Here is a 144,179-nt window from a genome sequence, read left to right on the forward strand (position 1 = left end):
TGATGGTGGCGTAAGGTAATCGCAGGAATTACATGCTCATGAAAATTATGTGACTATATAAGATTTTTGGTGTATTCTGTTTTCTACAAAGGACTCGTGTGTTGGTAGACTCTACAGTTCAAATTTTTTGTCCAAACAACCGTCTAGAAGGTGCCATAAGCATTTCAATACATAGACAAGGCCCATTTTGAAGGTGGCGATCACGAAAGACAAGCGAGACTTAAGCTTATCTCAAAATGTGACCCTTCACTTGGAAGGTAGTTTTATTGCTTGGAGAAAGAAGCTTTAAAAGCTGCTAGCTACATCTAGGGAATGTTATCAAAGGTTTTATGGATAAAGTTTGGAACACCTCCATGTGAATTGGGGGGTCATGTGAATAGATTTCTCAAACAGTTTTGTAAAAACAATTGAGGCGGAGCGTAGGTTTTGGGATCTGGTAGACCACAACATGCTAGGCTTCATTATGGGTGGGTCTGCCTCAGCACCTCTATAGCCATGGGAGGAACTCAATGCATGGACCTTTGTTTCAATAGTGTGCTCTAGTATATGTGCATGCAAGTGTGTGTGTGTGTGTGTGTGTGTGTGTGTGTGTGTGTGTGTGTGAGAGAGAGAGAGAGAGAGAGAGAGAGAGAGAGAGAGAGAGAGAGAGAGAGAGAAATATTGATACCTAGTGGGGATGTTGTAGTATTTGATCAATACTATTCATACTGGATATAGTTCATTGTCTTATGGATAACTTGAATCTTGCACTTCCTTTTAAAGATGAATCTGGGCAAAAATTAAACCAGAGACTGAAAGATTGTTGGCATTTCTATGCTTGAATAGAGAGCCAATTATTATATTAGAAAGCCAATAAAAGTTTCCTCTTGTGGATTTGGGAGTAGTCAAGGACACGGAAGGAAAGCAACAATGGGCATAAGAAGAAAGCAACTGATTGTGAAGAAGGAAACATAAGTGTAGGGAGGACTACGTTTCTTTGAAGAGTTGCAAACAAAGTTATTGAGTTGAGGGGCTTAGTGGACATTGTTCCAGAGCCTGTTGAAAAGTGGAACGTCGTTGGTCCGGATAAATTCAATCTTCTTGATGCATAATACAATACACCGGAATATAAAATTATGTTTTTTCCTACAAGGCTTATGAAAGAGAAAGAGACTTCAAAAGGGGTGAAGCCTTTGAGGGTAATGGAAGGGAGTACATTCAATGATCACCTGGTAAATCATATTGCTCAAGTTAATTGCCAATGCCTTAGTAGTTTGTAGATAAGCACTTCTCTTTTTTGCCGGTAAGAGAAAATTTATTTTAGGCTAATTCTATAGGTTTTTGTGAGAGCTTCCATGAAGCAACGTGGATGAGTGAGTTAGAATTCTTGCATTTATCAATTATGGTTTTATCCATTCATATATGCTTTACCAAGTCTCATCCTTGATGGGTTCATCTACCTTAGGGTCAGTCTTGACACGTCTCCAGAGGGTTACACTTGACAAATAGGTCGAAGGTGCGAAGTGTGACTTTTGAGATTCAATTTTTTGTTGTTGCTATGTTCTTGCCCTCATAGTGGATTATAATGTGTAACAATTATAAATTTAGAATGTGTGAATATTAAAATGGACCTATGACTTTTCAATTTTTTTATTTTGGATCTAAGGAGATGAATATATAAAAGTGACTTATGAAAGATAGTTTATTAGACTTCTGTTAATTTTATTGATCCAAAAACAATGCTTGGATGCACCATCAAGTCTCTAATGCTTGTGACATGCGATTAACTGGTGCAAAAAAATGTATACTTCATAATGAAGACTTACATAGCATTGAATTACTTCGAAATATTGTTTTGAGTTGAAGGTTGCAATCTTGAAGAATCTAATGAAATATGTGATAATTGAAATACCCCAATACAATATGTAAACCCTACGCCAATACCAATTTGCCATCCTAGGTCACACCACACATTAATAATTATCTTTCCACGTTTCCTAAAAACACCCCTTCTTACTTGGGAACTTCCAAGTTCCCCATACCTATCACATGGAAGGCAAAGTTTGTGGTGAGCTACAACTTGCCCTGCCTTCGTGTATCATCATTTCTTGGAGTGCTCTGGTTGCAAGGTAAACTCAGATGGGCCCGAGGTTTGCCAAAAAGTCCTTACTAAGTATCATATTGTGTAGTAATGCTTTGTCAATATGTATGCCAAGTGTGCTGGGATGTCTCAAGGACAAGTATCTTAGAGAAGCTCCCTTCTGCTAGCATTCTTTGAAACAAAGTGTACTCAAGTTGGGCAAGGTTGACAAGCTCTTAAGTATTTTGAGCAGATGCCCCATGACGACATTGCATGTTTGGCATACCCAAGGGCATACCTTGATATCAAAGCACCCAAAAATCACATTGGGACAAAGGTGTCTCTAGGGCACTTGCACATGGACAAGAACACCCCACTTGGCATGCATATCCACAAGAACATTAGTCCAACACTCAACCCCTTTTCTGGAAACTTAATTGTCAATTAGCTTTCCCTTGTGAAAAACCTCCTACCAACACATGCATGTTAAGTGATTGCATTTTTGGAGATGCTTGAAGCCTTGATGTTGCATCCAGTGAAAAGAGTCATAACTTCCTCGGTCATCCCTTGCTCAAAATATCCTCCGATAAGTGTCACAAATAAACCCTCCATCTGTATTCTCTTAAAAGAGATCAGAGCTTTTGTCGTTCTTGCCCTATTTGCATATCCAAGAGATGGAATCTTAAACAAGATTCTCATCAACATGATGTTGTGCCACAATGATGCCTTTGTGTTGCATTTGCATAATCCAATGTAGACTTACCTCATGGCACACTAATATTTGAAGATGTCGTTAGTGTAATACGAGCGTTAAAAAGCTCAAAAATAATGTTTCAATTTCAAAAGCTCAAAACAAAAGCTCTCAAATATAAAATCCTCATTTGTGAGTAGTCATAGAAAAAGAGTAAGAATGGTTCTTTCATTAATATACACATTGTCATTAAAACTTAAAGAAAAATCGGATAAAGCATGAGGCAATAAGTAACACCAAAGACTTCTTTTAATTCATGGTTGACATACAACTTTGAAAGTTCTACAGAACATATCAATGGAGACTAAGAAACATCTTGTTCTCTTAGCAGCAACATAAGCCTTCCGTTCGGCAAGAATCAAAGGGAATTATGTTCATAGCTCTTAGCTAAACAGGTTTTTCTAGGTATGGCAAGCTACTATCATAAATTCATCAAAGAACTTTAGGTTTTTTTGAATATGGCAGACTATTATCGTAAATTCATCAAAGACTATGCTAAGATCGCAACTCCTATGACAAAGAAATGAAAGAATCCTTCGCTTAGGGTGAATAGCAGCAATGTTGATTTGATAAGCTTTAAGGTGGCTTAAACTACGGAACTCATTTTAGTTATTGTTGATCCTCTCAAACCGTTTGTGCTTTAGGCGGATGCCAACAACAAACCCATCAACACAGTGCTCCCACAAGAAGGATAGCTTATTACCTTTGAAAACAAGAATTTGAACTCAAATCACTAGAATAACTCTATTTATGAGCAAAAACTTTATGCCATTAGTAATGCTTTGAAGCAATGGTGACACATTGTATGGTGCTCAATTTAACATTGATTTCGATCAGGAAAGCAATAAATGGTTTACACAACAAAAAGATTTGAAGGGGCATAAGGCCAAGTGGACTAAAATCCTTCGAGAGTATGACTATGAGTTAAGGTATCGTATAGGTCAATACAATGTTGTAGCTAATGTTGAAGTCGCAATAGCTGACATAAATACTCTTGCATGTATGGAAATTCAAACTGACTTTCTGCAATCTCTTAAGAGAAAGTATGAGCATGATCAATCATACTCCAAGGTGTAGGGTCGTGCTAAAAATGAGATCTCGTCAATACTCAAGCTAGTGTTCATGACGACTCTACTTGAAGTTGGCTATAAATTGGATTTACCATCCTGTTCAAGTGTGCATCCGATGTTACATGTTAGTCATTTCAGCAATGGCTAGGTACTGATGACAACATGGTTGACACAGATGCTACATAGAAGGCATCATGAACGACATCAAGTTTTGGTTAGGCGGAAACACAGAATTGAGGAGGGTTCCGCTTGACATAAGCGTGATTAAGAAACAATTTCCCACTGTTGTTTTTGAAGACAAAAACTTTTCTCCAAGGAAGAACAAGGGTCCAAGCAAGGGCCTGGCAAGGGGCTATGAGCCCAATGGCTTGGGAGAGCAGACTTATATAGGCAAAGTAAGTGGTTAATGAGCGAGCCAGTACCCTTGTCCTCTTAGGTTGTTTCACAGCATAGGAGAGAGACAATTTGAAGATGAGGGCTTTCAGGCCCTTCATATGTACCAGCATAGAAAGCAAGAGGTCCCAAAGGACAAGTCAGACAGACAGCTGACTAATTTGTTTCAACCAGGAGACACTACACGGCTACAGGGCATCTTACACAGGCAATTAGCAGAGAATCAGAGCCAGAGCATCACACAAACATCGGATGTGATCCAAGAGATCCAAATTATTCACCAGCATCACATAGAGGAGAGACTACACCGCAGAGTTACTGATACTAAGGGTATCCTTCAACTATTTATCACTGGATCTCAGATGTGATGAGGTACACCACCCCCCATTATCACTAGACGGAGCTCATTAGGGTCAAACACATTGAACATGCCCTAGCAGTTATTTTTGCAATGACCGCAATGCAATAGATCCCTTGTGTGTGGATATTACTAGTTATTAATTTTCTTGTATCCACGACACTCACCACATGGAGAACACTATCATTTTTGTGGTATCTAGAGGACTTAACGTTTGTATAGGGATCTGGTTGGACACAGATTGGCACAGTTGTATGCATCCATTCTTGAGCAGCACTTGAGTGATTGGGTAGAGGGTGAGGGTGTACGAGCAAAGGGTCAAGCTGGTTTCAGGAGGGGTTTCTCCACTCTTGATCATATTCTGACACTCAGACCCATCATTGAGGGCAGGTCACATGGGAGGCGGATTTATTGTAGCTTTGTGGATTTCCACAAAGCATTTGACATGGTACCGAGAGCTCGATTGATGCGTAGACTGCAGGAGATGGGAGTGCCCATAGAGTTGATTTGGGGGATTATGGCTTTGTACACATCAGTGATGGGACATGTACGCACTCCGGAAGGGGTATCTGATTTAGTTCACTCTACTATTGGGGTGAAACAGGGCCGCCCATTGTCTCCTACTCTATTTGGTATGTATGTTGATGAGGTGTGATTACATTGATAGAGAGGGTGACAGAGGTGCCAAGCTGGCACGGATGTGGATCCCATTGTTGTTATATGCTGATGATATTGTGTTGATATTTGACTCACCAGAGGGTATGCAGCCACATTTGGATGCACTACACACTTTTGCAGAGGATAGTGGATTGTGTGTAAACCTTGGTAAAACCAAGGTTATGGTGTTTAACACCACACCAGAGTGGATCAGGAGATCAGCACCTACTTTCACATATGGTCAGGAGATTGTAGAGTATACAGATGCATACACTTACCTGGGGGTAGTCTTTACTAGGCTGAGATTTTCTTTGAGAAGAGCAGCAGAGACTAGACTGACTAGAGCTTATGCGGCTTTGGGAGGATGTGTTCGCAAGTTCAGTTCCAAGAACCTAGGACAAAGTTATGGCTCTTTGATACTTTGGTTGCCTCTACTATGCTATATGGGGTGCAAGTTTGGGGACCTTCTTTAGGCCAGGAAGGCTGGAGACGTATGGAGAGGCCCTTAGTATCTCTCGGCTGATTAGAGCCAAGGCCTCCGTACCGCATGATATCATTCGAGCGGAGTTAGCTGCCCCCCTATGGAGATTGAGGCGCTTACCAGATCAGTCTCCTTTGTACACAGCCTATGGGATACTACCAAAGATAGATATGCCAGGTTGGCCCTAGAGTCCTCTAGACAGTTAGCTCTACAAGGGGATACATCATGCTCGTATGCACAAATGACATCATGGTTTCAGACACATGGCTTCACCATGGACAGGCTGCCTCCTTTTCAGTACTCTCTACATGCACCCTTGATGTCTCTGACACGGGTGGAGATTACTAGACTCATTCGTGAATCGTCAAGATCTAATCCAACTGGACACAAGGAGGACATGGATAGAGCCGGTACAAGAGTTGGGCACGAAGATGGCTTTCTATAGAGAGCATCTTCTCCACCTCACAAAGGATGGGTTTGTGATTCGACCTAGCTATATGGACACATCTTTCTCATGGTTTGCGTTGTGCCATTGGCAAGGTACGCACATCCTCACATCAACTCGAGATTGAGACTGGCAGATTCAGAGGGATACCAAGAGATAGCAGGATCTGCCGCTTATGTCATCTAGAGTCAGAGACAGAGTTACATTACATATGCCATTCACAGTGTACTATGAGATACAAGGCCGTTTCCATTGTCTATTTAGAGAGGGTTTTGGGCCTCTATCTAGGGTCATGAGTTATGAGGATCAAAGATGTCTTGGACTGTATCTACTTGAGTTACACAGGCATAGAGACACTTTACTGAGGAGAGCTGGAGAGAGACAATCTCAGAGACATATTACAAATTTCTTTACACTAGATATTGGACACCCAGAGGAGCAGCCACAATTGCAGAGCTCTGCACGCACTCATACTACCACTACTGGCATTCTCATAGACTGAGCATTGGAGTTAGGGAGATCTAGATGACCGCGATCGAGGAGAGGAGCTACACACTATAGACGGAGACTATAGCAGAGGATTCGAGCCATACTTTCTCCACGTCTAGAGTGCGGATGAGGATGGATCTCTACCATATCTATCTCCCCCCCCCCTCCCCCTTTTCTCGCATTGTACTACACAGTGTACTGGGCACCTTTTGTATTAGTTGGCACATCCATACAGTCCCAGTTTGTAGTAGTTGTATTTTTGTTTCAGTTCTTTTTGATTCCGGACATGGTATCAGATTCACTATGTTGTCATTTTGGCCTTTTGAAGACGTTAATATATCATTTCATCTCTCTCTCTCTCTCTCTCTCTCTCTCTCTCTCTCTCTCTCTCTCTCTCTCTCTCTCTCTCTCTCTCTCTCTCTCTCTCTCTCTCTCTCTCTCTCTCTCTCTCTCTCTATGTGCTCGTTGACCCCCACCCCCACACCAACCATCATCAATTTCACGTAAGGATATGTGGCCTTAGAGACCAAGTTAATGTAGATAAAGAGGTGAAAGAACTCATGACTCTGGTGGGGGTCAACGAGCGGACGCATACGAGGGCTTGGAGAGTGGGCACTAAGAAAAGTGGGAGCAATGGAGAAACCTCGAAGGAAAGGGCACTCATTCTCCGCTTCCCCTCCATGGAAGCGAAGAAAGACTTCTTGAAGAAGAGACCGACTCTAAGGAAGACTCGCATCTTTCTTGGAGATGACCTCACCCTCTCGCAGATTGCTCATATGCAAGAAGTAATGCCGGAAATAAGAGCAACAAGGGAAAAGGGGAAGATTGCTTCTTACAGGGATGGAAAGGTGGTGATATTGGAGCGACGCCCCGCATGACGGTGCGAGACCTATGGGACCACACTAAAGACGGCAACCTGGAATTGTAATGGGTCACTACGTCTTGATGTAGGGGCCTTTGAGGATAGCTTCACGGGGAGAGACATCATTTTCTACTCTGAGACGCATCAAGCACCTAGACAATCCATGCCACAAGTGAGTAGATATAGATGGGAGACAGTCTGCAGACAGGAGACCAGATCGGAGCATCGAGGACGGGGCTCAGGGGGAGTGGCAGTTCTATTCAAGGAGGAACTGCAGCCGCTAATATATATAGCACGCAAGGATGAAAAGGCTAGGTACATGTGGGTGAGGCTCAGGGCAGAGACGGGTAGATACCTCTACATTGCTATTTGTTACTTTCCTCCTAGTACGTCAGTATGTGCATCACCTAGAGGACAATCCCCCTTTGCTATTTTGGATAATGACATATGGGAGTTTTCCAAGGATGGTGACATTATCATACTAGGGGATTTCAATGCTAGGACTGCCCACCACCATACAATATTTTATGATACTTCCGAAGAGATGCTTAGGGAGCTGGACGTCACACAGATGGGTCTATCCAGACTATCACAAGATGAGGAATAGACTGAATATGGCAGATACTTAATAGATATGGGAACCGCACACAGATTGCCATTATGAATGGCCTACAAAGATTTTCGACAGCTGGAGGTTTTACTTACTTCCACACCGACATGGTGCCAGCACAGTGGATTATGTTATGGCCCAGCTAGGTCTCATCCCATTCTTTCAGGATTTCATGGTGGGCACTAGGCATTTGGAGTAGTAGTTGATCATGCTATCATGTCTTTCACCCTGACCTTTTAGTTCAGCACAGCTCCATTAGGAGAGGTCCCCACACACACTCGGTATACCTGCATGAGGGAGACGGATTCTGTGTATATGGATGAGATATACAGGCAGCTATGCACCCAGGAGCCGCGACCGCCACTAGATGAACTCACTCAGATACTAACAAAGACGCTCCATGATGCAGCATCAGAAGCATACCCCCACAGCCAACCCACACGGAGACGATCTAGGAACATGCCCCAGAACAGTTGGTATGATGAGGAGTGCAGAGAGACGAGGATCAAATTACAGAGGGAAGTGCTCATGGGTATTACCACACATAGTCACGGATTATCTTTTACCGCCTAGTGTGACAAAAGAAAAGGGCCTATTTATCTCAGCTAGAGCGGGATCTATATCAGCTATTTATAAGTTAGGACTCAGGCGAAGCATGGAGGCTATTCCACGAGCATTCACCACCGCCAACGGTCACCTCCATTGAGACATGGGGGGAATATGCCACATCTCTCTACACAGCATCAAGGCAACCACCTCTGCCGGACCCACTAGAGACATGCCTGGAGACATGTTCTTTCTTTACTGTCGAGAGGGTAAGGAATGCCATTGACAGGATGAAGACAAGGAGAGCACATGATCATGATAGTCTGGTAGCAGAGCACTTCATCCATGCGAGAGATATGCTTGCAGAGATCCTGGCTATGATGTTTAATTGAGCCATGTATGAAGGGTTCCCGGAGACTTGGAGTATGACTACGATTGTGCCTATTTTCAAGTCAGGAGATCCCATGATTCCCGTGAATTATCGCACCACCATGGTTGGTCACACATTAGCTAGGTTGTATGCATCCGTTCTTGAGCAGGAGCTGAGTAGATGGGTAGAGTGAGAGGGCATAAGAGCACCAGGGCAAGCAGGTTTCAAGAGAGGTTTCTCCACTCTTGACCAGATTCTGACACTCGGAGCTATTATTGAGGAGGGTAGACACCATGGCAAGAGGATCTATTGTAGCTTTGTGGACTTCCGCAAAGCTTTTGACACAGTGCCGAGAGCCAGACTTATACACAGACTACAGGACATGGGTATGCCTATAGAGCTGATATGGGGTATTCTGGCTCTATACAAGACAGTGATGGGGCAGGTACACACCACTAAGGGAATGTCTGACATGGTCCACTCCACTATTGGAGTAAAGCAGGGATGCCCCCTATCCCTGACTCTTTTTGGGATGTATGTGGATGAGTTTTGGGACTATGTAGAGCGTCAGGGGGACAGGGGGGCTCAGCTAGCCGGGACATGGATTCCACTGTTGCTATATGCTGATAATATTGTGTTGATTTCTGACTCCCCAGAGGGGATGCAGCGTCATTTGGATGCTCTACATACATTTGCTCGTGACAGCGGATTGTCTGTCAATCTGGGGGAAAGCCAAGGTTATGGTGTTCAACACTACACCACAGTGGGTCAGGAGGTCAGCACCCACATTTATGTATGGTCACGAGACTGTGGAGTACACAGATGCATATACCTATCTTGGGGTAGTCTTCGGTGGACCGGTGTTTTCACTAAGGAGAGCATCAGAGACTAGACTGACAACAGCATATGCAGCTTTGGGAGGACTGGAGAGGATGTATTCGCAGGTTCAGTTTCAGGAACCGCGAACTAAGCTTTGGCTTTTTGACACTCTAGTGACTCCAGCTATGCTCTATGGATTTCAGGTATGGGGACCCTCAGTAGACCACCATGGGAGATCAGGCAATACAGATGGATGGAGATGTATGGAGAAGCCGCTGGTCTCTATGATCGCTAGGATGATTCGGGCTAAGGCCTCAGTACCACATGAAATTATCCGAGCCGAGCTAGCACCCCCCCCCCCTCGTGGTGGAGGCATTGACGAGATTTGTTTCCTTTATGCACGGTCTATGGGATCTCCCCAGGGACAGATACGCGCGGCTTGCCTTGGAGTCATCTCGACAACTAGCTCTACAAGGCGATACAGCATGTTGGTATGGACAGATGACATCATGGTTTCAGTCGCATGGTCTCAACATGGATAGATTACCTCCACTTCAATACTCCCTGGATGCACCCTCCCTGTCTCTCACACGGACAGAGATCACCATACTCATACGTCAGGATCTGATTCAGCTAAATACCAGGAGCACATGGATACAGCCGACACAGGAGTTGGGCACGAAGATGGCCTTCTACAGAGAGCATCTTCTCCAACTCACGGAGGACAGCTTTGTGACTAGGGCTGCATACATGGATACACATTTATCTCATGGGATAAGATGCGCTATTGGACAGATACAGGCATTCTCACATCAGCTCCAGATTGAGACTGGCCGATTTTGAGGGGTGCCGGCACGAGCCAGGATATGTCACCTATGTAACTTAGAGCCAGAGACAGAGCTGCACTACACATGTCACTGCCCGACATAGTATGAGATACGCGGCTGCTTCCACTGTCTATTCAGAGAAGGGTTCGAACCTTTTTCTAGGGTCATGAGATACAAGGATCGGTGTCTCGGATTGTTCCTGCTAGAGCTACGTAGACTTAGAGAGAGCTTGCTGAGGACATCAGGGGAAAGAAAATCTCAAAGACAAATCACAGATTTCTTTACACCAGATAGAGGAGAGCCAACGGAGCAGTCATTATAGCAAATCTTAGAGCCTACTCATACTAGAGGTACACTGCTTGATCGAGCTATTGAACTTGGCAGATCCAGACGTCCACGACCTCGGGCCCACTACCGACGAAGGCTGCAACAAAAGATACAGATCACTCTAGCTCGACATGCAAGACGCCCAACCAGAGTTCTGACCATGGAGGAGGTCGATGAGATCCGACAGCGACCGATGAGAGATTTCATCTGAACCCACAAACCTCCCCCCCCCCCCCCCCCGTTTCCTTTCTCCTTGGTGTTTTAGTCTTAGTTCCTTGTATCGTTGTAACTTTGTAATTTCCGTACTTAGACATGGTATCAGATTCACCAATTGTAACTTTTTGGTCTCATAGGTCATTTTGGCCTTTTGAAGACGTTAGTATAACATTTCATTTCATTTCTCACCTTTGTATCAACTCTCACTGTCACAAAACGGGCACCACGTGCCAATAGAAAAGAACAGACTGAATAGGCTATTAGCACTTAAATAACAACTGAACTGAACTGAGAGAGAGAGAGAGAGAGAGAGAGAGAGAGAGAGAGAGAGAGAGAGAGAGAGACACGCGACACGGAGTGGCGGAATTCCACCCCAAAGAGTATTGGCCCCAAACCTTGGCGCCCCTTTCGGTATTTCTTTATATTGCATCAACACAGTACAAGCCGATACTCCAGACTCTGCACCTTCTCCAGGAAGCATGCCAAAGAAAGAGCCCTAGCCTCATATTTAAAGGCCCTAGGCCCCAAAAGCAGTTTTACATGAAAAGCCTTCAAACTCAAAAGCTTATGGTCAAAAGCAATGCCAAAAAGCTACCAGCGTAATTTACAGAAATCTGTACAACTGCCACGTCATCAATTTTTTTTTTTTTTTTGCATGTGTGTGTTTGTGAGTCCTGTTTTATTTTAATCCCTTTATGTCACTTGGGCCCCAATCGGACGGGGTCCCAATAAGTTGGTAGAACTTCTTCTTCTGTTACTTGTTCTTCTTAGGGTTTAGGCCCCTCGGTCGGCATCTGTAAGTTGGCTCCATTCTTCAAGGCTTTGACACGTCAACAGTTTGTGACACACCCATTATATTTCCACATGCACACCCACATTGTGCTGTAATAGCCCCCAGTCACTACTTTCACCCCCCTACTCATATCCTACGCAATTCTAGCTAGCTGCTTAGTTCACATCTAGCAGTTAAGATTTTAGTTTTTCACTTCATTTTATTTATGTACCCAGACATTGTATTAGATCAACCAAGATTGTATCAGTTTGGTTTCATAGGTCATTTTGGTATTTTGAAGACGTTTAATATAACATTTCATTTTCATCTCTCTCTCTCTCTCTCTCTCTCTCTCTCTGTGTGTGTGTGTGGATAGTTTCCTACAACGTTAAAATACTCTTCTTCTCGGGTGTGTGTGCGCTAATACAAGAGGAAAATGGTATAACCTTTCTATCACCCATGTGTGGTAGATTTGGTTATGCCATTTCCCTCTTGAATAACAAGTCTTGAATTCAACTCTCCTCGTCAGATAGATCTTTAAGGTCTCTTAGGATAGTTTCCTACAACGTTAAAGTACTCTTCTTCTCGGGTGTGTGTGTGTATGCTAATAAAAAGAGGAAAATGGTATAACCTTTCTATCACCCAAGTGTGGTAGATTGGTTATGCCATTTCCCTCTTGAATAACAAGTCTTGAGTTCAACTCTCCTCGTCGGATAGATCTTTAAGGTCTCTTAGGATAGTTTCCTACGACGTTAAGGTACTCTTCTTCTCGGGTGTGTGTGGGTGTGTGTGTGTGTGTATGGTAATAAAAAGAGGAAAATAGTATAACCTTTCTAACCCAAGTGTGGTAGATTGGTTATGCCATTTCAACTCTCCTCGTCGGATAGATCTTTAAGGTCTCTTGGGATAGTTTCCTACGACGTTAAAATACTCTTCTCGGGTGTGTGTGGCTGTGTGGGCTAATAAAAAGAGGAAAATGGTATAACCTTTCTATCACCCAAGTGTGGTAGATTGGTTATGCCATTTCCCTCATGAATAACAAGTCTTGAGTTCAACTCTCCTCGTCGAATAGATCTTTAAGGTCTCTTGGGATAGTTTCCTACGACGTTAAAATACTCTCTCTCTCTCTCTCTCTCTCTCTCTCTCTCTCTCTCTCTCTCTCTCTCTCAATCAATCAGTGTGCCCCTTGTGTAACATGGAACCTGAGACAGAGCTACACTATACATGCCGCTGCCCTGTCTACTACGAGATACGAGGCCGATTCCACTGCTTGTTCAGAGAGGGTTTTGGACCACTCTCAAGAGTCATGGGATACGAAGATCACAGATGTCTGGGTTTGTTCTTGCTCGAGCTGCGCAGACACAGAGATAGCCTGATGAATGGAGAGGCTAGCCAGTCTCAAAGACGGATCACAGACTTTTTCAGAGTAGACACGGGACAGCTGCAAGAGCCACTCCCACAACAGAGCTCCCCCTCATCTCACACCAGAGGCACACTCATTGACCGAGCGATTGAATTGGGGAAATCCAGGCGCCCACGACTGCGAAGAACTACACAGCATCGACGAAGGCTACGACAGAAAATTCGGAGCACGCTGGCCAGGCATGCACGACGCTCGGTCAGACTACTAACCATGGAGGAAATTGATGAGATTTGCCAACGACCGATGATAGATCTCTTGTGATTCAGCTACCCAACTAGCCGCCCATTTTTTGCTTAGTTTGTTGCTTGGCTCACATCGACCAACTTAGGACCCCATAGTATATATCTTTGTTTTGTACTGTTGGTAGGTTATTTTGTTACTCTGACTTTGTATCAGATCCACCACTTTGTAACTTTCGGGTCTCATAGGTCATTATGGCCTTTTGAAGACGTTAATATAACATTTCATTTCATTTCATTTCTCTCTCTCTCTCTCTCTCTCTCTCTCTCTCTCTCTCTCACACACACACACACACACACACACAGATGCCCACACAATTGATAGGCTGACGAAGGAGTACATAAACAATATGTTTTTGCAATTAAACATGCATATTCACTCCGCAAAAATGACCTGATAGGCTCCAGTTTTTGCATCAAATGCACTCATTGTAATCAAAGAGAGATCTTGTGACTACTCGAGAAATTTGTTCCTTGACTGAAGGCATTTATTACTAACCTTCTTGCACCTTTCTTGATATACAAAACCAACTCCAAGAGGTCGGTCACATCAGATGGTAACAGTTATATAAAGCTAATGACAGGACATTCACCCATGATCATAGCATTGCGGGCGATGCACAGCATGCAACGTATATTTCTATACAGGGATTTGCCCATGCTACTGTTGTTTATGGTACAAAATCTCAAGCGGCAAACATACTCAGTATATTCGCATGGAGCAGTAAGTGGGACACTTGGAAAAGCGCTTGCCTTTTCTCAAAAGTCCACCATGAGGTACTTCTACAATGTCTTCTGTTCGAGCCGCTCGTTCCAATTGAGACAGCGAACAAGACTTCTGAACCAGTCATCTGTCTGATCAGACTTATTTACTGTTGGAAGAGGGTGCTCGCTCATGCATATTCGCAATGAATCACCCCGTGAAAGCTGCTGCCTCTTCTTGCCATCAAAAGACACCCAAGCATTGCTTCGTGCATCTTCTGGAACCTAGAATAAAAAGAAAGCATCAGCAAGGTAAAGTACAAATACAAAGCATTGCTGATGGCACCTTAACTCAGCAGTCAGGGTGATAATGCAGCTGCATGAATACCCTAGTTCCAGTTTTCAGTGGCAACTAGTATAAGTTTTTGCTCACAATAAAAAAGAAAGGAGGCATACCTTCAATTCTAGCAGTGCTGAATCCGGAAGGATCACTGGACGAAAAGACAGTGAATGTGGACAAATAGGAGTGAAAAGCATACATGGTACGTTCGGATGCACCTGAGAACACAAACATTGATCATCCAAATATGGAGTTGCACAAACTGTATAGCAAGAAAAATTTGTGCTTTTTTTCAATAGAATGGAGCAGCTGGCCATATGGCCCCCATGTACGGGGTTTCATGAGAAGTCAAAGCGGCGGATAAGTTCCAAGGGGCTGTTTCACTAGTTCACATGGATTACTCACTTACACGTGTAGAACTTGAATATGCAGCCCAACGTATGCTCAGATTGCTTTTCCTTACCATGGATCCACCTGCAGAAGTGGAATATGCTGTGCTCCCAGTTGGTGTTGCTACGATCACCCCATCCGCTTGCACCTGTATATGAAAGAGCTTTGACTGAGCTCGACTCATACAATCTATTGCTAGTATATAGCACAAGGCAGATGCTTACCTTTGTGATGAGGCGATTCCGTTCATAGCATTCAATTTTACAGAGGTAAGGACTAGAGCCTCGATCCAATACCACTTCATTGAGGACTTCAAATATTTTACCGGGGACAGGTCGTCCATTCCGAAAAAGCTCACATCGAAGCCGCATTCGAAGTGTTATGTATACACCTTCCACTCTACTATTTCCATGAATGATTGCTCTCAGATCTTGCATAAAATCCTTGAACTGCAAATTAGTGGCATACACTCAACAATATTCCATTATCTATAGTACCTGTATCCAACTGGACATAATTTAATGTATGTTCTAAATTGCAAATTTCTTTGGCAGTTAAATCAGACTCACTAGATGTGCAGTTAAGAAACCCAGCGATCCAAGATTGAAGGAGACAACTGGAGGCACTGCATTTCGAAACAGATTCGAAGCATGCAGTATAACACCATCACCACCAAGGCAGACCACAAAATCAACTCTCTCGTGCAAGTTGCTGGAAACAAAATATCAAGGCCTGTATTAGTTTAAGTTTTGTTTTACCAAATTGGCAAAACGCTCACTCTTTTCAGTGCATATGCCTTACAATGTCAGAGAAATTTGGACTCACAATTAAGGAGGAGCTTGAAAGAGAAGACACAATATTGATAAACTTCAAGTAAAGGGTATTGAAGGAAACAACAAAACAACAATCATTGCTCTGTTTATCTGCAAAATAGTTGATAAAACACCCAAAGTCCACCCAAATCACACAATTATCTATTCATTTATATTTATATACATTTATAAACGATATTACAGAACCTGTTCCGCTTTTCCTATGCCCTGAAATGAAACGTTTTGACCTCAAAAACACAAATTAGCCTAAACCTCGGAATGTTTCATTTCACTTTTTTTGAGACAAGCCGAACAATCCGCTGCTCCGACAAAAATCCACCTAACAGCCCAGAAACATATTATTGCACCAAATTGGATCCAACAAAACAGACACGGAGTTATGCAGACACAAGCATTGCTTTTCTACAGAGTTTGGGACGTGCAACAAGATACATAGAGCAGCTCCTATGAGGTTCTTCTCTAAGGAGGAAATTGATGCCATGATCCACAGTCCATGAGAGAGTTTATCTGATGGTACTTACAGTGGCAGTCTACTCACAAGATCAGGCTTTGGGAGATATGCTAATAAATTGCATGCAAAGGAAGAAAGTAGTGCAGGGGTTTGATCTGGCCAGGAAAGAAGAAAAGCCTCCTAAATCTCAACAAAGGAAAAGGGAGTCTAATAGAGTCGGGACACTCGAAATGAGCTCCTGAAAAATAGAGCCCCCAAAAACATGAGGAGTGGACTTCAAAGGACCACATCCATGACAAAAAGTATAAGCTACTGTTCTGAAAGCAAGCAGAGAGCTTGAGGGACCAGCGCCACGGCCCACGCATACTCACCAAAGAAGTGCTACTTGTTAACAGGCGATTTTCCGCTCCAGGCTTTCTTAAGTCAACTGAACTATCAAACAAGAATCTGTTCAATGTCACATGCATTAGCATTCTCAGATATTCAAGACCGAGGATTCAAGGAGATCATATTCTAGGACGAGCATCGAAGAGTCATAGCTTTGGGGTGTTCCAGCTCTTTATATCACACGTCACAGCCAGGTGTCACTTGCTGGAGGATAGGGGCAGCGCTTTATGTTCTAGCTGCCCCCTTGCTGTTTTGCCTGCTCCAGATGTTAGGCTTTGTGAAATGTAGGTTCTGACCAGGGCAGAAATAAAATTGACCTGTGAGGTCGAAAAAGTACATTGTCATTGTATGATCGAAGTGCCTAGCACAAAAAGCTAAGGTAAAAAATCGTAAAAGTGTTAATATAATCAATCTAATAGAGCCTGGAAACCAATTTGTTTTTAACAATCATGTCTCTGAAGGAATGCTGCAGTATGATCTTTTTCAAGAAAGATTAGTTGGCACACTTGTATGGTGTTCAGCCACATTATTCATTGAGGATTAATATAACTTTTCCTCCAAAACTGTATGTGCACAGAATTGCACTGGTGTGTGGGTGTTTGTGTAAGAGGCAAGTAATTGCTAACCTTTATATCACAGAAGTCTATAGCCCATTTCTCTCTACAAGTACGTCATCTGGAATTCACAACCCTTTGCATACCGAGTTATAGCTAAGAATTTGTTCTTGATCACAACTTAAACATAAAAGTCATCTCTATTCCCTGAATGAAGCATACGTTTCTTTAATAACACTTCTACTTCAATTCAATTAGCTTTAGTCAATGAATGTGTAAACACGACTAGTTGCTCACCAGATGAAAATTAACTTACCTTGTGTCTTGCGCATAATATGTTTGTATAAATCCAAATCCTGGAATTCTAGCGAAATGATCATGAACTTCTGGCTCAACAATTACATTCATACCTTCTTGATAGTGCAGAAAAGATGCTACCTGCAAGAACATGACAACTTCTTGTGAAATGCATCATTCGAATGCCAAGGACATGTCTTTTTGAACTCAAGAAGATCTGCTTTAGCTTACGTAGCCTAAACAGACATGCAACATGAACAAAATCTCCAATGCAGTAAGCAATTATTGGCACATCCTATATAGAGCTAGAAACAGTCATCTCATTTTTTCATTTATGGCACATCTCCTTTGTTAAATTTAAATTATTGCTTTCAAAAGATTTGTTTCTTGGTAATAATGAGTTAAGTCTCTTCCAAAGTCTTTTGGAAAAAGTGACATGCAAAAGCAGTACACACCTACAAGGTCCCAACCAACCTTGCTATACTCCTATCGCTAGCCAAATGGCAGATTGCAGCACACCTACATTGATCTCAAGGACATATGAGCTTTTAGACATTTTTTGGGAGTTGTCATATGTTACATCCGAGGTTCCTACAATCTTAAGAGGAAAGCTCAACTTAAGAGTGAGGAACGATTCAGAAAAAAAAAAGGACTGGATTGCCAGCTTCAAAATTCTAATGTTTTAAAAATCAAGACAATCACCCCTTTACATTTAACAAAATCATGAACATCTTTCTTCACTTCCTCCAAACAGCTCATTCATCTTATCTCTGCATTGCATTTCCAAAGGAGCTGTTAAGAGGACCCCATGGTCGATCAGGGCAAGGACCTTCAATCAGGCATTACCCTGCAGCCATGCACATGTTTCTGTGCCCGAAGGGGCAGCCAACTTCAAAAGTAGCCAGCAGTGGATTTCAGCCAACAGAATTTTTCCACCAGTACCTAAATTTTTTAGCTTTGTCACTTATCATATCAATCCGCAACGAAAATAGACTGAGTGTAAGAGCAGCCTTCTGGTTGTGTGCCATAATGCGCTTTCCTCTCTTGTCAGATTTCTTCCTGTAAGTTGCAACATCACATTCTTTTCCCACTTAAGCACTTAAGGTAAGATTGTCGTTATCTTTCAACTCTTTGAAGAGTGGGGACCCATGATTGTGAATGGGGTCAAGCACGTTAACTGTGAGTTTTCATTCGCAGCTTACAAAGTGTTAAAGTGTCACCTCTGACTGCTGGATGTTAGGGCATTACCCTTTAGTATTGACGATTTTTTTGTCTTGGGCTAAGCATTCCATGAAACTTTTAGAGATTAAACCATTTTAGCCATTGGGGTCTGTCACAACTTGATACCGGGATAGAAGCCGGACCCCCGCGCATACACACTCACCTGAAGTTATCTCCCAAAACAGAGTCCAGCAACCCTCAATTTACGCCGCAAATCACAGCACAGATTGCGATGCGAATTACAGAGCTGTATGGACAGGTGATGATATGGCATCTGTCACAAAGTGATAACATGGCATGACTTGAGGGACCTGAAAGAGGGGAGCAAGAGCCAAGCTGGAGTTGGAAACTTGTACAACAGCGCAGACCAAAATCTGAGCTGTCACGCGTGAGACATGGCAGGATTTGCTGTGTGATTTGCACGCATGCTCCAAGGACATGGCAAGCTTTCAAGACAATATTTGCACGCAGCTATATGACTTCTCTCTCTGAGGTCTGGATTTTGGCAGAATTGGGCAACTTGAAAATGCTTGCCATAGAGACCATGGACGACTATAACCAAAGGTTTCTCGACGTCTACCTCCTGGTGTCCTTCTTTAAGTTCATTTCCTTGAAAGGCCAGTATGAGCGATACACCATTGGACTATCCATATGGGCTCCAACCATTGTAGGCTAGTGGCGGTGGAGGTGGGGGTGGTGGGGGCAACGGCGGTGGAAAAGGCAGTTGCACTAGATCAAGTGTCAGGACTCAGAAGGCTGCACCATATTCCTGAAGACTACTCCCCCGACCGGAACAGACTGCTCGGAGGTTGCTGGTTGGAAGCTCTCATAATTCTGGTGCCAGAGGAGGAGGAGGATCACCTGAGGCATCAGAGGGGGTAACATGTAATTTAGAAAATGTTGAAAACTTTGCAGCATCGGGAGATTTTGTTGTGGATGCAGCAAAAGAATGTCGCGAAGCTCGTCGAGTAGAAACTGCAAGTACTTTGCTGAATCCATGAACGCCGTGCTTTGGATTGGTTATGGCTTATGCCCTTTAAGACAGAGAGGTGAAGACAGGAGCACCCGATGTGCGATGAAGAGAGGGTGGGAGTGGCTAATAAGTCCGAGGTCGGGACACGAAGATTCTTTAATAGAGTTCCTTGCTTTGTCTGCTCTTTGGTAGGACTGGTATGCTTTCAGAAAAGCACACACCTGAAGCTCTGATACCACTGTAACAGGGACGGGCACCACGTGCCAACGGAAAAGAACAAACGGAACGACTTTAAGCACTTCAAAACAATTGAATTGAAAGAGATGCACGACACGAGACGGAGAGTGGTGGAGTTCCACCTCAAGAGAGCACTGGCCCAAAACCTTGGCGCCCCTTTCCATATTTCTTTATATTGCTTCAACTCAGTACAAGCCGGTACTCCGTCCTCTGCACCTTCACCGGTTTAAAGCATGCCAGAGACCGAGTCCTTTGCACATATTTGAAGACCCTTGGCCTATGAAAAGTAGTTACAAGAAAAGCATCAAAATTTAAAAGCATTTGGCCCAAAAGCTAGCGTAAAAAGCTGTCAATGCAAATTACGAAAATCCATACAGGTGCCCACGTCAGCACAGTCAACGCAAAACGTGGAATTCCGTATTGTCTGCCACGTCAACAGTCCGACGCAAAATCGGGGTCTTCCGTACAACTGCCACATCATCACACAATTTTTATGTGTGCTTCAGTGGGTCCAACTTTGTTTTGATGTCTTTAGGTCACTTGGGCCCTGTCGGACAGGGTCCCATAAGTTGGCGAGAACTCCTCTTTCGAAATAGGCCACTCGGCAAGACTTTGCAAGTTGGAAAAACTTATTCTACTGCTTCTTCTAAGGGTTTAGGCCCCTCTGTCTGGATCTGCACGTTGGCTCGGTTCTTCAGTGGCTTGACACGTCAACAGTTTGTGACACTACGCCACTCTCCGTTTATCTTTGTAGGCCTTAGCCAAAGCTTTAATTATAGGAGGATGCCCACGCTCAAATTACCATTCCCTTCAGAATTGTAAGCAGTTGTAACAAACTTGGACACCCCAAGTCAAGATTCTACTGCGACACAACAGAGATTCACTTCCAAACAGTTCACAATTCACACTTGCGTCGACACGGCCCGGCGTAGTTCCGTGCCTAGAGATATTGGCCCCAAAGACTGGCGCCCCTTTCGGTATTTCTTTTTGTATTAATCTGTGTTCAAAGTACAAGAGAGTAGGTAGGTGCTCACTCTCAGACTCTACGTCCAGATGCTCTGAGAAGTGAGGCCCTGTCCACTTCTTTATTGGTACAAGGGATGTTGAATCTCATCCAATAAGGAGTCTCATTTCCAGAAGAATCTCATCCAGCAAAGAGTCGCACTCCAGATTGGAACTCTTGATATCCTGGGTCGTTGACTTCCCAGAAGTATCTCATCCAAAAAGGAATATTTAGTGGTTGACACGTCACAATGCAACACAAATGCTCACATATGCATGTTACAAGACATAGAAACATAAAGCCACCGATGAACACTCCTCCCGCATAACCTAACAAGGTCCGGGCCGAGAGATATTCAACGACTCCCTCATCACTTCTTCGCATAACCTAAATAGGTCCGAGCCGGGAGATATAGAGGCCTTTTAAAACCAAACACCCCCCAGACCGCAGCCTACGTCGTTTGGAGGTGTTGAGAGTAACCACTACTCAAACTTCTTAATACTCCTCCCGTAAATAACCATCCAGGTCCGGGCCGAGAGCAACAACAACAATACTTTTCAAGCATTCAATACTCCCCCCGCAAATAACCAAAAGGGTCCAGGCCATGAGTATATGCAAGCATTCTCAAACATCATTTCTTACTACTCCACCCAGTAGTAAAACACCAAGCATTGAAACCAGTATTAAAACCAGAGTCAAACAGTTCAAATCGGCACCAAGACAAGTTTAAAACAGATACCATACATTTCAAACAGATTCCAAACACGATCACAAACAAGTTCTCAAAAACAGATTCAAACTTAAAAAGCAATCTCGACATCAGTCGAGCTCGAAAAGTTGACTCACTTTCCTGAAACCTCCACCAAAAATTAGGGTTACGTTCCTTCCATAAGATTGTAGTTGACTGCACCTTGGTCCATAAGCTCTTGGACAGACAGTGTTCCTATGGCGGTGATGGTAGTCCCAAGACATAGCAATCACGCTGGACCTCCAAGGTTATCAGCTCGAGAAGAGACACCTACTAAGAGATGTCAAGGAATTTCAGGTTATAATCTGCTAGAGTTTCCATGGCAAGCATTTCAGGCACCCCACCCTGCTTGAAGTTGCACTCGAAAGGAAGATGTCAGAAACCATACAACTTTGGGCAAAAATTTTCTTGAAAGCTTGCCAAGTTCTTGGAGTGAGTGGCTTAGGACATCCACCACTGCATGGCATTGCATCTGACAAAAACAGCAGCTCGAAACAAACCTTGGATCCTTCTCTTGCAAGTGATCTTTATGGCTTATGCCCTATAAGACAGAGCGATGAAAACGGGAGCGCGCCCGATGCACAATGAAGTAAGGGTGGGAGTGACTAAGAAGTCCGGATCGAGCCGCGGAGATTCCTTCAATTAAAATTTCCAATGAACTTTGGAAACGCCATCTTGCTCTGTCTGCTCTTTGGTAGGACCGGTATGCTTTCAGGAAAGCACACTTGAAGCTTTGTCTACTCTTTGGTAGGACCCGTATGCTTTCAGAAAAGCACACCCCTGAAGCTCTGTTACCACTGTCAAAAGACAGGCACCACGTGCCAACGGAAAAGAACAAACTGAACAGACTTTTAGGACTTCAATAACAGCTGAACTGAACGAGAGAGAGAGAGAGAGAGAGAGAGAGAGAGAGAGAGAGAGAGAGAGAGAGAGAGAGAGAGAGAGAGAAATGAAATGAAATGTTATATTAACGTCTTCAAAAGGCCAGAATGACCTATGAGACCAAACTGATACAAAAGTGGTGAATCTGTTACAATCTGGGTACCTTAGTACTAAAGTACTAAGTGTGAAAAGTGTGAAAGTGTGAAAATAAATGTGAAAAACTAAATACAAAGTGTTCAATAAACTTCTTAGGAGCATTCTAGGTGTCTGGCTAGAATGCTTCTAATCCTTTGTTGTAGTCTCCTCCGGTGAAGTGTGCTTCTGCATCTTGGTCGTGGTCGTCTCGATTTCCTAAGCTCAATCGCTCTGTCAATTAGGGTGCCTTTGGTATGAATGTGGGTACTCCTTTGTGCTGGCCTCTTGCTTCTCCTTCCACTCCTGCTTCTCTCGATCCGAAGAAATCTGTGATCTGCCTCTGAGGCTGTAGTGCTCTTTGTCTTCTCATTAGATTATCCATGTGCCGATGTAGTTCCAGTAGGTACAAGCCTAAGCATCTTTGATCTTGGTATTGCATGATTCTATCTAGAGGTCCAAAGCCTTCTTTAAAGAGGCAATGAAAACGCCCACGTATCTCATAGTATACTGTGCAGTGGCATATATAGTGTAATTCTGTCTCCGGCTCCATTCCGCATAACCTGCAAATTGTCACAAAACGGAAGCGTACACGAGCACTTAGAAATCTGAAAAATAAAATACTTTGCAAATGTGAGAGAAGGGAGAAGATCGACACAGAATTGGGGACCAGAAGATGGGCTGGCCCCCCCGTCAAGAGTATTCTTTATTCAGGGAGAATTCATATACAAGCACGAGAACCCGAGGAAACCCCTCCGTTCTGTAATCTTAGACCCGAAGGTCGTTCTTTCCCGTAAAAGGGCTTGGGCACAAGGCCGTTCTTTCTCATAAGGGACTTAGGCGCGAAGCCGTACTTTCCCGTAAGGGACTTAGACGCAAAGGTCGTACTTTCCCTGAGGGACTTCCCGTGAGGGAGGATTCCTGCAAAACAACCACACAAAGCAATACTCGCGATGTGTAAACGACAAATTATACATGTTGCTCCTCGCTCGAGAAAGCGACTGCTGCACTCCATCGGCATACGAACTCTCGCGAAATCCGTCGTCGGCACTTGCTACCAGATTCTCGAGCGCTTGCACTTCTGGATTGTTGCGATCCCTCCTTCCAAAACTGAACGCTACCTGCCTCTTTTATAGGCCTTGGCACTCGACGGGAATAGCGACCCCAAAAAACAAGAACTGGCGCCCTAGAGAGAGGAGAGAGAGAGAACGCTGCTGCCGTACAGCCCTGCGTAGCTTATTAGCGCTGACTTTTTTTTTAACGTAGGCTTTTTTAGAAGAGCCTTGCTTTATTTTATTATAAGAGGGCTGGTCACTTAAAAGTGACCGGCCACTTTATAAAATAAAGTGTGGACCTGTTCAAACTTTAAAAACTTACTCAGTTAGTGAAAACAATGCTACACGAACACATTCCAGGCGTCCCCGAGTATAGAACACGGCACAGATGCAATGCAAACACAGACTCCTCGCGGGAAAACATCTGCCTTCCCGCGAATGTTCCTACTTTTCGTAAAAAGCTTCATTGAACCCATCTTTATTCTTGTGCTTGCGTTCTTACGCGTATTTTCTTACTCAGTTCGGATTTCCTCCTTAGCCTACGGAATGCCCCCTTACTGGTGCACCCGTCACCCATCATGTGACGCATCAGGGGCACTCGTAACCCGGCCCTTTCCACCGAACTTACGGAAACTCCTTCGCGATGTTTACTGTCACCCATCAAGTGACACATCAAAGTTGTCCGTTCTTGATGGCACTTCTTGTAGCTACAATCTTTTAACAGTTCTTAGTGTACACAATAAAATATCCTAGAAAAAGAAATTAATCATTAAAAAAAAAAAAAAAAGAGAATAGTCCAATTAGCAACATCCCTCTGGCTTCTAAACAGTTGACCTCAACTGTAGTGCTTGGACATATACCTCCAGTATCTCGAGATAAGCTGCTAATTCCTCCTGCGTCATCCACTGAGCATCTAGATTCGAATAGTTCTTAAACTTAACCAAATACTTCCGTGTTATTTTTCCGGACTTGAGAGGCCGCTCCTGATGACTTACTATCTGCTCCAGTTGGAGTATTTCTTATGTTTCCTCAACCTCAAGAGGTGCCTCAACACTAGGCTGGCTCGGAGGCGGTCAAACATACGGCCGGAGTAAACTGACATGGAAAGCATTATGGATCCTCCAATTAGGCGGTAGCTCTAATCGGAAGGTGACACCATTCACTTGCTCAATGATCTTAAACGGCCCATAATAACGGGTAGAAAGTTTTACCACCTTCCCCTTATGAGACGCTTGTTTCTTAAGTCTTGCCTTCTCAAACTTGAGTAAGACTAATTGTCCGACTGTTAAGTCTAGATTCCTCCTGTGCTTGTCTGCAGCTTTCTTATGCTTTTCCTGAGAGCGTAGAATAGCTCTCCTAACTTGCCCGTAGGCTGTGTCCAAATCCCGGACAAATTCATCTGCTGCAAAGATCTTATCCTTAGTTAAAAGGATCGGTGGAAGCAAAGGCTTACCATAGAGAATCTCAAAAGGTGCTTTCCCCGTTGATGAGTGTATGGTATTGTTATACGCATACTCGACAAGAGGCAAATATTTCTCCCAGTCAGATTGCCGGTCTGACACATAAGCTTTTAACATATCCAATACTGTGGAATTGGCTATCTCACTTTGCCCGTCTGTTTGAGGATGGTAGGCAGATGAAAAATTCAACTTCGTACCAAGATTATCCATCAAGGCACGCCAAAAATTTCCTGTCATGCGAGGATCTCGATCACTCACAATAGACTTAGGCATTCCATGATGCTTAAAGATCTGTGCCAGAAAGACCCTAGCCATATGATCTGCTTTGATCGTTTTCTTGACTGGTATAAAGTGTGCTTGCTTGCTAAACCTGTCCACAATGGTCCAGATCGCATCATTTCCAGTCTGAGTTCTAGGGAGGTCCATGATGAAGTCCATGGCAATACTTTCCCAAGGTTCATTAGGCACAGTGAATGGTTGTAGCAACCCAGGCGTCTTATGCCGATCATACTTCACTTTTTGGCAAACCAAGCATTCCCTGACATACTTATCAATGTCTGCTTTAAGGCTAGGCCAAAAGAAATATCTTTGCATTGCTAAGGTCGTAGGGAGAATACCCCGATGACCCGCATAAGGCGAAGCGTGTGCTTCATCCATGATCTTCTTTCTTAATGGTTCCGCCACACATATGGCTTGATGGTGGTAGAGATAACCGTCCCGAATGGAATAGGGAAACTCATTCTCTCCACGATGTAGCTTTCCCCAAACGGTGGAGAAGTCTGGATCATTCGGATACAAATCCGGTAGTTCTTCTAATTCTTGGTGATACACAGAAGTGATAGCGTTCACCCTTGGCCGCCTAGACAATGCGTCCGCGACCACATTCTTACTCCCAGCCGTGTGAAGGATCTGGAAGTGAAACATAGACAAAAAGTTTGCCCATCTCATCTGCTTCTCAGATAGTTTCCTTTGCGTAAGAAAATACCGCAAGCTCTGGTGATCAGTCTTGATCACAAAATCCGCTCCTAGAAGATAGTGCTTCCAGTTGGATAAGGCGTGAATCACAGCAGTGAGTTCCTTTTCGTAGATTGATGCATGCAACTCTGCATCCTTAAGTCATCTGCTTTCGTAGGCCACTGCATGGCCTTCTTGGTTTAGCACTGCTCCGATGCAATCGCCTGAAGCATCGCAGTGAACCTCAAATGGTTTCCTTAAGTCAGGCACTATGAGAATAGGTCCATGGCTTAGCAAGTACTTGAGCCGATCAAAAGCTCCTTGTTGTCTTGATCCCCATCTGAAAGGAATCTTCTTCTTTGTCAAATCATGAAGTGGTCCTGCTACATGAGCAAATCCTCGGACAAACCTTCGATAATACGAACATAATCCCAGGAAGCTACGTAAATCATGTACCGTAGTGGGAATAGGCCAATCTTCTACCACTCGGATCTTGGCAGGATCCATACTCACTTGATTGTGAGAGACTATATGGCCGAGATAGTGTATCTCTGAGAGAAAGAACTCGCTCTTCTTTGCATTCACATGCAACTCATGCTTTCGCAATTCTTGAAACACTACGTCCAAGTGCTTCTGGTGTTCCTCTTCTGACTTAGAGAAGATGAGTATGTCGTCAAAGAATACTCCCGTAAAAGATCGATACGGGCTGAAAATGCGGTCCATCATGCGATTGAACTTCGCAGGAGCATTGGTCAAGCCGAAAGGCATTACCAAAAATTCATATAGTCCAAAGGTTGTGCGGAAAGCAGTCTTATGGACATCCTCAAGGGCGATCCGTATCTGATGATACCCACTCTTTAAGTCTATACGACTAAAGACACTTGCACCCTGCAACTTATCAAGTATATCATCAATCCGAGGGATCGAAAAGCGATTCTTGATCGTGATCTTGTTTAAAGACCTATAGTCTATGCACATTCGAAACGTGCCATCCTTCTTCTGCACCAGTAGAACTGGAGAGCAGTAGGGTGAAGCACTTGGCCGTACTAACCCTTTCTCTAGAAGCTCGTTGACTTGCTTCAAAATTTCCTCTTGCTGAGCAAGACTCACCCGATAAGGGGGTTGATTGGGAGGCAAGCTACCCGGTATGAGATCTATGCGGTGATCTTTCGAGCGTACCGGAGGTAGTTCATCAGGGAGTGTTTCCGTGAAACAATCTTTGTACTTTTCAATAAATTGAAAACGCTTAATTTCCTGACTAGAGAGTGGATCCCCACTAGTTTTATCCTTCTCACGTGCAAAAATCAAGTAAGCAGAAACACACTTCTTCATTTCTTTCTTAATGGAGATATGACTTACAATTGGGAACTGCCAATCTCCTACATCAGCATGAATCTTTATTTTCTTACCCCCATGATCAAAAGTGAGGGTCTTTTCCACATAATCGGGGACAGGTGTCATGTGGAAGTGCCATGGCATACCCAAGATGATATCACATCCCTCGATGGGTGCCATCAAAAATGATTCGCGGTCCTTGTACTCGCCAATCCGAAGATTGAGTTGTCCTTGCACGGGAGTTGCATTGGTTGTCAACCCCTCGAATGCCGATCCGGATGTAACCGGTGTGCCAAGCTGAGCCGGTGTGAGGCACAAACGTTCCGCGGTATCCAGGGAGATGAAGTTATCCGTGGATCCTGGATCATAAAGAATCAGTACTTTCTGGTTGTTCAAAGACCCCCAGCCCTTCAGAAGCTGACGCTTCCCTTTCTCCGTTGCTGTGTTTCCTTGAACATCTGGAATTGAGTTCGAGCTTGGTAGAGCGGGTTCCTTCCTTGCTTTATCTTGCCTCGTAGAGGCTTGTTCTTGCCGTTGCTGCTTTAGAGGGCAGTCCGGCTTCATATGTCCTTTCTCTCCACAGTAGAAGCATCTTCCTTACTCTCTGAAGGTTTGGAGTTGAGTAGGAGAGAGATACTTAGTTCGCTTGCCATTGCCCTCTAGCTTCTTAGAATGATCATGGTCCCTAGATGGAGGAGGTTTTCTTCCTTGGCCCCCTTGGTCATCGTAGACCCCTCTTTGTCTTGCACGGTAAGTGCTATGCTCCATTTTTCTGGGCGTCCCAGTTGAGTGCAAATCCTCAGCAATGATTGCTAATTCCATCATCCTCTGAAGAGTGTCATGCGGATACACTTTCATACTCTTTCGAAGCTGCGGTTGGAGACCCGCTTCGAACTTTCGTTTCTTTTCCTCGTCGGCAATCTTCATGAAGGGAGTGACCTTCAGAAGAACTGACCAATACTTGTCCACATAAGCCGTGACTCTCTCATGTTCCTTCTGGGCGAGCCAGTCCCATTCCTTCCGTATGTCCTGCTCGAAGTCAGGCGGAAGAAACTGTTCATAAAATTCAAATTTGAATCTCTCCCAAGTTCTGGCCTGAGAACCTTCCAGAATCTTGGCTAACCACCAATTACTTGCCGTTTCCTTGAGGTGCATCCCCACATGGCGCAATTTGGATCTTTCTGTGACGTGCCCATTGGTAAAGGCGACTTCAAACTGTCTGATGAAGGACAGTGCTTTGGAGATATCTCTCCGCCCGTTGTAGGTTTCGAACTTGATGTCCTTGTCGCCCGATTTGAAGACTCTCATGCGATGTTGAGACTTGCGACCATGCTTCTTGAATCGAGGCTTATCTTTAGGTTGATGTAGGGTAGTAGTAGTAGCGGCTTCCTTCTTCTGACGAGACGATCGAGAAGTAGAAGTATAATCAGGAGAGTAAGATGGAGATGAGATAGAGATGTCCTTGCTCTCGTCTAGCAAAGAGAGCGCTTTTTCATGGCCTTTCCTTGGAGCAGGCCGTTCATTCCGATCCGAAGATCCTTTGTGCACCTCGGCACGTTCTTCTTCTCTTTCCTCCTGTGGTCTCACGCCAACAGTGTGGTCTGGATGCCCGGCTGCATTGGTTCCATTCGTTCTCTTCATTCCGCCCAAGAGCTTTTGGACATATCGCAGTAGTAAGATTTGTTGCAAATCCGCAAGCTGAGCTCGCACTTATTGAAGCTCCTCTTCAACGCTTCTCCCTTGGCTCGACATGGTTCTTCCCGTTCTTCCCAGGATCATCCTTCTTTGCAGAGAAAGAGAGGAGTCCGACCTCTGATACCACTGTCACAAAACGGAAGCGTACACAAGCACTTAGAAATCTGAAAAATAAAATACTTTGCAAATGTGAGAGAAGGGAGAAGATCGACACAGTATTGGGGACCAGAAGATGGGCTGGTCCCCCCCGTCAAGAGTATTCTTTATTCAGGGAGAATTCATATGCAAGCACGAGAACCCGAGGAAACACCTCCGTTCTGTAATCTTAGACCCGAAGGTCGTTCTTTCTCGTAAAAGGGCTAGGGCACAAGGCCATTCTTTCCCGTAAGGGACTTAGGCGTGAAGCCGTACTTTCCCGTAAAGGACTTAGGCGCGAAGCCGTACTTTCCCGTAAGGGACTTAGACACAAAGGTCGTACTTCCCGTGAGGGAGGATTCTTGCAAAACAACCACACAAAGCAATACTCACGATGTGTAAACAACAAATTATACCTGTTGCTCCTCGCTCGAGAACGCGACTTCTGCACTCCGTCGGCATACAAACTCTCGCGAAATCCGTCGCCGGCACTTGCTACCAAATTCTCCAGCGCTTGCACTTCTGGATTGTTGCGATCCCTCCTTCCAAAACTGAACGCTACCTGCCTCTTTTATAGGCCTTGGCACCCGGCGGGAATAGCGACCCCAAAAAGCAAGAACTGGCGCCCTAGAGAGAGGAGAGAGAGAGAACGCAGCTGCCGTACAGCTCTGCGTAGATTATTAGCGCTGAGTTTTTTTTTTTCGTAGGCTTTTTTAGAAGAGCCTTGCTTTATTTTATTATAAGAGGGCTGGTCACTTAAAAGTGACCGGCCACTTTATAAAATAAAGTGTGAACCTGTTCAACTTTAAAAACTTACTCAGCTAGTGAAAACAATGCTACATGAACACATTCCAAGCGTCCCCGGGTGCAAAACACGGCACAGATGCAATGCAAACACAAACTCCTCGCGGGAAAACATTTGCCCTCCCGCGAATGTTCCTGCTTTTCGTAAAAAGCTTCATTGAACCCATCTTTATTCTTGTGCTTCGTTCTTACGGATATTTTCTTACTCAGTTCGGATTTCCTCCTTAGCCTACGGAATGCCCCCTTACTGATGCACCCGTCACCCATCATGTGACGCATCAGGGGCACTCGTAACCCGGCCCTTTCAACCGAACTTACGGAAACTCCTTCGCAATGTTTACCGTCACCCATCAAGTGACACATCAAAGTTGTTCGTTCTTGATGGCACTTCTTGTAGCTACAATCTTTTAACAGTTCTTAGTGTACACAATAAAATATCTTAGAAAAAGAAATTAATCATTAAAAAAAAAAGAGAGAATAGTAAAATTAGCAACACAAATTCTGCTCTCAGGTGGGATTCCCCTAAATCTGCCAAATTCAATTTCCAATTGGTGTGAGGATGTACGAATCTGACCAATAGCACATCTCAAACCATGAGACACATGGGTATCCATGTAACTCGAGCTAATCACAAATCCATCTTCAGATACTTGTAGGAAGTTTTCTTTGTAGTCGGCCATCTTCGTGCCCAATTCTTGTGTAGGGTCTACCCATGTCCTCTTAGTATCCAACTGTACAAGATCCTGTCGGATGATTTTATTAATCTCCGTTCGTGGAATTGCCAGTGATGGAGCCTCAAGAGAGTATTGGAAGGGTGGGTAATCTTTCCATACTCCACCCGTGTCTCTGAAACCACGAGGACAATTGCGCATACCAGCATGATGTATCCCCTTTCATTGCTAATTGTCGAGAGGATTCCAGGACCAGTCTAGTATATTGGCAATTATTTGTACCCCACAGAAGGATGTATAAAGGACACTGATCTGGTAAGAGCTTCAATTTCTATCGGAGGGGCCGCTAGTTCCGCTCGGGTAATCGCGTGTGGTACGGAGGCCTTGGCTCTAATCATGCAGGAAATCATAGATACCAAAGGTCTCTCCATTGACTTCCAATTATCCTAATCCACAGATGGTCCCCAAATCTGGACCCCATAAAGCATAGCCGAAGCCACCATAGTATCAAAGAGCCAAAGTTTTGTTCGTGGTTCCTGAAACTGCACTTGTGAACACATCCTCTCCAACCCTCCCAAGGCCGTAGAGGCTCTGGATAATCTAGCATCCGCTGCTTTCTTAAGAGTAAACTTCGGTCTGCAAATACCACGCCAAGGTATGTGTATGCATCTGTGTACTCTATTGTATCCTAGCCATATGCAAATGTAGGTGCCAATCTCCTAACCCACTGTGGTGTGGTGTTAAACACCATAACTTTGGTTTTACCCAAGTTTACCGACAGTCCACTGTCCTCCGCGAATTTATGTAATGCATCTAGCTGCCTCTGCATTCCATCTGGTGATTCTGCTATCAATACAATATCATCTGCATACAACAACAAAGGGATCCATGACCCTGCAAGTTCAGCACCTCTGTCACCCTCTCTATCAATGTAATCTGATACCTCATCTATGTACATACCAAATAAAGTAGGGGACAGTGGGCATCCCTGCTTTACTCCAACGGTGGGAATGAACAATGTCGGAATCCCCCTCTGGAGTACGTACATAACCAGTTACTGACCCGTATAAGGCCATGATCCCCCAAATAATCTCTTTGGGGACCCCTGACTCTTGCATCTTGCGCATCAATCTGGCCCTTGGTACTGTATCAAAAGCTTTCCGAAAATCCACAAAGCAACAATACATCCTTCTCCCGTTTGCTCTTCCTTCCTCAATAATGGCTTTGAGCGTAAGAATATGATCCAAAGTGGAATGACCCCTTCTGAATCCAGCTTGTCCTGTTGCCCTTATGCCCTCATTCTCTGCCCATCCACTCAATTTTTGTTCAAGAATGGATGCGTATTGTCAGGTCAAAGTGTGACCTACCATAATGGTACGGTAGTTCCCGAGTATCATAGGATCCCCTCACTTGAAAATAGGTACGATAGTAGATAATTTCCAAGATTCAGGTAATCCTTCATACATGACCCAATTAAACAGACGAGCAAGGACTTCTGTAAGTAGATCCCTCGCATGGATCAGATGTTCTGGTACTAAACCATCATGATCATATGCTCTTCTTGTCTTCATCTTATCATTGGCTTTTTCCACCATTTTCGTAGTAAAGAAAGTACTAGTAGCAGGGCATGGCTCTAGCGGATCTAGTAATGGAGGCTGTCCAGATACCATATATAATGATGTTACATATTGACCCCAAATCTCGGGATAAGTAATCGTCGGAGGCGGTGAGTGCTCATGAAATAAGCGCCAGGCCTCATGTGAGTCCTGAATCAAGAAGAGCTGATATAAATTCTTCTCCAGTTTCGCTAAAAATGCCCTTTTCTTGCGACGTACTATACGCCGAAGCGCAATCACAGACTGCTTATATGTAATGATCCCAAGTGTAAGCTCTTTCTGGACCTGGGTTCTCGTCTCTCTGCATTGCTCGTCATACCAACTGTTTTGAGGCATGTTCCCAGATCCTCTCTTCTGATCAGGTTGAGTATGTGGATATGCCTCTTGTGCTGCTCCATGTAGTATCTCTGTTAACTGAGAAGTAATCTCCTCTACAGTATATACTGGCTCGGCTGCCCACATCCTATTATAGATCTTTTCCACATAGACTGAATCAGTCTCTGGCGTGAAAGTATATCTTGTGTGTGTCTTCTTCCTTTGTACTTGAGAGGCATTGTATTGGAAGGAGATTGATAAGGTCAAGAGAGCATGATCCACTGCAATCCCAACCGGTCTGGGTCCCACCTTAAAGTCCTCGATACTAGAAATAAGGCTTGGTGAAGTCATGACATAATCCACTGTACTAGCCCCATGCCTGTGCGGGAAGCATGTGAATCCCCCAGATAACGGGAAATTCTCTAGACCATTAAGTGTGGCCAAACCATGTATAGTTGCCATCTCCATGAGATGTCTCCCATATTCAGTGTGTTCTTTATCCTGTGAGTTTCTAGTAAGCCCCCTCTGAGATAAATCCACTTCTCTGAGCATTTCCTCAAAAGTATCATAGAATACTGCTTGAGAGTTGGCCGTTCTGGCATTAAAGTCTCCTAAGAGAACGATGTCTCCATCTCTAGAGAACTCCCATATGTCATTATTCAATATGGAGAAAGGGGACCGTCCTTTAGGTGAGGAGTAGACTGAGGTACTTGGAGGGAAGTAGCATATAGCGATATATAGAAATCTACATGTCTCGGCTCTCATTCTCACCAACATATACCTTGCTTGCTCATCTTTCCTGATAATCTGTAGTAGTGGTTTCAGCTCCTCTTTAAATAAGATTGCTACTCCTCCTGAACCCCGGCTACCCTGTAGAGATCTCTTGTCTGGTCGACCAACTGTTTCCCATAAATAACCCTTCACATGTGGCATACGCTGTCCCGGTATCTGGTGTGTCTCTGAGTAGAAAACTATGTCTCTGTCCCTAAAGCTGTCTTCAAAGGCGCCTACATCAAGCCTATATGATCCATTACAATTCCACGCCGCTATCCGGATCGTCGCCCCATACATCTCGCACCGTCATGATGAGCGCTTTTCCAGAACCACTACCTCCCTCCTCTATAAAAGGCGATTTTCCCCTTTTCTGTTGCTGCCCTGATCTCTGGCATCAACTCTTGCATGTGTGCCACTTGTGCCAATGTAAGGTCATCTCCGAGGAAAATACCGGTTTCTTAAGAGTTGGCCTCTTCTTTAGAAATTCTTTCCTTATTTCTATATCCGGGAAGCGGAGAATAAGTGCCCTATCCTTTACGTTTCCCTTCTCATCGATTCCTTTATTGCCCACTCTCCATGCACTTGTGTGAGTAGGCTCTGTGATTCCCATGCGTTGTAGCAGTTCCTTCACTTCTTCATCTACATTCTCTTTGTCTTTGACTCCTGTGACCCGCACATGCAGAGCCCAATTCTTTCTTTTCTGCTCTTCCTCAATGGTCATATTAATAATGGTAGAAGTAGGCAGGGTCTTGAGCATCTGGGCCTTCCCTTTCTTCACATCCTCAATCCATTTCTCTGCTTCATCAACCTTTTCTTGTGTCTTAAAAAGACGTTCCGCCCATGAAGATGCCGTTTTTGATTTCTGTTCATCTCCTTCCTGTAGAGCTTTCATCTGATCCTTCATGTCCTCGAGCTCCTTCAGCACCGAAGGTTGGTCGTCTCCCTTCTCCTTAGTTGCAGATTTGCAAGCCGCAAGTTCTCCTTTTAGCTCCTCGATTATTGCATCTTTTTTATTTGTTCTCCATGCTTCAAAACTTGCTACTTCCTCATCGAGTTTCTTTTGCATAAGGCATTCTGTTACATTTACTTCGGCCTTAATTAGGTTTCGTGATTCCGTTTTCAAGATCTGAATCTCCTCATTCTGTATCCCCTGGATCTCTCTCCTTAGTTCTCTCATCATGTCTCCATACATGGAGTTCCTGTAGCTCTCAACGCTCGCGTGCATTTCCTTCTCTCATATAGTTTAGCTCTGATTTGAGCATAACCTCGACCTTCTCCATCATTAGTTCATCATGTATCCGGGAGGTTTTCCCCACTGGTAAGGATCCTGGTGATAGTACAGTATCTCTGTTTCTCCGTTTAAATGTAGCTGTTGTTTTTTTTGGGGTGGTGTAGCTATCTACACCCGGCCCTTCCCCTTCGGTAGGCGGATCCATCGAACCCGAGGCACAACGGTGGGGTAGGATACTAGGGTACTAGGGTGAGGAACAAAGAATTGGGCAAACTTAAAAAAATTTACCTTAAGGCTTAAAAATCTCTCTAAACTTGAATGTAAGAGCTTTGACTTCCTACGCGTAGATGAAAGGGGGGGCCGCCGGGGCGCATAGGCTGGGACTTGCTACGCGTAGGGCTGCTGGGACTTGCTACGCGTAGGACTCAACAGCAGCACGTGTAGGTCTCAAGGCAGCGCTAGCAGGAGCCGGCAGAGGCAACGCGAGCAGGAGCATGAGGCAACGCGTTTCCGAGCATCACCAGAGCGAGAGAGAGGGAGAGCGAGAGCACACGCGACACGGAGTGGCGGGATTCCACCCCAAAGAGTACTGGCCCCAAACCTTGGCGCCCCTTTCTGTATTTCTTTATATTACTTGAACTCGGTACAATGCCAGTACTCACGCTTTGCACCTTCACCCAGAAGAGTGTCAGAGAATGAGCCCTCTACACATATTTAAAGGCCCTTGGCCTCAAAAGCAATTACACTAAAAGCAATAAGCTCAAAAGCATTTGGTCCAATAGCAGCCAGCCCGCAAAATGCAGAAATCCGTAAAGGTACCACGTGGCACTACCGGCGTAAAACGCGGAATTTCGTATTGCCTACCACATCACCATGTCAGCGTGAATTGCGGAATTCCGTATTGCCTGCCACGTCAGTATGTCAGCGTCAATTGCGGAATTCCGTACATCTGCTGCCACATCATCAGTAGTGTGTGCGCTAGTCCTTCTTTATTTTAATGCCTTTATGTCACTTGGGCGCCATCGGACGGGGTCCCATAAGTTGGTGTGAACTCTTCTTTAAAGATAGGCCACTCGGCCAATCTTTGCAAGTTGGTGAAACTTCTTCTACTGCTTCTGCTTCTTCGCTTAGGGTTTAGGCCGGGATCTGCAGATTGGCTCCGTTCTTCAGTGGCTTGACACGTCAACAGTTTGTGACATTCAACAGTTTGTGACATTACCTAATTCATCTTCTGGTCAACAGTTCAGTTCCAGCTCTTCCTGCGAGTAAAGCTTCCGCTTTTCTGCACTCATCTGTCCTTCCAGCTTTCATCCCGTCCTGAGAGGAGACTCAATGGCCTCACGCCATCTTGAGTGAATCTCATCAATCAGGTAATTCTTCAGGTGTTTTGCAAATCTCAAGTCTCTAGAGTACTTCATCAATCTTTTCACACCCATGTCACCCTGCAGTGGACGCTCGGATTCTGCTCTGGCAAACGTCTCCACCAAAAAAAAAAAGTTAGCCCAAATCTTCATTCTTTTCTTCAATTCCCGCACTGGTTTTCAACTTTTCTTTGCCTTCCCATTAAGAGGTGTTATCTCCATCAGATTCTTCACGAGAGCCCATGTGTAATCTGGGATTCTTAATGGCTTTATGCCCTGTAAGACAGAGCGATGAAGACATGAGCACCCCTGATGCGTGATGAAGTGAGGGTGGGAGTGGCTAATAAGTCGAGGGTCACAAATTCTTCAGTATCAATTTACAAAGTGCCCAAGTGCCATCTCTGCTCTTTGATAGGACCGGTATGCTTTGAGAAAAGCACACGCCTGATGCTCAAATACCACTGTAACAAACTTGGACACCCCAAATCTAGATTCTGTCGCGACACAAAAGAGATTCACTTCAAAACACTTCACAATTCAAGAGTCGACACGGCCCATCGTAGTTTCGTGCCAAGAGAGATTGGCCCCAAAGACTGCTGGCGCCCCTTTCGGTATTTCTTTTATATTAATCTTTGAGCAAAGTACAACTTTCGAAGGGTCCTCTGCTCTCAGACTCTGCGTCCAGATGCCTTGAAGAGTGAGGCCCTTAGGGCTTATTTATTGTTACAAGGGATGCCAAAAGCACAGCCCCAAAAGCATGTGAACTCAAAAGCTACTTGATCCAAAAGCTTTAAACTCAAAAGCAATAATCCCCAAAAAGCAATGGGCTCCAAAAACTGCCAAAAAGCAATCAGCGTAATTTGTGGAAATCCGTAAAGCCACCTCAGCAGCTATCAGTGCAAAACGTGGACATCCGTATTGTTTGCAACGTCAGCATGCCAACGCAAATTCCGAAAAAACGTACTGTGTGCTGCAGCGTCAAGTTTGTGACATAGTCTTCAGTAGACCGGTGTTTTCATTGAGGAGAGCAGTAGACTAGATTGACGAGAGCTTATGCTGCCTTCGGAGGATTGGAGAAGATGTGTTCTGTCACAAGACGGGCACCACCTGCCAATAGAAAAGAACAGACTGAACAGACTTTTAGAACTTCAATAACAACTGAAACGGAAAGAGAGAGCACACGCGACACGGAGTGGCGGAATTCCACCCCAAAGAGTATTGGCCCCAAACCTTGGCGCCCCTTTCGGTATTTCTTTATATTACTTCAACTCTGTACAACGCTGGTACTCCAGACTCTGCACCTTTTCCAAGAAGCATGCCAGAGAATGAGCCCATGGCCTCATATTTAAAGGCCCTAGGCCCCAAAAGCGGTTTACATGAAAAGCCTTCAAACTCAAAAGCTTTTAGTCCAAAAGCTACCAACGTAAATCATGAAATTCCGTAAAACTGCCACATCAACAGTCAACGCAAAACGCAAAAATCCGTGCAATCTGCCACGTCATCATATCAACGCAATTTCCAGAGCGTCCGTACAAGTCTGCCACGTCATCAATTGGTTGCGGAAGCCTTTGTGTGTGTTTGTGTATGTGGGTCCTGCTTTATTTTAATTCCTTTATGTCTCTTGGGCCCCATCGGACTGGGTCCCATAAGTTGGTAGGACTTCTTCTTCTGTTGTTGCTTGTTCTTCTTAGGGTTTAGGCCCCTCAGTCGAGATCTGCAGAGTGTCTCCGTTCTTCAGTGGCTTGGCACATCAGCAGTTTGTGACACCCCCTCTATGGCAAGAGAGGTCTATGTTATAGATTGCACAAATCTGGTACAATGGTTTAGATGCAATGGACTTGATGCTACGATGCTAGATGAGGCGAAGTCGATGATGACTGTGACGACGACGGCGATGACAACCAATGGGCTGAATTCTGAATATTCTGCTGTAGTGCTAAGCTTGACCAAAACGCTACCTGATCTGCTAACTGAGGGCTGGAATCTGGCTGAGCGACAAGGCTGAAAACTGATCGTTGTCTTTGGCTGATTTCTGGCAGAAAACGCTGGTGGTTCCTGAATGTTGATGGCTAAAGGCTGTTGCTGGAAATGCTAGCTGAGTGGGCCGACTTTAAGCCAAAATAAACGTTGATGGAAGGAGTTCCAAAAACGCTCAGCTTGCTGGCTTCTTGAGAAAATGTTGGATGGCTTGTGCACTGGCTGCCTGTACTCTCCTTTGTCTTTTGCTTCTCCCTAGCGCCCAAGGCTCTGCCTTTATACTCCCAATATGTTGGGCCGAGCAGTTATTAGAGAGTTCCACGATCTGGCTTATTTTTAATAAGTTAAGGTCAATTATCAAAATAGCCATAAGAGGAGGTTCACATGGTATCTAGGGAAAAGAGTCCAGGTGATCATGCTGGTTATAACTTATTAATGTTCATGCTTGGGTGTTGGGTGATCATGCTCATGCTTTGGGTTATGCAACAAAGGATATGCAACTAAGTGCCTGGACATGCATGGCCTGCGCACAGGCTCACAAGGGTGCCAGAACGCTTCCTAGGCTAACTTGAACCCTAGACCTGAGATAGCTTGTCCACATGCACATAGGATTAAAAGTGAACATGACATCCCCTCCTTTTTAAAGTGAGATATTGGTACCGAGCTGCATTGCTTCCTTGTAGTCTGTCAACAACTCTAGATAGTCTTTGGAAAAGTCTTCGTCAACCCACACGGTTTCGTGGGTCCCTCGATCTTTGAACTTCAAAAAGTATTGTCGTACTTGTTTCTTTGAGCCATGTCAAAATCGATGCTACAAGACCTGCTCCGGTTCCATGACTTCGGCTACATCTATGATCTCTAGTTGTTCTTCTTCAGAAATGTCCTTTGGACGTGTATCCTGAAACACTTTCAACCAAGAAACATGGAAAAAGTTGTCCATTGACCATGAGTTAGGTAATTGCAATTTCATAGAAACCTCATTTATCCTTTAATGACAGGAAATGGATCGTACATTCTGAAAGACAACTTAGGACACTTCTTTCCGACTTGCTTAAGACGTTGCTTCACGATTCTCAAATAGACCCAATCCCCTTCCTTGATAGTAACATCCTGACGAAGCTTGTTAGCCTGCCGTGAGTAAGACTCTTAAGCCTTGCTTAGCCGAAGCTTCACACTCTCAGAAATCTCATCCAACGACTGACTTTCAGCATTGGTAAACAGGCAATTGACTGACCGAGCGAGTCAAAAGTGACTAAAACGGACGGTCAAATACTGCCTCATACAAAGTTCTACCAATGGCAGAGGAATAAGAGTAATTCAAAATTGCTTGGACTAACGGGAGATAGAGCTCCAATGAGACTGTTGATCATGCATATAAGACTTCAAAACATCAAAATTGTAAATTTCTGTTTGACTATCTGATTGTGGATGAAAAGCAGATGAAAATTTTAACTTTGTGCCAAAATTTTCAAAGAGAGCTCGCCAAAAATTTAATGTGAACTTAACATCCCTATGTGAAATGATTCACTTTGGCAAACCACAGAGGGGGTACCAATGCTATATACGGATCCTAGACAGAAACCCCTTCCAGACCTTACAGAGCCATGCCCAGCTACGAGCACCTTCCTTACCATCGAGATGGTACAGAGGGCCATTCACAAGATGAGGACCGGAATAGTAGCGGAGCACTTTATACATGCTAGGGATATGTTGATGGAGGTTCTTGCAGTGTTGTTCAATCGTGCCATGTGTGAGGGGTTACTTGAGACTTGGAGGTTGTCTACTATCGTGCCTATCTTCAAGCCAGGTGATCCTACAGAGCCTGGGAACTACCGCACTATTACGGTTGGACACACATTGGCACGGTTGTATGCATCCATTCCTGAGCAGCACTTGAGTCACTGAGCAGAGGGTGAGAGTGTACGAGCAAAGGATCAGACCGGTTCCAGGAGGGGTTTCTCCACTCTTGATCATATTCTGACACTCAGAGCCATCATTGAGGAGGGCAGTTCACATGGGAGACGGATTTATTGTAACTTTGTAGATTTCCACAAAGCATTTGACATGGTACCGAGAGCTCGATTGATGCGCAGACTACAGGAGATGCATGTGCCCATAGAGTTGATTTGGGGGATTATAGCTTTGATGGGACAGGTACGCACTCCGGAAGGGGTATCTGATTTAGTTCACTCTACTATTAATGTGAAACAGGGCTGCCCATTGTCTCCTACTCTATTTGGTATGTATGTTGATGGGGTGTCTGATTACATTGACAAAAAGGGTGACAGAGGTGCCCAGCTGGCAGGGATGTGGATCCCATTGTTGTTATATGCTGATGATATTGTGTTGATATCTGACTCACCAGAGGGTATGCAGCCACATTTGGATGCACTACACACTTTTGCAGAGGATAGTGGATTGTGTGTAAACCTTGGCAAAACCAAGGTTATGGTGTTTAACACCACACCACAGTGGATTAGGAGATCAGCACCTACTTTCACGCATGGTCAGGAGATTGTGGAGTATACAGATGCATACACTTACCTGGGGGTAGTCTTTACTGGGCTGAGATTTTCTTTGAGAAGAGCAGCAGAGACTAGACTGACTAGAGCTTATGCGGCTTTGGGAGGATGTGTTCGCAAGTTCATTTCCACGAACCTAGGACAAAGTTATGGCTCTTTGATGCTGCCTCTACTATGCTATATGGGGTGCAGGTTTGGGGACCTTTTGTAGGCCACGAAGGCTGGAGACGTATGGGAAGGCCCTTAGTATCTATGATCTCTCGGCTTATTAGAGCCAAGGCCTCCGTACCGCATGATATCATTCGAGCGGAGTTAGCTGCCCCCCCTATGAAGATTGAGGCGCTTACCAGATCAGTCTCCTTTGTACACAGCCTATGGGATACTACCAGAGATAGATATGCCAGGTTGGCCCTAGACCTCCAGACAGTTAACTCTACAAGGGAATACATCATGCTGGTATGCACAGATGCCATCATAGTTTCAGACACATGGCTTCACCATGGACAAGCTGCCTCCTTTTCAGTACTCTCTGCAGGCACCCTTGATGTCTCTGACACGGGTGGAGATTACTAGACTCATTCGTCAAGATCTGATCCAACTAGACACGAGGAGGACATGGATAGAGCCGATACAGGAGTTGGGCAGAAGATGGCTTTCTATAGAGAGCATCTTCTCCACCTCACAGGGGATGGGTTTATGATTCGACCTAGCTATATGGACACACATCTTTCTCATGGTTTGCATTGTGCCATTGGCAAGATACGCACATCCTCACATCAACTCGAGATTGAGACTCGCAAATTCAGAGGGATACCAGCAGATAGCAGGATATGCCGCTTATGTCATCTAGAGCCAGAGACAGTTACATATTACATATGTCATTGCACAGTGTACTATGAGATACGAGGCCGTTATTGTCTATTCAGAGAGGGTTTTGGGCCTCTATCTAGGGTCATGAGTTATGAGGATCAAAGATGTCTTGGATTGTATCTACTTGAGTTACACAGGCATAGAGAAACTTTACTGAGGAGAGCTGGAGAGAGACGATCCCAGAGACAGATTACAGATTTCTTTACACTAGATATTGGACACCCAGAGGAGCAGCCACCATTGTAGAGCTCTGCCCGCACTCATACTACCACTACTAGAATTCTCATAGACTGAGCATTGGAGCTAGGGAAATCTAGATGACGCGATTGAGGAGAGGAGCTACACAGTATTGACAGAGACTACAGCAGAGGATGCAAGCCATACTTTCTCGACGTCCGAAGTGCAGATGAGGATGGATCTCTACCATATCCCCCCCCCCTTCTCTCATTGCTCTACACATTGTACTGGGCACCTTTTATATTAGCTGGCACATCCACACAGTCTCAGCTTGTAGTAGTTGTATTTTTCGTTTCAGTTCTTTTTGATTCCGGACATGGTATCAAATTCACTATGTTGTAACAGCTTGGTCTCATAGGTCATTTTGGCCTTTTGATGACGTTAATATATCATTTCATCTCTCTCTCTCTCTCTCTCTCTCTCTCTCTCTCTCTCTCTCTCTCTCTCTCTCTCTCTCACCATTGTGTGAAAAAAGGTGTATCTACTGTCACCAGCGTGTGACTACTATCTATCCTTTTTGTTGATTTCTTTCTTATTATCTATTTACTTTCACTTTTTGGAAACACCCCTCGGGAAATCTAACTGCCCTGCATTGCATAGCTAGTGTGGAACTGTCCAGAGGGAGTCCAGGCCTGAGGGCAAGAGAGCACTAAGGTTGGACAAGGACTATGGTTAGCCAAGTGGGGTCATTGACTAGCCAAAGTGGAATCCTTTGCTACAGAGGCTACATTTCAGTTTTGGATGTGGCCGCAGTGTACAAAGAGGGTCGGATGACCTAGAAAGATACAATGGCAGCATCTCCTAAAATTTAGGGAACTGCTATTTTGGGACCTGAAAATGTGTTGGCGTCATTACCTCCGGAATGACAAAGGGAACATTTTCTTACTCTGCCGTGAAGTCAACTGGGCAACCGGTTGGGATATTTTTAGGCGGCAACCCCGAAACGGGAAAATGCTTGTAAAAGTGCCAAGTGGCACCTTCTGGTGCACTTGCCTTATGCAACAAGAAGTGGCGCTGAATTTGAAGAGGAGAGAGCCTCATTTTCAGATTTTGTCACAGGTTAAGAGCTATGGAGTGCTTGCTTTCCCTCTTATGCACAGTGCGGTGCCAGGAGTGATGCCCTGCACGCTACGCACTGCCCTCTCTCTCCCCTTTGGCAGTATGTTATGCCCCTCTAGTGGGCTTTTCATTTGACCAATGTACAGTTGTGTGGGTTCATGCGCGATTGCCGAGGCAAGAGCCTCTTGCACAGGTACTGGATTAGCTAGCGGCTAATCCCCCCGCAGGTACAGGTGAATTCGGAGAGGTTTCACGCCAGAAATCTCGTCCGATTCAAAGGGCAAGTAGCCCTACAGGTGCGGGAGCTCGAGGACTTGCTAGGGATGCGACCGGCACGCGGAACGGAGCCCGAAACAGTGAATTACAGCCTGCTGTGTATTTTTGCAGGTTTAGGGTTTTGGCCCTAAACGGACCCTAATACCCCCAGGAGGTTCGGGGACGCAAGGGGACCGCTGTACAGGCGATCTGGCGCATTTTCAGGGCTGAAAACAGAGAATTCAGCGTGCTGCAGATTCTCGCCAGGTTTTGCAAAGTGCCCGTATGCGTCGGGAAAGTCAGTCAATACGTGGGAGTACTGACCGTGAAGGGTTCTAGTACAGTTATGCTGCCGAAATCGGGCTGGAACAGTGGAAATTCAGCCGAGTTTGTGCGGGGCAGCTTGTAGGAACCACAGCATTTATTCCCTCTTTTGAACAATAAAGAAATACCGAAAGGGGCGCCTAAGTTAGGGGCCAATCTGGTGTCTGTCTACTCATACAGGTGCAATCTAGCAGCCTGTATCCCTCTCCCCTTTGTTGTGTCTTGATAATACAGGTAAAATAGACGACTAATAATGGGTGAAAGCTAAATCAAGGTTTAAAGTAAAGTCTACCGCCCTTTTTGGATTGAACAGGCCGACACTCCTGCGCTGCATTGGAGGAGCCAGCTGAAGTAGATGATAGACTGCAAAGAATATGCCGGTTTAGTATGCCGTGCTCATCTTGAGAGCCAATGCTTCTAAGGAAGGAACTTCACCTTCCTCTCTCTCTCTCTCTCTCTCTCTCTCTCTCTCTCTCTCTCTCTCTGCGATGGTGATGCTCTCGCTGGTGACCTGCCTGCCCTGGTGATTCTCGCGCTGGTGATGCTCGCGCTGCCCAATTGCTCAGAAACGCACTGCCCTCATGCTCTTGCTCGCGTTGCCTCTGCCGGCTCCTGCTCGCGCTACCCTGAGACCTGCACGCGTTGCTGTTGAGCCCTACGCATAGCAAGTCCTAGCAGCCCTACGCATAGCAAGTCCAAGCCTACATGCCCCGGCACCCCCCCCTTTCATCTACGCGTAGGAAGTCAAAGCTCTTACGTTCAAGTTTAGAGAGATTTTTAAGCCTTAAGGTAAAAAAATTTAAGTTTCCCCAATTCTCAGTTCCTCACCCTAGTACCCTAGTACCCTACCCCACCGTTGTGGCTCGGGTTCGATGGATCCGCCTACCGAGGGGAAGGGCCGGGTGTAGATAGCTACACCACCCCAAAAAAAACAACAGCTACATTTAAACGAAGAAACAGAGATACTGTACTAGCACCAGGATCCTCACGAGTGGGGAAAACCTCCAGGATACATGATGAACTAATGATGGAGAAGGTCCAAGTGATACTCAAATCAGAGCTAAACTATATGAGAGATGACATCAGGTAGGAAATGCATGCGAGCGCTGAGAGCTACAGGAAATCCATGTATGGAGACATGATGAGAGAACTAAGGAGAGAGATCCGGGGGATACAAAATGAGGAGATTCAGATCTTGAAAACGGAATTACGAAACCTAATCAAGGCCGAAGTAAATGTAACAGAATGCGTTATGCAAAAGAAACTCGATGAGGCAGTAGCAAGTTTTGAAGCATGGAGAACAAATATGGAAAAGCACATGGGGGAAAAAGATGCAATAATCAAGGAGCTAATAGGAGAACTTGCGGCTTGCAAATCTGCAACTAAGGAGAAGGGAGACGACCAACCTTTGGTGCTGAAGGAGCTCGACGACATGAAGGATCAGATGAAAACTCTACGGGAAGGAGATGAACAGAAATCCAAAACGGCATCTTCATGGGCGGAGCGTCTTTTTTTAAGACACAAGAAAAGGTTGATGAAGCAGAGAGATGGATTGAGGATGCGAAGAAAGGGAAGGCCCAGATGCTCGAGACCCCACCTACTTCTACATTATTAATATCACCATTGAGGAAGAGCAGAAAAGGAAGAATCGGGCTCTGCATGTGCAGGTCACAAGAGTCAAAGACAAAGAAAATGTAGATGAAGAAGTGAAGGAACTGCTACAACGCATGGGAATCACAGAGCCTACTCACACAAGTGCATGGAGAGTGGGCAAGAAAGGAATCGATGAGAAGGGAAACGTAAAGGATAGGGCACTTATTCTCCGCTTCCCGAATATAGAAATAAGGAAAGAATTTCTAAAGAAGAGGCCAACTCTTAAGAAAACCGGTATTTTCCTCGGAGATGACCTTACATTGGCACAAGTGGCACACACGCAAGAGTTGATGCCAGAGATCAGGGCAGCAAGAGAAAAGGGGAAAATCGCCTTTTATACAGGAGGGAAAGTAGTGGTTCTGGAAAAGCGCTCAACATGACCATGCAGACCTATGGGGCGACGCTCCGGATAGCGGCGTGGAATTGTAATGGATCATATAGGCTAGATGTAGGTGCCTTTGAAGACAGCTTTAGGGACACAGACATAGTTTCTACTCAGAGACACACCAGATACCGGGACAACGTATGCCACATGTGAAGGGTTATTTATGGGAAACAGTTGGTCGACCAGACAAGAGATCTCTACAAGGTAGCCGGGGTTCAGGAGGAGTAGCAATCTTATTTAAAGAGGAGCTAAAACCACTACTACAGATTATCAGGAAAGATGAGCAAGCAAGGTATATGTGGGTGAGAATGAGAGCCGAGACAGGTAGATTTCTATATATCGCTCTATGCTACTTCCCTCCAAGTACCTCAGTCTACTCCTCACCTAAAGGACAGTCCCCTTTCTCCATATTGAATAATGACATATGGGAGTTCTCTAGAGATGGAGACATCGTTCTCTTAGGAGACTTTAATGCCAGAACGGCCAACTCTCAAGCAGTATTCTATGATACTTTTGAGAAAATGCTCAGAGAAGTGGATTTATCTCAGAGGGGGCTTACTAGAAACTCACAGGACAAAGAACACACTGAATATGGGAGACATCTCATGGAGATGGCAACTATACATGGTTTGGCCACACTTAATGGTCTAGAGAATTTCCCGTTATCTGGGGGATTCACATGCTTCCCGCACAGGCATGGGGCTAGTACAGTGGATTATGTCATGACTTCACCAAGCTTTATTTCTAGTATCGAGGACTTTAAGGTGGGACCCAGACCGGTTGGGATTGCAGTGGATCATGCTCTCTTGACCTTATCAATCTCCTTCCAATACAATGCCTCTCAAGTACAAAGGAAGAAGACACACACAAGATATACTTTCACGCCAGAGACTGATTCAGTCTATGTGGAAAAGATCTATAATAGGATGTGGGCAGCCGAGCCAGTATATACTGTAGAGGAGATTACTTCTCAGTTAACAGAGATACTACATGGAGCAGCACAAGAGGCATATCCACATACTCAACCTGATCAGAAGAGAGGATCTGGGAACATGCCTCAAAACAGTTGGTATGACGAGCAATGCAGAGAGACGAGAACCCAGGTCCAGAAAGAGCTTACACTTGGGATCATTACATATAAGCAGTCTGTGATTGCTCTTCCGCGTATAGTACGTCGCAAGAAAAGGGCATTTTTAGCGAAACTGGAGAAGAATTTATATCAGCTCTACTTGATTCAGGACTCACATGAGGCCTGGCGCTTATTTCACGAGCACTCACCGCCTCCGACGATTACTTATCCCAAGATTTGGGGTCAATATGTAACATCATTATATATGGTATCTGGACAGCCTCCATTACTAGATCCGCTAGAGCCATGCCCTGCTACTAGTACTTTCTTTACTACGAAAATGGTGGAAAAAGCCAATGATAAGATGAAGACAAGAAGAGCCTATGATCATGATGGTTTAGTACCAGAACATCTGATCCATGCGAGGGATCTACTTACAGAAGTCCTTGCTCGTCTATTTAATCGGGTCATGTATGAAGGATTACCTGAATCTTGGAAATTATCTACTATCGTACCAATTTTCAAGTCAGGGGATCCTATCATACCCGGGAACTACCGTACCATTATGGTAGGTCACACTTTGACCCGACTGTACCCATCCATTCTTGAACAAAAATTGAGTGGATGGGCAGAGAATGAGGGCATAAGGGCAACAGGACAAGCTGGATTCAGAAGGGGTCATTCCACTTTGGATCATATTCTTACACTCAAAGCCATTATTGAGGAAGGAAGAGCAAACGGGAGAAGGATGTATTGTTGCTTTGTGGATTTTCGGAAAGCTTTTGATACAGTACCAAGGGCCAGATTGATGCGCAGGATGCAAGAGTTAGGGGTCCCCAAAGAGATTATTTGGGGGATCATGGCCTTATACGGGTCAGTAACTGGTTATGTACGTACTCCAGAAGGGGATTCCGACATTGTTCATTCCCACCGTTGGAGTAAAGCAGGGATGCCCACTGTCCCCTACTATATTTGGTATGTACATAGATGAGGTATCAGATTACATTGATAGAGAGGGTGACAGAGGTGCTCAACTTGCAGGGTCATGGATCCCTTTGTTGTTGTATGCAGATGATATTGTATTGATAGCAGAATCACCAGATGGAATGCAGAGGCAGCTAGATGCATTACATAAATTCGCGGAGGACAGTGGACTGTCGGTAAACTTGGGTAAAACCAAAGTTATGGTGTTTAACACCACACCGCAGTGGGTTAGGAGATCGGCACCTACATTTGCATATGGCCAGGATACAGTAGAGTACACAGATGCATACACATACCTTGGTGTGGTATTTGCAGACCGAAGTTTACTCTTAAGAAAGCAGCGGATGCTAGATTATCCAGAGCCTCTGCGGCCTTGGGAGGGTTGGAGAGGATGTGTTCACAAGTGCAGTTTCAGGAACCACGAACAAAACTTTGGCTCTTTGATGCTGTGGTGGCTTCGGCTATGCTTTATGGGGTCCAGATTTGGGGACCATGTGTGGATCAGGATAATTGGAAGTCAATGGAGAGACCTTTGGTATCTATGATTTCCTGCATGATTAGAGCCAAGGCCTCCGTACCACACGCGATTACCCGAGCGGAACTAGCGGCCCCTCCGATAGAAATTGAAGCTCTTACCAGATCAGTGTCCTTTATACATTCTTTTGTGGGGTACAAATAATTGCCGATATACTAGACTGGCCCTCGAATCCTCTCGACAATTAGCAATGAAAGGGGATACATCATGCTGGTATGCGCAATTGTCCTCGTGGTTTCAGAGACACGGGTTGAGTACACCAGGGTTGACAATGAGCATGTATGTGTCGTATATGTGTTGACAGGTGTTGAATACATCAGTGTTGACAGTAAGCATGTACGATATAGATGCAAACGAGGACGTTTGAGATTTCAAGAGGGGGGTATGTCACCAGTGTGTGACTACTATCTATCCTTTTTGTTGATTTCTTTCTTATTATCTATTTACTTTCACTTTTTGGAAACACCCCTCGGGAAATCTAACTGCCCTGCATTGCATAGCTAGTGTGGAACTGTCCAGAGGGAGTCCGGGCCTGAGGGCAAGAGAGCACTAAGGTTGGACAAGGACTATGGTTAGCCAAGTGGGGTCATTGACTAGCCAAAGTGGAATCCTTTGCTACAGAGGCTACATTTCAGTTCTGGATGTGGCCGCAGTGTACAAAGAGGGTCGGATGACCTAGAAAGATACAATGGCAGCATCTCCTAAAATTTAGGGAACTGCTATTTTGGGACCTGAAAATGTCTTCGCGTCATTACGTGCAGTTTGACATGGGGATCATTTTGTTACTCTGTGGCCAAGTCAACAGAGGCTGCAGGTGAGATATTTTTAGACCCGAGGGTCTAAAGCGGGAAAATGCACAAATGAGTGACACTTGGCACTTTGAGGCCAGTTTACTACTTATAGAGAAGGCAAAAACGTGATTTATAGTTGGGAGGCTCATTTTGCAAGTCTCTGTCACAGGTTAAGAGCTATGGAGTGCTTGCTTTCCCTCTTATGCACAGTGCGGTGCCAGGAGTGATGCCCTGCACGCTACGCACTGCCCTCTCTCTCCCCTTTGGCAGTATGTTATGCCCCTCTAGTGGGCTTTTCATTTGACCAATGTACAGTTGTGTGGGTTCATGCGCGATTGCCGAGGCAAGAGCCTCTTGCACAGGTACTGGATTAGCTAGCGGCTAATCCCCCCGCAGGTACAGGTGAATTCGGAGAGGTTTCACGCCAGAAATCTCGTCCGATTCAAAGGGCAAGTAGCCCTACAGGTGCGGGAGCTCGAGGACTTGCTAGGGATGCGACCGGCACGCGGAACGGAGCCCGAAACAGTGAATTACAGCCTGCTGTGTATTTTTGCAGGTTTAGGGTTTTGGCCCTAAACGGACCCTAATACCCCCAGGAGGTTCGGGGACGCAAGGGAACCGCTGTACAGGCGATCTGGCGCATTTTCAGGGCTGAAAACAGAGAATTCAGCGTGCTGCAGATTCTCGCCAGGTTTTGCAAAGTGCCCGTATGCTTCGGGAAAGTCGGTCAATGCGTGGGAATACTGACCGTGAAGGGTTCTAGTACAGTTATGCTGCCGAAATCGGGCTGGAACAGTGGAAATTCAGCCGAGTTTGTGCGGGGCAGCTTGTAGGAACCACAGCGTTTATTCCCTCTTTTGAACAATAAAGAAATACCGAAAGGGGCGCCTAAGTTAGGGGCCAATCTGGTGTCTGTCTACTCATACAGGTGCAATCTAGCAACCTGTATCCCTCTCCCCTTTGTTGTGTCTTGAAAGTACAGGTAAAATAGACGACTAATAATGGGTGAAAGCTAAATCAAGGTTTAAAGTAAAGTCTACCGCCCTTTTTGGATTGAACAGGCCGGTTACATGGTTCCATCGACGGGATTAAATCACTTTTTCCCATAGAAGTGAGCCTTGGTCAGTTTTGGGCTTGAAGACACAGGGGATCATAGACCAGACACAGGGAATTGCAATTATGGCTGACAGACCAGATGATGTGACTGAAGAGGTTTCCTCTTCACAGGGTCAACAGACACATGAAGTGGGTGAGTCCTCAAGACCACCACAGACTGATGATGATATATTCAGGACCCAGTTGGCTACTGCTGTGGCTATGTTTACACAAGTAATGCAGAATCCGAGGTTTTTAGCCTTTCTGCAACGTCCTGTTCCGTCTCAGCAAGTTGGGTCACTGGATCATATTCAAAAGCCTGTTAAGGCTCGAACACAGGTGATTCATACCGCACAGTCAATGGAAACACCTGTACACTTGACGGAGAACATGCAGTCTCCACAACGTATGCCTAAGGTGCAAGAACAGGTGGCTGAGATGCCAGTCTTTCAAGCTGTACCAGTTCAGCCCGCCACCTTTCAACAGCCTATAGCTGGTTCTAATGGGCAGGGAAGCAACTTACAGGCTATGCAACAGGTCTTCCCACCACCTTCAGTACACCCTGGCTATTTTGGAGGTGGATCGGTATTCCAGAGCATGGCTGGTCATGCACCTGGAAATCAGTTTTATACGCCAGGAACAGTGTTTGGGGGTGCTCAAACGATGATGCCTAACCCCATGTACAGTGTCATGGGTATGCAACCAGGGTTTCAAAGCACTCAGGGACAATTTGGGATGCCACAAGCAAATTTTGGTATGGCTGGAATTACAAATCAGCAGCCAAATATGGCATTTCCAGGTCAAGTTAATAGCGGCCAAGGAACACAGATGAACCCTAATAGTGTTCCCATGTTTCAGTCACTTCCATATGACAATTTAACGCCGCTGGAGAGGCCAACTCCGTACAAAGAAGGTGGCAAAGGAGTGTCATTCACGACCTTTACAGGGTTTGATGACAGGAAGAAGGCTCTTTCATTCCTCCAGCAGTTTGACAAGGCCTATGCAGGGAGGAACTTTACAGAGGCTTCAAAGGTCCGCAAGGCAGCCACTTTCTTGACAGGGAATGCGGGACAATGGTGGACAACTTTATTGCTTCAAGGGCAAGCTCCGTCCACATGGATTTACTTCAAGCAGATTTTTGCAGCAGCATGGTTATCTGATGATTTCGAAGCAGATGTCATGACAGAATGGCACCAGCTTAATGCTGCCACTTGCAGAAATCTGGATGATTACAATCGGAAGTTTTGGAAAGCTCTACTTCCAGTAACTTCCTATAGGTTTGTGCCATTGACAGAACAGATAGAAAAATACTGTTGTGGCCTACCCAAAGGATTGAGAAAATACTGCACAAAGACCAAAGTCACTACTTTGACGCAGCTCATCGAGGTAGCAAACACTGGCAATGGTTTGCTCAAGGGAGAAGATTGTGAATTTAACACTGGCGTCAAGGCAGGATCAGGCAAGAAAAATTCAGCCAAGAAGCACGTTCCCAATGAGGCTCCTAAAGGGACTCAGGAGTCAGCCAACACAGGGAAAGACAAAGCTACGGCTGAACCAGAAAAAGGACCAGCAAAGAAATGGAAAAGACGTTTTCCTCGCAAGTCAGAAGAGCAAAAGAAGGTCCTGAGGACAGAGAACAAATGCTTTATATGTGAGCAGCCTGGCCACATTGCTTACAACTGTCCTACAAAGAAAAGGCCAGCTGATTCTGAAGACAAGGAAGACAAGAAAGGAAAGAAGCCCATGGCTGGTCTAGTGCCAGATATGGTGGGCGACAAGCCAAATTCAGATGCAAGTGAGCTTTGCAGAGCATGGGGAAAGGTTAGGGATCAAACAGTGCTTATCTTCTTTGATCCAGGTGCCAAAGCCAACTTCATTTCCCCAGAATTGGCTTCAAAGTTGGGAATCAGACCTGAAGAGATGGGGTATACAGCAGAGGCAGGTTTGGCATGTCCTGGCCATACAGAGGCTGTGACACCCATCATTGGAAAGTTGCGTCTACATATCCAGTCCTATGTAGATGCTGAAGAATTTTACATCATGCCACTGGACGGATGTGATGTGTTGTTAGGTATTCCTTGGTTGTTTCGTGTACAGGGAATCATGGATGCCTACAACAAAAAGATCACTGTACAGAGCAGGGGAAAGACTCACATTCTGGATGTAAAGCTTAAAGGGGAGTCTATTCCTACTGTATCAGCTTCTGCTATTACTTCTGTAATGAAAAAAGAGACCCGAGGACCATGCGATAGATTTGGTGCCAGGCAGTAGCCCACCAAATAAGCCTCCGTACAGGGTTAGTGCGGCTCAGCAGAAAGAGATAATGGGCCAAGTACAGGAGCTGTTAGAAAAGGGGCTGATTCAGCCCAGTTCATCTCCATTCTGTTCTCCAGTGTTGTTGGTGCAGAAAAAGGATGGCTCATGGCGTATGTGCATCGACTACCGTGCACTGAACAAGAATACCATCAAGAATAGGTTTCCTATACCTAGAATTGATGATATTATGGACAAATTAGAAGGAGCAGCTATGTTTAGCAGGATAGATCTAAAGAGTGGGTATCATCAGATCCGCATTAGATCAGAGGATGTGCACAAGACTGCTTTTAGAACAACGTTTGGCCTTTACGAATTTTTAGTGATGCCCTTTGGTCTCACAAATGCTCCTGCTACGTTTAATAGGATGATGGACAGAATTTTCCGTCCACACCAGCAGTTTGTTGGTACATTCTTTGATGACATGATAGTCTACTCAAAGAATGAAGAGGAGCATAGGCATCACTTGGCCATTGTGTTCAAAGAGCTACGCAGTCATAGGTTGCTCATCAATGCAAAGAAAAGTGAGTTTTTTCTGGAAGAGATTCACTTTCTGGGACACATTGTCTCAAAGGATGGTGTCAGAATGGATCCTGCAAAAGTTGAAGCGATCAAGTCATGGCCAAATTTGAAGACGGTGCATGATGTCCGAAGCTTTTTGGGACTATGCTCCTATTACAGACGGTTTATCCGAAATTTCGCTGAGATTGCTTCACCTTTACATGCTCTTCAAAAGAAGGCAGTCACCTTTAGATGGACACAGAAAGAGATTTCAGCTTTTAATCTCTTAAAGGAAAAGATGACTTCAGATCCAGTCATTGTCTTGCCAGATCTTAGGAAGTCATTTGTGGTCCAGTGTGATGCCTGCGGTAGTAGCATTGGTGCTGTGTTAATGCAAGATGGCAGGGTAGTAGCCTATGAGAGCAGAATTTTGCAAGGGCCAGAGATGACCATGCAGGTCTATGAGAAAGAGTTACTGGCTGTGATTCATGCGCTCTTAAGTTGGAAACACTACCTGCTAGGTGCAGACTTTGTTGTCCAAACGGACCATCAGACCTTGCGATACTTCTTGACACAGACAAAGTTATCTGAGAAGCATATGCGATGGGCAAATATCTTGTCCATGTTCCATTTTCAGATTGTGCATGTGGAAGGCAAGAAGAACGTTGTGGCTGATGCCTTGTCAAGGAAGCCACAAATTTCAGCTGTGTCGATTCCTTATCATCATGAACTTGATGATATGAGAGAACAGTATGCAAATGATGAAGATTTTGCAAGGGTCTTCGAGCAACTAATGGATGGACAACGTCATGAACACTATCTTCTTAAAGACGGGTTCATGATGATGCATGGCAGATTGTGTGTCACAAAGCCATTGCGAGGCAAAGTTATGGAAGAGAGTCATGTCCCACCGTATGCAGGGCATCGTGGTATCGATGCTACAGTTAAAGCGGTCGAGACATTCTTCTATTGGCCTACATTGAGAAGAGATGTGGATGCCTTTGTGCGAGAATGCCTAATATGCCAAAAGGTCAAGTTTGACAGGCAAAAGGCACCAGGGTTATTGCAACCACTACCTATTCCAGATAAACCATGGGAAAGTATTGCTATGGATTTTATCTTTGATCTTCCGAAAACGCAGACAGGAAACGATGGTATTTGGACCATTATTTGCAGATTCAGCAAACAGGCTCATTTTATTCCTGTCAGGAAGAAGATAAAGCCAGATCAGATGGCACGCTTGTTTATGAGCAATATTTTCAAGTATCATGGCATGCCACAGTCGATTATTAGCGACCGTGATCCACGCATGACTAGTTTGTTCTAGTTTGTTCTGGAAAGGCTTGTTTGAGAATATGGGTACCACGCTCAAATTCTCTTCGTCATTTCATCCTCAAACAGATGGGCAGTCAGAAGAGGCAAATTCTACTGTCCTAGATCTGCTGAAGTGCTATGTGTCAGAGCATAAAGGAAAGTGGGAGCAGTATTTGTCATTGGTGGAGTATGCATACAATAATACAGTGCATTCATCAACTGGCAAGGCACCTTTTGAGATAGTTGAAGGTGGCAAGAAAGTTCCTCCCATACTGCATACAAAGGACAAGATATTTGAAGCAGATAAATATGTTCAAGACATGGATGAAATGTACAAGAAGGTCAAAGTGGCCTTAGAAAGGACTCAGGCAAAGCAAAAGAAAGCAGCTGATCGTCACCGTCGTGAAGTGGTATATTCACTTGGTGATTGGGTGCTTTTACGCTTTGAAAAGGCAAGGTTAAAGAAGATGAAGGGCAAGGAAAGACTGTTTCCAAAGCTCAGCATGCGTTACTATGGGCCTTTTCAAGTGTGCGACATAATCAGTGATGTTGCATATAGGCTGAAATTGCCTGACAGTTGGAAGATTCACAATGCGTTTCATGTGAGTCTTCTCAGACCCTATGTGGGTGATGTGCCAGAAGATATGCCAGCTGAAGATCAGCCGGAAGTCGAGGAACTTGACGAGATCTTGGTCCCTGAACAGATTTTGGCACACAAAGAAAGGAAAGTGAAAGGCAAGGTTGCTAGGCGTTACTTGGTAAAGTTCAGAAACTATCCACCAATGGATGCTAAGTGGATGGAAGAAGGTGAACTTGCAGAGTCACCAACTGTGTTATCACTTTACCTGGAAGCCTTCGATTTGCAACCTACCTTGACCCCTTGAGTTTCAAAGCTAAGTGGATTGTCAGTGTGGCAATGGCTTCTGAAACAAATGATGTACATGGTATTTAACGTGAGCTCAAATCAAATACCTGTTACATGAATGTTAGAGCTGTACAGATTGTCAGTTTGGCAATTGCTCTTATGGAATGTCCAAAAGTTTGATTAGTGCTATAGAAGTGAGTATTTCTTGTCAGTTTGTCAAGAATACAGTGATTGCTTCTATTGAAGAGTACATGTGTAACTGCATTCTTAAACTGTCGGTTTGGGTATGCTCGAAAGTGTTATAGGATCCAACGTGTACTATAAGACAGTGGCAAAATGTGCAGCTACCATTTTGTCATTGGAAAGTTAGTGACTCAAAGCAATGGCAGAGTGCGAAGCTACCACTATGTCATTGGGACAGGGTTCACACGCAGGCAATACATGAGTCGACGAGGTGTTGAATACACCAGGGTTGACAATGAGCATGTATGTGTCGTATATGTGTTGACAGGTGTTGAATACATCAGTGTTGACAGTAAGCATGTACGATATAGATGCAAACGAGGACGTTTGAGATTTCAAGAGGGGGGTATGTCACCAGTGTGTGACTACTATCTATCCTTTTTGTTGATTTCTTTCTTATTATCTATTTACTTTCACTTTTTGGAAACACCCCTCGGGAAATCTAACTGCCCTGCATTGCATAGCTAGTGTGGAACTGTCCAGAGGGAGTCCGGGCCTGAGGGCAAGAGAGCACTAAGGTTGGACAAGGACTATGGTTAGCCAAGTGGGGTCATTGACTAGCCAAAGTGGAATCCTTTGCTACAGAGGCTACATTTCAGTTCTGGATGTGGCCGCAGTGTACAAAGAGGGTCGGATGACCTAGAAAGATACAATGGCAGCATCTCCTAAAATTTAGGGAACTGCTATTTTGGGACCTGAAAATGTCTTCGCGTCATTACGTGCAGTTTGACATGGGGATCATTTTGTTACTCTGTGGCCAAGTCAACAGAGGCTGCAGGTGAGATATTTTTAGACCCGAGGGTCTAAAGCGGGAAAATGCACAAATGAGTGACACTTGGCACTTTGAGGCCAGTTTACTACTTATAGAGAAGGCAAAAACGTGATTTATAGTTGGGAGGCTCATTTTGCAAGTCTCTGTCACAGGTTAAGAGCTATGGAGTGCTTGCTTTCCCTCTTATGCACAGTGCGGTGCCAGGAGTGATGCCCTGCACGCTACGCACTGCCCTCTCTCTCCCCTTTGGCAGTATGTTATGCCCCTCTAGTGGGCTTTTCATTTGACCAATGTACAGTTGTGTGGGTTCATGCGCGATTGCCGAGGCAAGAGCCTCTTGCACAGGTACTGGATTAGCTAGCGGCTAATCCCCCCGCAGGTACAGGTGAATTCGGAGAGGTTTCACGCCAGAAATCTCGTCCGATTCAAAGGGCAAGTAGCCCTACAGGTGCGGGAGCTCGAGGACTTGCTAGGGATGCGACCGGCACGCGGAACGGAGCCCGAAACAGTGAATTACAGCCTGCTGTGTATTTTTGCAGGTTTAGGGTTTTGGCCCTAAACGGACCCTAATACCCCCAGGAGGTTCGGGGACGCAAGGGAACCGCTGTACAGGCGATCTGGCGCATTTTCAGGGCTGAAAACAGAGAATTCAGCGTGCTGCAGATTCTCGCCAGGTTTTGCAAAGTGCCCGTATGCTTCGGGAAAGTCGGTCAATGCGTGGGAATACTGACCGTGAAGGGTTCTAGTACAGTTATGCTGCCGAAATCGGGCTGGAACAGTGGAAATTCAGCCGAGTTTGTGCGGGGCAGCTTGTAGGAACCACAGCGTTTATTCCCTCTTTTGAACAATAAAGAAATACCGAAAGGGGCGCCTAAGTTAGGGGCCAATCTGGTGTCTGTCTACTCATACAGGTGCAATCTAGCAGCCTGTATCCCTCTCCCCTTTGTTGTGTCTTGAAAGTACAGGTAAAATAGACGACTAATAATGGGTGAAAGCTAAATCAAGGTTTAAAGTAAAGTCTACCGCCCTTTTTGGATTGAACAGGCCGGTTTCACTCTCTCTCTCAACAAGAGGCTAAGTTCTATCAACCAAAAACCGCTCAGAATGCCCAAATTGGGCCGATTTTGAGGACAAGTACAAGACAAAGGTACAAAGCATCCCCAAAGGCGACATCTAACAACCCTTATACAGCAAGCCACATGAGCACAAACTGAAAAACTGAAGGAACTGAAAAGGCCAGGAAAAAAAACCTCTCCTAAAGACAGTAAAAAGTGTCACCAGTAGTATCAACGAGAAAGGAACATGCTCCCAAAGGCTCAATGTTGGGAGAAAGCCCACCAACTAGAATCATCTGCAACCCTAGCGCTCAGGAGGCACATAGTAGAGCTAACAGTCGATGATGAAGATGATGGAGAAGAAGCAACTTGCATCACCAAGAAATCTATGGAGGGAATTGAAGAGGAAGAACCATCCAAAGTACTACACTGCTGCCACGTGGAGCTCTCAGCCACTGTACAAGACAGTCCACTTGCTGAAGGTGGCTACTATAATCCAAAGTTAAGGAGGCTAACTCCAAGGAGACAGTGGAGGAAACTCCGGAGGCCACAAGAAGATGTCCATCAGCAGAAAGGCTTAAATAGCATTCCAAGTGTCATATAAATGCACCTGAGAAGGTTACCATAATTATACAGCCGGCAAGATGAGTCTTAACGATTCTTGAGTTTTCAAATGTAACAAACTTGGACACTCCAAGTCAAGATTCTATTGCCACACAGTAGAGATTCACTTTAAAACAATTCACAGTTCACAATTGATTCGACACGGCCCGGCGGAGTTCCGTGCCAAGAGATATTGGCCCCAAAGTTTTTGTATTAATCTGTAACTCAAAATACAAGGGAGTGGGAGGGGTCTCACTCTCAGACTCTGCGTCCACATGCTCTACAGAGTGGGAGCCCAACCACTATTTATTGGTTTACAAGGGATGCCAAAAGCAAAGCCCCAAAAGCTGCCATCTTTTCACATAAGTTTAAAATAAAGCAAACTTCTCAAAAGCTTCATATAAAAAAGCAAGGATTCCAAAAGCTTCTCCCAAACATTGCGTAGATTTTCAGCCCAGCTTGCGTAGGAAAAAGCAATCCGTACAACTCAGCCACGTCAACATTGCAAATCTTGCCGCATTTTCCGGGGGTCCGTACGTGCCACGTCAGCACTGCAGCGCGTGTTTTCCGGGTTCTGCTGTCATGAGGACATGGCAACTGTTAACTATGTCACGAGGACATGGCAACTGCTAACCTTAGTTGTTGGTTTCTTTCCAATGATTTTTGTTTTATTTTGAGACCCTCTTTTTTGAAGTTTTAGATGGTCGGACATTGTATGGCCAATGTGAACGGTAGTTTCACCCGCAGACGGGAAGTGTGTCGGCACTAGAATTCGTATAGTAAGAGGATGTCTAGGCTCAATTCAAGATCATGTCGGTCCCCCCGTCGCACTTAGCAAGTTGGTGGATACTATGAAGTGAACTCAATAAAGGCACAAAGCCAAGGTGGGTCATCTAAAGAAAATACCCAACAGTTGGGCCACATTGCATTTTGGGATGCGGTCCCAATGGGGATAGATGGTCAAAAGACCAGTGCGAGCCCAACGAAAGTATCTCCTAGAAATTAAGGAACTGCTATTTTGAGCCATGAAATGTGTTCGCGCCATTACCTCCGGAATGACAAGGGGAACATTTTAGAACTCTGCCACGAAGTCAACTGGGCAACCAGTCGGGAGATTTTTAGGCGACAACCCCGAAACGCAAAAATGCTTGTAATCATGCCAAGTGGCACAAAATGGTGCACTTTCCTCTTGCAGAAAAATGGGTGCTGATTTTTATAGTCGGGAGGCTCATTTGCAGTCTACTGTCACAAGTTAAGAGCTATGGAGTGCTTGCTTTCCACTCTATGTACAGTGTGATGCTAGGAGTGATAACCTGCACACTACACACTGCTCTCTCCCCCCCCTACATGCAGTTATGTGATGCCCCACAAGAGGGCTTTTCATTTGACCTATGTACAGTTGTGTGGGTTCATGTGCGATTGTCGAGGCAAGAGCCTCTTGCACAAGTACTAGATTAGCTAGTTGCTAATCCCCCGCAGGTACAGGTGAATCCGGAGAGGTTTCACATAAGAAATCTCGTCCGATTCAAAGGGCAAGTAGCCCTACTGGTGCGTGAGCTCGAGGACTTGCTACGGATGTGACCGGCTCGCGAAACAGAGCCCAAAACAAGGAAATACAGCCTGCTGTGTATTTTTGCAGGTTTAGGGTTTCAGTCCTAAACGTTCCCTAATACCCCCAGGAGGTCCGGGGACGTGAGGGGACCGCTGTAGAGGTGATTTGGCACATTTTCAGGGCAGAAAACAGAGAATTTAGCGTGCTGCGGATTCTCGCCAGGTTTTGCAAAGTGTCCCAGGAAAGTCATCTATTGCGTGGGGATACTGTTTGTGACGCGTCCTAGTACAGTTATGCTCCCAAAATCGGGCCAAAACAGGTGGTTTTCAGCCCGGATTATGCGGGACAGAAATCACAGGTTTTATTCCCTCTATTAATATATAAAGAAATACCGAAAGGGGCGCCAATTTTGGGGCCTACACGTTATCGGCGTCTGCTCGGAGCATTCTAGCTTCCGAGCCGTGTGTGTACTTAAATGTTAATTCCCGTCGCAGGTTCCTTTTGCAAAGTACTCTCTCTCTCTCTCTCTCTCTCTCTCTCTCTCTCTCTCTCTCTCTCTCTCTCTCTCTCTCTCTCTCTCTCTCTCTCTCTCTCTAAAGTAAAGAATTTCGGGTGAAAGCCAAAGTCTACCGCCCCACGGGTCGGTTTCAAGGTTCCATTGTCGGGATATCAATCACTTTTTCCTCAAGAAGTGAGCCTCGGTTGTTTTGGGTAAAGACACAGAGTACAAGAACGCAGGATTACACTATGGCCAACAAAGGGAAGGGCATTATGGAAGAGGGCTCCTCTTCGAAGGACAGACAGGAAATTCCTATGGTGTTCAAGATTGGTGAGACTCACAGCCACGCCCGTCTGTACCTCTTGTTGAGGTGAATGTCCCTCCAATACAGGGCTTTATGACTGGGCAACTTGAGGATGATGCGTTCAGGACTCAGTTAGTTGTCGTGGTGAATGTGTTTTCGCAACTGGTGCAGAACCCAAGGTTTATGGACTCTAGAGTTCTTGCAAGCGCCACCAGTGCCACAGCAAAATAGGCAACCTACACCGAGCACAGAGCTTGTTGAGGCTCAAGCCCAAGTACTTCATGCGTCTCAGCACGATAGGGAACACTCGCATGTTGCGGAGTCGGGAGCTCCAAAACAGGTTCCTCCCGTTAGGATGCCTATTCCACAGGTTATGTCAGTTCAGCCCGCCACCTTTCAGAGCCTGCATGCTGTCTTCAATGGACAGGGAACTGGTCACTAGGCAATGCATCCAGTTTTTCCACCACCAACGGTAATCTTGGGTATTTCGGGGGTGGATCTGTGTTCCAGAGTATGGCTCGTTATGCGCCTGGAAGTCAGCCGTACATGCCAGGAACAATGTTTGGGGGTATGCAAGGCATGATGTCAAACCCCATGTACGGTAGCATCGGCATGCAGCAAGGTTTTCAGAGCAACCAGGGCCAGTTTGGGGTGCCACAAGCTCATTTTGGCATGGCTGGTTTTTCTAGACAGCAACCAAATATGGCACCTCTGATGCAAAATGTTAATGGCCAAGATGTGCCAATGATGCCTATTACAGTGCCCATGTTGCAGACTATTCCTTATTACAATTTGGGGGCACTGGGAAAGCCGAAAGCTTACAAAGAAGGTGGTGCAGCTGTAAAGTACACACTTTCAGTGGCTTCGAGGATAAAGCAAAGGCTCTCACTTTCCTCCAGCAGTTTGATACAGCTTATGCAGGAGGGAATTTTACAGAGGCCTCTAAGGTCAGGAAAGCTGCCACTTTCTTAAAGGACAATGCGCTTATATGGTGGACGACATTGTTAATGCAAGGACAGGCACCCGCCACTTGGGTCTACTTCAAGCAAATGTTTGCATCTGCTTGGCTGTCAAATGAATTTGAAGCCGACATCATGACAAATTGGCACTAGCTTACTTCGGCTACATGCAAGAGCTTGCTGGAGTACAATCGAAGGTTTTGTAAAGCGTTACCCTCAGTGACCTCCTACAGATTTGTGCCATTGACAGAGCAGATAGAGAAGTATTGTTGTGGGCTGCCTAAAGGGCTTCGGGACTACTGTACCAAGAACAGAATAGCTACCCTCACCCTGCTCATGACTGGTCTTGCCTTGTTGAAAGGAGAGGACAGTGGGTTTCCGAGCAACGAGAAAGGAGGGCAACAACAGAAGAAAAATTCAGCGAAGAAGCCCTTTGTGAAAACGGCTCCTGAAGCGTCACAGGGGTCAGAAAAGACCACCAAAGATAAGGATTCAGCCGGGACTTCTGGAGAGCAGGCAAAAAAACACAAAAGGAAGCCTTTTGTACGTAGGTCGCTCGAGGAAAAGAAGGTCTTAATGGCTCAAAACCAATGCTTTATATGCGAGCAGCGTGGTCACTTTGCTACAAATTGTCCCGAAAGCAAAAGACCAACTGACTCAGAAGATAAAGAGGACCAGAAAGGCAAGAAGCCTAAACCCACAGCAGGTTTGGTGCGAGATAGGGTGACGAGCCTAGTACAGATGCCAGTGAGTTATACAGAGCATGGGGTAAAGTTAGAGATCAGACGACACTCATCTTCTTTGATCCAGGTGCCCAAGCAAACTTTATCTCACCCGAGTTAGCTATGAAGCTGGTCATCAGAGCTGAAGAGATGGGGTACACAACAGAGGCAGGGTTGGCATGTCCTGGCCACTCAGAGTGTGTTACTCCCATTATTGGAAAGCTGCATCTTCATATTCAGTCGTATGTGGACACAGAAGAATTATATATCATGCCATTGGAAGGGTGCGATGCGCTACTTGGAATTCCGTGGATGTTCAAAGTACATGGCGTGTTGGATGCCTTCGGCAAGACGATCACCCTTCAGCATAGGGGCAAAACTCATGTTTTGGATGTAAAGCTCAAAGGGGAGTCTGTCCCTATTGTATCTGCTTCTGCTATCACTTTTGTAATAACGAATCATCTTTCTGTGTACTTGATTTTTGCACGTGATGTCTCAAATAATTGTCAATCAAATTTATTTGTGTTAGATAAAGAAAGGTCTGCATTTTTGCAAGAGTTTAGTGACTGTTTTTCTAATTCATTACCGTCGCAATTGCCGCCAGAGAGACCTGAGGACCATCGGATAGATTTGGTGCCAGGGTGTAGCCCACCAAATTGACCTCCCTACAAGGTTAGCGCTGCGCAGCAAAAAGAGATTATGGGCCAGGTTGAGGAGTTATTAGAGAAGGGGCTGATTCAGCCTAGTTCTTCACCTTTTTGCTCCCCAACGCTCCTAGTGCAAAAAAAGGATGGCTCATGGCGCATGTGTATTGATTACCGTGCGTTGAATAAGAATACCATCAAGAATAGGTTTCCTATTCCTAGAATTGATGATATTCTCGATCATTTAGAGGGTGCTACAATTTTCAGCAAGATAGGCCTTAAGAGTGGCTATCATCATATTCGTATAAGGCCAGAGGATGTGCACAAGACTGCATTTAGAACGACATTTGATCTTTATGAGTTTCTAGTGATGCCGTTTGGGCTAACAAATGCTCTTGCCACGTTCAACAGAATGATGGACCGGATTTTTCGCTCGCATCAACAATTTGTTGGGACGTTCTTCGATGACATGATAGTCTATTCGAAGAATGAAGAGGAGCATAGGCGTCACTTGACCATTGTGTTCAAAGAGCTGCACAGTCACAGGCTACTTGTCAATCCTAAGAAAAGTGAATTCTTCCAGGAAGCATCAGAGCAGTGTTAATGCAAGATGGACGGGTAGTAGCTTAGAAAGCCGAATTTTGCAAGGGCCAAAGAAGACTATGCAAGTGTATGAGAAAGAGCTCTTGGTCATAATTCATGCGCTTTCTAGCTGGAAGCACTACCTCTTAGGTGTTGATTTTGTTGTCTAAACAGACCATCAGACCTTGCGATACTTCTTGACACAGTCAAAGTTATCCAAAAAGCATATGCGGTGGGTAAACATTCTTTCTATGTTCCACTTCCAGATTATGCATGTAGAAGGCAAGAAGAATGTTGTGGCTGATGCGTTATCAAGGAAGCCACAAATTTCAACTGTGTCAATTTCTTATCATCATGAGTTGGATGACATGAAGGAACAGTATGCTGCTGATGAAGATTTTGCAAGGATCTTTGAGCAGTTACAAGAGGGGCAACATCACAAGCACTACCTCCTCAGAGATGGTTTTATGATAATGCATGGCAGACTTTGTGTCACTAGGCCATTGCGACATAAGGTCATGGAAGAGAGTCATGTCCCACCGTATGCAGGGCATAGTGGTATTGATGCGACAGTTAAAGCAGTAGAGACATTCCTCTATTGGCCTACCTTGAGGAGAGATGTGGATGCCTTTGGGCGAGCATGCCTGATTTGCCAAAAGGTCAAGTTTGACAAGCAAAAGGCACCAGGGTTGTTACAACCACTGCCGATTCCGGATAAGCCATGGGAAAGCATTGCTATGGACTTTATCTTTGATCTTCCAAGAACACCAACAGGGAATGACGGTATATAGACCATTATCTGCAGGTTCAACAAGCAAGCCCATTTTATCTCTCTCAAGAAGAAGATAAAATCTGATCAGATGGTACGCTTGTTCATGTATAATGTGTTGAAGTACCATGGTATGCCCCAATCGATTATCAATGATCGTGATCCTCGCATGACAAGTTTGTTCTGGAGAGAATTGTTTGAGAACATGGGCACTACGCTCTCGTCTTCGTTTCATCCACAAACTGATGGATAGTCAAAAGAAGCTAATTCTATTGTCTTAAATCTGCTAAAATGCTATGTGTCAGATAATAAGGGCAAGTGGGAACGGCATTTGCCTATGCTTGAGTATGCATACAATAATACGGTGCATTCGTCGACTGGCAAGGCACCTTTTGAGATTGTTGAAGGCGGCAAAAAAGTTCCTCCCATTTTGCTTTACAAAGGATAAGATCTTTGAGGCAGATCGATATGTTGAGAACATGGATGAATGTATAAGAAAATTAAAGTTGACTTAGAGAAGACTCGAGCTGTAAGGTGCAACGAAAGTGAATGTTGAACTTTGCTCAAGATGAGTGCTCCGAACTGTGCTCAAGGTTCCTTTTACTTACGGAAGGGAGAGCCTTCCGTTCCTTTAGTGAGAGAGTGCAAATGATCACAAACAAAGTGGGTAAACACTAAGAATAAAGGTGCTGAGACTCAGAGATAGAGAGAGAAGAATACGACACCAGAATGTTGTCAAACCCTCCTCCGAAGGCCGAGAGCGGTCTACTATTGATTGCACAAATCTCTACAATACAATGGACTTGCCGACGATGTCGACGATGATGAGGACGACGACTAGACGCGCTGAAATTTGAAAACGCTAATAGCTGAAATCTGCAAATCTTGTATCTGTTGAATTCTAACTCTATGTCGATGACAATGGCGATGACGACGATGCGATGACGACGCGTTGGAAACACAGATGCTGAAATCTGCATTTTCCGGGCTGAATCTGCAAACGCTGGCTGATCTGACCGTGCTTCGAGGATCTGTTGCGGGAAGGTGAGATTTGCGAGGTTTGGGGGCTATTTTGCGGTGTCTATATGCTGAAAATGCAAAACGCTGATGCAAAGGCTGAATCCGTCGCAAGGAATCTACAAAACGCTAGGTTGACTGCATGATGCAAAAACGCTAGGGCTGAAATTGATCTGTTACAAAAATGTTATGGTAACTGCTGTGTATCTGCTACCGCCGGCTGATCTGCAACTGCAAAACATTGAGGCTGATCTTGCTAAAAACGCTAGCTATTGTTGATGCAAAAAACGCTATGGCCATCTGCTGCAAAAATGCTAGGTCTTCTTGTCGGGGTCTTGCTGAGAAGAAGCCTGTCAGACGTGGGTCTCTGCTACCTCTTCTGTCAGAAAGTGCTAGCACTAGGGTTTCTTATATACTGGCTTAGTCAAATTGCCCTACCCAGTTTCCCAACAAAGTCACTTATTAATAATAAATGAAAAATGGCTAAAATAGGGAAAATAGGTCTATGCATTGTAAAAATGCTCTTGATGGGTTTTGATGGTAATCTGATGATCATGTTGTGTGCAAACAGAGGATATGCATCTACTCTAAGTGCCTGGACATGCACGGTCTGCGAACAGACTCACAAAGGTGCCAGAACACTTCCTAAGCTAGGCTAATTGAACTGAACTAAACCCATGTCATGAAGTAGCTTGTCCACCTACACACAGGTTAGATGTGCATGTGACACGGGCAGAGCAGAAAAAGAATGTTGATCGTCACCGTCGTGAATTGCTGTTATCACCTGGTGATTGGGTTTTGTTAAGGTTGGAGAAGGCAAGGTTAAAGAAGATGAAGGGCAGGGAACAATTGTTTCCTAAGCTCAACATGCATTACTATAGGCCTTTTCAAGTGCTTGACAAGATCATTGATGTAGCTTACAGGCTGAAATTGCCTGATGCGTGGAAGATTCACAATGCGTTTCACGTGAGTCTTCTAAGACCCTTCGTGGGTGATGTGCCAAAAGATATGCCAGATGAGGATCAGCCAGAAGTTGAGGAACTTGATGAGCTCCTAGTACCTGAGCAAGTTTTGGCACATAAGGACAGAAAAGTTAAAGGACAAGATGCAAGACACTACTTGGTGAAGTTCAAGAACTATCCGCCTATGGATGCATAGTGGATGGAAGAGCATGAACTGTCAAAGTCACCAAATGTATTGTAGCTTTACCTTGAAGCCTTTGGGTTAAACCTACTTATGCCCCAACCCAACGTGTGCAAAGGAGTGGTAATGATAGGGCTAGCACATCAAATGTACATATGAATTCAGTATACTAGATGGAAATGACAAAAGTATGAACGTGTAAGGTGCAGCGGAATGAATGTTGAACTTTTCTCAAGATGAGTGCTCCGAACTGTGCTCAAAGTTCCTTTTACTTACGGAAGGGAGAGCCTTCCGTTCCTTTAGTGAGAGAGTGCAATGGACACAAAGAAAGTGAACAGACTCTGTGAATGGAAGTGTATGAGACTGAGAGATAGAGAGAGAAGAGAAATACGACACCAGAGACATTGTAAACCCCTCCTCCAAAGGCCCCACTCTCTATGGCAAGAACGGTCTACTTATGATTGCACAAATCTCTACAATGCTTGAACTTGCCGACGATGAGAACGACGACGAGACGGGCTGAAATCTGAAAACTCTAATGGCTGAAATCTGCAAATCTTTATCTGCTGAATTCTGACTCTATGTCGGTGACGACGGCGATGACGACGATGCAACGAAGATGCGCTGAAAACGCAGATGCTGAAATCTGCATTTTCCGGGCTGAATCTGTAAACCTTGCGGAATCTGACCGTGCGGCGAGGATCTCTTGCGGGAGGGTGAGATCTGCGAGGTTCGGGGGTTCTACTGCGGGTACTGACTGCTGAAAACTGAAAACGCTGATGCTTAATGAGGTTCCGTCGCGAAGATCTGCAAAAACGTTGAGTTGTCTTGCAGATGCAAAAACGCTAGGGCTGAAAATGGCTTTGCTATCGCCGAATGTGAACGATAGTTTCACCCATAGACGAGAAGTGGGTCGGCACTCGAATTCGTATAGTAAGAGGATGTCTAGGCTCAGTTCAAGATCATGTAGGTCCCCCCATCGCACTTAGCAAGTTGGTGGGTACTATGAAGTGAACTCAATAAAGGCACAAAGCCAAGGTGGGTCATCTAAAGAAAATACCCGATAGTTGGGCCACATTGCATTTTTGGATGCGGTCCAAATGGGGATAGATGGTCAGAAGACCGGTGGGAGCCCAACGGAAGTATCTCCTAGAAATTAGGGAATTGCTATTTTGGGCCATGAAATGTATTTGCGTCATTACCTCCAGAATGACAAGGGGAACATTTTAGAACTCTGCCACGAAGTCAATTGGGCAACCAATCGGGAGATTTTAAGGAGGCAACCCCGAAACGGGAAAATGCTTGTAATCGCGCCAAGTGGCACAAAATGGTGCACTTTCCTCTTGCAGAAAAATGGGCGCTGATTTTTATAGCTGGGAGGCTCATTTGCAGGTTACTGTCACAGGTTAAGAGCTATGGAGTGCTTGCTTTCCACTCTATGTACAGTGTGGTGCTAGGAGTGATGACCTGCACACTACACACTGCTCTCTCTCTCCCCTACGTGTAGTTATGTGATGTCCCACAAGAGGGCTTTTCATTTGACCTATGTACAGTTGTATGGATTCATGTGCGATTGCCGAGGCAAGAACCTCTTGCACAGGTATTGGATTAGTTAGTTGCTAATCCCCCGCAGGTACAGGTGAATCCGGAGAGGTTTCACGTAAGAAATCTCGTCCGATTCATAGGGCAAGTAGCCCTACAGGTGCGGGAGCTTGAGGACTTGCTACGGATGCAACCGGCTCGCGAAACGGAGCCCAAAACAGGGAAATACAGCCTACTGTGTATTTTTGCAGGTTTAGGGTTTCGGCCCTAAACGGTCCCTAATACCCCGAGTAAGTCCGGGGACGCAAAGGGACCGCTGTAGAGGTGATTTGGCGCAATATCAGGGCAGAAAACAGAGAATTCACGGTGCTACAGATTCTTGCCAGGTTTTGCAAAGTGTCAATATGCGTCGGGAAAGTCATCTATTGCGTGGGGATACTGTCTGTGGAGCATCCTAGTACAGTTATAGTTTCGAAATCAGGCCCGAACAAGTGGTTTTCAGCCTGGATTATGCGGGACAGCTCGTAGGAAATCACAGGTTTTATTCCCTCTGTTAATATATAAAGAAATACCGAAAGGGGCGCCAATTTTGGGGCCTACAGATTGTCGCGTCTACTCGGAGCATTCTAGCTTCCGAGCGGTGTGTGTACTTAAGTGTTAATTCCTGTCGCAAGTTCCTTTTGCAAAGTACTCTCTCTCTCTCTCTCTCTCTCTCTCTCTCTCTCTCTCTCTCTCTCTCTCTCTCTGTGTCTAAAGTAAAGTAAAGAATTTCGGATGAAAGCCAAAGCCTATCGCCCCACAGGCCAGTTTCATCAGACAGGGTGTGTGTGCGTACTATTGTCCACTAGCCACGCCACGTCACCAGTTTGTGACATACCCCCCTCTTGAAAGCATTGTAATCGCCCTCGATTACGCCTGCAAAACAGACAGAGGCCATAAACTGTCTTAGCAGACACTGACTTTTAGTACCGACGCACTAGGAACAACACATCTAGCACATGTACCAATCGACAGTCACATCACAAGACATCACATAACAAATCACATTCAAAAATTCATTTGGATCTCAAACCATGATTAATCGATAACGTATTTAGCAATCGCATCTAGATCCACTCAAGACCTGATTAACTAATCCTTATTGCAATCACGTCTATCGAGATCTTTCTGTCACAAGACGGGCACCACGTGCCAATAGAAAAGAATAGACTAAACTAGTAAACAGACTTTTAGCACTTCAATAACAACTGAACTGAAAGAGAGACGACACGCGACACGGAGTGGCGGAATTCCACCCCAAAGAGTATTGGCCCCAAACCTTGGCGCCCCTTTCAGTATTTGCATCAACACAGTACAAGCCGGTACTCCAGACTCTGCACCTTCTCCAGGAAGCATGCTAGAGAATGAGCCCTAACTTCATATTTAAAGGCCCTAGGCTCCAAAAGCAGTTTACAGTAAAAAGCCTTCAAACTCAAAAGCATCAGGTCCAAAAGCAAAGCCAAAAAGTTGTCAGCGTAAATCACGGAATTTCGTACAACAGTCAATAGCAAAACACGGAAATCCATACAGCCTGCCACGTCATCATGCCAACGTAATTTTCAAAAATCTGCCGCAAGTCTCTTGTGTGTGTGTGTGTGTGTGTGTGAGAGAGAGAGAGTGAGAGAGAGTCCCGCTTTATTTTAAACCTCTATGTCACTTGGGGCCCCATCGAACAGGGTCCCCATAAGTTGGTAGGACTTCTTCTTCTGTTACTTGTTCTTCTTAGGGTTTAGGCCCCTCAGCCGATATCTGCAAGTTGGCTCCCTTCTTCAGGGCTTTGACACGTCAGCAGTTTGTGACATCTCCCCTTCTTGAAAGAAAGTAATCGTCTGCGATTACAGCATATCTGCAAAAGAACTCAAGTTAGCTCAAAAATTTCCGAGGGACATTCCGAGGGACAAGCAGTTTGCTCTTTTTGTTAAGGAGTTAGCTTCTCCTTTCGGCTCTTTTGATCAAGGAGTTAAGTTCTCCTTTCATCCAGATCGGAACTCTTGATATTCCGGCGTAGTAAAATTAGCCATCACATCCAAACCGTACTGATCTTCCACGAGTGTCTTGATGCACTAAAATTACATACCTAGGCAATCTCATCCAATTAGCAATATTCAGTGGTTGGCACATCACAATGCAACACAAATGCTCACATATGCATGTTACAAGACAAAGAAACATTAAGCCGCCGATGAACACTCCCCCCGCAAACAACCATCCAGGTCCGGGCCATGAGCTGTTCAACGACTCCCTCATCACTCCTCCTGCAAATAACCTAAAAAAGGTCCAGGCCATGAGATATAGAGGCCTTCCAAACGCCCCCGAGACTGCAGCCTACGTCTTTTGGAGGTGTTGAGAGTAACCACTACTCAGACTTCTTAATACTCCCCCCATAAATAACCATGCAGGTCTGGGCCATGAGTAACAACACTTTTGAATCATTCAATACTCCCCCCGCAAATAACCAAAAGGGTCCGGGCCATGAGTATGAACAAGCATTCTCAAATATCATTTCTCACCCTCCACCCGGGAGTAAAATCACCAATCATTAAAACCAGTATTAAAACCAAAGTCAAACATTTCAAATCGGCACCAAGACAGGTTCAAAACAGATACCATCCATTTCAAACAAATTTCAAATAAAGTTTCAAATAATACTTTCTCAAACAAAGTTTAAAAGTATCTAACTATAAAACAACTAGAGAGTTTATTCAGGGTTTTGTTCGGACAACCGAACTTTGAGGACGACTGACTTGTCCTTCTGCATCACAGTGATGGTTCGATTACAAAGCTAGAGAGTCGCATCATTCTTGTCATGCCAAGGCATGCCTAATAGAACGTCACAATTGCCCAACTTCATGATGTGGAAATCAACTTTTCCATGATAATCTTGAATAGTCACTGGAAGAGCACCAATGAGCGGTACCACTTTTTGAGTTTGCCCCGTGGCTAGCTCAGCTTCAATTTCTCCACCCTCAGCATCATAATCAAAGTGCATCTGCTTTGAGAATCCTGGATGGATGAAGTTCTCTGTAGCACCGGGGTCAAAGAAAATAAGGGCTTTGAAGCCATTGACTTTGCCATATGCTCGACACAATTCATTTGAACTTTCAAGGCGTATGCCATAGATGTCAAGTACTAATCCAATAATTGGTTTAGCTCATTTGGCTAGAGATGGTCCTGGGTTTCTGTCGACCATCGACGCGGGAGTTGGCTCAGCGGGTCTGTCAGTGCGTTGAGGACAACCAAAATAGTTATGTCCTGTTTGAAAGCATCCAAAACATTGGCCTTCTTGTAGTAAGGTGTCTCGTTGTTGAGGTGTCAAACGAGGCCTTTGTTGTTGACTTTCACGAGAGACTCTCGAGAATTTGTTCTTTGCTTGCGAGAGTTGTGGTTAGAGACCGGAGATTCTTCTGTGGTAAACTCTAGCTTTCCCTTCATCAGTTTAAAGCCGATTGCAGCATGGTCCATAAGTTCTTGCATGGTGGAGACTTGCTTGGATAGACAATATTCCTACAATGGTGATGGTAGCCCAATGGTGTATCGCTCGCATTGGGCCTCCAAGGGAACACATCTAAAGGACACCGGAAGGTACACGTCGAGAAACCTTTGGTGATATTCGTCCATGGTTTCGGTGGCAAGCCTTTTCAAGTTGCCCCACTCTGCCAAAATCCGGACTTCAAACATAGAAGTCGTGTAACTAGTGCAAAAACTGCCCTAAAAGCTTGCCAGGTCCTTGGAGCATGCGGTTGTGTCACGATTGAACTCCACCATTGCATAGCATTATCTTTAAGAAATCCCGCTGCTCGAGAAATCTTGGATTCTTCTGTATAGTTCCCCAAAGCATAGATGTTGTCGAATTGCTGTAGGAACTGCAATGCTTTCTTGCGATCTTTCATCCTGAAAAAAGTGAAAAATTTGATTGTCGTGCCACCATCTTTGAAATCTTTGGGTTGGTTAGGCACATCTCCTGGGTATGGATAATAAGGAATCCATATGGGCTCCAACCATTGTAGCCTGGTGGCGGTGGTGGTGGTGGTGGAGGTGGGGGCAATGGCGGTGGCAAAGGCGGTTGCACTCGATCAGGGTCAGATAGCTGCACCATATTCCTGAAGACTCCCCCGATTGGAACAGACGGCTGAGAAGGTTGCCAGTTGGAAGCTCTCGTACTTTTTGCCGGAGGGGGAGGTACCGCCCGGGGCATCAGAGGGGGTAACATGTAGTTCAAAAATTGTTGAAAACTTTGCAGCATCGGAAGATTCTACTGAGGATGCCGCGAAAGAATGTCGAATATTCTGGTGAATCCATGAATTCTATGTCTTGGGTTCTTTATGGCTTATGCCCTGTAAGAGAGAGCGATGAAGACGGGCGCGTGCCCGATACGCGATGAAGTAAGGGTGGGAGTGGCTAATAAGTCCGGGGTCAGGGCCCGAAGATACCTCAAATAAAATTCCAAAAGCATCGTCTGCTCTTTTGTAGGACCGGTATGCTTTCAGAAAAGCACACGCCTGATGCTCTGATACCACTGTCACAAGACGGGCACCACGTGCCAATAGAAAAGAATAGACTGAACAGACTTTTAGCACTTCAATAACGATTGAATTGAAAGAGAGAGACGACACGCGACATGGATTGGCGGAATTCTACCCAAGAGAGTATTGGCCCCAAACCTTGGCACCCCTTTCAGTATTTCTTTATATTGCATCAACACAACACAGTACAAGCCGATACTCCAGACTCTACACCTTCTCCAGGAAGCATGCCAGAGAATGAGCCCTAACCTCATATTTAAAGGCCCTAGGCCCCAAAAGCAATTTACAGTAAAAAGCCTTCAAACTCAAAAGCATCTGGTCCAAAAGCAAAACCAAAAAGCTGCTAGCGTAAATCACGGAATTCTATACAACAGTTAGCGCAAAACACGGAAATCCGTACAGCCTACCACGTCATCTTGCCAACGCAATTTTCGAAAATCTGTCGCAAGTCTCTTTTGTGTGTGTGCGTGAGAGTCCTGCTTTATTTTAATCCTTTGTCACTTGGGGCCCCAGCGGACGGGGTCCCCATAAGTTGGTAGGACTTCTTCTTTTGTTACTTGTTCTTCTTAGGGTTTAGGCCCCTCGGCCGACATCTGCAAGTTGGCTCCCTTCTTCAGGGCTTTGACACGTCAGCAGTTGTGACACTTTCAGACCAAAATGCTGCAGTCATTTCGTCTATTAGTTCCTACACTTAGACAAATCAAGAACAAATCAGTATCATATTATCGGGAAAAATCCAATTCATAAAGTCATATAGCAGAATATTGTCAGCTCACAATATCCTTGAAACTCAAAAGAGATATCAGTGACTTTAGTATCAAAAATCGGAGCAATCTGTTGACAAAGGAGTGGAGCGACTCCCCTCTTGTGCATACCCGCTGCACCAAATTCCGCCCAAGCTGAGTTCGGGGTTCTATTTGGAATAGACTATGCTAAACCAAATGCTTCAAGGTAAAGGTTCACAATCTGAGGAGTATCTGCCAGGTGCTCCTACTCCATCCACTTCGCATCCAATGCGGGATAGTTCTTGAATTTAACCAAGAACCGCCTTATCATTTTACCTTTTACCTTTCTATCTTTATGTGCCAAAATCTGTTCTGGAACGAGTATCTCCTCGTTTTCCTCCACTTCGGGTTGCTCATCAGGCTCCCCATCATCGGGCACATTGCCTTTAAAAGGCTTCACGAGACTCACATGAAAAGCATTGTGAATCCTCCAAGTATCGGGCAGCTTCAGTCTAAAGGAGACATCATTTATCTTTTCGAAAATCTAGAAAGGTCCATAGCATCTTATACTAAGCTTTGGAAAAAGCCGCTCCTTTCCCTTTTTCTTTCTCAAGCGTGCCTTCTCAAAACATAAGAGCACCCAATCAATCTCCTTTAATTTCAAATCGCGACGATGTCGATCTGCTGCCTTTTTGTGTCTTTCTTGAGATTTCTGCAAAGCCTCCCGGACCTTGGCAAAAGCCATGTCTAAGTCCCGTGTGTACTCGTCGTCTTCAAAAATCTTATCTTTCGTGCTTAGGAAGGGTGGAATCTTCGTAGCACCTTCAATAATCTCAAATGGCGCCTTCCCCGTCAAAGAGTGAATCATGTTACTTAGGTAAATTCCACCAAGGACAAATACTTTTCCTATTGAGTCTTCTGATCCGAGATGTAAGACTTCAATAAATCCAGTACGACTGAATTTGCAATTTCCGATTGCCCATCTGTCTGCGGGTGGAAAGATGACGAGAACTGCAACCGCGTGCCAATGTTCTCCCAAATAGGCTTCCAAAACAAACTCGTGAATCTAGGGTCTCTGTCAGAGACGATTGTCTCAGGCATGCCATGTAATCTGAAGATCTGGGCCACAAACAGTCTCGCTAAGTGATCCGGCTTGATTGTCTTCTTCACTAGAATGAAATGAGCTTGCTTGCTAATCTGTCAATAACAGTCCATATACCATCGTGTCCACTCTGTGTTCTCGGGAGATCAAAAATGAAATCCATTGCAATACTTTCCCAGGGACGGGTGGGTATGGGTAAAGGCTGTAACAATCCCTCTGCTTTATGCCTGTCAAACTTGACCTTCTGGCATACCAAGCAACTGCGTACAAAATCGTCCACGCCCTTCTTGAGTCTCGGCCAAAAGAAGTCTCTCTCCACACCTTTCAAGGTGGTAGCAATGCTGCGGTGACCCATAAATGGTGGACAATGGCATTCGGTTAAAACCTTTTCTCTCAACGGCTGTGTAACACACAACATCGTTTTCTTCATCAAGTAGCCATCCCGAATGGAATATCCCGCTACTACCTCCCAATTCCGTATCCGAGTGAAAATATCTGCAAAATCAATATCTGTGGCATATTGATCGACCATATCCTCGAAGCTCCTATGATGTATCGCGGAAATAGCCAGAACCAATGGCTTCCAGGACAAAGCATCCGCCACCAAGTTCTTCTATCCCTGCACATGGACAATCTGGAAGTGAAACTGTGACAAGATGTTCGCCCACCGCTTCTGCTTTTCCGATAGCTACTTCTGTGACAAGAAGTAGCGTAAACTCTGGTGATCTGTGAAGACCGTAAAATCGGCTCCGAGTAGGTAATTTCGCCACTGAGTAAGAGCATGGATAACCGCCAAAAGCTCTTTCTCATATATCTGTGTTGTCAATTCCGGCCTGGAGAACAATCGCTCTTGTAGGCAATGACATGGCCTTCTTGCATTAAGACCGCACCCAGACTACGACCACAAGCATCACAATATACTTCGAATGACTTCTGCAAATCCGGCAAAGTCAAAACTGGTCATGTAGTCAATTTCTCCTTCAATGTCTGAAAGGCAGTCACCTCTGTGGGTCCCCACGAGAAAGGGACTCCTTTCTGTGTCAAGATATGCAAAGGGGAAGCAACCTTTGCAAACTTTCTAATGAACCGCCTGTAGTAAGAACATAAGCCCAAGAAGCTTCTAACTTCATGGACATTCTTCAAATCGGGCCAGTCCATCTGCACTCCTGCTGTTGAGACGATGTGTCCCAAAAAGTGTATCTCGGGTAGGAAAATTTTACTTTTCTTTACATTAATCACCAACTTGTGATCTCGTACTGCCTGAAAGACCTGCAGCAAATGTTCTCTATGTTATGCCTCATCCTTGGAGAAGACAATAATGTCATCAAAGAAAGTGCCCACAAAAGATCTGTACTCTCTGAACATCATGTCCATCATTCGGTTAAAGGTCGTTGGAGCATTGGTAAGCCCAAAAGGCGTCACCAAAACTCGAATAAACCGAAGGTCGTCCGAAAAGCTGTCTTGTAGACATCTCCCGACGCGATTCGGATATGATGATATCCGCTCTTCAAATCGATCCTGCTGAAACAAGAGGATCCCTGTAGTCGGTCTAGAATATCATCGATCCTAGGAATCAGAAATCTGTTCTCGATGGTGATTTTGTTGAGAGCTCTATAGTCAATGCACATTCTCCAAGATCCGTCTTTCTTCAAAACCAACAACACCGGAGAGCAGCAAGGTGAAGTACTTAGCTCGATAAGACCCTTTTCTAAGAGGTCTTCACTTGGTTCATAATCTCTTCATTCTGGGCTCGACTCACACAGTAAGGTGGCCGATTCGGTGGTGTGCTTCCAGGTATCAGATCAATGGTATGATCCTCAAGACGCGTTGGTGGCAACTCGCCTGGCAGGCCCTCTGAAAGGCAATCGACATGAGTGTGGAGAAAATCTTAGCGTTCTTTTTCTAGATCAAACATATTTGTCCTATGATCATCATTCAGCTCTTTCAAAAAGATCGAGTAAACGAACAAACTGGATTTCATTAATTTTGAAACGGCCGAAGCCGATACAATAGGGACAGACTCGCCCTTAAGTTTCACATCAAGTACAATGGTTCAGCCCTTTTCAGTAGTGAGTGTCGCTTTCTTCGCCCGATAGTTGACCACGGCGTTGTTCTTATGGTACCAAGGAATTCACTGGAGGACATCACAACCTTCCAAGGGCATTATGTAGAAGTCCTCGTGCCCCAAATACCCTTGACAATGCAACCAAAGTTTGCCAATGACAGGTATAATGGCTACGTCCCTGCCAGGTGCCGCTAGAACTGCCTCTGCTTGTGGTCCCATTCGATCGGGTGTAATCTCAAGCCGCGCCGCCAATTCAGGTGAAATGAAGTTGGCCTTAGCTCCTCCATCAAAGAAAATCAGGGCTTCTTGATCTTTCACTTTGCCCCAAGCTCGGCAAAGTTTTGTACTCTCATCAATCGTGCTTGGGTCAATACCCATGCAATCTGGAACAAAACCTGCTTTCATCTTGCCTTTCCGTCCACTTTCCTCAACTGCTTTTGAACTCTCTGGCCTTTCTTCATCTTGTTCTTTCTGTGTCTTTTTAGGGCACTTCGCGGAGATGTGTCCTTGTTCTCCGCATCCAAAACACTTCCCCTCTTTAATGTAGTTGGCTCTCTCCCGAGGAGTGAGCCGGTGTTAGGTGCAACGGAATGAATGTTGTATTTCTCAAGATTAGTGATCTTTATTGCTCAAGGTTCCTTTTAGTTCTTAGGAAAAGAGAGAGCTTTCCGTCTTGTAGAGTGTTGTGGTCACGAACAAAGTGAGTGGATATTGTGCGTGCAAGTGAATGAGACTAAGAGAAGGAGAGAGAAGAGATACGACACCCGAGAGGTTGTAAAACCCTCCTCCGAAGGCCCCACTCTCGTCGGCGAGAGTGGTCTACTTTGATTGCACAAAGGTGTACAATGCGTATGCAATAGACTGATGCAATGGGACTATGCCGATGACGACGACGGTGACGACGACAACTTGATGGCTGAAATCTGAGATCTTCTAACTGCTGTTTTTCGGGACTGTTTCGGTGGCTGAAAATGACTGTTTTGGCTGCGTTTTTATGGCTGAAAATGAGGGAACTTCTGCGACCAACCTGGGGCTGATCTGCTGCTATTCCATAGGCTGAAAATCTGCGTTTCTGACTGCTGCAGATCTGCGTTTTAGGGCTGATAACTGAGGTTCTTCATGGCTGAAAACTGACGATCTTTACGGGGCTGAATCTGCTACTTCTTGTGGGCTGAATCTGCTACTTTTTCTATTGCTGAAATCCAAAACGCTAGAGACTGAGGTTGACCAAAAACGCTAGCTGATCTTGCATTTCCAAAAACGCTGGGCATGTGAAAAACACAAGGCATGTGATGGTCTTTCCGGCGACGATCTGATGCAAAAACGCCAAGGGCTTGGCTTTCCGGCGATGAATGCTGTTGAAAACGCTAGGGATAGGAATCTACGGCTTGGAGAAAACGCCAAGGCTTGGGATCTTGCTTGGAGGGAAACCACCAAGGTTCTGCTGAGAAGTTGCCTGTTGAGCAAGGTGCTCCTGCTGCCTCTTCTGCCAGAAAGTGCTAACTTGGGTTTGCTTATATATTAACTTAGCAAAATTGCCCTACCCACTTTTGTTGGAAAGTCACTTAAAAATAATAAGTGAAAATACCAATAAATAGGAAAATAGGCTAAATGCACTGGAAAATTCCCCTAACTGATGCTAATGGATTCTGATGGGAATTCCGATGATCATGCTGTGTACAACCGAAGGAAATGCATCTATGCTAAGTGACTGGGCATGCACGGTCTACGAATAGACTCACAAAAGTGCTAGATCATTGCTAATCTAGACTTGACTGAACTGATGCAAAAACGCCAAGGGCTTGGCTTTCCGACGATGAATGCTATTGAAAGCGCTAGGGATAGGAATTTGTTGCTTGGAGAAATCGCCAAGGCTTGGGATCTTGCTTGGAGGGAATCAACCAAGGTTCTGCTGAGAAGTTGCATGTTGAGCAAGGTGCTCCTGCTCCCTCTTCTGCCAGAAAGTGCTAACTTGGGTTTGCTTATATATTAACTTAGCAAAATTGCCCTACCTACTTTTGTTGGAAAGTCACTTAAAAATAATAAGTGAAAATACCAATAAATAGGAAAATAGGCTAAATGCATTGGAAATTTCCCTAACTGATGCTAATGGATTCTGATGGGAATTCCGATGATCATGTTGTGTGCAACCGGAGGATATGCATCTATGCTAAGTGACTGGGCATGCACGGTCTACGAATAGACTCACATAAGTGCCAGATCACTGCTAATCTAGACTTGACTGAACTGACTGAACCCTGCTGTGGTGTAGCTTGTCCATAGACACATAGGGTTAGGATGTGTCACGTGACATCCCCTCCTTTTCAAAGTGAGGTACTAGTACCAAACTGTATGGCGTCGAGGGAGATCGCCAACAGCATCCGGAATCCTGGAAGGGACTCTTTGCCGGCCCACTCTGCTATGTGGGTCGAGCGGTACTTGAACTTCATAAAGGTCTGCAACTCTTGCTTCTTTGGGCCGCACCGAAAGCGACACAAAGTCTTCTATGGCTCCTTTGATGCTTCAACTTCGTCTAGAGTCCTGCTTCTTTCACCTTCAAGAATCTCCATGGCTGAAAATTCATCTCCAACACAAAACCATGAACATACCCATTCCATGTAAAGTGAAGGAAAAAAATCTTGTCTTCTCTAAGGACTGTGTATGCAAGGTAGACGAACATAGAGACGGAGTGACAACCCGTTTATCAAACACATGCAAACAATGAGATCGAATCTTTTCTGTTTGATCGAAATCAATCAACTGTGGCAAATCACAATGGAAATGCCCATGCTTGGTACTCATACAATCATGTGCTCTTTCGGAAACTATGTCATGCCAAGGAAGAGACATGGAATGCGCCTTCCTAACATACAAACTTGTCAACTTTTCATGAACAATCCGCATACATCCGTGCTCATCCATGAGAGAAACGTGCTCAACATACAATATGTCATGCCTAGGAAAAGGGATCACATAACGATGCTGACTAAAATACAGGAAACCTTCACGAATGAAACACTCAAACAATGCGTGCGTCTCAATCATGCGAACACATAATACTTCCTGTGAGGGTTCTTTGGACCAAGGCTCGAGAGCCAAGATGGATTCTTCGGGATCTATCAAATCTTCTTGTGGGGGATCTGTGGACCTTGACTCGAAAGCCAAGATCGATTCTTGGTGATTGATCGAATCTACAACGAGGTTAGCTTCGCTAGAAAAAGCATCCACTAACACATCATCCTTGTGAACAATCACATCCTCTTCATGCAACTCATCATTCTTGTGAGAAATCACATCTTGATCATGCAAATCATCATGCTTGTCATTGTCATCCAAATCATTATGCAAATCATTGGCATCCAAATCATCATGCTTATCATTGTCATTCAAATCATCATGCAAGTCATTGTCATTCAAATCATCATCATGCTTCACACAATCATGCAAATCCTGTGTATCATGCTTTGGAGAAGAAGAGACTGAGAGAGTCTCCTTTTCCCGAATCTCTTGCATCAGTGTCAGCACTTGAGAAAAGAGTCGCAACATCTCTTGCAGTCGTGCTTTGTTCTCGCGATAAAATTCTGCTTGTCTTGCTTTGTTCTCTCTATCAAATTCTGCTTCTCTTGCTTTGGCTTCCAAGCGTGCTTACTCGTGCTCACGCGCTATGGCTGCCATTCTTTCTTGGTACTTACACTCGATGGCTGCGATGCTTTCTTCGCTTCCTAACTTCCTGTCCATCATCCTCTTGTCGAAAGCCTCCATAGGAGTTAGTGCAATCCTTGTCGTAGATGGGGAAGGGTCGGAAAAACCTCCTGGTGGGGAAAATTCTTCTTCGCCTCTCTCATGCTCATCACCTCCAAGCAAAATATCCATTCCGCTTCGAATGATGACCATTCTCAAGTCGTGGGTTCTTGTGGGTTCTTGTGGTCTGGGTTCTTAAGTTCATGAGGAACTTGGGTTCTTGAGGGTCTTGGGTTCTAAAGTTCACGAGGAACTTGGGTTCTTGGGGGTCTTGGGTTCTTGAGGTTCTTGAGGTTCCTGAGGTTTTCTTTCGCTTGCAAATCGCGTTGGAGAAGGATCTTCTCTTCACCCGAGTTCTACCCTTTTCTGCGGACGCACCCCTTGGTGGCCTTGCGCTCACACCAAGGTTGCTTTTTCCCACCTCACGTCGATTGGCCGCCCGCTAAGTGCACAGTCCGCTCTCAATGAGTGAAAAAAGACACATGGGGAGGCTGGACAAGCCCTTCTTTCTTGGGATTCCTGTCACTCTTCAACAAAACACGATTAGGAATCGCTACGCCCAAGTAAACTTGGGTTCGTGCGATCGTAACAAGCAAAAAAATTCTTGTGGTTCTTTCCTTGAGTAATGCAGAACACTTCCAAAGCTCTGATACCAATGTTAGGTGCAGCGGAATGAATGTTGTATTTCTCAAGATTAGTGATCTTTATTGCTCAAGGTTCCTTTTAGTTCTTAGGGAAAGAGAGAGCTTTCCGTCTTGTAGAGTGTTGTGGTCACGAACAAAGTGAGTGGATATTGTGCGTGCAAGTGAATGAGACTAAGAGAAGGAGAGAGAAGAGATACGACACCCAAGAGGTTGTAAAACCCTCCTCCGAAGGCCCCACTCTCGTCGGCGAGAGTGGTCTACTTTGATTGCACAAAGGTGTACAATGCGTATGCAATGGACTGATGCAATGGGACTATGCCGATGACGACGACGGTGACGACGACGACTTGATGGCTGAAATCTGGGATCTTCTAACTGCTGTTTTTCAGGACTGTTTCGATGGCTGAAAATGACTGTTTTGGCTGCGTTTTTATGGCTGAAAATGAGGGAACTTCTGCGACCAACCTGGGGCTGATCTGCTGCTATTCCATAGGCTGAAAATCTGCATTTCTGACTGCTGCAGATCTGCGTTTTAGGGCTGATAACTGAGGTTCTTCATGGCTGAAAACTGACGATCTTTACGGGGCTGAATCTGCTACTTCTTGTGGGCTGAATCTGCTACTTTTTCTATTGCTGAAATCCAAAACGCTAGAGACTGAGGTTGACCAAAAACGCTAGCTGATCTTGCATTTCCAAAAACGCTGGGCATGTGAAAAACACAAGGCATGTGATGGTCTTTCCGGCGACGATCTGATGCAAAAACGCCAAGGGCTTGGCTTTCCGGCGATAAATGCTGTTGAAAACGCTAGGGATAGGAATCTACAGCTTGGAGAAAACGCCAAGGCTTGGGATCTTGCTTGGAGGGAATCCACCAAGGTTCTGCTGAGAAGTTGCCTGTTGAGCAAGGTGCTCCTGTTGCCTCTTCTGCCAGAAAGTGCTAACTTGGGTTTGCTTATATATTAACTTAGCAAAATTGCCCTACCTACTTTTGTTGGAAAGTCACTTAAAAATAATAAGTGAAAATACCAATAAATAGGAAAATAGGCTAAATGCACTGGAAAATTCCCCTAACTGATGCTAATGGATTCTGATGGGAATTCCGATGATCATGCTGTGTGCAACCGAAGGAAATGTATCTATGCTAAGTGACTGGGCATGCACGGTCTACGAATAGACTCACAAAAGTGCCAGATCATTGCTAATCTAGACTTGACTGAACTGACTGAACCCTGCTGTGGTGTAGCTTGTCCACGGACACATAGGGTTGGGATGTGTCACGTGACAGCCGGGGTCGTGCATCCTTATCTTTCTGATCTTGGGGGCTCTTCTTCTTTCTACTTTCATTTTTAGAAGTCTATTCTGCTTTCTGCGTCATGATCTCATCTGTGGGGTAAGTCTGACTGCCTGAGTGTATGACAAAGCCCCGTTTCGAGATGACTCATCAGTTCTTGAATAGAATCTGACTTTTGCTCTAAGCAGTGATCTCGGATCTTCGTAGGAAGTCCCAAGGTAAACCGCTCAATCTGTTCTTTAAATGAGATCTTCTTAAATGAAGAAGCGGGTAGAAAAGAGCTCTAAAATCTCCCACAGTATGCGTCCAAGGTATCTTTCTTGGCCATCCGGAGATGGTTCCAAGCAGTTTAATGTCGCGTTCATACTCCCGAGTCAACCAAGAAGAAATAAAAAGCCTCTTAAATTTCAGCCATTTAATTGGTGCTTTCTTGTTCAATAGAAGAGTGGACCACCGTGTTCGAGCATTTCCCTTAAAGTAAGAGGTAGCCCTCCAGAGAAAACTATATCAAACTGCTATATGAAGGCCAAAGCCCTCGAAGCATCTCGAAATCCAAAAAAAGTGTCAAATTTAATTGATTGTCCACCTTCTATAAATTCTCGATTCTTCTTCTTTGCATAAAATCTGTGATCATTGGAGTCCGAACTATCTGAAGACGAGTCCTTTGTAGAACTGTCAGAAACAGGGTGAAACTTAGACTTCTTTGCCTTTTTCTTGCCCTTTCCGAAGCTTTGCTTTTTGCTTCGCTTTTTCCCTTTCCTGTCTTCTTCGCTCGAGTCAGAAGAGCTAGAAGAACTGTCAAAAGAAGAAGAAGAAGAACTAGATACTCCTTCAAATCGGACATGTTTCTTTTGTTTTCTTGCTGAGGCAAAAGCAGATTGACGACCCAAATAACCCAGAAAGTCAATTCCTTTCTTCTGCTTTTTGTCGTGCTTTTTGGCTTTGTAGGTTGCGTCAAAAAGCTGGGTAATCCATGTATCAACCACCTCTTCTAATTCTTGCTCTGTAAACATCCTCAGAGTAGGAGGTTTCTTGAGTGCCGGTTTGAGGGTGGTTCTGTGGCCTTCCGCCACTGAGAGTGTACTTCATCGAAGGATACCTACGTCAAAAATTTTGCAAATTTGGGATCCTTCGCAAGATTGATCATCATCTTTGTCGCATTGTCAACCAATTGTCGATGCTCCATCTCTTCAATCTCCGCCTGAGTAGGCCGAGGCGGGCCATACTCCTCGTGAGAATCTTCTTCGTGATCTCTTCCCGCATTCCCAGATGCAGAGGAAGTCGACTGAACTCTGTTTGAATCGATAAGTGTCACGAGAAAAGGATTGGATTTCCCAGCAGTAGAGAAATCAGTCACGCTCTGATACCACGGTAACAAACTTGGACACTCCAAGTCAAGATTCTACCGCAACACAACAGACATTCACTTCAAAACAGTTCACAGTTTACAATTGATTCGACACGGCCCGGGGTAATTCTGTGCCTAGAGATATTGGCCCCAAAGACTGGCGCCCCTTTCGGTATTTCTCTTTGTATTAATCTGTAACTCAAAGTACAAGGGAGTGGGAGGTGTCTTCACTCTCAGACTTTGCGTCCAGATGCTCTGCAGAGTGGGAGCCCAACCACCTATTTATTGGTTTACAAGGGATGCCACAAGAAGAGCCCCAAAAGCTGCCATCTTTTCACATAAGTTTAAAATAAAGCAAACTTCTCAAAAGCTTCATAAAAATAAAGCAAGGATTCCAAAAGCTTCTCCCAAACATGGCGTAGGATTTTCAGCCCAGCTTGCGTAGGAAAAAGCAATCCGTACAGCTCAGCCACGTCAGCACTGTTTCCAGAAATCCCGCCGCATTTTTTGGGGGTCCGTACGTGCCACATCAGCACTGCAGCGTGTGTTTTCCGCACAGTCACAGGGGACCCCCTTTTTCTGGCTTCCCGTCCCCACTTGCCGTCCCGCCCTCTTTTTTACACTAAAAATCCATTTGAGCCCCATCCCCCGTTCCTCGTCCCGGAATGCGTCCCTTGTGACTATGGTTTTCCGGATTGTGCCAGGGTGTGTGTGTGTGTGTGTGTGTGTGTGTGTACGTACTGCTGCCCACTTGCCACGCCACGTCACCAGTTTGTAACATCAAATCACTGACTGAAGAACCCAACGATTCACTTATAAGTTATAGACTAGTGGAAACCAAAATCCCCTAAGAAGCTTGCAAGAGTAAAGCCAGTTTACCTCTAACTAGTAGCTAATGACTCAAACATCTGAAAGTAAACACTGCTAAAAATATTACAGAAACAATACTTTAAAATGCAAGAACTATTGATAATACATTTACTTGTCAACTTCCTTTTAGCAATCACCTTACTAATACTACATTTACTTGTCAACTTCCTTTCTGCAATCATCACAGCCTTATAGTAAAGTCTTGTAATGGAACGGTTACCTGTTGTGCTGCTTGCATAAGCTCATTTCCAAGCTTCTTCAAAAGGAGAACAGTTCTTGGAGCTGTCTTCCACATAAGCATCTGTTGCTGAGTGCTAGGATGAGTAAAGGCAAGTGTTGACTCCTTTACCTTCTCCCTTGTGCATGAAAATCCATCAGTGCGCACCAGGTACATTTCAGCCTTCTTCCGTGACTGTAGCCTCACTACGCCCGTAGTAGAAGAACACATATTGCCTACAACTGGCTCATCAGCCTCCTCTTCTGAATTTTCCAGCTCAGCAACTTGAAACAAAGCTCCCTTTGACAAAGTCAGAGATCCATTTTCATTTTTGAGTGAGTCAACCTCTTTCCCTACCTCATTGGAAGTCATCATTGGATAACCATTTTCACTAAGGGGATCATCCTTTCTACCTGCCCTTGGGATGCCTGGTCCATCGAAACCCCATCTTCCAGCAGGCTCTAAGATGGTATTCTTCAAAGTGGTAGTAGCTTCATCAAGGTCAGCGGCATTCATCAAAGTCGTACTAGCTTCATCATGGTCAGCAGCATTCATCTTAAGTACCTTTTTCGGCTTGCAATTAAATTGGAAATTGGTAGGTGAAGCCTGCCTGCCCTTCAAAAACTTGTGCACGCCGTGCCTAGAGAAAGAATGAAAAGCTAGTCTTTGTGCCTCAAAGGGTGAACATGGTGTAACGATATTGCTTAAAGGATCAGCCTGTTTATCTATGGATTCACCCAAGAGACAGCAAGTTTGATCTTCACTAAGACTTCCGTTTCTTTCACTTTGTTTTGCAGTCATGGTTACTCCATGTTTGGCAGCTAAGGAGTTGTGTCGAAGCTCTTTCTCTTCTCCAGTGTAGGAGCTTTCCAAACTTGGCTTTCCTGTTGGCATTGCACCTTTCTCAAAGTCACTCCTAGAACTGAACTCACACAACCTTGATACCATTGACAAAGTTCGGCCCAACCCCACTTGGCTGTAAAAATAAAGAGGATGATTTTGAGGATCAGCTGCCAATCTGGCAAATTCAGCCACCTGATCCTTAGATGGGCTGCTTCCTTGGTTGACAAGCAACCAAAAATGCCGTATTGTTCCTGCAGAAACTGCTTTGCCCAAAAAAGAGTTTGTGAGCTCATCAGTGGCAGCTTCAGCCCTCAAATCAACGATGGCTCTGAATCCTTTACCTATCAGCCATTGCAGACCTTCTTCTGTAATTCTGCCCCCTTTCCACAAAACCAAGCCAGCAGTACCTTTCTCCAGCCTTCCATCTAAGTATGGCCTATGCAAGTGAACAGCTCCCCAATTTGGAATATCTGCATGATCCGGTTCATCATCTGTCCTGGCATACCCAGAGTCAAAGCAAATATTCACAAGCTTCTGTAGTTTTCTGTGTACAAACTTGAATTGTTCATTATCAAGCGGAAAGCAGACACAGAGATCAACTTCTAGGTCTTTGCAGCATCTATGCATTTCAGCTCTAAATTGAGAAAGAGGAGGCAATGAATCAGGCAACGAGGTGCCAAGTCTAAGTCTTCCACCAAGTACATCTTCTTTTTGTTGATGAAGAAGGGCACCAATGCGCCCAAGACAAGAGACCACTTTATCCTCCAGTGACAAAGCATCTTCAACCCCAGAATCCTCTTCATCTTGCTTATGAGGAATCTCACTGTTGAGTTGAGACTGTTGGACACATTTGTCTTTGCTGGAAAAGATAAGGGATTCAATAACTGCATTATGCATCTGCTCCGCTAACCTGAATATTCGACAGAATGCCTCTAGTTCAGCCAGATCACCTGGCAACGGTCCATGGCGAAAGTGTCTCGAGTTCTCATCATAAACCTGAACATGATACTAAGCTGTTACATTACATCACTGTAAATGAAAAGAAAATAAAGCCTCAAAAAAAAAGAACCACCATATGCCTTCTGTTCAGTGATCAAACTTGCTGGCAATATGAGTTTCCAGCGAGCATGACACGAGAGATCCAGGTAAAACTAGTTTTGGATGAGATGAAGGCGTGTAACTATTCATCCATACAAAAGGGAAGCAGTTGTTGAGAGGCCTACACCAACACTAACTGGAAACAATATCTCCCCAAACTCCCTCACCCCCAAACGCGCCACAAATATACTGGGGGCCCTTACAATGTAAGTAGTTGAAAGAGAAATAAGGAACCTGATAGCGAGGCCACTCTTGCCACCAAGGTTGAGCTGAAGAAGCTGAAGCCTCTGTTGAACTTTGAATGAAATCATGATCCGCGGCAAGGGGGGATAGATTACGTTGGGCTGAAGAGAACAGCGTCGAGCATCCTCGACGAATTCTCCTTGTGGAAAGTGTTGTAATCCCAGCTACTCTAATAATCCGCCTTAAAACCCGCCTTGAGCTCGAACGGTGACAAGAAGAAGAAGAAATAGGAGCCAGTGCTAGTTGATGCAGAGAAGAGGCGGCCATTGCTCTTTGCGTACGACGTCATGGCTCATGAGCAACACCCGCCCATTTTTCATTCAGAGGAATTCACGTTTCAATTTGCAAAAGTACCTTTTGTCTTCAAGTCACATGGATGCAATGACAACACATAGAAAACTCCTCTCTTTCTCTCTCTTTTTCTCTCTCTTTCTCTCTCTCTCTCTCACACACACACACATATAATGATTTGGCCCTTTGAGAGCACTACATGAGAGGCACACACTCTCATCCGATGCTGGCATCTCAAACCATAACCATGTGTGTATCATCAACACTGACGCAAAAAAGAGAGCAATCAAGTCGTATCTAATGCACAAACCCGATGTCAATGTGCAGATGCTATCAAGCATCACATCAAAGCAAAATACTAAGCACTATACACGGCTCAATAAAAAAGAAACTCGACATACCATAAATTGCATCAACACACAATGCATAAATCCACTCATTCAGACAATCTAAGCATCAATTTGCATAAGCTACCTTCGTAGCCATAAATAAGCAAAGTTAGCATAAATGGCATGAAGAGAGCATCAACAATCTTGCATAAAAATAATGCCGTCCGCCTGCCAAAATAGCTTGCAAAACCATAAGTGTCGATGATATCATGCTTAATCGAATATTCATGTAGCTTCTTGACACGGCAACCCAAATTACAACTAGAAAAACCTCAATTTCATGTATATACAGTTAGACAATTAGGTTGTCAAGGACTTTAATGATTTTTGTGACACCACATGTACTAAACATATCATCAAAGTATCTTCTCAATGCATGCACAGAGACTGTAGAGAGAGAAGAGCGGAGAGTGGCACACAAAGATGGCAGAGCAAGCCTTCACACCTGCAATCCCTATAATGAAAAGAATCAAGTAAATGAGGTTAGTAGGTGGGTGGCCAACCATTCTGTCTCACGTACAGTGGCCCTTTACCCAACACTTGTTTTGATGACAAGGTGTGGAGTGTGTGGGTGAACACGGCAAGGTGTACCAAAAGGGTTGCACCTCATCCTTACTAGTGAGTAAGACTATGAGCACAGAGGACAAATTGTTTATGGACACGAAGTCTACAAAGAGTGCAACTTCTCGAAAGTGGAAGAACAAGGCTCAAAATTTTGGGAGCTTCTAGTATTTAAATCAGAGGTGAACACAAGGGAAGGTACACAAAGTGATGTATCACATCATCTTCATTGGATTGGAGAACACAACAAAGTTTATGAATTTGAGCTACAAATTTTGCTTGAAATGTAACATAGTTTTCATTCTACCAAAGCATGAATTACATGCAAATGTTACCATACATACGTGGTAGTGATGTGCTAAGTGTGAACACACTTCGGACTGTTGGGGCATTTTTCCCCTCACTAGAAGGTTTTTTCAATGTGCATTGTATATACGTCCATCATTCTAGGGCTATCTTATCTTTCATTGTGCACTAACCAATACATACTCTTTGTTGCATACCTTGAGCTTCTTCGTCTTCTCTAGCTGTGTGTGTTTTATTGCAACCCTATTTCCAACAATTGGTATCATAGCAGGTTGCATCCTCCCAAGCTTAGTCGTCAACATTGTCAGCACATGCTAGCTCACTTTCTCATATTTTAGTGAGCTTTGGTGAGCGTCAACAGGTCCAATAGGTCGACAAATACTTCAGCAGAATTCGTAGAGCTTAATTTGCTCAAATTTTCCATTCTGGTTGGTCTTTATGCAAGTCACAATAAGGCTAAAATTGCATTGTTGTGTAAAGGGTGTATGCATGAATAGGTGGTACACTACCTACCAAATTTCAGGGGTGGGAGTTGGGAGCTACCTTAGCTGGTAGCCACAGGAATCTAATGGAGTGTTCAAATTTTCAAAAAGTTTTTAAAATTGACTTGGGCTACTAAAAAATTGTCATTCAGGGCGCCATAATCAAAAGAGTAGTTGGGTTGGCACCTTTGCACCACTCGCCACCATCATGACGAGAGCTCGTCGGTTGCAGCCCTCCTCTGAGGGGGAAGCTCGCCAACACCAAGAATGTGAAGCTTGTTGCCTTGCCTCCCTTTCCCGCTGCTTCTCCAACTCCCTCAAGATTTGAATCTTCTCCATAGCCATCCCCAACCAAGAAAAGTTGCAGGTTGCTAGCTTCCTTCTCTCCTTCCTCAGCTGCAGCAAAGGCCAATGGAGCTAAGGGGCATTCTCCTCTTACACCCAAGTCACCTACTACACCAAGCAAGAAATTCAACATGCAGCTACCTCAAATGGCACTCCAAGCACAGAGATGAGCATCTTTACACATCACATGTTGTGCAGGCAATTTTTGTTCAGGTGCCTGGCTTGTGTGGTTTTTTCAAAAGGTGTGTTGCACATGCATGCTAGGGTCTGTGCATGATTGTACTAATCAGCTCTAAATTTCATGCCCCTATATGCGTTGGGTGTGTGCATGAATGTACTAAGCAGCTGTAAATTGCATGCCCTTGTGTGCCTTGAATCCATGCATGCATGTTGATGCATGTCAGAAGCCTACTTGTAGCCTCACACATGGCATGTATGGAAGGTGCTTTTAGAAAGCAAGCAGATCATGCATGAAATCTATTACTCATTACATGCATGTAATGGTTTTTTGTGGACGACAAGGCCTCAACAATAGGGTACATGCTGCTTATTTAGAGTATTCTCATGCCAGTCAGAGTTTTTGGTATGTCTTTCCATGTCTCTTCTATATTCCTTTGTGCATTGCGGTGATCTAAGCACGCTTGATGCATGTTGCAGGGAAGACGCGTTGGTATCCCCCACATGTGCCATTTGAAAAGAAGTCAATCTTTTGCGCGACAAAGGCGCAGACACATGAAGTATATGGTCTTTCTGATTCAGGTGTTGATGCACGATTATTAAGCAAGGCAGACTTCACCGATGATGAGTGGCTGAAGTGTTTTGAGGAGGTTCCTAAAAGGGGCAGCAAAGTGAAATGGAGGGCTGTGAAGGTAGAGTTCTGGTCCGGGTTCTACAAGTTGCTCACATCAGTTTACTAGGAACCTCCCAACAATATGGGATGGATGCAACCAAAGCAATTTCCAAGAGGTTTCTGCACAAACAACTAAAGGGGAAAGTGAATTGGGCTTTGTTTGTTGAGGACATGATTAAGGCTATGGATGCGTCAAAGCTGTAGGCAAAGAAGAATAGATGGGCAATTTTCCACAGATCTTCTGTAGCACATAATTCTAGGTTGCGATAGGGTCCAAAGACTAGGCGATCAGAGGTGCGACACGAGCAAGGGTTGGAACCTCCATCATCGGGATTGCAGGATGTGATGAAGGATGCATGATTTAGTATGGAGTCTCTTTGCAGAATTGGGTAGAATGCATGAGGTAGCTGAAGCCATACAATCTATTGCCATATTGGAAGTCGGTGAAGTTGAAAGAAAGGTAGAGTCGCTCAAGGCAGATATACATCGAGAGGAAGGCGCACAGCTCGTGGTGAACAGCAAGTTGCAGAGAGGCTGAGTTGCAAGAGGCAGAAAAAGACCCGGATGCACAAGATGCAAGGAAATTCTAGGCACTGAGGAGCAGAGTGCGGTCAAAGTAAAAGCATTCAATACAAAAGTGGAGGTAGACATATTTGTCATGCCACACAAAGGGGAGGGCTACCCCATCATTCTTGGGAGGCCTTGGCTTATGGCTATGGAAGCTAAACAAGACTGGAGCACCAGAATGATTTAGATGAAGGACGCTAAAGGGAAGTACATATCTACAACATGAGGACTGGAAAGCAGCGCAACATGATCTTGGAGGCTTCAGAAGATGAGTCCACCAGCGACTATTTGTCTACCTCAGGAGAAGAGACAACCACCACCGACGGAAGTGACAGTAGCATCGAAGTGATGGGGGTCATTATTAAAGACCCAAAAAGATTGACACAATCTGAAACACCCCTGACAAACCAAGAGGAATCATCAGGTACGCAGTCCTTGGAGGATGCAGGTAAGTTACAAAGAATGCTCTCAAATGAGTTAACCGAAGAAGAAAGGAAGGAGTATGTCTCCATGCTAGGTAGCTTCACTACTTTGTTCATTGATGGATATGATAAGATCACATGAATTACAGTAGTGCAACACCACATAAAACTCAAGGAAGACAGTAAACCCGTAGTGCAGAAGCCCAGAAGACTTGGAGTAATCCAACAAGAGGCACTACTTAAGGAAGTGAGAAGTTTGCTACAAGCAGGTTTCATCTACCCTGTTGAAGACTCAGAATGGGTCTCCCCAGTAGTAGTCACAAAAAAAAAATGGTAAGTGGAGAGTCTGTGTGGATTATAAACCTCTCAATGCAGCCACGAAAAGGGATCACTTTCCCCTCCCATTCTAGGATGAAATACTCAATGAAGTGGCGGGTCGCGAACGAATGTTTCTTCTTCCTCTTCCCTACTCTCATTCCACACTAGCTCTCTCCACCTTCGGAGGTGTTTGAGGCCTTGGGACTTAGGCTTGGGATAGTTAATGCTTTTTGAAAAGTTTCTGTTATGCTGACAATGCATGAAGCTTTCCATGTTTATTGCATCACCTAGGTCACATGGAACACAAAGATTGTATTGTACAAAGTCTCTCTTGATGGGAGAATCTACAATACAAATTCCTATTGGAGGGGGGACCGGCTCCACATAAATTCGGTCCTCAACTGTTGTCATGTTCTCTAAACGCTTTCTCTTGCAAAAGTATTGTTCATTTCAAGTTAACTAAGTATTATGATTATGTTGCTACCATCAATTAAGCTCACCCTCTATGCTCTCAAAGTAGTCTCACAAAAATGTTCTGTCCAATTCTCTTAATTTCGCTATTCTTAAAGTTCATATGCCATTTCCATTACATGGTGGTTCACATTTAAGAGAGCTAAATCAGGAGACATGTGTCCAGTAAAAATAAAAGATGCTAAAAATAGCCTATTCACACAATAAAGGGAGCTTTTTTACTAGTTTGGGGGCTTTTTTTGCAACAAGTGTTTTGAGAGCCGAGGAGAGAAGGGTTGCAAGTTGGTTGTGGAGAACTCCAAGGAGAATATAATAATCCAAGTTTGGAAGATTCAAGCTTGCACTTTCTCCTTTCTGCTATCATTTCTCAATCCCCCTTCTGCTCTTTGTTATTTTCTCTTCTATAGTTGGTTCCATTGTGTGTGTATTGTCCCCAAGCCGTTTTTTTTGTTTGTGGTGCAAATAAATGGAGAGAGAGAAGTCTTGGCGGTGGTGGTGTGTGAAATTGAATTGGTGTGGATGTTGTGCAGGTTTTTGATTATTTGGAGTGTGTGCAAGCTTATTTGAAAGTGGTGTAGAGGTTGTGTTGTGAATACATTGTTGTTTTAAAGTTGTTATTGTGTGGATTAGGGTGTGGTGATTATCCTGAGCTATAGAGAGGTAATCTCCAAGTGTTTTTGGATGTGTTTCATTCCTTCTTTCCATCTTTTGGTGCCCCCACCAAGGAGCATTTGATTTCTCATTGGTTCAATCAAGAAGGCAGTTTTTTGACAAAAAGAGCGATGACCGTAGGAAGCTATGGGCCGCTTTTCACCAGAGAGGAAGATATAGAGGAGTGAATGGCCAATTTTGAGCTATACTCAATGTCATTGCACATGCCAAAAGAAGATAGCAAGATGCAAACAATTCCGCTACTATTGATACGTAAAAGGTGAAGGTAATATTTTATGCTTTGGAAGGAGAAGCAAGGTTGATATGGCCAGCCTTGCGCACTCGCTTCCTACATGATTTATATAAGGAGGTGTCACTTGTTGATTTTAGATGCAAGGTTGAAGACTTTAAGACATGATGTGAATGAGTACTTTGGTCTTCTTAACCATTTTGAAGAGTATTGGGCAGAGTTGGGAGCCTCCATGCAATTGGCCAATGGCGAGTACTTCAAATGGAAAAGCAAGAAGTCCAAGCGGAGAATCAAGTAAATCGAGTGTGGCAGCTATTTCTCAACAATGGGTACGTACTATTCAAGATTTGATTGAGCAGATGCAACAGATTCATTTAAGTGTTATGGAGAGAGGTCAATCAAGGGCTGGAAGAGGTAGGGCTAGGCCATTGCTTGGTAGTGATACAACTATGGGAAGAAAGCCACCATGCAATTGCCCAATGGCGTACTTCAAATTGGAGAAATTCATGGCATATTTACATCCCAAGGTTTGAGAGAAGGTGGATTTTGAGAGCCCAAAGAATTACAATGGAGCGGTTGCAATTGCATGGGCAAAGAGCAAGAAAATCAAGAAGAAGATCCAGCAAGGTGCATTGGCATACAAAGCTATGGCTCCTAGCCTGCTCCAAAGTCCAAAGGAAGAAGTCCAAGTAAAGAATCAAGTAAATCAAGGTGTGGCAGCTATTCCTCTACAATGAGTACGTACTATTCAATATTTGACTGAGCAGATGCAAGAGCATCATTTAGGTGTTATGGATAGAGACCAATCAAGGGCTAGAAGAGGCAAGGCTAGGTCGTTATTTGGCAGGTGCTACAACTATGGGAAAGAAGGCCACTATGCTCTAGATTTCCTACATCCACCAAGGGAAAGATGCAAGATGTACCCGCTATTTGACCAAGGCAGAGGGCAGGCACAATTCAATGGTGAAAGAGAGCATTGGGTAGTTGAGAACCAGGCACCACTAGCTTTGCTAGGTAATGATGAAGTGCCTAGAGTTAATATTATTGGTGCAGATAAGTAGGATGTGGATGTCTTGGCAAACAAAAGACTACAAGGTAAAAGAGAAACGTTTGTCCACCCCGATAGGTGTGCCATCCGAGGTTTTTTTAAGCTTATCAGGGTTTCAAAGGGAAGGTCCAATCTATGAAGCTAGCTAGAGTTGATGGCTCGTCAATTGGGGTCTTGGGCAACGAGATATGGCAGGTTGAAGACTGGACTAGTTGCCAGTCTAGTAGTGCCAGATGGTTTTTCTCGAATTTTGGACCTATTTTTTGTGGTCGCAAAAGATTCAATGTAATGAAAATGGCCTATGAACTTTGAGATTAGAGGAATTAAGATAATTAAAGTGAGCATTTTTGTGAGATCACTTTGAGAACATAGAGGGTGAACTTAATTGATGGTAGCAACATAAACATAGTACTTAATTAACTTGGCATGAACAATGCTTTTGCAAGAGAGAGAGCATTAGAGAACATGACAATAGTTGAGGACTGCATCTACTTGGAGCCGGTCCCCCCTGCAAAAGGCGTTTGTATTATAGATTCTCCCATCAAGAGACTTGGTACAATACAATCTTTGTGTTCCTTGTGACCTTGGTGATGCTATGAAGATGGAAAGCTTCATGCATCACAAGCATAACATAAACTTTGCAAAAAGCATTAACTATCCCAAGGCCTCAAACACCTTCGAAGGTGGAGAGAGCTAGTGGGGAATGAGGGTAGGAAAGTGGAATAAGAATCATCCATACGAGAAAGAAGTAGTTCCTCACTTATCATCACTCTTCTTGCTTAGCATAGAATAATAGCATAGTAAAGATGAAGAAGATGGAAAGCTTAAGCATTGAAGCATGGCTCTTGGTTGGATTTGCATTCCATAGCCAAGATTGTTCGTGTAGGCTCTCCACTTCTCAACAAGCTTGGAGAAGGAGATGGAGCTCTTGCACTTTGCACTCCACACAATGAGAGAATGTGTGTGTGTAGGAGAGTATACCCCCTCTCAAGCTTGGTCCATCTCTCTCTCTCTCTCTCTCTCTCTCTCTCTCTCTCGCGTAATATTTAATTATATCATTTGGACATGTGTCCTCTTTTTTTTCTTTGAGAGAAAGAACTTAATTATTTATTTTTATGCATCTAAATTCTCATTGTACCCCTTTAAAGCCTATCCAATAGGATTCAAGTACATGATGAGGGCCACATGTGGAGGATTTTGAAATGTATCTTTTATGTTTCTTAAGTCATTTGGTTTGAATTGAACACTTCAAGCACTTAGTCAAATAAGCATGGAAACCGTTTATGCCTCTTGAGAGTTTATCTTTGAATTGAACACTTCAAGAGCCTTAGTCATTTAAGCATGAGAATCACCTCAAGCTTGGGCAAGGTTCCCACAAACACTTTAAGCACTTCAATTAGCAAGCCGACAAGCACCTCATGCTTGGGTAGGATTCCCACCTCAAGGTCATCCCTAGCTTGCCTAAGGTCAAACGACTTTTTGACACTAACTTTTGTAGGTCTTTAATGAAGCTAACCCTAAAGTATTTTCAACTCCATTAGATGCACATTGCTCTTTGATAGGATTCCTCCTTTTGGACTCCTATTGAGATGTAACCATCTCTCCTCTTGGTCCCTTGCTGAGGTAAATCTAGAAGCACTTATTGCACATTGCTCTTTGGTAGACCATCTCCTTTTGGACCCCTATTGAGATGCAACCATTTCTCCTTTTGGTCCCGTGTTGAGATAGGTCTAGCACATACCTATATCCTAACTCTTGTTTTGCTTTTAACTTCTCATATTAAATGATTAGTTTAATATGAGAAAATCATTTGGTAAAGTTAGATGTTATATTTTATGTTTCTTAGCGGATAGAGGGTCCCTTTTTACCCTACAACATCATTCCAGAATGGATAACTAATCTATTTGATGCTCGGGAGACTTAGTTGCCGCAAGCATGTCTACTCTTAAGTCCATGTCATACTTCCAAAGTAGAGTCACAAGTTCTACTTAGTGGTTTGAAAACATTATCACCACAAACATGATTCTAAACATGCATACTTCTTAAATTTTGTGCACAATAAAAGAAAGAGAATGAGTCTTATAATACAAAACATTGATCATTTAAAATACATTTTATTTGCTTACTCTAGTGTAGCATTGTAAGTATTGATAAGGTTCATATTATCCTTAAGCTAAGTTCCTTGCATCCATCTAGAATCTTTGAAAGGATAATTCTTAAACTTAACAAGATATCATTGGATAACGTTATCGTTCCTTAGTACCTTGTCTTCGTGTCGAAGAATTGATTTGGGTTGCAACACCTCTTCTTGATCTTTGATCTCTGGCGGGTCCTCCATTATTGATTCTTTTGGTGGCTCTCCTTTGTAAGGCTTGAGTAGGCTCACATTGTTACCATTGTGAATGAGCCAATGGTTGGGTAACTTTAACTAATAAGCCATCTCATTCATTGGCTTAAGAATTTTAAAAGAAAGGACCATAGTATCTTTTTGCTAGTTTAGCATAATACTCTTGGTGGCTCGTAGGATTCTTACATGTAGTATGCCTTAGATGATCCTTGAGAAACTTTAGCAAGACCCAATCATTTTTCTTAAAGGTTAAGGCTCTTCTGTGCTTATTAGCAGTAGCCCTTTTTTCCTTTATTGTGAGATGGATATGACCTTTTTAATCTTTGGAAAAGATTCTTGCAAGTTTCAGCTATATTCATAAGTAGCGAAGATCTTCCCATATACTTTAAGTAGTTGGGGACTTTTGGATCTTCCCTCTTTAACCTTGAAAGGTGCTTTTCCCATATAAGTAAGTACAATGTCATTGTATGCATACTCTATAAGATGTAGGTACTTCTCTCATTGAAAACGTTGATCTACTTCCATGACATAGGCTTTTAGTAGATTCAAGAATCGTTTTAGTTATTTCACTTTAGTCAACCATTTGTGGTGGATGATAGGCCGAAAGAGAAATTTAATATACTTCCTAGATTCTCAAAGAGACCCTTCTAGAAATTACTGGTCATTCTAGGATCTTTGTCCGATACTATAGATGTTGGCAAGCCATGATACTTAAAAATCTCATATCTAAAGAGGGTTGTCGTTTGATGTGCCTTAATAGTCTTTTTGACAGGCATAGAGAGTGTTTTCTTGCTAAGCCTATCGACTCAAACAATCCAAGTTGCTTCCCTCGATCAAATTTCAAATTTTGGTATACCACGCATTTTGAAACATACTCTTGTATGTTTACTTTTCATGGTAGACCAACAGAAATATATTTCTACTCCTCAAAGAGTAGATTATGGTATCCCTTTTGCCCCTTGCCCCGCATAAGGAGAAGCATGGGATTCATACATGACTTTCTTATTGTATTGGTGAGTAACACATAGCCTATTGCCGTTTGAAAGATAACTGTCCTTCAAGTTGAATGGTTCTTTTTTTCTTCCCTAATGCAAAGGCTGTAATTACCTGATTAAAGTCTTGGTCGGTAGCATACTCATCTATCATAGAAGATAGATCATTATGACTTGCTATAGACACCACATTTACCCTTGGCCTTTGTGAAAGTGCATCGACCACTTGATTGTTCTTGCCAACAATGTGCGCAATATGAAATTTAAATTGCGAAAGAAAATTTGCCCACCTCATTTGTTTGTCGGAGAGCTTGGTCTGCGTCATGAGTTTCTTGAGGCTTTGTGATCCATTGATAGGATGAATGGAGCCCCCAAGAGGATAGTGCTTCCATGTGTCTATGGCATGTAGAATAGCTAAAAGCTCTTTTTCGTATATTCCCAAGACACGTTCATGCAGTGAGCCTTCGGATCTCATATGCTATGGTGTTCCCATATTGAATCAAACTGCTCCAAGGAAATCACCACAAGCATCACATTGGACCTCAAATGGCTTTGAGAGATCCGAAAGCATAAGGACTGGTTGGGAGGTAAGCTTCTCTTTGAGCTTGTCAAAAGCATTTTGTTCTTTAGCAATCCATGAGTACTCAACGTTCTTCCTTGTTAAGTCATGCAATGGTCCTGCTATTTGAGAGAATTCTATGAAGCATCTATAGTATGCACACATACCAATAAAGCTTCTTAGCTCATGTAGATTCCTTGGATTAGGCCATGCTTTTATTACCTCCAACTTTGATGGATTCACACATATACCATCTTGAGAGATAATGTGACCTAAATATTGAATCTCTTGTAGGGAAATTCACTTTTCTTTTGATTAATGAAAAGCTTATTCTCTCTCACAACTTGAAAGATTACCTGGAGGTGTCACTTGTACTCCTCTAGAGAATTTGAGTGGCCAGAAGATTTTTGTCCATCGTGAGTTTGAATGCGGCTTGAGCACTTGCCAAGCCAAAACTTGTAACTTATCAAATAGATCTTCTACCCGCGGCACGGATTTTTTTTTTTTTATAGTGAACCTATTTAATGCTCTATAGTCGACACACATGTGATATGTGCCATCTTTCTTTTGCACTAAAAATACTGGTGAACAGAATGGACAGGAGCTAGGCCTCACCATCCCTTTTTCCACCAACTCATACACTTGCCTCATGATCTCCTCTTGTTGAGCTTGTGAAACTCAATCAGGAGGTTTAATAGGTGGTGAGCTTCCTAGTAGAAGCTCTATTGCATGGTCATAATCCTCTCCTTTTGGAGGTAGCTCACTAGGGATGTCATCAGCAAAAATAGCTTGGAATCCATTTAGGAAATTAACAACTCTAATTCCTGTTGATTTCCTTTATTTCTACTTGTGAAAACATTAGAATCATTTATAGATTCTCTGAACAAAAATCATATACGCAAAAATAGAGATTTTCATTGACTTATCAAAAGCAAGCGTATTTACCAGGGATATGGTGTTCCCCAAATCATTAGCATCTATGTACATGCTCTTTTCTGTAGGTGAAATAGATTCTTCTTTCAAGGAACTTCATGTTGGTAGCCATGCGGTTGAACCATGGTGCCCCTAGGATACCATCCCCACATCCTCATGTTGGACAGGAGAGATTAAAAAAATTCTTATTTGTCGACATAGCTTTGGACATGAAGCCTCAACTTCCCAACCAAGGGAGTAACGGAGGCTTGCTATCCCTTGAAAGCTCCATCATTAGTTACAATATCTCCCATCTCGAAATCTTGAATGCCCAACTTAGTGGTCAACTCCATTGATATGAAGTTGTGACTAGAGCCAGGGTCAAAGAGAATAAGGGCATCATGCTCCCTTACTTTTCCCCAAACATAGGAGAGGTATGAGCCTTTGCAATGAGTATCCTCTTTTGGAGCTTCAACCATGGAAGCTATAGGAGTGTCATTGTGTACATTTCTTTTGGGGCATGTACAATAACCATGTCCTTTCTCCCCACACTTAAAGCATTTATGGTCTTTATGAAAGGCCTCTAATTCTTCGGGAGAGAGCTTATTTTTACCTTTGTATGCTCCTTTCTTCTTGGCCTTGTTGTTGTTGGTGTTGGTGTTACCTTGGGAAGAGTTTTGAGCATTGCTCTTCCCTTTAGCTTCATTTCGATCCTTGTTTTCCATGGGCTTGAAATTTATTCTCACCCCTTGTTGGAAATTGATTCTTGAAGCAACCATAGTGTGGTGAATGGCTTGGGTGATAGTGCCAGGCCGTTGTGAGTTGACATACTAGGCCAATACCACACAAAATTGTTGCTTTTGTTAAAAGAAGTCTATCCTTTGAAAGACTATAGGTTTGAGATATAAATTCCAAAACTTGTCTATATATTTGTGGATAGACTCGTTGAAGAGCGGCTTCAAGCTCCGGCATTCGGTAAGCATTTTGTCCTTTGCATCGCTTGCAAAGAATTGCTTCATGATGGAAACTCGTAGAGTTTTCCATGTCTTTGGGTCCTTGCCATTGCCACGAAGGCTAGCCCACCATTGACAAGTAGATTTTTGGAAGTTCATAGCTACATGGCGTAGCTTGGAGGACTTTGTGAAGCCCTCCTCTCCAAAGGCCGCATCAAATTGCTGGATGAAGGCCAATACTTTGTCGGTGGCACCAAAGGTGCCATCATAGGTGAGAAAAGAGATACTCTTTCCTCCCTCTTTAAACTTCTTGAGCTTTTGTGATCTTTGCCATGCACGATATGATTTGCGATGTCCTCCCCTCTTGTATTCTCTAAGAGAATAGCCATAGCTATCAACGGAAGAGAGGAAGGTGAAGAAGAAGGAGAAGAGGGTGACCTCTTTCTTGCCTTTTTCTTCCTTTGTTTCCTCTCTTCCCTTTCGGAGTGACGAGGAGAAGGACTATGGGTTGACCGTTTCCTTTCGGGAGGAGTTGGCGATAGTCTAGACCGCCGTCTTCATGAATCCACATCTTTAGAAGAACTTAGGGATTCACTTATTTCTCGTTCTTTAGATTCATCCTCTCTTATGGGAGAGAGTCGTCTTTTAGGAGTCTCATCAAGAGGCCTCCTAAACTCTCTCTCCTCTTGGAGAGGAAGGGAAATCCCATAAGCACGAAGTTGTTGGGTAACTTTGTCTTGTAAAGTAAGGTTGCCCATAGCTTGATGCAACCTAGTAACAAGAAAATTGATAAACATGGGGACATCATCATTAGCACCTTCATGTGCAAAATCAAAGTTATCAATGTTCATTCTACTCTCTTGGTTATTGTCAGTCATGCTAATTATACTTATGTGTTTACTTAGTGTATCCTTTGGTAATTCAAAACCTTAGTTGTTACTCTTCTTAGCCTTTGAAAATAAGAACATAAGTATCTACACCTACGGCTCGAATTGGTTAATTATAGAGAGTAGTGGAGTGGGTCGGCTCAATTATGGTAAAGCTGTAGGCAAATCTAAAAAGACCCCCTTATTAAGACCAAAGCTCCCGAGGTGTACACCATATCCCACATAGTGGGCTCAACAAAACAGATAATAGATTAACCATTGATAGGCTACTTAAGGACCTCTCTTCTTAAGCAAGAAAAGAGAAACCAAATTCTTTGATATCAATGTAATGGAATGGCCTATGAACTTTGAGAATAGCGGAATTAAGGGACTTAAAGTAAGCATTTTTGTGAGATCACTTTGAGAACATAGAGGGTGAACTTAATTGCTGGTAGCAACATAAACATAGTACTTAATTAACTTGGCATGAACATTACTTTTGCAAAAGAGAGAGTATTAGAGAACATGACAATAGTTGAGGACCGGATTTACTTGGAGCTGGTCCCCTTTCCAAAAGGCGTTTGTATTATAAATTCTCTATCAAGAGAGACTTGGTACAATATAATCTTTGTGCTCCTTGTGACCTTGGTGATGCTATGAAGATGGAAAGCTTCATGCATCATGAGCATAACGCAAACTTTGCAAAAAGCATTAACTATCCCAAGGCCTCAAACACCTTTGAAGGTGGAGAGAGCTAGCGGGGAATGAGGGTAGGGAAGAGGAAGAAGAATCACCATAGGAGAAAGAAATAGTTCCTCACTTATTATTACTCTTCTTGCTTAGCATAGAATAATAGTATAGTAATGAAGATGAAGAAGATGGAAAGCTTAAGCATTGAAACATGGCTCTTGTCTGGATTTTCATTCCATAGCCAAGATTGTTTGTGTATGCTCTCCACTTCTCAACAAGCTTGGAGAAGGAGATGGAGCTCTTGCACTTTGCACTCCACACAATGAGAGAATGTGTATGTGTCTAGGAGAGTATACCCCCTCTCAAGCTTGGTCCACCTCTCTCTCTCTCTCTCTCTCTCTCTCTCTCTCTCTCTCTCTCTCTCTCTCTTCTAATATTTAATTATATCATTTGGACATGTGTCCTCTTTTTCCTCTTTGAGAGAAATAACTTATTTATTTATTTCTATGCATCTAAATTCTCATTAGACCCCTTTAAATCCCATCCAATAGGATTCAAGCACATCATGAAGGCCACATGTGAAGGATTTTGACATGTGTCATTTATGCTTCTTAAGTCATTTGGTTTGAATTGAACACTTCAAGCACTTAGTCAATTAACCATGGAAACCATTTATGCCTCTTGAGAGTTTATCTTTGAGTTGAACACTTCAAGAACCTTAGTCATTCAAGCATGAGAATCACCTCAAGCTTGGGCAAGGTTCCCACAAACATATTAAGCACTTTAGTTAGCAAGCCGACAAACACCTAATGCTTGGGTAGGATTCCCACCTCAAGGTCATCCTTAGCTTGCCTAAGGTCAAAGGACTTTTTAACATTATTGGAGGTCTTTAATGAAGCTAACCCTAAGGTCTTTTAAGCTCCATTAGATCCACGTTTCTCTGTGATAGACTACCTCCTTTTGGACCCCTATTGAGATATAACCATCTCTCCTCTTGGTCCCTTGCTGAGGTAAATCTAGAAGCACTTATTGCACATTGCTCTTTGGTAGACCGTCTCCTTTTGGACCCCTATTGAGAAGCAACCATTTCTCGTTTTGGTCCCCTCTTGAGATAGGTGTAGAAGCACATATCTATATCCTATTTCTTGTTTCCTTTTTATCTTCCCATATTAAATGGTCAGTTTAATATGATAAAAATCATTTGGTAAATTTAGATATTATATTTTATGGCATTCAAAATGCAATGCAGGTTATGGGGATTGAGGCGGCTTTGTGGACTTTTATTGCAGCTTTACAATGTGTGCATTTGGCTTGGGGGCAGGAGATATTCTAGTTCCAAATAACAGTAAAAATGGATTTTTCACAAAGTTCAAGGTGATTTTTTGAAGGCTTTAGGGGGGGCTACATGAGGTGCTACCATGTGGTATTGCCCCTTAATCCACATGCAATGAAGAGAGTTGGGAATGAGGGGTATAAGACCTAGGGAGGACTATCCCCGTTGGCATTTAGATGGTGGAGAGAGAGCTTGTGGAGGTCATGGCTATGACACCCATCGGACCTACCGTTGTGTGGGCTGCTTGTGGGTGGTGTCTACGGTGTCCTTGAGCATTGGCGGTGGTGTTAGTTGTGCTGGTGGTCACAGGTAGCCGTGGTTGGTGCAGTGGTGACAGTGGAGAAATGCTTGGGTGGAGGTTCATACGGGGGGGCCTTGAGGCCCTTCCCTTTTTATATGAGAGCATTGAGGGCTTATGTGCCTAGGCCTTAGTGGCATCCGGCGCCATGACTTGGAATAGAGAAGCTTCCCACATGGTGTGTCTTGGAGTGACATGGAAGGAAGGTCGAAGAAGAAACGGTGGTTCACATGTAGAGAGCTAAATAAGGACATAGGTGTCCAGTAAAAATAAAAGATGCTAAAAATAGCCTACTCACCCAATAAAGGGGGCGTTGTTTTGCGAGTTTGGGAGGCTTTTTTGCATCAAGTGTTTCAAGAGCCGAGGAGACAAGGTTGTCAAGTCGGTTGTAGAGAACTCCAAGGACAATAATATAATCCAATTTTGGAAGAATCAAGCGTGCATTTCCTCCTTTCTACTGTCAATTACCGATCCCCCTTCTACTCTCTATCATTTTCTCTTTCGTGGTTGGTGCCATTGTGTGTGTGTGTGTGTGTGTGTGTGTGTGTGTGTGTGTGTGTGTGTGTGTGTGTGTGTGTGTGTTGTGTCCCCGGACCGTTCTTTTCTGTGGTGCAAAGAGAGGGAGAGAGACAAGGTTGGGCAGTGGTGGTGTGTGCAACTGAAGCGGTGTGGGTGTTGTGCAGGTTTTGGATTCTTTGGAGTGTGTGCAGGCTTATTTGAAAGCGGTGTAGAGGTTGTGTTGTGAAGACATTGTCTTATAGGATTTTTTTATTGAGTGGATTGGGGTTGGGCTATAGAGAGTCAATTTTCAAGTGTTTATGGGTGTGTTTGCATTATATGTAGTGGATAGCAAGTTGTATTTTGACCATATCTCTTTGCTCGTGCATAACTTTCACATGACACCCACGAGAGAAAATGTTCTAAATGATGTGTTTAATCTCTGGTTTAAAGGGTTTGACCTGATTCATAGCGGTTTTAGCTTATATGACCAAAATAATGTTCCTACCACACCTACATGACGTGAAATGAAAAGCACTTTTTAGGTACATACGTTACCATAAACACACCGTGTGCATAAATCAGTATGCTAAACATGATGAAACAAGTATGGAGCATCCTCATGCAGATCTGACAAGTCCATACATGCCCTCATATACGAAAAAGCAACCAATGAGGGGGTTACTACTCAAAAAACGGAGTAGAGAGAGAAAGCGATGATCAATATGGAGTTTAGAGCTTCTTACCATGATATAGGAGTGATTATCAACTGTCAAAAGGCTTATTTCTTTGCCGCAAGAGAGCAGTGATGAGAGCTATGTAGAGGTTTACGCCACGGAATTGTTGGAGAATGCGGACACCGTGAAGAGGAAGAGAAGATAGTAAGCAAGTAGAGAGGGAGTGTTCTTCTTCTTCTTGCTCCCGTGAATGAGAGAGGAGATCTTATGAAAATGGTGATGGAGAGCTTGCACCACTCCGTATAATAAGTACGTATTGCGTTGCGGTAGTAGTCGCAATTGTCGCACTGAAAACTGAGCTCTGTGCCAATTTATAGGCACCAAGGCAACAAGTAGCCCCCCCTTTCAGCCTGGATTGGCTCCTTCTTTTTGGGAAAAGACTCCAGTCTTTCTAAAAACATGGCAAAACTTTTGGTGGTCAACTCTGGCCTTTACCTTCAATTTTTGCAGTAGTAAAATTTGATTAATCAGATAATATCTCGACAACTCATGTGATCGTGACTGAACTATATTGCACCGTGATGCCCCAACATAATTATAAGTTTCTCATACTTCTTGGGCATATTTACGGTGTCGTTTTTCATAAAAATAATTTCTATAAAAACTGCCTTTCATCTCATTTCTTCATCGAATGGTCGTTTTTTATACCCGACGGTGACTAAAAAAATATTATGATATTTAGGTCATCCTAAAAAGCACGTTGCTTTTCAAAAAAGTCAAAAAGCACGAAAACTAAAAATAGCGTAAAAAGTAAAAAAAAAATCTAAGTTCAACCACGAGTTCCCCTTGTCGATCAGAACGAGAAAGCAGACTCACTTTTCACTAAAAAGCGTCTCAAAAGCAGACTTTTACAAAATTGAACCATAGCTTCTTTGGAACTTGTAGATTACAGATCTTGCCTTGCTTTTTGCAAAAAAGCACAAAAGCATGAAAAAGTTTAAAAAAGTGGATTTTTCCTAGAATTGAACCAAACATCCGTCTGGCCTACCAGAACATGAAAACGGCCTTGCTTTTTACTTTAAAACCTTACAACACTACCAAACAAGCATTTTGAACTAAAATTTAACGAAGTAGATATTGGAATCTAGTTTTCTTATATTTAAAAGAGACCAAAAAATCGGGGATCTTACATTGAACCTTTGTCAAAGCATCTATTTCCTCGATTTAGACATAACACGTCACAAAGTATTGTCTTAATTACTATGTTGTGGTTCACATTAAAGTTTACAATTGACTTTTGAAGATTCTCAAGAGATATTATTATCTTATGAGTATCCTCAATTTGAAATATTTTTTTCTCACAAGTATGTCTCACTCACCAATCTCTCCCTATTTGTTTCTTTTCTCTTCTTCCAAACAGTTTCACTTTCAATCTCCAATGCAGAGCTTAAAGTTTCAACATTATTGGTGATATTGATTAGACTATATCAAGCCCATTGGAAGATGCCTTGATCTCCTTGAGTGTAATGTCCCCTCTAGAAACACACATTGAGAGGCTCATTTTGATAGTCCACTAGATCCATGAATTCCCTTTTTGCATGCAGGGCAACTCTTGTATTTTGGAAGTTGCAATTGTAACAAAAAGAGAATAAACCTATCGCTACCGTGCAAGGGAGAGTGATCAAGAATCTTAAATTGTTAAGGTCCTAATTGTTTAAGAGCAAGTTTTTTGCTCCACTAAACCGATGGTTTTACCCCCAGATTGAAGAGGCACAACCATCAATTTTTTTCACAAAATAAACTTGTTTTAGACTCTACATACTTGGCATTTCACCTACTTAAAGTTATCTATCTCATTGGGTTCACCCACCCAAAGAATGGTGCCTTTGAGCTTCCATTTTCCACATATGCACACCAGCAATAGCTATGTTTTCTTATTAACCTACCACACGTTGTGACATCTAAAAACAGGTTCTTTAATTAGGTAATTTTGTAGGTTCATTAAAACAGTATTCTGAATACAATAGAGAAGAAATGAAAACAATATTTGTACCTGGGCCTATCTGGCCTCAACCAAACTGGCTATACAAACTCTACAACTATTGTGTGTCCATCAGTGGCCTCCAGATATTGAGAATTATGGATTTTTAGGTAAAACCTGTTGGGCCTCACGAACCATACTCCCTCTTCCTAGGAAATCAAGAGGGTGAAGCTTCCCTTTCACCCCATAGAAACTATCATTCATGCAACCCTCATGTTTCTCTGAGGCATGTCTCCTCATGAGGTGGGTCTCCAATCACACTAGCATGTGCCCACAGTGCTAGGCAGCATCCGAGCACAATATATCCCTGAGAGGAAGCCAAAAACCCAAGCAACATGAGAGGAAAGATGCCTTGGGGCCTGCTCCCGATCTTGTTGTTGCCCTTGTCAAGTTACACAAGTTAGTACGAGTCATCCATGAGGGGAGAAGAGTACCTGATTATACATACTCAAGCCTTGCAACAAGACAAAAATAACAACACTTTACTTTACCTTAAAGGAACATTTTTGAACGATCACTTTTCAAACTCTTAGTTTGTGACAATTTTTAACTTAGAGTCAAAAGGCTACAAAGAATTTCCCAAAGCCAAAGTAACTTTATGATTTAGTACTTTTTATTGTATTCTCTAATGTTAATGTTATAGAACTCTTTCATGGTCATGGTTATTAAAGTCAATGATTTGGTTGACAATACATATCTTAAGTTTAAAGATGTTTGTTTGATAAAGAATTATGTTCAAATGTTGTTTTTGATACTTGTTTTAAGGAATCATTGTTACCAAAAATTAAAAAAGGAACCATTATTTTAAGTGTCAAAAGATTATGGTAGTAATTAGAAAAATAAAAAAGCATGTGTGAGTGCAGGGTGGTCAGTGGAAATTGACTAAGGTTGTCGATCATAGACGAGTGGACCCGATTTGTTAGGTAGTTATCCTCACATATTAACATTTAGAAAAATTATTCAGTGGAAGAGGAGTCCACCAACGACTGTGCCTTCACTCACGTAGAGGAAAAAAAGCGTTGGAAGAGGATGCCTTAGCCCATTTGCAACAGTTATAGGGCCGAAAAACTTTTGGGTCTTTTGATCTTGTTCTATTTTTGCTTATGAGATAGGACTAGGTCTTCTTCTAGGGCTTTAGCCCCAAGCCATTACCAATGGCAAAGGTATATTCCCGCATTTGTCTTAGTTAGAGGATATAATTTTTATTAGGCTTAGAGACCTGTCAAGGATCTTGAGAGTCAGCAGGTTGGGGACCTCTCACCCCCACTGAAGGAGCCTCTCCATGTTGATAACCCGCTCTAGAGGCCTTGGGTATTTAGGACACCTCATTTGTTTTTGCCCTTCTATGAATCTACTTTAACCATAGCAGGTCCTTAAATTGATCTCACTTACACAAGGCCTCTCCAAGCCTCAAATCTTGTTTTTGAAAACTTGATTTGATTGGTGTGTTGGATTTATCTCCTCTAGCTTTTTAAGGCTATGCTATACGAACAATTTTTTAATCCCTCTCGGGCTCACAATTTTCAATTTGTGAGTAGTGAAACCCAAAATCTCCTCTTGTCGTCGTCAAGAATGCAATTATGCAAACAAATCCTTAAAATGAATGTCATGATATATTTAATTGTAGTTTTTATCCAGGCTTGTCTATACTTTAGATATTACACAATTACTCCAGAATTAGTAGGTTTTTTATGTAGCTATCTATATATCCTTAATCTAAACTACTCAATGCATAGAGTAGCACACTAAATTATTTAAAAAATGAACTTGTTTGATGCATTATTTTGTCAAAGAAATCCACTGCATTATGGTCATCCTACCATTTGCCCTAAAATAACCACCATAAACGGTGTAAACACAATTTGAGATAAGCCTATACTCTTCTTGTCTCAAGATCACCTAAGGATGAAAAACGGCACCCATTTCTTATTCATAATTTGGGGTGAAAAAATATCACCAAAAAGTTTGGGATGCCCATACGCCAAACCAATTGCCCATACAACCGAGCAGTTCCCCTAGGATAAGAAAACGGTATCATAACTTATGTACAAACATCAAGACATGAATGTGTAGCGACTCATCGTTCATGGGGGTGGTTGACTTAAAAGTGGCCTTATAGCAATTCTAATTCATCAAAATATACCAAAGAATTGGAGGTGTCTTGAGACAAGCTGTCTTAAGGATAATCAATCAGATCTTTCCTGGTTCAATAAGACTAACCAAAACATTTATTTCCTAGTTTAACAATAAATGCACGATGTTTCTTGGGAGGTAACCTTTCGTTCTTCCCTAATTTAATACTTCTTAAGTACATATCCACTCCTGAATGGATACAATGTTGTTATAACTTAAAAAGAACTTAGGCTACTTATAAACTTAATTTATAACCAAGAACTCACCTGGGAATTACTATAAAAATTATTATTAAAGTATTTTTTTGAGTTAACCTCATGGTGTTATAAAACTCTAGTAATTATCCTATAATTTTTTGAGTTAACTTTTTAAGTTCTCCTTTTTAAGTCAAAAATATCTTTTTATTTGTATTAGAGTAATTATCTAATAATATATAGTTGTTCTCGCTTAATAACATAATATACCTCTAAAAATTATCTTAGAAATTTTTAATTGGATTTGTTAATTATCCCTTTTACTTTTCTACTGAAAATAGAAGATTTTAGACATAGTAGTTAGTAAAACTAGTTAGATAATTATGAGATAATTACAATTGGTTTCTACTACTATAATCTACCTTTGAAAATTATATCACTAACTTCTAAGCTGATTTACTAATATCTTATTTAGTTTTTTACTAAAAACTAAAGATTTATGCAATAATAATTTAAAAAACTAATTAACTAATTATAAGATACTTATCACAATTTTTTAACACTATAATATACCTCTCAAAATTATCTCACTAACTTCGAAGCTGATTTACTAATTATCTTACTTACTTTTCTACTAAATATGAAGAATTTAAACAATAATAATTACAAAACTAATTAACTAATTATAAGATAATTATCATGGGTTTTTAATACTATAATATTTCTCTAAAAATTATCTCACTAACTTTTGAGTTAATTTCCTAATTATCTTGCTTAATCTTTAGCTAAAAACAAAGAATTTGAGCAATAGTAATTTGAAAAAACTAAAGACTAATTTTGAGATAACTATCATGAATTTCTAACATTGCAATATTCCTATGAAAATTATATCACTGCCTTTTAAGCTAATTTACAAATTATCTTGCTTAATTTTCGACTAAAAACAAAGAATTTAAGCAATAGTAATATGGGAAACTAATTAACTAGTTATGAATTAATTATCACGGGTTTCTAACACTATAATATTTCTATAAAAACTATCTCATAATAATTATGTGGTGGCCCAAATCTCAGTTGTCTTGTTGCTTAGAGAAAGCCTTGACTATGGCTAATCTATTGGTTTCTAGTACATAGCGACTGCCAGATGCTTGGTTGGTCATTTCAGTATGAGTAGCTGTTTGTTGCTCTATTGTATGGGCTAGTGGGATATTGTCCAATTGATCAATTTTACTGCAAAATTTGGAGGGAAATAGGGGTGTTGACTACCGAAAGCAAGGCCATGTTTTTAAAAAAGAATCCCAAAATCTGGCAGCTAATTTGGGTTCAGAGGGGGTGCTAGCTATTGTCTTGGGGAGCAACTTCGACCTACATATTTCCTATAAATTAGCATAGAGAGCTCAATTTTCAGTGCCGATAGTTGTGTCTACTATCGCACGATAATACATACGTATTATACAGAGTGGTGCAATCTCTCCATCGGCATATCCATAAGATGCTTGCTCGTTCGCGGGAAGAAGAAGAAGAAGAAGAAGAAGAAGAAGAACACTCTCTCTTTACTTGCTTACTATCTTCTCTTCTCTTTGCTAATACTAAACATGAAAGTGAACCAAAACTATTAGCATTCATCCATGATAACATGTCTAGTAGAGAGTCATGGAAAGAGAAGAGAGCTCAACTATGGAAAGAATGTACAATCAGGTGTATGGGTGAAGGGATTATCTTTTATGTCATGCCATTTGGTGCAAATAAACTTGAATTTCTTGGGGACAACACTGATGGTGTGGTAGTAGAAAGGATGCATGATTTTGCAGCTAAAGTCTCAATTAATTTAGATAGGGAACAAATGGGTTGGCATCAAGGGATCTCGATCAAATTATTAAAAACATATTAGTCTCGTGATTGTGTATTGGAAGCGAGGGTCATTGAATTACAAAAACCTTCTCTACCAAATGCATGGGTGTGTGAAAGACTTTGGCCTCTGTCCACCAAAGGAACTCATTACGTGGTGCCTTTGAAGATGAAAGAGGATTTTGAGTTTGATGGCTATGAGGAGTACAATAACCACTATTGTGGACCACAAAATGGAAGGGCTCATTTGTAGCATTGATTGATGCAAGAAAGGAGACTTCATATTGGTACAATCTTATACCCCATATTGCTAGGTGTTTTGCCAATTAGACAATGACGTTGATCCAAAATAAACTAACTTTGGGAAGATCCTGAATCAATATTGGGCACTAGTGTGCAAGAAGAAGGGTATGAGTGAAGTTGAAGTGTATAAAAGTTGCTGGGATAAGCAATGGAGACCTAATGTAAGAGCCCCACGGATTCACTAGTACTACTAGAGAGACATCAGTTGCATGCACCAGCTTTTCCTTTTCAACCCTTGTGTGGGAGCTTCCTTTGTAAAACCTATCTTTTTTGCCTTATAAACCCCACCCCCCCCCCCCCCCCCCCCCATTGTACACTCATGTGATCCCATATGGTAGTTACACTTATTTAATACCCTGAGTGTAAGAGATCCATAAAATTGGGAGGATGTTGATGCAATTGTCTTCTCATAGGTGAGATCGGGGTGACCAAAGAATCCAAATAGGGTGAATAGCCCAAGACATGTTTTGAAAAAAGCTCAATAGAGCATGAACATTCTCAAACAAGGATAAGGTGTTAATCATAGATTTTTATTAAGCATTGTGGGGTGTGCAACATTTCTTTAATTTTTTCTCAATTTATGTAATGCTCTAATTTTGAATCTAAACCTTTTCAATTTATTTTTGAAGGGTTATGTCTACAATGTGAGATTTATATTTAAGGTGTTTATAAACACCACATACCCTATGAGATGTGGAATTTTTTTAAAATTAAAAATTACTCTATAATTGATTGGAAAACATATTGAACATGACGACCTCGTGCTTGAAAAAGGTCGTGGTGTGCAATATAGCCTCCAAATTTTGGCATCTCCGATTTTCCCAAAATAAGTGGGATTATTCCCATTTTAAGTGGGATGGGCCAAAGTTTAAGATTGCCACTTGGTTGAGATTTTTCCATTTTATCTAATATGGTATTTGGCATTTGCTATTGAGTTTGATTTGGGGGAGGTTCGTCAAATGAATCTAAGAACTATTTTTCTTAATGGAGACCTCAAGGAAGGGATATATATGGAGAAACCTAAAGATTTTATAGTCAAAGTTAAGGAGGATCGTGTATGTCTACTTCATCAAGAACTTTATGGTCTCAAACAAGCATCACAAGTTTGGTATCAGAAGATTGATCTTTTTTTCATATCTAACGGTTTTATCTCTTGTTCCTCGGATCCTAACTATATATCAAACGGTAAAATGATAGTTTTGTTATTCTTGCCCTATATATGAATTCATAACACCATACTTGTTTCCAACAATCTAAATTTTATTCAACAAGTAAAGAAGGCTTTGTCCTCTATAGTTGACATGGTGGATCAAGGAGACATATAATCATGCCTTGGTATTCAAATTCAATGGTACCATAAGAAGGGTATTTTGATACTCCGTCAAACAAATTTCATTTAAGACATTATTCAAAATATAATTTGGTGTGGCATTCGCACATTTGGTTGCTACTCCTTATCTTGTGAGTTGTAATGGAATTTGCCTTAATATGTGCGAGTAGCGGAATTTAATGAGAGTACTTTCAAGAAATGATTTTGTGAGCATAGCGGGTTGACATAATTGAAGATAGCAACATAATCATAGCAACTAGTTAACTTGGCATAGACAATACTTTTGCAAGAGAGAGAGTTTAGAGAACATGACAACAGTTGAGGACCGGATTTATGTGGAGCCAGTCCCCCCTCCAATAGGCATTTGTATTATGATTTCTCCCATAAAGAGAGACTTGTTACAATACAGTCTTTGTGTTCCTTGTGACCTAGGCGATGCCATGAAGATGGAAGGCTTCATGCATCACAAACATAACATAAACTTGAAGAAAGCTTTAACTATCCCAAGCCTCAGTCCCAAGACCTCAAACACCTTCGAAGGTGGAGAGAGCTAGCAGGGAATGAGGGTAGGGAAGAGGAAGAAGAAACATTTCGTAGGAGAAAGAATTAGTTCCTCACTTATCATACTCTTGTTGCTAGCATACATAATAGCATAGTAATGAAGAAGAAGGAGATGGCAAGCTTAAGCATTGAAGCATGGCTCTTGGTTGGATTTGCACTCCATAGCCAAGAGTGTTGGTGTAGGCTCTCAACCTCTACTTGCTTGGAGAAGGAGAGGGAGCTCTTGCACTTTGCATAGTACACAATGAGTGTGTTTGTGAGTGTGTGTGGGTGAGTATACCCCCTAAGCACCCCCCTAGCTTGCTTGGGTTGACCCCCCCTTGTAGCTCATGCTTGAAGCTCATTGGACCCCTCCAGGCTTAGCCAATCACAAGCAGGAGCCATTACAAGCAACATGGGTAGCCTTGGGACAAGTGTCCCCCTTTCCCCTTTGAGAGAGAGGACTTGATAAATGCAAAAACAATTAGATAATTCAAGTAATTTATCATTGGACCCCTTTGAAGCCTAGCCAATAGGCTTCAAGCAACACATGAAGGTAACATGGGTAGGGACCTGACATGTGTCCTTGCTGCCTCTTCAAGCTGGGGCTTCCCTTGTGAGTGTGAGTGTGTGTTCTCTCTCTAATCCCTAGGAAAAGGGCTCGCCCCCCCTCTTGTAGGGATGCTTTTGACTTTAGGAGCTCAAGCACCTTAGTCATCAAGCATGACAAAGCACTTGGACTAGGGGGTGTTCCCACAAGCATCTCAGGCAAGCATCTCAAGGCACCTCAAGCACCTTAATCATGTAGCAAGTCAAGCACCTCAAGCATGGAGTAAGTCAAGCACCTCAAGCAGGACAAACACCTCAAGCACGACAAGCACCTCAAGCAGGTCAAGCACCTCGAGCTTGGGCCGGGTTCCCACCTCAAGCTCAGCCCTAGCTTACCTAAGGTCAAAGGACTTTTACACACATTATTGGAGGTCTTCAATGAAGCTAACCCTAAGGTCTTATGCTCCATTGGTTAGCCTTGCTCTTGATAGACCATCTCCCATTTGGGCCCCTTTACTATTGGCCCCGTGTTGAGATAGATCTATAAGCACATATCTATATCTTAACACTTGTTCCCATTTATTCTCCCACATTAAGTGATCAATTTAATATGAGAAAATCATTTGGGTTGGTTAGATATTAGATTTTATGACATGAGTTCTACCAAAAACTCTCAGTTTGTGCAAGAAGATGGAGGATTGGCATTACATCAACCTTATGCTAACCTTATTGGATGTTTTCACTTTTTTGGAATAAATACTCATCCTCCTAATATTTTGTTTGCTACAAATTTTCTTGGAAAACATCTTGCTTCTTCATCTCTTAAGCATTAGTCTACTGCAAAGCGGGTTTTGAAGTATTTGAAAGGCACTGTAGATTTTGGATTGGTTTATTGACACCAAAAAAACTCCAATTCTATAAGTTCAGTTCATCTTTTGGGATATATAGATGCAAATTGGGCAAGCTCTCACTTATCTATGCACTCAAGTGGAAATTGTTTCTTTATCAACGGTTGTCTTTCTTTTTGGACGTGCAAGAAGCAGCGACGTGTAGTAGTTTCTACCATAGAGGCTGAATATGTAGTTGCATCTTTAGTAGCTCAAGAGATAGTATGCCAATAAAAAATGCTTTTATATATTGGTCATCCTCCACTATTGAGTACATCAATTTGATGTGATGATCAAAGTGCTATCAGTCTTATTAAAGACAATGTGCGGCACAAAACATATTGTGCTACAATAACATTATGTGCTTTATGAAGTAAAGAAAGAAAAAATCATCATTGAACATTGTCCCAATGATCAATTCTTCACTCTTTGGAGACTAAACTATTCTCATCCTCTAGTGTCATTGTATATCTACAATGTTGTCATCTGAGATAGGCACTAGACACTTCACACATGCACATTCACACTTTGATCTTCCTATTCATTTTGTATATATGTATTTTATTTCACACATGCACTATAATTCTTCTTAGTTATCCTCATCATACATGTTTGTATATAGGGGCTCGTGTTTTTACCTTGTACTCCCCTAGGGTTTTTTCATCCATAGATAGAGACCTTTGTTTGAGTGGGGTTGATGGAGCTATATATAGCTCCCCCTAACTAGACTAAGTCTCACCTATATATACATAACTTGTGATCAATATGATTCGGTCTTTGGGAGCACACATGGTTTCTTGGCTGTCTCTACATTTGCTCCGTCTCACATCTCAACACTATCCCCATATTTTCTCTGCTTAAGAACAACTTTTTGAAGTTAGAATTGAAATATCTATAGTGTACATATCAAAATTTACAAGCAAAAAAAGAAACTTTATATGGAGAAAAAATTGTACATTCATGATTGTACAAGCTGGTTTGTTACAGTGAAGGGTTTCAATAATTTGCCTTTTACACACTCTCTCAGCTTTTTGGGCTACTCTCTTCACTACACATACATTACAAATTGAAAATGGCAACAAAATATCCTCCTTATGAGAGCTGACATGGCTATTATCTCCATTCTAGAAGAGGTTGCTCCTCATGAGAGACTACGTGGCTATTCTCTCCATTCCAAAAGATGTTGCACCATTTCTCACAATAGTGAGAAATATGGCATGCTCAATCTCCATTTGACTATTACTATATACAAAAAATCACAATGGTTGTAAGGGAAAGCAGGTTAACAAATTAGAAGGAGATTAAATAAAAATTGTATCTCGTTGATCCAAACCATTTTTTTCCATAGTAAAATCTTTAGATAACAAATGCCTCTCCTTGAATAGTGTCTCTAATATTATATACTAAGTATAACGACTCTTTCATAACCTGGCTCCACAATGACTTAAGATTAAAAAACAAAGTCTATCGACCTTAAATCACTTTGATGAGCTAAAACAAGTCAACATGATGAATCTTTAATATTTTTGTATCTATTGTATTATTGGCAATTGAAAAATAAAAATGAGCATCATATTTGAGAAAAAATGAACAAAGATGCAATCAAAAGAAAACACTCTTCATCATTACATAATCAATGACTTCTTCTTTGAAGAAGCTTTAAAATTTGGGAAAGAGCATTTAGCAAAGGGATGTTTGAGAGGTCGATTGTCAATCTTTTCAGTACCCACAATGTCTTTAGAACATTAATTTTACTTAGAGCTTCAAAGATAGAACATCATCTTTATTTTTGGTCGCAAAACTCACAATTGTGAGTGATTGTATTATGACATCGCCAAGAAATATACAAATTAGCCTGAAGCTCAAGCCGAATTTCGAGGGACAAAAGGTGACATCAAATACCTAGAAAAGTGCGTTGTTACCAAAAGTCCAATCCTTTACTCACAAAGGCTCAACCGGATGGCGAGGGTCACCCTAAGCCAATCATCTGAGTCCTCCCTTTTACTACCACATATATAAACTCCTTGATTTCTTGTACAATCCCTAAATCTAGCCACAGAGACGTCGCTATCAAAAAAATGGTAGTTCTTGGCCTTCCAGATATTATTGAAAAAACAGTATCTGACAATTTGAGTACAGATTAGAAGTGTAGCACTTTGAAATTGTTTCTCACCAAGGCACAAATCCTTCTTTGAAGAACCCTATCGTCTACGTTCTTTGTATCCACTTGCAAATCTTTCCTCGCTAGCCAATCTACATCCTGGGCATCTATTGGATCTAATACCCTGAATCTTGACACCTGTCAGCAAGGCCCCCCACATTAACATAGTCTTTTTTTAACAATTCACAAAAGTAAAATTTGAGAGCCTAATAAAACCATATAGAGTCAAGCAAACCAAATTCCATTAATCATTTTAAGTCCAGGCCTTTGAATCTTATTATATGTACATCTTTAAAACAATAACCAAAAAGATAAGGAATGACACCTGTGAAGAGGAAGCACTGGTTCTCTTGCCAGGTTACAATCTTCATTCACATTACGTATTTGCGAATGACAGGGAGTGTCCACAAGTATTATCACTTCTATATTTTTGATGATAAAACTCATGGCAGCACTTCTTCATGCTCCATCATGGTTGGTTAAAGGATATTGGTGTATCACTAAAGGAGCATTGGGCGTGGTCAGATGGCACTGCCTTGCAGTTCAAAGCAAAAAGACCATTCTACTTTGTTGCCTAGTATGGGACTCTCACAGGTTTGAAAATGACTTGGAATTTCTCGGGTTCGGGTCATGGGAAGGGTGAGCACGATGGCGCAGGTGCAGTTATCAAGAGACATTTGACTCATGAGCAGTTAAAGCCAGACTGTAGAAAATTGCAATGTGTAGTAAATGTAGTTACATTTTGAGAGAGACTATGTCTGATGGGGCTATCGCCACATATGCTTCCAAAGTACGGCCAGTGACAAGGGTGTTTTGGGAGGTGAAGGAATGTGATGTGGACAAGAGAAACCGTTGGGAAGGCAAATCTAAGGATGGAGTTCGTGGGTTACATTGTGTCTACGGGTACTCCTTAATAGATGGAAAAGCGCAGGCAACTATCATGCTTTTGTACTGCTTGTCTGCAAGGCCAGTGGAGGAGGTGTTCTAATAATGCACATGTTCCAAAGTGGGAGTACATTACCCTTGAACCTACTAAAAATGTCGAACCTGATGATGAAAGTGACAATTTTGCATATGAAGGCCACCACAATGTTTTGAGCGATGCCCTCCGCATCGCTGACAATTTTGCTATCATAGCTCCTCATGCCAATGAGGAGCTTGCAAATTTCTTTGTCTTGAAATGCACAAGTGAGAAGCAAAGGACTAAAACCTTGATAATAGATGCATGGGGGAATGTTTTCCATGCCGGTTCAAGGGACTTTGGTATGAATAAGCAAAACAAAATCCCTACGAGTTCAAGCTATTACAAAGTAAGCCAAAAGCTACCTTGCAATCCCACCTTGTAAGAGCCATCAAGTTCCCAATGCTCGACCTAGGAGAACATTCTTGATGTCCTCAGAAGCATATGAGTCTATTTGTAGTAGCACTCCATATGATGTGTAGCTTTGATGACCTTAATTCAGCTGCTCTTTTAACTCTGCGCATAGATTTCCCTCACTTTATGTACAGGTTCACTGATTTACTGTGTGTTCATAAAAGACCCAAAAAGTAATCTTTCTTGAAGTTTCTCAATGATGTCTGCATTATTGTCTTTGTACACAAGTATATATGCAAAATACTAAATACCATTTTTATATAGTAGAAGCAGGAAGTAAGTGAATGTTGAAAGTATAGTGACACCACACACTACCTCACACACCCCAAGAAGAAATTTAGTAGATCTCATCAAGAGTTTCTTAATTGATGAATTTACCAGGGATTCACCTATTCTTTGAGGGAGATGGATTAGATGTAGTCTTTATGCTCACAGCTACAAGCCACCCGAGGGGGACTCTCAGCATGCAGGATATGCCTCGGTATCGAGATGAGATCTTCAGCATTGTGGTTAGCATTACCCTTTGGAACGTATGGTGCGCTCGCTGTCGCCATGTCCTAGGTACACATCAATTGATTAGAGTGGACATTCTCACTGACTTTGGGTTGATAAGATACATACATTATGTAGTTTGTGGAGTCGCTATCGGGATCCTCGAGAGCAGCTTGGGAGTGCATGCATGCTTTTATCAGACGATGGGCCACACCATCTATGTTTTTCAATTTTTTCAGAGTCCAGATCTAGTGGCACTTCTAGCCACCCCAATGGTTTATTTTGCACTCCTCCCATACACCACCTTGAGGAGGTAGACATAGTAGCAGAGATGTTATGATTCACTTGTTTCTCAGTATGGTACACCCTCAGAGACATGCTATATTTTTAGCATCTCCAAGGCTCTCTTGTACACACTGGTATAGAGATGTTTCTTTCCCTTTTAAAAAAAATAAATTTAGCAGATATGTACATGGTTACTACCTAGATGCCACAAAAGTACAAAAAGATATAATTCCTTCGATTCAATAACAAAAGGCATAAACTATGAGGGGATACCTAAATATATTCCATCAATAAACACAGTGTTCCATCACAAAGAAAAGTAATTACAATGTTTTTCACTACCATATGGCATGAAGTATGGAAAAACAAAGTGTTCCATTACAAAACAAAGTCATTATAATGTTTTTTCATTGCCATTGGCATGAAGTATGGCATACACTATACGAGAGGGGGGGGGGGGGGGGGGGGGGGGTATATAAGTATGTTCCATCAAAATCAAACTTACAATGTCTTTTCATTTCCACATGGCAGTCATATTGGAAAATCTCGATACTTCTCCTGCCATTTACAAGTCAGGTCTCTATCCTCATTATCAAATTGTCTTGGCAATTTGTTCATGCTAGCAAATTGTGGTTGATCATTAGGAGAAAAAAGCCACCCCTTTAGCCAAGCTTACAACATTTAGACAGATATAACCCCATCTCCAAGGCAATCTAATCTTCCATTTTCTTCACCACACACAACGTGCCAGGAGTGTTAAATAGCATCTTGTACTATGAGTCATTCACCATCACTGTGTTTTGAGGAGTGAGCCACTCCCTGCCTTTCCAAACTGTCTGCAAGTTCTTGTAGAACACAGGCTTACCCCCTGATCCTCCAAAATCTTGCTCTAGTGTGCAAGAACCTTGTGCAAGGATAGCAACAAACTACTTCCATATTTTTGGAAAGCAAGCACTCATTATTCATTTAGCCTTTAGGAATTGACAGCAAGTCCATATATACACATCAAAGTGACTGAGGCACCATTCCACAAATGTTGGTGTGTCCTTTTTAAGTCCTACATAAAACTCTTTGCTCACCTGCACAACATTAAGTTGGTTCCAGTAGGTAGACACTGGCTGGTAAAACTTGTCACATACAAATGTTAGCATGACACCATTTATGTATGTTAGCAGGTCGTTGGACGGACGTATGTAGCATAGCTATCTGGCACTAACATAATGTGAATACGTAGGGCAGCGACTCGGGATGGGGTACAGAGACTCAATGAGATTGTCAATTTCAAAGAATTGGGCCTAAAGAACTGTTCATGCATCTACATTAGCAAATCAATCACTTCCTAGTCGAAAAATCAGCCTATGTCCAGTCTCACTGCTCTAGGTCATCATGCCCTTTTGGCATCCAAACGAGTTTGGAATGCAACGAAACTTAAGGACGGGCGTTACAACACCTAAGGGCATAATCCTACCAAGTTTTGTAGTCATCTAGGAAGGTACACAAATCATGATCCATCCCAAAAAATGTATAGAAAACTGAAATAGAACTATACGAAAAGGTTCCCTTCAGGCTTAGAAACACTCTTCCAAGGTCAAAAACATCAAAAAATAACCATTTGAGCCACAAACCACAACAGAATTGAGAATAATTACACTTAGATTAAAGAGCAAGAGACAAGGAACACAATATGCTATTCGAAATCGAATTTTGATTCCCAGACAAGGAGAAATGTTGATTACAAATTGTAGCAGAAATACAGCTCTCAGTCAACGTCCAGTAATTCCCAAAGATAATGATAATGTGTCTTTACAAGGCTTGTAGGTTCTGAGTGGGTAATATGTTACCATATACATGTGGTATTGATGTGTGTGAACATACTAGGACCGCCAGGGCATATTTTCCCACTTTTGGAGGTTTTTTCCCCCGTGCATTGTATATACGCCCATCACTCTAGGGCTATCTATCTCTCCATTGCACACTAAGTAATATACTCTTAGTTGTGTGCCTTGAGCTTCCTTTGTCTTCTCCAAGCTGTGTGCGTTTCTCCTCAACCCTAATTCCAACAATTGGTATCAGAGTAGGTGACGTCCTCCCGAGCTTAATCGCCAGCAGCTCTAGGACATGCCTTCTCACTTTCTTCGATTTTTGTGAGCTTTGGTGAGCATTCGCAGGTCTACACAGGCTCATTTCGGGCCTCCATTTCCACTACAGGCAGGTCTGCACATGTAATTTCGTCATTTTGTGCAAAATTTTTGTCAGTGTCGTTCCTTGCATAACAGGTCCTATACAGTCTATTGCGGGTTGTGCTATATAGCACGTGCTAGTCTCACTCAGTTTCTCCTCATTTTGGGTAGTTTTCACATTAGGTGGAGACATTTTCCATGGCTGACAACAACACAGATGTGTTCAAGATGTTTGCTGCTAAGGACAGGTTGGATGGGGACAATTACCCTATGTGGGCTTACATGATTCAACATGTTCTTGTGTCAAAGGGTGTCTAGAATATTGTGCAGGGCATTGATGTACGTCTTGGTTCTGAGGATGTAGGCAATGTTGAGGATGTTGCAGGTCTTGCTACAAGAATTGCTGCTATTAGAGTTGTTTTGCCTACGGTAGAATAAGCTCGTTGAGATGTAAAGGATGTGCATGCTCATACATTGATTGTTTTGTCTATGAAGCGCACCATTACTCCTCAATTTGTTCAGTGAAATCTACAAAACAGGCTTGGGATATTCTAGCAGGTCTTTATGTAAGCCGCAATGAGGCCAAAATTGCTTTGCTACATAAAGGGCTGGAATCGAAGACTATGCATGAGGAAGATGATATGGACACTTTCCTTCCTGGTGTCAAGGATATCAATGAGCAACTTACTTCTGCAGGTGAAGTCATTTCAGACAGTTCCCTTGTGCAGACTATTCTTGATGCCTTACGAGATTCTTACTAGACTTTTGCTAGTACTTGGAGACTTATGACCCAAGGAAATCCTAAAGTTGTCAAGTTTGATGCATTATGCACATTGTTGTTGCAAAAGTCACTTTCCGGAAAAAACAGGACTAGGCAGCGTGCAGTAGAACAGGCTTTTATTGCTTCTCAAAGAAAGGGTGGTAACAGCAATGCAACCACTTCTTATGGTTTTGCTGCGAGTGGAAAAAATTCTATTCCTAATGCTTCTGTTGGCATAATTCGTCTGGAAATTCTGGTGATAAGGGCAAAAAGAAGATGCGTTGCCATTATTGTAAAGCTAATGATCACTTGATCAAGCAGTGTCCTGAGTTGAAGGCCAAAGAGGCTAAGAAGAAAGAGGGTGGTTCGACGGCAAATGCTAGTTCCACTACAAATGCATCCACTATTGAGTCTTCTGTGAAAGGAGACTGTGATGTTGATGTTGATGCAGAATGGGCTTTTAGTGCAGAGTGCACTTACAATCGTGTTGTCCATGATGCATGCATGTCGGTTGCTGTAGATTCACATGTGTGGTATTTCGACAACGGTGCTACAAAGCACATTACCTCACATCGTGAATTGTTCACCTCTCTCGAGTCTGTCCCTCATGGGAATTCAGTCACTTGTGCCAACAATGCCTCTTATCCTATTCGGGGAGTTGGAAAGATTGTGCTTACTACTGCAAATGGCAATTCTTTCACACTTGTTGATGCACTTTATGTACCTAGGATCAAGAACAATCTTTTGTTTGTATCTGTACTTGCTAAACTTGGACTTGTAGTCAAATTTATGGATGATAGATGTACAATTCATGATCTTAGTTTTGGTGATGAAATTGTTGCATCTGGCCTTTTGTGCCGTGGGCTGTATAAGATCACTTTGTATGACAAGTGTGGATAAAATTTTGCAAATGCAGTTGCAGATTCAAGGGTTGTTTTAGATGCAAAACTGTGGCATGCACGTTTTGTGCATCTAAATTTTGCCAGTTTGCTGCGTTTGCAAAAATCTGATATGGTTGCTTCCTTGCCGTCTCTTAAGCACCTGTCAAACATGTTTGTGAAGGCTGTATTTTGGGTAAAATGCAGCGTTCTAAGTTTCCAAAGGATGGCTCAGTTAGGGACACATGCAGGTTGCAGCTTGTGCATAGTGATGTTTGTGGGCCCATGCAAACTCCGTCCTTGGGCAATTACATGTACTTCGTGACTTTCATTGATGATTACTCCAGGCATGCATGGGTATTTCCGCTTAAAGAGAAGTCCGAAGTTTTTTTGTGCTTCAAATTTTTTTTGGCTATGGCTGAAAATGTCTCAAAATGTACAATGGGCCCCAAATCCTATGGGTAAGCCCGAAGGGCTTGGTGTTCTCAGAATTTCATTCTGAGGTCATCTCGGCCACCGTTCGGCTTCGACAAAGGTCTGCGCAGGACATTTTCGACTACGTGGTCTCGGCGGGTGCAGATCCGACTCTGCAAATTTGGGGTTTTTCGGCCTACGACTGCAGGTGCTGAGGATATCGACACTCCCAGAGTGTTGATTTGTGGTTGTCTACACATCGAAGGACGGCTCACAGTTCTTAAAGGCGTGTCACATACGACACGGGCGCATCTACACACAGACTGTAGGCGACATCCACTAGTTCATCAGGTAGCTTGTGTTTGCTGCTTGATATTCCAGATTTCATCCTGACATTGCAGGTACTTCCACATGGGATGTATTGTCAGAGATGATGTATGTCTGTTGAGGGTTTGTTGGCTGTGAGTCACGCAGCAAACAACCGCCGCAGCGGTTACAGCATACAGTGGGAAATTTGTGGATGTATGACTTTGTGGGAATTCTATGTACTGTCAGATTTATTGCAGCCTTTGTTGAGGGTCGAGTGAGGTTTTATTGAGCTGGGGGATTCTCGAATGTTGAGATCCTTTCTGTGATACAGGTCTTGGAGCGATCCCTCGAGCACCCTTAGATAGGCAGCTAGGATGTATTGACTGTGAGTTAGACAGTTGGGATTGCATCTTTGCTTTACTGCCGTTGAGGCATTGTCGCAGTCTATGCTTACAGGACAGTGACAGGACAGTCAGAGACAGTACATGTGCAAGACAGGTTTACCCGCCGCTTACAGTGTCAGAGAGACAGTGTTTTTGAGCTGTTTTTTGGTCTGTTTTTTTAGTACACCAGAGCCATTTTACAAAGGAGACTCTGCCAAAATTTATGCAGAATCTGAAGCTTTCTTGGTTCATTTGACAGGTTGATATTGGTTCAGAGGTCAGTTTACAGGGGAAACTCTGCCGAATTTTTCCCAGGAAAGTAAACCACTATGAAGCGTAGCTATGGCTGGATCACAGGACACTGCTCTTTACAATATCATGAAGCTGGATGGAACCAATTTCCCATTGTGGAAGAAGCAGATTTGGCATGTGTTGGTACAAAAGAAGCAGATAAAACCTATAAAGCTCAAAGGGATAAAACCAGAAGATATGGACGAAGATGAATGGAGCGAAATGGATGAATTGGCACTTTCTACCATTATGCTGACTTTGGCAGAAAGCGTTTACTTCAATGTAGCACACGAGATGTCGGCTTATCAAGCATGGTTAAAGCTGAGTGATCTTTATGAGAAGCAGAGTGCAGCTTCACAGGTATACTGGCTTAAGAAGCTTGTTGACTTGAAGATGAAAGAAGGGACACCTATGTCCAATCATCTGAATGAATTCAACACAATCTATAGTCAGTTGTCAGCTCAAGGTGTCAAGTTTGATGAACCTGTTAGAGCTATATTCCTGTTGATCGCATTGCCGGAAAGTTGGGACACTTTTCGCACAGGTTTGAGTAATTCTGCACCTCCAGATGGTTTGAACATAGCAGGTGTAGAAGGAAGTCTGCTTACTGAAGAAACCAATAGAAAGACAATGAACAAAGGCAAAGGAACAGGCTTAGTTGTCAGGGGAAGGACCAAAGAAAAGTACAAAGGTGGAAAGAGGAATCAGTCTCGTAGCAAGTCCCGCAGTGCTAAAGGCAAGAGTGACATAGAATGCTACCATTGTGGCAAGAAGGGTCACATGAAAAGAGACTGCAGAGAATGGAAAGCAGAAAAAGGCAAAGAGAAAGTTGAAGACCATGGTGAGAAGAACAAGTCCTCAGTGAAGATTCAAGAAATAAATGTGACAAACACTGTTGCAGAGTATGACAGTTTAGTGTCAGGAGACATCTACTTCTTGAAGAATACAATGGACTCAGCTCTTCTTACAGCATCTGATGGAAATGCACTGAGTGACTGGATTATAGACTCAGGGGCATCACTTCATGTGTCTCCAAACAAGGAGTGGTTTACCTCTTATGTGACCACTAAAGATCATGTTCGGCTAGGCAATGGGCAGACATGTGAGATCTTAGGTGTTGGAGATGTTCAATTGAAGTTTCAGAATGGCTCTTCTTTCACGTTGAAGAATGTGAGACATGTTCCCGCAATTACAAAGAGCTTGATCAGCACAGGTTTACTTCATGATGCTGGCTACGTCACCACTTTTGGACAGAACATCTGGAAGATATCCAAGGGTTATATGACAGTAGCACATGGAGTAAAGTCTGGAGGACTTTACATGATTTATGTATCGAATGTCTCTAAAAATGTAATCAATGTAACCGAGCAGCCGAACGTTTCTTTGTGGCATAGCCGGTTAGGACATATGTCCAAGAAGGGAATGGAAATCTTGTCTCGTTCTGGTTATTTGCCTGGCTTTTCATTTAATGATTTTGAATTCTGTGAACATTGTCTATATGGTAAGCAAACACAGCAGCCACATAAGCATAGAAGCAGTAGAAGAGATACACAATTGGCACTTGTTCATAGTGATTTGTGTGGACCTATGCCTAACCTATCTCTAGGGGGAGCTTCTTACTTTATGACATTTATAGATGATTACTCGAGGAAAGTATGGGTTTACTTTCTCAAGCACAAGGATGAAGCGTTTAGTGTTTTCAAAACGTTTGTGACACTTGTGGAGAATCAGAGTGGCAAGAAGCTTAAATGCTTACGCACTGACAATGGTGGAGAGTATGTTTCAAAGGCCTTTTAGGACTTTTGTGAGACAAAAGGTATAAAACGTGAACTTACTGCTCCTTACAATCCTCCTCAAAATGGTGTTGCTGAGAGGATGAATAGGACCATACAAGAGAAGGTCAGAAGTATGTTGTCTAATGCACAACTACCAAATGGGTTTTGGGCTGAAGCTGTATCAACAGCTGTTCATCTTGTAAATAGATCTCCTAGCAAGGTTTTGCAGAAGGATTCAGTGCCAGAGATGGTATGGTCATGCAAAATTCCCTCATACAAGCATCTCAGAGTCTTTGGCTGTGAGGCATATACTCACGTTCCAAAGGAATTTAGGAACAAACTTGAGCCAAAGAGTAGAAAGTGCATCTTTCTAGGCTATGGTAATTCTGGTGAGATGGGGTACAGACTTTGGGATACCGAATCCAGAAAGGTTGTCCGCAGCAATGATGTTCACTTTAATGAATCCAAATATCATTCTAAACCAGAGAGGGTTGAGGAGATTAGAAGAGTTGTCTTCCAAGAAGATGGACCTACACATGCAAGACAAAATGTCAGGGCTCAAGAGGAGCAAGGACAGGATTGTTGGAATTAGGGTTGCAGAGAAACACACACAGCTTGGAGAAGACGAAGGAAGCTCAAGGTACACAATAGAGAGTGTATTCCTTAGTGTGCAATGGAAAGATAGATAGCCCTAGAGTGATGGGCGTATATACAATGCACGGGGGAAAAAACCTCCTAAAGAGGGAAAAAATGCCCCGGCGGTCCTAGTGTGTTCACACACATCACTACCACATGTATATGGTAACAAATCCCCCCTGGAGTGATGCGGTGAACGAGAGCTGGCACATGAGTAAAGGGAAGTGCCATGCCCTGAGGACAGGATCACTCCACAAAGGGGAGTAAGCCCAAAGCTTTGCGGAAAGCTTCAAGCTTCTCACGAGACAATGCCTTTGTGAAAAGATCTGCAAGGTTGTCCTGTGTTGGCACATAAGCCAAGCTGATCTCTCCTGCTGAGAGCCTCTCCCTGACATAGTGGTAATGCACCTCAATGTGCTTTGTGCGAGCATGAAAAACTGGGTTCCTCGCAACTGCCAATGCGCTCTGACTGTCAGTGTAGATAGTGTTGGCAGTGTCCTGTCCAACACCCAAGTCAGCCATAAGGCGTCTGAGCCATACACACTCAACCGTAGCTGTGAAGACTGCCCTGTACTCAGCCTCACAACTCGAAGTGGCCACAGTAGGTTGCTTCTTGCTCAACCATGATATACATGAACTGCCAAGCATGAAACAAAAACCACTTGTGGACACTCGCGTGTCAAAACAACCAGCCCAATCTGAGTCCGAAAAAGCATGTAAGTCTGGCGGCAATGATCCCCCCTTAGGATAAAACAAGCCAAGATGTAAAGTGCCACTAAGGTAGCGGAAAATCCTCTTGACAGCCTGCCAATGCTTAGACCCTGGGCTATGCATAAATCTGCTGACCTGCGAGACTGCAAACTGAATATCTGGCCTCGTGTTGCATACATAAATGAGGCAGCCAACAGCAGTTTGGTAAAGAGTGACATCAGCAGGATCGCCAGCATCATGTAGACTCAACTTCAAACCTGTTTCCATGGGAGTGGCAATAGGTTTGCAATCCTCAAGTCCAAACTTACATAGCAATGTCTCTATGTAACTTTTCTGACACAAGGCAATACCACCATCACACTGCTTAAACTGTATACCCAAGTAATGATGCAACAGCCCCAAATCTTTCATCTTGAAAGTAGCATTCAAATCAGCCTTAAATTCAGCAATATGTCTCTCATTTGGTCCAGTGATCAGCAAATCATCAACATAAAGAACCACAATGAGAAATACATCATCCTCACGCTTTACATACAATGTGCTTTCTGTTGGACTGTTACGAAAGCCTCGTTTAACCAAATGAGTGTCAGCTTTCTCATACCAAGCACGAGGAGATTGCTTCAACCCATACAAAGCCTTCTTACATTTGCACACTTTGTCCTCTTGTCCTTTTATGACAAAACCGCGAGGCTGCGTTACATAAACTTCCTCAAATATGTCACCATTCAAGAAAGCAGTAACAATGTCTGATTGATGTACATCCCAACCAAAATGAGCTGCCAATGCACATAGAAAACGCACAGTAGTCATACGACAAGTGGGAGCAAAAGTCTCTTCATAATCTATGCCTTTTTGTTGTGCATAACCCTTTGCAACAAGTCGAGCCTTATGGCGATCGATCTCACCATCCGGCTTGCGTTTCAACTTGTAAACCCACTTCGTACCAATGGCCTTTTTGCCAGGAGGCAAATCACATAAAGTCCATGTATCATTTTCTATAAGTGCATCATATTCTGATTTCATGGCAGCAATCCAATTTTCTGAATTCTGTGCTTCATCAAAAGACAGAGGCTCCTCAACATCATGTAAACTAGACACAGCCAAAGCATAACAATCTGATGCATAAGATGCATGGCGAGAGCCTGAACGAGTACGACTAGATAAAGGTGCATCCAATTTACTGTCACGCAAAGTGTGCACCAGCCATTTTGGCATACCTCTAGCCTGCTCATTTTCAGCCCTTTCCTCATCAAGTACATCATGTACATCTGCATCAGTAATAGGCTGTTCTAAAACATTTTCAGAAACCCCCATAGGCTGTACATTTGCCTCATTGGAACTTACATTCGTATTTCCACCACTGAAAAGAGGCAACAAAGTGTCATAAATGTCCTGTGAGCTTACATTACTGTCTCTAGTACATGACAGCAAGGGTTGAACAGAATCTTCCACAAACACTACATCCCGTGAAACCAAAATACGTTTTGTTTGCGGATGATACAACCTGTAACCTTTGCTTTCAGCACTATAACCAACAAAAATACATTTGACAGCCTTATCATCCAATTTTCTGCGCTGCACTTGTGGCACCAAAGCATATGCCAAACAGCCAAAAACACGCATGTGCTCAATAGAAGGTTTTCTATCATGCCATGCTTCATATGGAGTAATAGACTGCAAAGCTTTCGTAGGACACCTGTTAAGTACATAAGTGGCACACATGATGGCCTCAAGCCAAAAAGAATGCGGCAAAGCTTGACTTTTGACCATACATCGTGCCATTTCCGTTAGTGACCTGTTTTTTCTCTCAGCAACACCATTTTGCTGAGGTGTATAAGGCACTGTACATTGGTGTTTTATCCCACGACTAGCTAGAAATGCATTAAATTCCTGAGACATATACTCCCCCCCTCGATCGGAACGGAGGGTGCCCATAGTACATTTTGAGACATTTTCAGCCATAGCCAAAAATTGTTTGAAGCACATAAAAACTTCGGACTTTGCTTTAAGCGGAAATACCCATGCATGCCTGGAGTAATCATCAATGAAAGTCACGAAGTACAGGTAATTGCCCAAGGACGGAGTTTGCATGGGCCCACAAACGTCACTATGCACAAGCTGCAACCTGCATGTGGCCCTAACTGAACCATCCTTTGGAAACTTAGAACGCTGCATTTTACCCAGAATACAGCCTTCACAAACATGTTTGATAGGTGCTTCAAGAGGCGGCAAAGAAGCAACCATATCAGATTTCTGCAAACGCAGCAAACTGGCAAAATTCAGATGACCAAAACGTGCATGCCAAAGTTTTGCATCTGAAATAGCCCTTGAATCTGCAACAGCATTTGCAAAATTTTGTCCACACTTGTCATACAAAGTGAGCTTATACAGCCCACGGCACAAAAGCCCAGATGCAACAATTTCATCACCAAAACTGAGATCATGAACTGTACATCTGTCATCCACAAATTTGACTACAAGTCCAAGTCTAGCAAGTGCGGATACAGACAATAGATTCTTCTTGATCCCAGGTACATAAAGTGCATCAACAAGTGTGAAGGAACTGCCATTAGCAGCAGTGAGCACAATCTTTCCAACTCCCTGAACTGGATAAGAGGCGTTGTTGGCACAAGTGACTGAATTCCCATGAGGGACAGACTCGAGAGAGGTAAACAATTCACGATGTGAGGTAATGTGCTTTGTAGCACCACTGTCGAAATACCACACATGTGAATCTGCAGCAACTGACAAGCATGCATCATGGACAGCAGGATTGTAAGTGCACTCTGCGCTAAAAGCCCATTCTGCATCAACATCAGCATCAAAATCTCCTTTCACAGAAGACTCAACAATGGCTGCATTTGTAGTGGAACCAGCATTTGCAGTGGAACCACCCTCTTTCTTCTTAGCCTCTTTGGCCTTCAACTTAGGACACGACTTGATCAAGTGATCATTGGCTTTACAATAATGGCAACGCATCTTCTTTTTGCCCTTATCACCAGAATTGCCAGACGAAGTGCTGCCAGCAGAAGCATTAGGAACAGAATTTTTTCCACTCGCAGCAGAACCATAAGAAGTGGCTGCATTACTGTTACCACCCTTTCTTTGAGAAGCAATAAAAGCCTGTTCAACTGCACGCTGCCTAGTCCTGTTTTTTCTAGAAAGTGACTCTTGCAACAGCAATGTGCATAATGCATCAAACTTGACAACTTCAGGATTTCCTTGGGTCATCAGTCTCCAAGTACTAGCAAAAGTCTGGTAGGAATCTGGTAAGGCATCAAGAACAGTCTGCACAAGGGAACTGTCAGAAATGACTTCACCTGCAGAAATGAGTTGCTCATTGATATCCTTGACACTAGCAAGGAAAGTGTCCATATCATCTTCCTCATGCATAATCTTCGACTCTAGCTCTTTTCGCAGCAAAGCAATTTTAGCCTCATTGCGGCTTGCATAAAGACCTGCTAGAATATCCCAAGCCTGTTTTGCAGATTTTGCTGAACGGATGTGAGGAATAATGGTGCGCTTCACAGACAACGCAATCAATGCATGAGCCTGCGCATCCTTAACATCCCAACGAGCTTGTTCTGCTGTAGGCAAAACAACTCTAACAGCTGCAATCCTTGCAGCAAGACCTGCAACATCCTCAACATCGCCTACATCTTCAGAACCAGGACGTACATCAATGCCCTGCACAATGTTCCAGACACCTTTTGACACAAGAACGTGTTGCATCATATAAGCCCACATAGGGTAGTTGTCCCCATCCAACCTGTCCTCAGCAGCAAACATCTTGAACACATCTGTGTTGTTGTTGTCAGCCATGGTAAATGCTGCACCTGATGTGAAAACTGCCTGAAAATAGGAGAAATGGAGCGGGAACAACTTGTGCTATATAGCACAAACCGTAGAAGACTATAAGGCACCTGTTATGCAGAAAACGGCACTGACAGAAAATCTGCACAAAATGACGAAATAACCTGTGCAGTACTGCCCGTAGTGGAAACGGAGGCCGAAATGAGCCCAAATCAAAATTCTGAGCAGACCGAGCTCTTCGAGCTCACCCAAAATATTTGTCGACCTGCGAACGCTCGCCAAAGCTCACTGAAATCGGAGAAAGTGAGCAGACGTGTGCTGGAGCAGCTGGCGACTAAGCCCGGGAGGACGTGACCTGCTCTGATACCAATTGTTGGAATTAGGGTTGCAGAGAAACACACACAGCTTGGAGAAGACGAAGGAAGCTCAAGGTACACAATAGAGAGTGTATTCCTTAGTGTGCAATGGAAAGATAGATAGCCCTAGAGTGATGGGCGTATATACAATGCACGGGGGAAAAAACCTCCTAAAGAGGGAAAAAATGCCCCGGCGGTCCTAGTGTGTTCACACACATCACTACCACATGTATATGGTAACAAGGATAGAGTGGAACCACAAGTTGTGGCTGAGCCTGAGCCACCTATTGTGCGTAGATCTGGACGTGTCACGCGACCTCCTGATAGGTTTGTTCCATCTATGAATTATGTCATGTTGACTGATTGCAATGAGCCTTCATGTTACAAGGAAGCAGTGCAAATGAAGGACTCCGGGAATTGGCAATTGGCCATGCAGTCAGAGATGACAGCTCTGCATAAAAACCAGACATGGAAGCTAGTTAAATTACCATGGGACAAAAAGGCTCTACCCTGTAAATGGGTTTACGGGTATAAGCTCACCGCTCATGATAGTCAGCGAAAGTACAAAGCAAGGCTTGTTGCCAAGGGCTTTAAGCAAGAACAAGGCATTGACTTTGATGAAGTCTTCTCTCCGGTGGTCAAGATGACTACATTGAGATGCTTTCTTGCATTGGTTGCCATATTAGATTTGGTGTTGCACCAAATGGATGTCAAGACAGCGTTCTTGCATGGTGATTTAGATGTGGAAATTTACATGCAGCAGCCAGAAGGGTTTGTTGAGAAAGGCAAGGAAGATTGGGTATGCCAGTTGTTAAAGAGTCTTTATGGCTTAAAACAATCACCGAGGGCATGGTACCATAAATTCCACAAGTTTATGCTTTCTCAAGGCTACAAACGTAGTGAGTTTGATCACTGTCTATATACAAAGAAGGCTAAGGATGGTAGTTGGCTGCTCCTTATTTTGTATGTGGATGACATGTTGATTGCTGGCAAGCACTTGGAAGAAATTTCAGCTTTGAAGTCAAAGATGGCAAAATCGTTTGACATGAAAGACATGGGTGAGGCAAGTCATATACTTGGTATGCGCATTGAGAGAGGCAGATCAAAGAAGTTGATTTGGTTATCTCAAACAGAGTATATTGACAAGGTTTTGCAACGTTTCAATATGGAGAAGGGAAAGGCACTCAGTGTTCCATTGCCACCATATGTGAAACTTAGCAAACAAGATTGTCCTGTGTCTGAGGAAGAACAGGCTGAAATGGATAAGATTCCATATGCGTCTGCAGTGGGTAGTTTGATGCATGCAATGATTTCTACTCGCCCAGACATTGCATTTGCAGTGGGAGTAGTAAGTCGATACACAGGCAAGAAACATTGGGAGGCAGTGAAAGGAATATTGAGATACCTGAAAGCTACAAAGAGTATGCGTATATGCTATGGGAGTCAGGAGCTAAGTGTAAAGGGTTTTACAGACTCAGATTATGCAGGTGACTTAGACAACCGAAGGTCTACGTCAGGGTATGTCTTTACATTGGCTGGTGGAGCAGTATCATGGCGTTCTAGATTACAAGATTGTGTTACTCAGTCTACTACAGAGGCTGAATATGTTGTAGCATCAGAGGCATGCAAAGAACCAATTTGGCTTAATCGACTAGTAACAGATTTGGGAATCAAAGAAGAGATGCTTGTGTTATATTGTGATAGTCAAAGTGCTATACAATTGGCTCGCAATCCAGTTTATCACTCAAAGACAAAGCATGTGGATGTGAAGTATCATTTCATCAGGGAAATGCTCGAGGATAAGCAACTTCAGCTTGTCAAAGTTCACACCACAGAAAATCCTGCTGATCTACTTACAAAAGGACTTCCCTCAGAGAGCTTTGCGCATTTTCGCAAGCAGATAGGTGTAGGGTAGTACATCACTTCTCTACATCTCTTGTATATTAGCTTGTATAGTAGCTTCTCTCACACTTAAAGTACCACATTGGAATTTAAGTGGGAGGTTGTTGGGGTATAAAGCCCAATGTGGTCGCCCAGGTAAGTGGACGGGCCACCAGGTATGTACACATATTCTTTTGTAAAAACCTAATAAGAACTCACTATGCTCTACACATTACAGTAGAGCGAGTTCACCATATCGTCGTGCTCTTCTTCTCGCACTCTCTCTCGCGTCGCACTTCCGCTCGTACTCCTTCAGCTTTGGGCCTATTCCCCTTTGTGGACTGATCATGTCCTCAAGGCATGGCACTTCCCTTTACTCATGTGCTTGCTCTTGTTCGCCACATCACTCCAGGGGGGATTTGTTACCATATGCATGTGGTAGTGATGTCTGCGAACACACTAGGACCGCCGGGGCATTTTTTCCCTCTTTAGGAGGGTTTCCCCCGTGCATTGTATATATGCCCATCACTCTAGGGCTATCTATCTTTCCATTGCACACTAAGTAATATACTCTCAGTTGTGTGCCTCGAGCTTCCTTCATCTTCTCCAAGCTATGTGCATTTCTCTGTAGGAGGTTTCTTCCCTCGTGCATTGTATATATGCCCATCACTCTAGGGCTATCTATCTTTCCATTGCACACTAAGTAATATACTCTCAGTTGTGTACCTTGAGCTTCCTTCATCTTCTCCAAGCTGTGTGTGTTTCTTTGCAACCCTAATTCCAACATAATAGAGAATAACACGCTAAATTACACTATGAGAATCATTAATAGAAAAATTACAAGGCTTCTTTTGGAAAAATGGATTAAATACAACAAAGTTTGGCATGTATCCGGGCTTTTAGGTGACGGTCCAATGTATCCACCAAACATTCCCCCCTTCCTATTCGTTGCACGTCCTCGTGTGATTGCATTTGATTGTTGCCTTTAGTAGTTTATCAGTCTTTTTTTCAGTGTCCCTATGAGTCGTCTGAATTTCTATGCCCGTGCTTCAATCTCCATCCTTGTTGCCAACTCTCTGAATGGGTTATTGTTGAGAGTGCTCTAATATGCGATATGCCTAGCCGGTAAATCCTTGGTCATGGGATTACATATGGAGGAGTCAACTTCAAAAATCATACCATGAATGCCTCCTCAAAGGTTTGCATGTAGTGTGAGGGCAAAAACATGACTCGTGCATATAATCCCATGATGATGTTTCTGTTGGAAACTTCTGTTTCTAGATTCCAGCATAATCCTTTGGTTTCTTCCACAAATACCTACCAGGGATGCCCCACTGCTTCAATATCATTGAAATTTATTATGCAGGTGATTAGCATTTTTGCAATCATTACAAGCATTTGGCATGCAAGATCTGGCACTTCCTTCATGGTGTTGATGACTCCTTTGAGTGTGTGAATCATATACTTCTCTAAGGGGAAAAGATTATTGCCTGGATTTTTTATTACTGGGTAGGTGAGAACAACTGGTCTCTTACTTTGCCAAGAATAGAAGTTATCCCAGGATCACCTTTTATTGATGGGACAATAGGTTGGGTCGATTCGAAGATGATGTGGAGCATTTTTGTAATAGGTTTCATCCGTTGTATGCTGCTCTAACCATTTCTTTTGCCAGGCTGGTTGATTCTCAACAATGATCGTTTGTACCTGTACAGTAGTTGCAGGAACATCCCTGTAATCACCTTTGTGGTCGAGCTTGATAGTAGGCAGTATTTTTCTTTTCCATAAGAGAGCCTCTTGCGTCATCAATGGAAGCGCAATCATTTCATGCCCTAGATTCTCACCACTTTGTCAGGTGTGATCATGAGAAGGGCAACTGACTCCAACACATTGAGTTCATATTGCAAATACTTATTGTGTAAAGGATCTTTGACTTCTGATATCCACTGTTGAATTTCATCTTTCTTCACAGTGTCGGAGATTGATGTATCGGTTAGATCCTCCAACTCATGCATTGTTGTTTTTGTGCTTGTACTTGGCATAACTGCATGGTGAGTTTCCAGCGTCAACTCCCACTCTCCTATTGTTTGAGTGACTTCTACAGGGGTTGGGTTGGGCTTGGTTCGGCTGCGTTGCACTCTGAGAAACCAAGTCTTCCTTTGCCTTGGCAAGTTGTTTCTTCAGCTCTTCAATCTCCTTATCGTTAGCTTTTTGTAAATCTCTATGCTCTACAGTTAGGATTTTCATGTTGTACTATTCTTGAGCGAGGCCAGTCTTTAGATCCTGTACCTCTTTTGTCAGGGAGGTTGGTTTAGCTAACGTACTTGTTGAGCTTGGCATCTCTTGCAAGGCTAAGAGCTCTGTAAGAGTCTTGCTCACCATTGCATACGACTCTCCAGGTTTTTCATTTTGATGCCTCTCTTTGGTTAATTCTTCCTCTAGTTGATGTTTCTCTACCTGCAAAGTTGTGTTTGTTTCATTGAACTTGTTCTCTTGTTCTCTCTGTAGTTCTGACTGGAGTTGTAATTGAACTTCTTATAACTCCTCGATCCTGTTTCGCAGTATCAGATTGTATTTAGCTACTTTGGCTGCCTCCTTCTTGGTGTCTTCCAGCTCTAATTCGTGCAGGTTGTAGGGTGCTCTTTGGCATTGAAATTGGAGCTTGATCTGGTCCAAATATGCGTTGATGTCAAAAGACCTAATCAGTTGTGCCCCTTTATTTACCACACCCTACGAATGAGGCGACCTTGGTCTTTATTGATCTTTTTTACCTTGATCAAAAGTGCCAGCCTCAATTGTCGTTGTTTCTTCTGTTATCTTTGCTTGTTCATGTTGTGCTTCATGAGCCGCTAGAGTTGTGGTGATCTTTGGTACTGATGTCTCATCTTCTTGAATTGTTTGCTTTGGTGGCAGCACTTTGTTTGTTTTTTGTTCAGGTACGTCCATGGTGTTTTCCTTTCTCTCCTTTTCAACTTCTGGATTAGCTCACTCTTGAGTAGGGGAAGGTATTTTTGCCTCAATTGGTGATGGCATGTTTTCTATTTGACTTTCAATGGTGTCTAAATTACCTTTCTCTTCTTGGTTTTCTGCTTCATTAGTGTTGCCCGACTCCTCTGCCTTGGTAGACTCATCAGATGATTCAAGATCCTCGATGTGTGGGCGTTTTTCCAAAGTCACAACTAACCACCCTTCTTTTTGCCAACCCCATTGCCATATGCAAAATTGGTTCTGTGTAGCACGGTGGCTTTTGCACTTTGAAATGTTGCAATATCAACCGCAGTGGGGCAGCTCTATCTCGGAGTAGATCAGATCTTGATAGGTAGGTCAGTTTGTGTCCCCGCTGCTTCAGAAATGCCTTGTCATTATCTTTTGCTTTGGTTTTGCGCAATGAATTGTGAGTTTTCTGCTACAAGCGAAGAGCTTTGTTGATGATTTCTATAGTGATTTTTACCTTGAATGTAGCTCCATATTTGTCTGTTAGAGTTGCTTCCCTATTGTATTGAATGGAGCTAATAAGTTCATGGGCTCTTTAAAAATCTATTCCCCATGGCGATAATCTCAAGAAGCTATCCAACTGTAGACATCTGGCCCCTTCTAGCACTTCGGATCTTTAGTGTAACATCCACAGTTCCTTTGGAAATAGGGTGGCCTTCACTATCACTCCATGTGCTGCTTAGAATTTCCTGATGAAAATGTTTGCAGGTATTGTTTCCAGTTCCTGTTCCGTGATGTGAGATTTCTTGTTTGATGAGATATCAGTGATCTCATAAGGTGCCACCTCCCACTCTTTTTGTGCTTTCCTGTGAGACATCGTGAGACCAGTTTCAAGTTGATTTTAGGGTTAGGCAATGACCAAAAAAGCTATCGGGGAACTAAAAAACGTAAACTTTAATCATAAAATGAAAATGATCATAACTTTGTCAAAACTACTCCAAATTTGACCAAATTTTACCAGTGCATCTAGGATTACTATAATCACAAAGGGATGAGATCACATATGAAATCTGGCTCTGAGATACATGGATCGTGATCCATGTTGCGAAACATTTTGAAGGTCTGATGATACCATCTAGTAGGGATCATCAAGGTGATGCCTTGGTCCAAAAATTTTGAGGTTTGGATTACTGGTTAAGAACTTAGGCTAATTCTTGGCAAATTTCTTCAGACTTAGAGAAATTGGACCTTTTGGTTGGGATTTTGTGATCCAAATGAATTGATACTTCATGGCTAGACTTGGTATGATGTTTAGAATAAAATGATGTGAATTTTTCTCTGTCTGGGCAAAAAGGTACATGGATCGTGATCCACGTTGGGAAGGGTATTGGAGCACCCTTTTGCACACAAGTTCCTATAGGTCTTCCTAGCACACTAGTGAATTTTTTTCCAAGTTTGGACTTTTTTCCTGAGTTTACTCAATTTTTCCAATTTATGGTCATGTTTGTCCCATCTTCACCATAACTATTTTTTGGATCCAATTTTGAGCACTTCCCTTAACTGATATTTGTGATGGTTCATTGACTCCTAATGATTTTTTCCTGAGAACCAATGTGTTGCCCAACTCCCCACCAAAGTTTCATCATTTTCAGGATTCATTTGAAGTGAGAAATAGATGCTGTTGGAATTAGGGTTGCAGAGAAACGCACACAGCTTGGAGAAAACAAAGGAAGCTCAAGGCACACAATAGAGAGTGTTACTTAGTGTGCAATGTAAAGATAGATAGCCCTAGAGTGATGGGTGTATATACAATGCACGGGGGAAAAAACCTCCTAAAGAGGGAAAACATGCCCCGGCGGTCCTAGTGCGTTCACACACATCACTACCACATGTACATGGTAACAAATCCCCCCTGGAGTGATGCAGTGAACGAGAGCTGGCACATGAGTAAATTGAAGTGCCATGCCCGAAGGACATGATTGGTCCACAAAGGGGAGTAAGCCCAAAGCTTTGCGGAAAGCTTCAAGCTTCTCACGAGACAATGCCTTTGTGAAAAGATCTGCAAGGTTGTCTTGTGTTGGCACATAAGCCAAACTGATCTCTCCTGCTGAGAGCCTCTCCCTGACATAGTGGTAATACACCTCAATGTGCTTTGTGCGAGAATGAAAAACTGGGTTCCGCGCAACTGCCAATGCGCTCTGACTGTCAGTGTAGATAGTGTTGGCAATGTCCTGTCCAACACCCAAATCAAACATAAGGCATTTGATCCATACACACCCAACCGTAGCTGAGAAGACTGCCCTGTACTTAGCCTCACAACTCGAAGTGGCCACAGTAGATTGCTTCTTGCTCAACCATGATATACATGAACTGCCAAGCATGAAACAAAAACCACTTGTGGACACTCGCGTGTCAAAACAACCAGCCCAATCTGACTCCAAAAAAGCATGTAAGTCTGGCGGCAATGATCCCCCCTTGGAATAAAACAAGCCAAGATGTAAAGTGCCACTAAGGTAGCGGAAAATCCTCTTGACATCCTGCCAATGCTTAGACCCTGGGCTATGCATAAATCTGATGACCTGTGAGACTGCAAAGTGAATATCCGGCCTCATGTTGCATACATAAATGAGGCAGCCAACAGCAGTTTGATAAAGAGTGACATCAACAGGATCGCCAACATCATGTAGACTCAACTTCAAACTTGTTTCCATGGGAGTGGCAATAGGTTTGCAATCCTCAAGTCCAAATTTACATAGCAATGTCTCTATGTAACTTTTTTGACACAAGGCAATACCACCATCACACTGCTTAAACTGTATACCCGAATAGTGATGCAACAGCCCCAAATCTTTCATCTTGAAAGTAGCATTCAAATCAGCCTTAAATTCAGCAATATGTCTCTCATTTGGTCCAGTGATCAGCAAATCATCGACATAAAGAACCACAATGATACGTACATCACCCTCACGCTTTACATACAATGTGCTTTCTGTTGGACTATTATCAAAGCCTCGTTTAAACAAATGAGTGTCAGCTTTCTCATACCAAGCACGAGGAGATTGCTTCAACCCATACAAAGCCTTCTTACATCTACACACTTTGTCCTCTTGTCCTTTTATGACAAAACCGTGAGGCTGCGTTACATAAACTTCCTCAAATATGTCACCATTCAAGAAAGCAGTAACAATGTCTGATTGATGTACATCCCAACCAAAATGAGCTGCCAATGCACATAGAAAACACACAGTAGTCATACGACAAGTTGGAGCAAAACTCTCTTCATAATCTATGCCTTTTTGCTATGCATAACCTTTTGCAACAAGTCGAGCCTTATGGCGATCAATCTCACCATCCGGCTTGCGTTTCAACTTGTAAACCCACTTGTACCAATGGCCTTTTTGCCAAGAGGCAAATCACATAAAGTCCATGTGTCATTTTCTATAAGTGCATCATATTGTAATTGCATGGCAGCCATCCAATTTTCTGAATTCTATGCTTCATCAAAAGACAGAGGCTCCTCAACATCATGTAAGCTAGACACAGCCAAAGCATAACAATCTGATGTATAAGATGCATGGCAAGAGCCTGAACGAGTACGACTAGACAAAGGTGCATCCAATTTACTGTCACGCAAAGTGTGCACCAACCATTTTGGCATACCTCTAGCCTGCTCATTTTCAGCCCTTTCCTCATCAAGTACATCATGTACATCTGCATCAATAGTAGGCTGATCTAAAACATTTTCAGGAACCCCCATAGGCTGTACATTTGCCTCATTGGAACTTACATTCGTATTTCCACCACTGAAAAGAGGCAACAAACTGTCATAAATGTCCTGTGAGCTTACATTATTGTCTCTAGTACATGACAGCAAGGGCTGAACAGAATCTTTCACAAACACTACATCCCGAGAAACTAGAATACGTTTTGTTTGCGGATGATACAATCTGTAACCTTTGCTTTCAGCACTATAACCAACAAAAATACATTTGACAGCCTTATCATCCAATTTTCTACGCTGCACTTGTGCCACCAAAGCATATGCCAAATAGCCAAAAACACGCATGTGCTCAATAGAAGGCTTTCCATCATGCCATGCTGCACATGGAGTAATAGACTGCAAAGCTTTTGTAGGACACATGTTAAGTACATAAGTGGCACACATGATGGCCTCAAGCCAAAAAGAATGCGGCAAAGCTTGACTTTTGATCGTACATCGTGCCATTTCTATAAGTGACTTGTTTTTCCTCTCAGCAACACCATTTTGTTGAGGTGTATAAGGCACTGTACATTGGTGTTTTATCCCACAACTAGCCAGAAATGCATTAAATTCATGAGACATATACTCCCCCCCTCGATCGGAACGGAGGGTGCCCATAGTACATTTCAAGACATTTTCACCCACAGCCAGAAATTGTTTGAAGCACATAAAAACTTCAGGCTTCGCTTTACCATGCATGCCTGGAGTAATCATCAATGAAAGTCACGAAGTACATGTAATTGCCCAAGGACGGAGTTTGCATGGGCCCACAAACATCACTATGCACAAGCTGCAACCTGCATGTGGCCCGAACTGAACCATCCTTTGGAAATTTAGAACGTTGCATCTTACCCAAAATACAGTCTTCACAAACATGTTTGACAGGTGCTTCAAGAGGCGGCAAAGAAGCAACCATATCAGATTTCTACAAATGCAACAATCTGGCAAAATTTAGATGACCAAAACGTGCATGCCAAAGTTTTGCATCTGAAATAGCCCTTGAATCTGCAACAGCATTTGCAAAATTTTATCCACAGTTGTCATACAAAGTGAGCTTATATAGCCCACGGCACAAAAGGCCAGATGCAATAATTTCATCACCAAAACTGAGATCATGAAATGTACATCTGTCGTCCACAAATTTGACTACAAGTCCAAGTCTAGCAAGTGCGGATACAGACAAGAGATTCTTCTTGATCCCAGGTACATAAAGTGCATCAACAAGTGTGAAGGAGCTGCCATTCGTAGCAGTAAGCACAATCTTTTCAACTCCCTGAACTGGATAAGAGGCATTGTTGGCACAAGTGATTGAATTCCCATGAGGGACAGACTCGAGAGAGGTAAACAATTCACGATGTGAGGTAATGTGCTTTGTAGCACCACTGTCGAAATACCACTCATGTGAATGTGCAGCAACTGACAAGCATGCATCATGGACAGCAGGATTCTAAGTGCACTCTGCGCTAAAAGCCCATTCTGCATCAACATCAGCTACACAGTCTCCTTTCACAGAAGACTCAACAATGGCTGCATTTGTAGTGGAACCAGCATTTGCAGTGGAACCACCCTCTTTCTTCTTAGCCTCTTTGGCCTTCAACTTAGGACACAACTTGATCAAGTGATCATTGGCTTTAAAATAATGGCAACGCATCTTCTTTTTGCCCTTATCACCAGAATTCCCAGACGAAGTGCTGCCAACAGAAGCATTAGGAACAGAAGTTTTGCCACTCGCAGCAGAACCATAAGAAGTGGATGCATTGATGTTACCACCCTTTCTTTGAGAAGCAATAAAAGCATGTTCAACTGCCCGCTGCCTATTCCTGTTTTTTCTGGAAAGTGACTCTTGCAACAGCAATGTGCATAATGCATCAAACTTGACAACTTCAGGATTTCCTTGGGTCATAAGTCTCCAAGTACTAGCAAAAGTCTGGTAAGAATCTGGTAAGGCATCAAGAACAGTCTGCACAAGGGAACTGTCTGAAATGACTTCACCTGCAGAAATAAATTGCTCATTGATATCCTTGACACCAGCAAGAAAAGTGTCCATATCATCTACCTTATGCATAATCTTTGACTCCAGCTCTTTACGCAGCAAAGCAATTTTAGCCTCATTGCGGCTTGCATAAAGACCTGCTAGAATATCCCAAGCTTGTTTTGCAGATTTTGTTGAACGGATGTGAGGAACAATGGTGTGCTTCACAGACAACGCAATCAATGCATGAGCCTGCGCATCCTTAACATCCCAACAAGCTTGTTCTGCGGTAGGCAAAACAACTCTAGCAGCTGCAATCCTTGCCGCAAGACCTGCAACATCCTTAACATCGCCTACATCCTCAGAACGAGGATGTACATCAATGCCCTGCACAATATTCCAGGCGCCCTTTGACACAAGAACGTGTTGCATCATATAAGCCCACATAGGGTAATTGTCCCCATCCAACCTGTCCTCAACAGCAAACATCTTGAACACATCTGTGTTGTTGTTGTCAACCATGGTAAATGATGCACCTGATGTGAAAACTGCCTGAAAATAGGAGAAACGGAGCGGGAACAACACGTGCTATATAGCATAAACTGTAGAAGACTGTAAGGCACCTGTTATGCAAAAATCCGCAATGATAGAAATTTTGCAGCGAAATGACGAAATTGCCTGTGCAGACCTGCCTATAGTGGAAACGGAGGCCGAAATGAGCCCGAATCAAAAATCTGAGCAGACTGAGCTCTACGAGATATCCCGAAATATTTGTCGACCTACGAACGCTCGCCAAAGCTCACTGAAATCGGAGAAAGTGAGCAGGCGTGTACGGGAGCTGCTGGCGACTGAGCCCAGGAGGATGCAACCTGCTGTAATACCAATTGCTGGAATTAGGGTTACAGAGAAACGCACACAGCTTGGAGAAGATGAAGGAAGCTCAAGGCACACAATAGAGAGTGTTACTTAGTGTGCAATAGAAAGATAGATAGCCCTAGAGTGATGGGCGTATATACAATGCACGGGAGAAAAAACCTCCTAAAGAGGGAAAAAATGCCTCGGTAGTCCTAGTGTGTTCACACACATCACTACCACATGTATATGGTAACAGATGCAAGAAATTTTCATGACCTTTTAGCTATTGTTTTGCTTTGTTTTACCACTATATAGACCTTTAGTGTTGCTTCTCTTGATCCTTGGATTTTACACACAATCTGATTCCCTTTTACTTTGTACCGCTTTTGGATGAAGCCATTGGAAGTTCCAAATGCTACTCTAGTTAGTGGGTTAGCTTCATGTTCCCTTCCCAGCCCTATTCCATAGTGCTTTTTGAAAGTTGGATCGTTTTAGCCTTGGTTAGATAGAAAATGACCCTTTGCAGATTGAAACTACCAAATCACTTGATTTTAATGATTTTAAGATCCATTTTGTGTCTAACTTGCATGGTCAGTTTTCCCTTTGCCTCCTCCAGCCAGTGGTCTACTTATGTCCTGTTTTTGTCATCAAGGTACATGGATTGCGATCCATGTTGGAACATGGATTGCGATCCATATTGGAACATGTTTTGCAATTCCAAGTAGTAGAGCTTGTTCCTAAGCTTATGGGGAACTCACTGCCCAAATTTTATTGGATTTAGGGTTTTGGGAAAACCTGTGGTTCAAAACGTTCCTCATTCGGGTATTCGATCGACCAATGGCCTTTAATTTGCAGTTTTGATCCTTTAAAAGTTGGCTCAAAATCCGTCTGATGCCAAACCTTTTCATATTTGCCAGCCCTTGCTTTGAAGATTTGATGTTTGACAATTCCAACTTTTTGGGCTCGACTTATTAATTTTTGTTGATTATTTACCCTTTTTAGTTTTTTAGTGTTAAAAGATAAAAGAAAATTATCCACAAAATTTATTAATTGGCCAAAATTTTGCCCAAATTATTGTAATCACTCATATATACATATTCTCAATGTGGCATCTTATTTTTCATGAATGGTGCCAATATGGCTCATTAGTATGCCTGCTAAGAGCTAATTAGCTCTGAAAAACTATTAAAGGAAATAAATAACAAGAAAATATTATATACAGAATAATGGTTATCTTGCTGCTAGTTTTTCCCCTTTCCCATAGTGAGTCATCCCGGACGAACATGTGTCAAGGTGCATGGTTACGAATTAAGTGTCTATGCATAGCCGTATATTGTGGTTCTAGGATGTGAATGGAAGATATTCAAAGGGCAATGTGCATGAGTGCTTCTAGACTTACCTCAACAGGGGACCAAGAGGAGAGATGGTTACATCTCAATAAGAGTCCAAAAGGAGGAAGTCTCTCAAAGAGAAATGTGCATCTAATGGAGCTTAAAATACCTTAGGGTTAGCTTCATTAAAGACCTCCAATGGTTAATGTTAAAAGTCCTTTGACCTTAAGCAAGCTAGGGCTGAGCTTGAGGTGGGAACCTGACCTAAACTTGTCTTTGACCTTAAGCAAGCTAGGGCTGTGCTTGAGGTGGGAACGCGACCTAAACTTGCCTTTGACCTTAGGCAACCTAGGCCTGAGCTTGAGGTAGGATCTCCACCTAAGGTGCTTGTCATGCTTGATGACTAAGGTACTTAAGTTACTTGTCATACTTAATGAGGAAGTTGCTTGAGAAGCTTCCTATGCATGGGGGGTAAGATGCTTGAGTCAAACAGAGACTCTACACACTTAATGAGGAAGTTGTTTGAGAAGCTTCCTATGCATGGGGGGTAGGATGCTTGAGTCAAAAAGAGACCCTACACACTTAATGAGGAAGTTGCTTGAGAAGCTTCCTATGATGGGGGGTAAGATGCTTGAGTCAAAAAGAGACCCTACACACTCAATGAGGAAGTTGCTTGAGAAGCTTCCTATGCATAAAAGTCCCAAAGTTAGGGGAATCTTTGACCTAACCTTCCACTCACCGAAGGGGCACCCCTTTTCTAAAAGGGCATATGGGACACTTGTCAGACTCTCACTAAGCTTAACCACATGGTGTGCTTGAATGCTATTGGTTGGGTTAAAGAGGGGTCCAATGAGCTTCTACTTCCATCCAACAAATATCTAGATATTTTCAAGCTCTCTCTCTCTAAGGGGTAAGGAGGACACTTGTCAAAAGACTACCCATGTGCTTGACTGCATGCTGCATGTGATTGGCTAGGGAGAGAGGGGTCCATGAGCTTGCAGCATGTAGAAATTTTTCCCAAAGCAAAGAAGGGGGGGTGCTAGGCGGATATACTCCACACACACACACACACTCATTTGCGAGGGAATTCTCACTTGGTGAAAGTTGAGGAGCACCACCTCCTTCTCCAAGCTTGTGAGAAGTGAGAGCCTACATCAACACTCTTGGCTATGGAATGCAAATCCAACCAAGAGCCATGCTGCAATGCTTAAGCTTGTCATCTTCTCCATCTTCATTACTATGTTGTTATGTATGCTAGCAAGAAGAGTAATGATAAGTGAGGAACTATTTCTTTCTCCTATGAAATGTTTCTTCTTCCTCTTCCCTACCCTCATTCACCGCTAGCTCTCTCCACCTTTGAAGATGTTTGAGGCCTTGGGACTGAGGGTTGGGATAGTTAATGCTTTCTACAAGTTTATGTTATGCTTCTGATGCATGAAGCTTTCCATCTTCATTGCATCACGTAGGTCACAAGGAACACAAAGATTGATTGTACCAAGTCTCTCTTCATGGGAGAAACTATAACACAAATGCCTATTGGAGGGGGGACCGGCTC

The 144,179-nt window shown here is 43.3% G+C and overlaps 1 protein-coding gene across 1 annotated transcript; it reads right to left on the reverse strand.

The window, feature by feature from the left end:
• Positions 1–14,056: 14,056 nt before the first annotated feature.
• LOC147442500 (NAD kinase 2, chloroplastic-like) lies at positions 14,057–86,509 on the reverse strand. Its single transcript, XM_086528664.1, has 8 exons — positions 86,166–86,509; positions 83,994–85,829; positions 17,688–17,809; positions 15,716–15,857; positions 15,371–15,595; positions 15,220–15,294; positions 14,873–14,974; positions 14,057–14,701 (listed from the first exon to the last, which is right to left on the reverse strand). The coding sequence occupies exons 1-8, from the start codon at positions 86,439–86,441 to the stop codon at positions 14,498–14,500; spliced, it is 2,982 nt and encodes a 993-aa protein (XP_086384790.1). The 5' UTR covers positions 86,442–86,509; the 3' UTR covers positions 14,057–14,497.
• Between the last annotated feature and the right edge of the window lie 57,670 nt (positions 86,510–144,179).

The sequence above is a fragment of the Adiantum capillus-veneris genome, chromosome 14 (assembly GCF_014529385.1).
Source record: "Adiantum capillus-veneris isolate H3 chromosome 14, ASM1452938v2, whole genome shotgun sequence".
NCBI classification, from domain to species: domain Eukaryota; kingdom Viridiplantae; phylum Streptophyta; class Polypodiopsida; order Polypodiales; family Pteridaceae; genus Adiantum; species Adiantum capillus-veneris.

Excerpts from the sequence above, each read along its gene's own strand:
- LOC147442500 (XM_086528664.1), bottom strand. The coding sequence starts at position 86,441 with ATGGCCGCCTCTTCTCTGCATCAACTAGCACTGGCTCCTATTTCTTCT. Across the intron at positions 17,810-83,993 it reads TTATGCAAGCAGCACAACAG|GTAGCATCTTTTCTGCACTA; the intron begins GTAACCGTTCCA and ends ATGTTCTTGCAG. Across the intron at positions 15,596-15,715 it reads GTTTCTTAACTGCACATCTA|TTCAAGGATTTTATGCAAGA; the intron begins GTGAGTCTGATT and ends ACTAATTTGCAG.